We start from the raw sequence: 144179 nt of genomic DNA on the forward strand, positions 1-144179 counted from the left end.
ACCTTGCATCAGAACATAAACCCTCTCAGCCGAAATGGACTGAGGGTTCGGTCTATTTCGGTCCCCTGATCATTTCGAACCGAGACCTGACCTTCGGCTCTCCCTTTCCCACCTTCGGTCCGAGAGGACTGCACCTTCGGTCCGAGAGGACTGCACCTTTGGTCCGAGAGGACTGCACCTTCGGTCCGAGAGGACTGCACCTTCTGTCCGAGAGGCGACCCTGCGCAGCCGAACCCTACTCTCGGTTCCTCTTCTACTTTCGGTTCTAAGGGCTAGGACCGAACCTCCGGCCCTGAACTTCGGAAATTGGCAGTTTTTGCCCGGTTTCCAATATTTTTAGCGTTTTGAGCCCGTTTTTCGAGATTTTAACACGGGATTTTCACCCAAACTCGTATTTTAACATAATAAACCCTAAATATTCATATTTAATTATGTTTTTAGGAAAATCCTTACTCAAGAATAAAAATCTAATGGGTAAGGCTTAGAGGTGGAGTGTTGACTTTGCTTTAGTGTATGACACAAGCAACCACCCCATGCCCACTCCATGAACCACCCTTGTCCTTCCAGCATACCTAGTCATTCCATAGTACTTTTCCCACCATTTTTCAGCCACACACTTGGTCAAGAGCTGGAAAGCCCTCCCCTCTCCTCACATTTCCCTCATTCCCCTCATTTTCCACCAAAGAACAAACTTCATTCTCTCTCACTTTCTCTCTCTAAATTTCGAGATTCAAGGCTATTCTCCAGACTTTTCTTCTACTTTTGGTAACTATTATCATCCTCCATATGATTATTTCACTCCTTTCCACTCCAATCATAAGTTGCTAACACAAACTTCATCATATTTGTGTTAGTTCTTCGAATCTCCAAGCAACCTTCTAAGTGTTCTTGAGTTGAACACTACCTTTCTTCAACATCCTCCCACTGAAATCACACAAGGTGAGTTCATACCCCTATATTTTCATGTTTTTCTTAAGTTTTAAGGGGGGGGGGGGGGGAATACAAGTTAAAATACCAAGAACACAACTAAACCCATTCAACAGCTTTCATCAGAAAAGTTTGACTCCATTCATGGACTGTTTTGGTCAACTTAAACATTTTAGTTTTCAAAACTATATTAGATGAAAATAGTTAAGGTTCATACCTTTAAAATGACTACTTGCAGACGTTCATACGACTTTTCTACTAATTATGATGATTTTTACAAAACTGCCTATCACTGTAGCTACGAATTCGGAACACTCAGTGAATATGAACGTTTCCACACCAGTTAGCAACTTTTAAAAATCATAATAAAAATTATGAACAAACTAGACACATTTTCTAAACTCTCAGAGTTTACGGATCTAGTTTTCGGTTTCGTATGAATTTTCTGTGATCTTCTAAATCACTGCAAAAATGGTAAAAACGAATTTACAATTTACAACTTTCATAACACTTGTAACATGTTGAGCAAAGTGTTAAACCTTGATGACTTCATATTTTGCATGTGTCTTCTGTTATGATAAAATTATATAACATAAAAATAGACATTTATTTGTAAGAATCCTTATTATTACAAAATGAGGCATAATAAACCTAGTTATGTTTTTGCTATAAATCTACATCACAGAAAAAGGTTCTTTTACATTACAAACACTTATGATAAACTATGGTAAGTATAGTTTATGTTTCATACTCATTACAAATAATTATGTTAAACTATAATAGGTATATTTTATGTTTCATTAACCAGTCAAACTCATTACCAAGGGGTTTTCAGTTCAGTTCACGTAAATCTGTTAATGAATAAATTTGTGAGACATTCGCTTCGTGTTACCTTCATAGTAACAAAGTCAAAAGTCCTGTAAATTGTAACCAGGGTCTCTTGTAGGGAGAGCGTGATAGTTGTGTATAGATCTATATTGGGTCTGACAAGCCCGCACCTAAGCTGCATGCAACAGCTAGACCGGCAGGTCTGAGGTGACAAGTGTCATTTAACTTGCGACCCCTGAAGAACGTCGTATTGTGAGGCCGTCTGAGTCTTAGTATGGTTATAATAACTCATATGGGGTATTAACAAAACATAAGATTTACGGGTTTTACTTCTAAATTAAACGAGTTTATGTCGATTTAAACTTGCATGAATTACTTTAAGTATGGAAAAATACTTGTACATTTCGGTCGTGACTTTTAAGACTACATGACTTTTATAAGGAAAATATCGGATTTTCTGGAATCATACTGTATCGTTTTTACAAGGAAAAAGGCTTTTTACTCAAACAAAACTCTTATGAACTCACCAACTTAATTGTTGACACTTTTTCAAAACTACTTGTATTCTCAGGAAATCAGTAATCAGGTAATTGGCTGCTTTTGGAGGATGGAACGCTAAGGCGTCAAACATTGTATTTTTGTCAACATAATGTAATTGATTCAGAAACATGTAAACATATACTATGATGTAACTTTTTCAATAATATTTATGTTGGTTGTCTATACTTTGAGCATTATTATATTCGTTGTTGTGATACTATACATGAAGTCCTCCACCCCCGGACGTTTCCGCCATCCTAGGTTTGGGGGTGTGACAGATTGGTATCAGAGCAATGTTTATAGTGAACTAAGTATATCGAACCACATAAGATATACAAACTATAAACACATTTGGGACTAAAAGTCTCTGATTAAACATTTTCAAATGATTGTAGGTTTAGAAAATAAACGGTTTCTTGTTACTTGTTAAAAGTATAAGTACATGCATACATGCTCGCATAGTGTCATAACTAGGAAGAACATAAAGTAAAACGAGGAGTTGAACACTACGAGTAGACCTTGGGATATGTAATCAGACTTGGGATGAATATAGCCTGATCAACTATATTTATCCGAAGTGTGACTATTGTATGCCGGGGCATGGTCGTAGTGAGCAACAAGCCTAAAAAAAAAAAAATAAAAAAAAAATAAAAAAAAAAAACTTCCCATACAAGAAAGTTGCTAAGAACCAAAAATAACATTTAAAAATACTACAGGAGTATTTTGTAACTTTATATCTCGACATTTAGATTCATTTCATATCTCTTACACCCCTATTCTCGTACAGACAACATGGCGGGATTCCATCTACCTGGAGACCCTTACTTCCCTAATGAGGGAAACGCTGGATGGATCGAGGCAGAACCCGAGGAGATGATCGAGGAGGATCCTGAGGAAGACCCTAAAGAGGTTGAGGAAGAAGAGGAACCCGAGGAGGAAGAGGAAATGGGGGACGAAGGAGAAGAAGAAGAGCCAGAGGAGGAAGTCATCAACCCTACTTACATCGCCAGGGTGCCTGCGAACCGTTTTGGCTACAACGGGCCCGAACCCCGTTGGGCAACAGTGATCGAGCGATGGAGCCGTCAGCAACGACAACGATCACCATTTGGCGATCAACGAGGTTACTACGACCTCAGCCACGGGGGACCGGCTGACAGAGCGCTTCCAGTCATGACTCAACAGATAACTAACATCGATGATCGCGGTAGGGCGACGACGAACCGAATTCGGGAGCTGGGTGCTAATATAGAAGCTACTACTACCCGCACCAGAGACCTAGAGAGATACTCCTACTTCAGGGACCAACTCATCAAGGACCTCCTCGCCGCTCGAGCAGAAGCAAGGGAGTATCAAGAAAAATACTTGGCACTCGAGGAGAGAGTGATTGCAGCCGAGCGACGATTGGCCGAACTCCAGGGTGCATCGACCTCGTCCCAAGCACGACCAGGGACTGATCATCGTGAGTAGAACTCATGCTACTCGCACGTCCTTGTAGAATAGGTTTATGAGTATGCGTTGGTGCTACTCTTTTTGTATGTAAGCTAACCCTGTGATTAAGTGATTACACTACTCAAGGGGCTATGTTATGCCAAAGTTTTTGTTACATTGATGTAGACCTGCTTAAAGGTCAAATTCTCCTAAACAATATGTATCAAATTATATCAATGAAATTGGCATGTATTTTATTTCATTGTGAGTTTATGATAAATCTCATAGCATGGCAGTGCAAACAATTTGCTTTCGGTGTTTCTGAGATTCTTAATGTACACCTCCTGGTTAGTTGTAATTGTGAGACGATCGACTTAGAAATGGTGAGTCCGCCTTAGGTCATGTTCCTTGTTTGGTTGTGGGCCTAGGATAGACTCATTAAGTTCAACGTCCTATTGGACCATAATCACAAATAACTGGTGTGCGTCGAGTGATCATAGGAAGGGACCAGGAATGACCAAAGATTACAAAATTACATTTGGGTCACTACTAAGTTTGGGGAGTTCGAGCGCAAGAACTTTCTTCATAAATCATTTATGAATGTTTTAAGTCGGGACATATAACAAATAATCAAATTCAATAAACTCCGACTTACAATTGAAGACTTACCAAATTTTTGTCTTTATAACTTTTGATAGAGCTATGCCGCCAAGGAAAAGACCCAGACCTTCAGGCAGCACGGCACCACCTCCTCCGCCGCCACCTACACAGTTTGATTCCGTGATGTTCCAGGCTGCAGTAACAGCAGCCGTGGCAGCCGCAATGTCACAGATAGGTACAAACGGTGCTGGTGGTTCTGGATCTGGTGCTACGCACTCTAACCACGGGGACAGTACTGGGTGTACAAAAGAATGTTCTTACAAAGACTTCACGAATGGCAAACCTGATTTTTTTAATGGAAGCGGGGGAGTGGTCACACTAATGCAATGGTTCGAGAGGACTGAAGCAGTTTTCGAAATCTGTGCTTGTCCCGAAACGAGCAAAGTCAAGTATGCGACATTCACTTTCACCGGTAAAGCTCTCACTTGGTGGAATGGCCGAGTTAAGTCACTTACTCATGCAGTGGCTAACTCTATAAGCTGGGAGGACTTGAAAGCTTTGATGCTAAAGGAGTACTGTCCGAGGGGCGAAGTGCAAAAACTTGAAGAAGAACTCTGGAACCTCAAGATGTCGGGCACAGACCTTGAAACTTATACCACCCGATTCAATGATCTCGCACTCCTCTGCCCAGCAATGGTCACTCCAGAAGGGAAGAAGGTGGAACGATACCTCTGGGGACTATCATCCCAGATTCAAGATAGTGTGCTGGCCTCGAAACCCACTACTTTTAACAGTGCCAAGGAATTAGCACAACAGCTTATCGACCATAGAGCCAGCCACGATACTGTTACTACCACCCATGATCAAGCTAAGGGGGGGGGGGAGCAATAAAAGAAAATTCTGGAACAACAAAAAGAAGCAGTCGGTGCCAGACTCCGCCAAAAAGCAACAGACAGTTGCTGTTCGTGCTGCCATTACTCCTGTCACTCCAGCACCACAGAAGCAATATGCGGGAACCCTTCCCAAGTGCAATAAATGAAACATCCACCACACCGGTGCTTGTCGGGAAAGACACTGCAACAACTGCAACAAGAAGGGGCATACTGTTCGATTCTGTAAAGCACCAGCCCAACCCATCACTCAAGTCACTAACACCGGAGCAAGTCGTGCCTGCTATGGCTGTGGGGAAACGGGGCACTTCAAACGAGACTGCCCAAAGGCACGAAACGCCAATGTTGGGGGTGTAGGAAGAGTCCTAGCTATAGGAAACGGAGAAGTAGTCAAGGACCCCACGGTGGTTACCGGTACGTTCCTTCTTAATAACTCTTATGCATGCATACTATTCGATAGTGGGGCAGAGAAGTTTCGTGAGTCACCAATACAAATACTTACTTAAACAAGATCCCCAATTACTAAAAGACACAGACGTCGTAGAAATGGCAAACGGAAAGCCAGAGCGCACTAGCGATATATACTCAGGGTGTACCCTCACTCTAGATAATCATTCATTTAAAATCGACCTAATGCCGGTAACAATAAAAAGTTTCGACATAATCATCGGTATGGATTGGTTAAGTTCTCATCGTGCCGACATTCTATGTTACGAAAGGGCCGTTTGGCTCAATCTGCCAAGTGGCGAAACCGTTCTCGTCTACGACGATAAACCCAGTGCAAACTGGCAGATCATCTCTTGCGTCAAGGCTCAAAAGTATCTCCGAAAGGAATACCACGCCTTCTTAGCCCACGTAGTAGATAAGAAACAAGAGATGAAGGATATCAAAGACATTCCAGAAGTGTGCAACTTTCCCGACGTATTCCCTGAAGACCTTCCAAGCGTACCCCTCGCACGGCAAGTCGAATTCCGATTTGACTTGGTCCCCGGAGCTACCCTAGTAGCCAAAGCTCCATACCACCTAGCGCCGGCAGAAATGCAAGAATTGTCCAGTCAATTGAACGAGCTGTTAAGCAAAGGGTTCATCAGGCCGAGCTTTTCACCTTGGGGAGCACTAGTCCTGTTTGTGAAGAAGAAGGACGGATATTTTCGCATGTGCATCGACTACCGCTAGTTAAATAAGCTTACCATCAAAATCCGATACCCTCTACCCCGAATCGACGACCTCTTCGACCAACTTCAAGGACCAAGCTACTTTTTGAAAATCGATCTGAGGTCGGGTTACCATCAGCTACGAGTTCAAGCAGAAGATATCCCCAAGACAGCCTTCAGAACTCGCTATGGGCACTATGAGTTTGTAGTGATGCCCTTCGGGTTAACAAAAGCACCTGCGGTATTCATGGACCTGATGAATCGAGTGTTTCGACCCTACTTAGACAAGTTCATGATCGTATTCATCGACGACATTTTGGTGTACTCACAAAGCAAGAAAGAGCACCGCCAACACCTGCGACAAGTGTTAGAGACATTGAGAGCTGAGAAGCTTTATGCTAAATTCTCTAAGTGCGAATTCTGGATCCGAGAAGTGGATTTCCTTGGTCATGTGGTCAGTGAGAGAGGGATACATGTGGACCCCTCCAAAATCAAGGCAATCGAGAACTGGTCAGCACCTACAACACCAACGGAAATCCGACAATTCTTGGGGCTTGCTGGATACTACCGAAGATTCATCCAAAACTTCTCCAAGATCGCTAAACCGCTCACCACCTTGACTCAAAAAGGTAAGATGTTTAAATGGGAACATAAACAAGAAGCTGCCTTCCTAACGTTAAAACAAGCCCTGTGCAGTGCACCAATCCTGTCTCTGCCAGAAGGAACCGAAGACTTTGTAGTCTACTGCGACGCATCAAACCAGGGGCTTGGGTGTGTGTTAATGCAGCGAGGAAAGGTCATTGCCTATGCATCGAGGCAATTGAAAACGCACGAGGTCAACTACGCCACACATGACCTCGAATTGGGAGCAGTAGTGTTCGCCCTAAAGATCTGGAGGCACTACCTTTACGGAACAAAGTGTACTGTCTTTACCGATCACAAGAGCCTTCAGCACATTCTCAACCAAAAGGAGCTCAACATGAGGCAAAGATGATGGGTAGAACTACTGAACGATTACGAGTGTGAAATTCGTTATCACCCAGGTAAGGCAAACGTAGTAGCAGATGCCTTAAGTCGAAAGGAATACTCGGGACGCCGAGTAAAGTCATTAACGATGACAATCCATTCACACATGTCCACACAAATCAAAGAGGCTCAGCTGGAGGCCTTGCAACCGGAAAATGTGACGGGTGAGGCATTAAGAGGAATGGATAAAAACCTAGAAGTCAAAGACGACGGAGTTCGTTACCTCATGAACCGAATCTGGACACCGAAGTTCGGTGGTTTCCGAGACGTCATCATGAACGAAGCACACAAGACTCGATACTCCATCTACCCAGGTTCAGATAAGATGTATCTGGATCTCAAGAAGTTGTACTGGTGGCCAAACATGAAAGCCGAAATTGCTACCTATGTAGGCAAGTGTTTGACTTGCGCCAAGGTCAAAGTAGAATATCAGAAACCCTCAGGACTACTACAACAGCCTGATATACCTGAGTGGAAGTGGGAATGGATAACCATGGATTTTATAACCAAGCTACCTAAGACCACGGGCGGGCTTGATACCATATGGGTAATCGTAGACAGATTGACCAAATCAGCGCACTTCCTACCGATAAAAGAAACCGACAAGATGGAGAAACTGACTAGGACGTACATCAAAGATATTGTACGACTGCATGGCGTGCCAAAATCCATTATCTCAGACAGGGATAGTCGATTTACCTCGCGATTCTGGCAATCACTTCAGAAGTCCTTGGGAACTAGGCTGGACATGAGTACAGCCTATCACCCACAAACCGACGGGCAAAGTGAGAGGACCATTCAGACGCTAGAAGACATGCTTAGAGCGTGTGTGATAGACTTTGGTAAAGCTTGGGATACCCATTTACCACTTGTCGAATTCTCGTACAATAACAGTTATCACACTAGCATCAAGGTTGCACCATTTGAAGCCCTCTATGGCCGCAAGTGCAGGTCAACTCTATGCTGGGCTGAAGTGGGTGACACGCAACTAGCTAAGGGACAAGTCCCTAATAGCACCCTCACTGGCCCGGTGATAATAAGGGAAACTACAAAGAAGATAGTTCAAATACGAGAACGATTAAAAGCTTCTAGAGACAGACAGAAAAGTTACGCGGATAACAGACGAAAGCCCTTGGAATTTCAGGTTGGAGATCGCGTGTTATAAAAGGTCTCACCCTGGAAGGGTTTAATACGTTTCGGCAAACGAGAAAAACTGAACCCTAGATACATCAGACCATTCGAGATCCTCGCTAGGATTGGTCCAGTAGCTTAGAAGCTTCGCCTACCACAGGAACTTAATAACGTACATCCTACCTTCCACGTATCGAACTTAAAGAAATGTCTATCTGACGAGACCCTTGTGATACCACTCGACTAAATTGAAATCAACGAGAGTCTCCACTTCGTGGAGGAACCGGTAGAAATCATGGATCGAGAGATCAAAAGAACAAAGCAGAGTCGTATTCCCATTGTGAAGGTCCGCTAGAACGCTAAACGAGGACCCGAATTCACCTGGGAACGCGAGGATTAGATGAAACAAAAGTATCCACATCTCTTCCCATATTCTTGAAGTCCTAGTCAAAAAGCTAAATTTCGGGACGAAATTCCTTCTAACGGGGGGATGATGTGACAACCGTCAAATTCTGGTCAAGTCAAAGTCAAATAAAGTCAACAAGTCAAACCGGTCAACTCTACTAACTCTTGTATACTAGGGTTTACTATATGTAATTACTGTACAACTCACTATTTTAATAAAAAATCATCACTTGAAAAGTTTGTATTTTTAGATTTCTTGAACCCTAATCGGAGTAAGTGAGGTAGCAAAGCGATAAAACACTATTACATACCCTTCGGAGGTGTGTAAGACTCTTAAACATGGCTAAACGGGGTTTGCGGACCTTGCGTTTCAAAGCCAAACACTCAAAAAGGCCAAAAAGAAGTCTCTCCCAAATCTCTCTAAGTATGTGAAATCTCTCTCAAATCTCTCCAAGTATGTGAAATCTCTCCCAAATCTCTCCAATTATGTGAAATCTCTCCCAAATCTCTCTAAGTATGCCAAATCTCTCCAAGTATGTTAAATCTCTCCCAAATCTCTCCAAGAGTGTGAAATATCTCCCAAATCTCTCTCAAAATCTCTCTCAACTTTTTATAATCACTCCGGGCATCCCGACCCTCGAATTTGACGAAAACAGCTCGAAAACGGAAGTCTACGCGAAAAACAGTCTTAAGGAACCGAACCTTCTTAGGAACCGAACCTTCTTAGGAGCCGAAACCTTGCATCAGAACCGAAACCCTCTCAGCCGAAATGGACCGAGGGTTCGGTCTATTTCGGTTCCCTGACCATTTAGAACCAAGACCTGACCTTCGGCTCTCCCCTTCCCACCTTCGGTCCGAGAGGACTGCACCTTCTGTCCGAGAGGCGACCCTGCGCAGCCGAACCCTACTCTCGGTTCCTCTTCTACTTTCGGTTCTAAGGGCTAGGACCGAACCTCCGGCCCTGAACTTCGGAAATTGGCAGTTTTGGCCCGGTTTCCAATATTTTTAGCGTTTTGAACCCGTTTTTCGAGATTTTAACACGGGATTTTCACCCAAACTCGTATTTTAACAAAATAAACCCTAAATATTCATATTTAATTATGTTTTTAGGAAAATCCTTACTTAAGAATAAAAATCTAATGGGTAAGGCTTAGAGGTGGAGTGTTGACTTTGCTTTAGTGTGTGACACAAGCAACCACCCCATGCCCACTCCATGAACCACCCTTGTCCTTCCACCATACCTAGTCATTCCATAGTACTTTTCCCACCATTTTTCAGCCACACACTTGGTCAAGAGCTAGAAAGCCCCCCCATCTCCTCACATTTCCCTCATTCCCCTCATTTTCCACCAAAGAACAAACTTCATTCTCTCTCACTTTCTCTCTCTAAATTTCGAGATTCAAGGCTATTCTCCAGACTTTTCTTCTACTTTTGGTAAGTATTATCATCCTCCATATGATTATTTCACTCCTTTCTACTCCAATCATAGGTTGCTTACACAAACTTCATCATATTTGTGTTAGTTCTTCGAATCTCCAAGCAACCTTCTAAGTGTTCTTGAGTTGAACACTACCTTTCTTCAACATCCACCCACTGAAATCACACAAGGTGATTTCATACCCCTATCTTTTAATGTTTTTCTTAAGTTTTAAGGGGGGGGGGGGGGTAATACAAGTTAAAATACCAAGAACATAACTAAACTCATTCAACAGCTTTCATCAGAAAACTTTGACTCCATTCATGGACTGTTTTGGTCAACTTAAACATTTTAGTTTTCAAAACTGTATTAGATGCAAATAGTTTAGGTTCATACCTTTTAAATGACTACTTGCACACGTTCATACGACTTTCCTACTAATTATGATGATTTTTACAAAACTGCCTATCACTGTAGCTACGAATTCGGAACACTCAGTGAATATGAACGTTTCCACACCAGTTAGCAACTTTTAAAAATCATAATAAAAATTATGAACAAACTAGACACATTTTCTAAACTCTCGGAGTTTACGGATCTAGTTTTCGGTTTCGTATGAATTTTCTGTGATCTTCTAAATCACTGCAAAAATGGTAAAAACGAATTTACAGTTTACAACTTTCATAACACTTGTAACATGTTGAGCAAAGTGTTAAACCTTGATGACTTCATATTTTTCATGTGTCTTCTGTTATGATAAAATTATATAACAGAAAAATAGACATTTATTTGTAAGAATCCTTATTATTACAAAATGAGGCATAATAAACCTAGTTATGTTTTTGCTATAAATCTACATCACAGAAAAAGGTTCTTTTACATTACAAACACTTATGATAAACTATGGTAAATATAGTTTATGTTTCATACTCATTACAAACAATTATGTTAAACTATAATAGGTATAGTTTATGTTTTATTAACCAGTCAAACTCATTACCAACGGGTTTTCAGTTCAGTTCACGTAAATCTGTTAATGAATAAATTTGTGAGACATTCGCTTCGTGTTACCTTCATAGTAACAAAGTCAAAAGTCCTGTAAATTGTAACCAGTGTCTCTTGTAGGGAGAGCGTGATAGTTGTGTATAGATCTATATTGGGTCTGACAAGCCCGCACCTGAGCTGCATGCAACAGCTAGACCGGCAGGTCTGAGGTGACAAGTGTCATTTAACTTGCGACCCCTGAAGAACGTCGTATTATGAGGCCGTCTGAGTCTTAGTATGGTTATAATAACTCACATGGGGTATTAACAAAACATAAGATTTACGGGTTTTACTTCTAAATTAAATGAGTTTATGTCGATTTAAACTTGCATGAATTACTTTAAGTATGGAAAAATACTTGTAGATTTCGGTCGTAACTTTTAAGACTACATGACTTTTATAAGGAAAATATCGGATTTTCTGGAATCATACTCTATCGTTTTTACAAGGAAAAAGGCTTTTTACTCAAACAAAACTCTTATGAACTCACCAACTTAATTGTTGACACTTTTTCAAAACTACTTGTATTCTCAGGAAATCAATAATCAGGTAATTGGCTGCTTTTGGAGGATGGAACGCTAAGGCGTCAAACATTGTATTTTTGTCAACATAATGTAATTGATTCAGAAACATGTAAACATATACTATGATGTAACTTTTTCAATTATATTTACGTTGGTTGTCTATACTTTGAGCATTATTATATTCTTTGTTGTGATACTATGCATGAAGTCCTCCACCCCCGGACGTTTCCGCCATCCTAGGTTTGGGGGTGTGACATTCCCCTTGATTCACCACCTTGCACAAGACTTCCACTCTTGAATGTACACTAAAGCCCACCAAATATGCACATAAAAAAGCTCACAACACTCTTGGATGAGGCTACAGCTCGAGATTAGGGTTTATGACAATGGAGGATGAAAGAGAGGCTCACACCTGGGACTTAAGGTGTCTAAATAGTGAGCCAAACCTAAGATTTAGTGTTTCTGGATTCAACACATTACGTTAGGCATAATATTTGTATGTTGGGCGTATAGCTCGAACATCCGCGTTCATTTTCTTACCTTACGCTGGGCGTACTCAGCCAAAATGTGCATACTCTCCTTGCATGCATGAAACTGACTTGCTAAATATTTCTATTAGGGGTCAGTACTGCCAAATTCTTCAAAATGCCATAACTCCCTTATCCTAGGTCCGTTTCTTCCCGAACAAAACCCAAAATCCATAAAAGATCGAGATATCCAATTACGATTATACCCTTGGCCAACGAAGACACAATCAAACACTTTGATCACTTATACTATGACTCCCACATCCGAAATGGGCCAAATCCTTTACTTCCCAAGGCCCTACACCTTATCACAATCGATAATTGGACCGCGGCCCCGAGCAATGAAGGAAATCCAGAACGAGTTTTATAACTCTCCCCAACATAAATTATATTTCGTCCTCGAAATCACTCCTTACTGACACTCATATAAAAAAAACAAGCTGAGGAATGCAACCGAAAAGTTTTGCGCATAAGACAAGCTTCCCAAGACAACCGAAACTCAAACGGAAACTGCCGCCCCGAAGAAAAACAAACCTCTAGCTCCCGTAAAACCACTTCTACCTTTCTGAGATCTGAAATCGATAATGGTCTGACTCCTCGACAAACCGCCTACGCTGAAATATTACCATATTGAAACCTCATCGAATAACTGACCAACATAATACTTCCAACCCTGATTATCTTCATGCAGCATATGAAAACAAAGCCACTGACCAAGACCAACTGCAAAACACTTATACTTGACAAAAGGATCAGATAATCCTTCGAGTAGAAGATTCATACCAGCAACGGTTAGACTCAAACGAGAGCTGCACAACAGGGTCACATCAATTACTCTAAGATTAATTAATCCAACTACAAGTGACTTAGCACTTTCGGTCGTTAAGATACTCCACACACATGAGTCCTCAAATCGCCACTTCGACCCGGAGCATCACGTTGTCTCCTATCTGCTTTCCAAAAGTAACCGAGACCTTTAAATTTTAAATGTTGCATAATAAGTCCCTTAAGTACGCTGGGCGTACTTCATGGGTATGCTTAGCGTACTATGCATGGATGATTGCGGAGGGCCAGCACGTACGCTGCGCGTACCAAAGAGTACGCGGGGGTGTACGTGACGGATGTTAAAACCATAATTTCCAGACTTGAGACCTATATAAGCATCCTTATCTCATTTGAGATTCACCCTAATCATCCTCTTTCACCTTCAAACATCCCTGAAAACCCTAAAATCATTAGAGAGTGTGTTTTGAGCTTAAGGAGTGCATTTGTGGCCATTTTAGTGTCCATTCAAGAAGAAAGAGTTGCTAAGCAAGCTTGGAGTGGCATTGGGCTTCAATAATATGCATTTTGTTCACCTTAAAGAGCTTTTGGAGGTATAACGATTTGATCTTGATATCTTATTCATTAGATCTAGCTAGGATTTTCTAGTTGGTCCCTTTTGTTAGTTTGGGACCTCCTCTTGAGAGTTGAGCAACTCCAGAGGATGAAATGGTTAGATCTGAGCCCTGTGAGCATGCTAGATGCATAAAGGTGCTAGCTTGGGGAGTATCTAGACTCCATGCATGAGTTTGAAGCCTTATATGAAGTCGTAATTGTTGGATTAGTGTCTAAGTCCATAACTATAATTGGTGTGTACTTGACCCGAGAGTAGCATGGTCCATTTGGGTTGCATGGAACCGGAACAATCTGAAGGATGGATAACTGAGAAGAGGTTATTTATGATTTATTAATATGTTATAAGTTCTAATATATTAATATGAAATAATATTATTTAATTAGTATTGGTCAAGAATTAGTTTGGAATTAATTTTGTGATCAAAAGAGACTAATTATATATATGGGGATTGATTATGTAAATCATTCATTCTTATAATGTGGGCTTATGATCCATAGTTCTTTGTGTTGGGCTAAATCCATGTGGTGACCCGTGGATGATCCATGGAGGTTTAAACCCATGGAGCATGAGGAATATGGAAGGCCATGCACATTAGGGTTTGGATGGTGTAACCCTAATTAAGCCACACTATATAAGAACCCCTCTAGATCATGAAATGGGAACTAGTAGAAACACAAGAGGGCAAGCCGATTTTAAGAGTGCAAGTGAAATCTTCTCAAGTTCCTTTATTTGTTGGTGGTCTTGTGTGATTCCATTTGAGGTGCAACACTTGGGGCACTAAGTTCTTAAAGGTCCAAGGTTTCAACTACACTAAAAGGTATGTCATCTAACTTGTATTTCATGTTGTTTATACTCCATTGTATGCTAGTTAGGAAGATGCTTTGGAATATTGAATGTATGCATGTAGAATAGAGAAAACATAGATCCAAATCATCTAGGGTTGCATGTACACCATAGGAGTGTTAGAATGCTCAAAACCCAATAGTAGTATCAGAGCCTAGGTTTGTTTTCAATTATACTTGATGCTACTTGTTGTTTAAGCTTGAAAAATTAATTTTCTACTGTTCTGGACTGTTGACTTACCGAGTCCAAGCACAATTCTGACCAACTTGCCGAGTTTGTTCTTGCACTCGACGAGTTGATGCTCCACAATGCAGATTTTGCGAGTTTTTTTTTTGCTAGAATTGGACTAGGATTATTACCCTAAGCTGTTTTTGAACTTATAAACCTGTTTTTGATGTGGTAATGATCATGCTTATCCAATTTAAAAGATAATTGTCAAAGTTTCATTTTTTGTATTAGTTTATATAGTTAGGGTAATTACATGAAATTTGTTTGATATGAATTGTCTTGTTCTTATGAGTTTAATTTAGATCATAAAACAAAATTGATTGATTTTTGTAAGTTACAATAGTTGATCTAAATGTTTTGATGAATTCCATAACTTGTCATCAAGTTATGGAAAATGAAAAGTTTTTCTTTTAAAGAGATCATTAAACTTATAGGTTATGAACTTGAAGAGTCTTTTTCCATAAATGTTTTTATTAACTCCATAACTTGTCCTTAAGTTATGGATTTTCAAGAGTCTTTTCATTAAAACCTGTATTAAACTCATAAGTTATGGATTCCAAAAGTTTTTGAATAGTTCAAAACTTGCCCTCAAGTTTTGGAATTTGTAAATGTAAAAGTCTATCTTTTGAAACATTTAATTCCAAACCCTAGAATTTAAAAGTTTAAAATTCTACCCTTATACTATTATAATATTATAGGTTTAATATTTATATATGTATAAGAACTAGGGGTGTTCGCGGTGCGGTTTAGAGCCAAAACCACAAACCGCACCGCATATGCGGTTTGAGTTTTTCGAAAACCACAAACCGCACCGCAAAACATATAAACCGCATTATGCGGTGTAGTGCGGTGCGGTTTATGCGGTTTGAAGACATTCTAATATATCAATTCTTAAATACTCCTTTGACGCTAAATGAAGATATATGTGTTATACGATATAATCAAAATTATAAAAAAATCTGAAATATTAACAAAAATAAGTAAATTGTGTATGATAGCTGTCACAAACAGAGGTTAAAATAGACGATTATCAATAATTTGAATTAAATAAAAACTTAATTTTAGTTATGAAATCATTTCAAAGTTTCAAACCCATGTCATTTGATAAACTTCACCTTAACATCTTTTAATCAAATTTGTTACGTTTGCTTTATATATATATATATATATATATATATATATATATATATATATATATATATATATATATATATATATATATATATATATATATATATTGCGGTGCGGTGCGGTTTGAACCATGTTTCATATTTAAAAACCGTAAACCGCACCGCTTAGTGCGGTTTCACAAAATTAGAAACCACAAACCGCACCGCAAATGTGCCAAACCGCATTATGCGGTGCGGTTTGGTGCGGTGCGGGCGGTTTATGCAGTTTGTGCGGTTTTATGCACTCCCATAATAAGAACAAAGTAAGTCTTACCGTTAGTAGGCCTCATTCACGACTCTGGTCTATAAGGGGGGTATAATGTTACTGCCTAGAAAATGGCAGTTTAATGGGTGTCCACTCTCACCCACCGCTTCCTTGACTGGTGGAGGGTCGTTAGCCGAACGGGTAGGATAAGACTCCAATTCTCCCTTCATTAAAAGTATAATGATAAATATAAAGTAACTAAACACTTATAAATTCACAAATCTTAGTTACTTAGGAAAATGTGAATACGGTGCTAACCCATGAAATTGCACTTTGCACCTTGTTAAGTCGTTAGTGGAGCGTGTGTGGTTAACCATCACACTAATCTGGACTGACAGTGCGTGGAAAATGGTAGCTTAATGTTAATCATAGATCAATGGAGCGTGTGTGGTTAACCGGCACATTGATTAGGTGGTTGTAACATTGGGTATACCAAGCTAATTTGCATGGTTATTCACACCTTCTTTGTGATCCTCGGCATCCCAGTCACAAACTTGAAGGGCACAATCGAGATTTAAACATGCCATTGAAAGTTTCAATGAATCTCAAAGGATCTAGGAATTTCAATTCACTTAAAACCTAAAATTCTTTTTCATTTTTCGTGATGGAAATTGGTAAATCGTCATTTACCTACCTTCAAATATTTTTCAATTGGATTACGGCATCCCTCTTCCAAATTGTAAAATATTGTGTTGGGTCCTAGCCATAATATTTCATTTGGGTGTTATATTAAGGACTTAAATCAACTAAATTGAATTTCTCCCATTGTGGATGTCTAGTTCAGACAACTACGGTCTTCCCAAATCTTTTGGAACAAGCTTTCCTCTTGAAGATGATGTCCCGCGTTTGGATCGTGGAAGTCATACTTCACTTCCTCCACCTCCTCCAATAATTCTCCCTAACCCACGAGTTCAAAGACTTGAAAAATTCAAGGTCACTCAAGCCCTACTTGCAATGAAACATCAAGATGGAAGGCCTGCGTGTACTCAGATCTTGGAGATGAAGTCACATATTGACAGGATGAGAGTATTGGGTGTCGTTGTCTCGAGGAAGTTGGCCGTTGACTGGGTTCTTCAATCACTTCCCGAATCATATAATGAGTTCATTAAGGACTACTATGTGACAGACCATGATATGACCCTTATTGATCTTACCTATTTGCTTGTTGCTGCTGAATTAACAATGATTTGGCGCACTGTAAAAGCAAATTTGATTGGAAGATCCACTCCCCAAACTTCCATGGACATTGACAATGGAAACATTGGAAGTCCAGAATAGATTTCTCTTTCCAAGGGAAAGAGAAATGCTAAGTCTGAGATTGTCCCGTGTACCATTCCCAATTGATCGTCTAAAAACATCTTAAAGTTTATGGAAAAACCATATCACAATTGATCCTCTAAAAACATCTTAGTGCATTTGTATGGCTATGAAGAGGAATCGTGAATTGTTGAAATAGTTTAAATCAAGAAGAAGAGTCATACTTCGTTCACAAAACAAGTCTTAGAGTGATACTCCAAGATTCTGACCTTAAGTGACATGATCTTAAGAAAGGTTTAAAACATTTATCAAATGTGGAGTTAAAGTTTTCTACTCTTGTACATTTGAAATTGGTAAGTTGTGATGTTTTGGATAAAACAAAGACCAACTAAGGCCAATTGTGTGAAGTGTTTGTCTTGATTAGAATCCGCACTAACTCTTGAATATTGGTTTGTCAAGTAATGTTCCTTGACAAAGTGAATCATATATGTCAAGAGGTCAGTGGGAGTCTTAAAGATCTTGTCAAGTTTCAAGAACTAATCAAGAATAAATCTATTGTTAAACACTAGCACACGACTTGAGGCGTGTGACCTATCGTGTTGACATATTCTTGTTTCTGTGCCCATTCCAGGTAAAGTTGACTATGCATGTGAGCTATCTAAGGAAAGGTGTACGATTTTGAGAATCCTATATAAAGTCTTATCGAAGCATCTCGTATCAGAAATCCGAACTTTGCTAATGAATGTCAATAAGTAATAATTTCTAAAAGTCCAGCTGATTTCTGAATAAATGTCAAAGCTAGTGGGAGCATAAGTGTTATGCTAATAATAATTTTTATGCTAGTGGGAGCATAATTATGATGGTAAGTGTTGCAAGTTAGCAATGTTAATTATAGAAAACAAAGGTTTCAATTCCCAAAGTTGCAGGGTTTGAAAAGTTGTTTTGCTATAATTAAGGGAGATGAATTTATACTTCATTTCAATTCTAAAATCTTAGATTGATATTTTAATCAGATTTAGTCAAATTTATATGAATGTTATGTTGGAATGGTTCAACATAAGGAAATTCTATATATGGAAATGTTAATTGCGTTCTCAAATTTGATTATGATTACGACATCCCTCTTCATAATCAAAATTATGAGAACATGACAAATATTGATATTATAGCAAAAGACTGATTAAGCATAATGTATTTAAGTTAGACATTATGAATCGTGTCCCATATGCTTCGGGTATAGGATCGATTCATATGCTATAATATTCTCGTGTTCTAATTTCCCGAATGCCTAGGGAGTTTAGAGGGAAAAAAGAATAGAACCGGATATGACTAAAGTGGTTAAACAACTGTTAAGGACCATCTAAGGTTTGCCAAATATTGGTCGCTTAAGGACAGTTGGAAGTATAGTAATGGAAAGACCATATTGACATTATTATGAATAGACAGGAGTCTATTAATAATGAGTTGTTGTATGGAAAATATGGAATGTTTCCATATTGGGAGTTGAAGAATAGATGAAAAAGTTAGAAACTTTTATGCAAAAAGGATGCTCAAAGGATTGTACTTTGAATTTGAGACTTCAATTCCATGGAATTGTCTTGTAACAATCTCCAAAGGAATATTTTGTAATATCATTGGTCATGTCTCTGTGACTTTTGGCACCTAGACATTACAAAAGAATCTTTGCATGATAGATTAGAATCTAACACTTTCTAGCAGTGACAAGAATTTGGAATTCTTACAAATGAAATAAGGATTTGGAATTTTGAAATGAGCATCATTGAAATGTTTTTCAATTGATCTATTTCACAAAGTAAGGACCGTAGACAAACATAGTGTGCATGCTTGGTGCATGGCATAACTATTGTTTAGATAAACATAGTGTGCATGCTTGGAGCAGGGCATAACTATTGTTTTAATTCAAGTATTAAGTTGATTATTCGAAACATCATACAATGAATAATGAGTAATCAATATGACTCAAAAGTTTTTGGGCCATATAGGATTTTTATTATTCTTGTGTTTCACTTTGCATGTTTTGACTTCCAGAATTACTATGTCACACTCCGAAACCGATGGCGGAAAAGTTCCGGGGCGGAGGACGTCATGTGTAGCATCACAACCAATGAATAATAGCAATCATAGCAACACAACCATTACAATGAATACTTAAATAAAATGTTTACATCAGTTTGAAACTTTGTCTGAAACTTTGTTTGAATTACATCCAATAGCTTTGTATAGTATAAACATAAACTCTTATTACTCCAGTTCCTCGAAAATACAGCAAGTACCTGTCTACTGATTTCCTGAGAATACAAGCAGTTTGAAAGAGTATCAGCATAAAGCTGGTGAGTTCATAAGCGGTGGTTTGTAGTGAAAATCGTTGATGAGTTCGTAAAATGTTTGTATAGTTCCAAGAAAATCCGATATTTTCTTTAGTGAAAATGTAGTGTTCTCAATTCTATATAAAACCATGAATGTTTGTCACTGAAAACTGTAGTGATATGCGAAATTGTTACTTCATGTAACTAGCTAATGCTAATCATGATGTAATAGTTTTTCGTGCGTGCAACCATTGTATGTTCATTTCTGTTTGAAAACCCTGAAAGTTCTCCAGTTGTAGTGTGTATTAGTTCTATTTAGTGTAAACAAAACTGTTGAAGAGTGTCAAGTTGTAAGCTAAAGTTGATTTATACATAATGTGAGTCGTATAACCATGCTTGATATGACTAGAGACCTTTCCAACGATCTTCGGGGGTCGAGTTAAATGGCATTTGTACATCTCAGGCCTGCCCGCCTAACTGTAGCTAGCAGTCCAGATGTGGGATTGTCAGTCCCGAATAGATCTATTCACAAATCTCATGCTCTCCCTCCAGGAGACTCTGGTTATACTATGGTAGGATTTATCCCTTTACACCTAAGGGTACAGTAGTGAAGTAGCGCCTCACAGTATCGTACAATCTAGTTTACATGTATTGTAGTGTAGTAGCGTTCTACCGTAGTGAAAATCTGTATGTATACCGTATATAGTGATAATTACAGTTATGAATACCATGATAAAGTAGTGATGTAAACGGTAAACGGTTTCTGTCATAGTGCATATGTTTAGTAGTGAAAGTTTCTATACTTGATATGTTTTAGAAAAATCCCAAACTATACCGATTATAGTTTGCATGTATAGTGAATAACGTGTCCGGAAAACTATGCAATTTTAGTGAAAGCGTCCCTTATGCTCAACATAGTACAAAAGGGTTAAAGTATGGGATTTTAATAAGTTTTGAAAACATTTATGTTTAGCTTGTATTCCCCCCCCCCCTGAAAACAATGAAAATATAGAAAATGTAGGGTTATGAACTCACTGTTGTTGCGTGAAATCGTTGACTGAAAGGAAGATCCTCGAGTTGTTGCATGTGACACTTAACGAAATCCTATTACCAAATAAATACATATATGCGTCTAAATTAGCGATTTCGTTAGATAAAGCATTAAAGGAACACTTGTGTTCGGTTGAGGAATGTTACCGAGACTTGATCGAATCGATGAAAGTTGGTTTTAAGCCAAAAACACCACTTAAAAGGTGTTTATGGCCGTGAACAAGGGTTTACGGTCGACAGACAGTTTACGGTTTCTGAAGGCTTGGTGAGTTTACGGCCGTAAACTCAAGAACAGGGTTTACGGTCTTTGAAGGCTTGGACCGTAAACTCAAGAACAATGTTTACGGTCTTTGAAGATGGACCGTAAACTCACGAACAGCGGTGCTGATTTCGAAGAGATAAGTGTTTCCAGACGTTCCGAAGTGACTCCAAACGGTGTTTCTCGATGTTTCCCGAAGTTTGAAGGTGTTTTTAGGTGTTTACGGTCAAGATTCTTAGAGAGAGAAGGAGAGAGTTTTCGGCCAGAAATGTTCAAATGAAGGTGGAGGTCTCATATTTATAGTGGTTTTGTGGTCGGTGGTGGGGGGTCCACTCTTTACTGGCCGTAAATGGATATACGGCCGTAAACGAGTTTACGGTCGTAAACGAGTTTACGGCTGTAAACTCACTTAGGCCGAAATTGATTGATTTTTCAAGATATTCGGGTTTCCGCGCGATTTTTGGTTGCGACTCGCAAATAATTTAATTATATATATAACTAGATTATTTTCTAAACCAAGAAGTTGACGGAGAAGTTAATGAATTCGAAATTTTATTAACGGAAATCGCGTAACGGAAAATGGACAAAGTTTCGGGTTGTCACATCATCCCCCCGTTAGAGGGAATTTCGTCCCGAAATTCGAACATAGAATACAAATGATGGATTAGGAAAGAGATGCAGATACTTCTGTTTCATCTGATCTTCGCGCTCCCAAGTGAATTCAGGTCCCCGGTTGGCATTCCAGCGAACCTTCACTATCGGGATGCGACTTTGTTTCGTTCGTTTGATCTCTCTGTCCATGACTTCGACCGGTTCTTCCACGAAGTTTAGGTTCTCGTTGATTTCAATCTAGACGAGAGGAATTACAAGTGTCTCATCAGACAGACACTTCTTTAGGTTCGATACGTGGAAGACAGGATGGATGTTGCTGAGCTCCCGTGGTAACTGAAGTTTGTATGCTACGGGACCGATCCTAGGAAGGATCTCAAACGGTCCAATGTACCTTGGGTTTAGCTTTCCACGTTTTCTGAAACGTATCACGCCTTTCCAGGGCGAGACCTTTAGAAGGACCCGGTCACCGACATGGAATTCCAAGGGTTTTCGTCTCTTATCGGCGTAGCTCTTTTGTCTATCTCGTGAGGCTTTCAGTCGTTCTCGGATTTGCACAATATTTTCAGTCGTCTCTCGGATAATTTCATGACCAGTGAGAGTACTGTCGGGGATTTGACCCCTGGCTAGCTGCATGTCACCCACCTCAGCCCAGCACAGAGGGGATCTGCACTTACGGCCATAGAGGGCTTCATACGGCGCAGCCTTGATGCTGGTATGGTAGCTGTTGTTGTAGGAAAATTCAACCAAAGGAAGGTGAGTGTCCCATGATGCGCCGAAATCGATGATGCAGGCTCTCAACATGTCTTCCAATGTCTGAATTGTTCTCTCACTCTGTCCGTCAGTCTGCGGATGATAAGTCGTGCTCATATCCAATTTAGTTCCAAGAGCCTTCTATAAAGACTGCCAGAACCTTGATGTAAACCTGCTATCTCGATCGGAGATAATGGATGCAGGAACACCATGAAGGGGAACTATTTCTTGAAGGTAGATCCGTGTGAGTCTCTCCATCTTGAAGTTCTCTTTGATTGGCAGGAAGTGGGCGGACTTCGTCAACCGATCGACAATTACCCAGATGGCATCGTGCCCACTCGGAGATCTGGGTAACTTGGTGATAAAATCCATGGTTATCCTTTCCCACTTCCACTAAGGTATTTCCGGCTGCTGAAGTAGACCTGAGGGCTTCTGATATTCTACTTTTACCTTGGCACAAGTCAGGCACTTGCCCACGAAAGTAGCAATTTCCGCTTTCATGTTTGGCCACCAATAGAGTTGTTTGAGATCCAGATACATCTTATCCGAACCATGGTGAACGGAGTATTTAGTCTTGTGAGCCTCATTCATGACAACCTCTCTGTAACCACCGAACTTTGAGGTCCAGATTCGGTCGATGAAATAATAGGCTCCGCCTCCCTTGATCTCTAGATTCTTTTCCATTCCTCTCAAAGCTTCACCTGGCATGATCTCCGGTTTGAAGGCTTCCAGCTGAGCCTCTCTGATCTGCGCGGACAGGTGGGAATGGATGGTCATTGTTAGTTCCTTCACCTTACGCCCCGAATACTCCTTTCGACTGAGGGCATCTGCTACCACAATGGCCTTGCCGGGATGATAGCGAATTTCGCACTCGTAGTCACTGAGTAGCTCGACCCATCGTCGCTGTCTCATGTTTAACTCCTTCTGATCAAAGATGTGCTGCAAGCTCTTATGGTCGGTGAAGATAGTGCACTTGGTTCCATAGAGATAGTGTCTCCAGATCTTTAACGCAAAGACCACTGCTCCCAACTCTAAATCGTGAGTTGTGTAATTGACCTCGTGTGTTTTCAACTGCCTCGAGGCATAGGTGATGACCTTTCCTCTCTGCATGAGCACACACCCTAGGCCCTGATTGGATGCATCACAATAGACTACGAAGTCTTCCGTTCCTTCGGGCAGGGACAAGATAGGTGCGCTGCATAGGGCCTGTTTCAAGGTTTGAAACACAGTGTCTTGCCTAACTCCCCAACTAAAGGTTACACCCTTTTGTGTCAGGGTAGTTAAAGGCTTAGCGATTCTGGAGAAGTTCTGGATGAACCTGCGATAATAGCCCGCGAGACCCAAGAATTGCCGGATTTCTTTGGGTGTCTTTGGTGCAGACCAATTATTAATCGCTTTGATCTTGGAAGGGTCCACATGTATTCCTTCCTTGCTAATCACGTGTTCAAGGAAATTTACCTTCCTGATCCAGAATTCGCACTTCGAGAATTTCGCGTATAGCTTTTTTGCCCTTAATGTTTCCAACACCTGCCTTAAGTGCTGTTTATGATCATTCTCACTCCGCGAATAGATAATTATATCGTCGATGAACACAATCACGAACTTGTCTAAGAAAGGGCGGCACACCCGATTCATCAGGTCCATGAATATTGTCGGTGCGTGGGTTAGACCAAAGGGCATTACTACAAACTCGTAGTGTCCATAGAGAGTTCGGAATGCTGTTTTGGGCACATCATTCTCATGAACCCGCAACTGATGGTATCCTGATCTTAGATCTATCTTCAAAATATAGCTGGCTCCTTGAAGTTGGTCGAAGAGATCGTCGATTCTGGGTAAGGGATAGCGGTTCTTGATGGTAAGCTTGTTCAGCTCTCGGTAGTCGATGCACATCCAGAAAGATCCGTCTTTGTTCTTCACGAATAAGATCGGAGCTCCCCAGGGTGAGGAACTCGGCCTTATGAATCCTTTGCTGATCAGCTCATTGAGCTGGCTGGATAATTCCTGCATTTCCGCTGGCGCTAAACGGTAAGGAGATTTAGCTACAGGAGTAGCTCCGGGAATTAAGTCGATACGAAACTCGACTTGGCGCTCGGGAGGGATTCCTGGGAGATCCTCGGGGAAGACATCAGGAAAGTTGCAGACTTCGGGGATGCTCTCGAGGTCTCTAAATTTTTGCGTTTCGTCGACAACATGAGCTAGGAATGCATGACACTCCTTCCGCAGATACTTCTGAGCTTTGATGCATGAAATGATACGAAGGTTCGAGCTAGGCTTATCTCCGTAAATCATAAGGGTTTCGCCAGAGGGAAGATTGAGACAGATAGCCTTCTCGAAGCAAAGAATATCAGCACGATTGGAGCTTAACCAGTCCATGCCGATAATGACGTCGAAACTGTTGATGGACACAGGCATAAGGTCGATGGGAAAAGAATAATTGTCTAGAGTAAGAGTACAGCCTATGAATATGTCGTTAGTGCTCTCCTTCTTTCTGTTAGCCATCTCGACGGTAAATGTTTCGGTTAGAGGTTGGGATTTACATTTGACTAGATGTTTGAATGCATGACTAACAAAACTCATCTCCGCACCAGAATCGAAAAGAATGCATGCATAAGAGTTGTCAAGGAGGAACGTACCCGTAACAACAGTAGGATCAGCAACTGCTTCCTCCTGGCCCATCACAAAAACTCTTCCTGTATTGCCACCAGTTGTTGTCTTGGGGCAGTTTCTCCGGAAGTGCCCAGCCTCTCCACATCCATAAAAAATTTGACCAGCGCCCGTTCCCGGAGCCTGGTTGGTTGGTTGAGCCGGTGTCTTGCAGTATCGAGCTGTGTGTCCCTTGTTCCCACAACTGTTGCAATTCAACTCACGGCAGGGCCCGTGATGATGGAAATTACACTTGTTGCACAGGGATAGTTTTCCAGCATAACCACCGGTAGGAGATTGAGTGGTTGGGACAGTGGCTGCAGCAGCAGCAGGAGCAGTAACAGCATGAACTGCCACTGTTTGTTGTTTCTTGGAGGGCTCCTGCAATGACTGGCCCTATCGTTTGTTACCAAACTTCTTCTTCTTCCCACCGCTTTCCTTTTGTGGATTGGAGACAGCTGCCACCTCATCCAGATCGATTCCATGATCGATCAGAGTCTGTGCCAGATCCTTGGCGCTTTCAAAAGTAATCGGTCTAGCAGCCAAGACATTCCCTTTTGTTGGTTGTGTCAGTCCCCAGATGTACCTTTCGATTTTCTTGCTTTCCGGGGTGACCATTCCCGGACAGAGAAGAGCCAGATCACAGAATCTAGCGGTGTAGGCAGTGATGTCGGAACCCTTCATCTTCAAGTTCTAGAGTTCGTGCTCCAACTTTTGCACTTCGCCCCTCGGGCAGTACTCCGCGAGCATAAGCTCCTTCAGTCTTTCCCAACCCATGGCATTAACCACTGGCAGGGTTAGGGTTTTGACTCGACCATTCCACCAGGTCAAGGCTCTGTTGGTGAAGGTGCAGGCGGCGAACTTCACCTTGTTTGCTTCAGAACAGACGCAAATTTCGAAGATGGATTCGATCTTCTCGAATTATCGAGTCAGGGCGATGACACCTCCATTTCCGTCGAAGGACTTGGGTTTTGCAGTCATGAAGTCCTTGTAGGAACACTCTTTTTGATGTCCCTGACTTCCATCTTGTCTCTGTGGGTCGGTTCCACCTCCAGCCCCACCAGCGTTCACTTGTGCCATTGCTGTAGTCACGGCGGCGGTAACTGCTGCCTGAAACATGACAGGGTCGAACTAAGGAGGTGGTGGTGGTGGCGGAGTGTCATAGTTCCTTCTGATGGGTCTTGGTAGAGGAGGCATCTTGTTCTAGAAACAGTCAGGAAGAAGAGGATGGTAAGTCCTCGAGATATATATAAAACAAGATATATCTCATCCTGATAATAAAAGTATACTACCGAGCGATAAGTACAGAAAGGTTACCGAGGCAAGTAAGTTATCGCTTAAGGAAGAAGAGGTAGCAACACTTAGAGTGAATCTGTATACTGAGTTTGGCTCTAGCGAAAATACTCCTATAGTATTTTATGTGAGATGATTTTTGGTAAGTTTTAGGCCTGCTGTAACACCACAGTCATTCCCAAGCACATGTTGGTCATGTCTCGACTGAATATAGTTGATCAGGCTATATTCACCCTAGACATGATTACATAACTGCCCAGGTTTAACCGCAACGTTCCAGCATCCAAATACTTTTGTTCTTTTCTACTAGCGACACGAATTTTGTTATGTATGCATGCTCGTATACTTTTTATAAAAATACTTCATATTTTAAAAGTATACTTTTAGCGTAGAGCACTTAGGCCCCTTAGTGTTTATAGTTGTATACCACGTAAGGTTCGGTATACTAGTTCGCTATAAACAAGAGCTCTGATACCAATCTGTCACACCCAGAAACCGATGGCGGAAAAGTTCCGGGGCGGAGGACGTCATGTGTAGCATCATAACCAATGAATAACAGCAATCATAGCAACACAACCATTACAGTGAATAATTAAATAAAATGTTTACATCAGTTTGAAACTTTGTCTGAAACTTGGTTTGAATTACATCCAATAGCTTTGTATAGTACAAACATAAACTCTTATTACTCCAGTTCCTCGAAAATCCAGCAAGTACCTGTCTACTGATTTCTTGAGAATACAAGCAGTTTGAAAGAGTATCAGCATAAAGCTGGTGAGTTCATAAGCGGTGGTTTGTAGTGAAAATCGTTGATGAGTTCGTAAAATGTTTGTATAGTTCCAAGAAAATCCGATATTTTCTTTAGTGAAAATGTAGTGTTCTCAATTCTGTATAAAACCATGAATGTTTGTCACTAAAAACTGTAGTGATATGCGAAATTGTTACTTCATGTAACTAGCTAATGCTAATCATGATGTAATAGTTTTTCGTGCGTGCAACCATTGTATGTTCATTTCTGTTTGAAAACCCTGAAAGTTCTCCAGTTGTAGTGTGTATTAGTTCTATTTAGTGTAAACAAAACTGTTGAAGAGTGTCAAGTTGTAAGCTAAAGTTGATTTATACATAATGTGAGTCGTATAACCATGCTTGATATGACTAGAGACCTTTCCAACGATCTTCGGGGGTCGAGTTAAATGGCATTTGTACATCTCAGGCCTGCCCGCCTAACTGTAGCTAGCAGTCCAGATGTGAGATTGTCAGTCCCGAATAGATCTATTCACAAATCTCACGCTCTCCCTCCAGGAGACTCTGGTTATACTATGGTAGGATTTATCCCTGTACACCTAAGGGTACAGTAGTGAAGTAGCGCCTCACAGTATCGTACAATCTAGTTTACATGTATTGTAGTGTAGTAGCGTTCTACCATAGTGAAAATCTGTATGTATATCGTATATAGTGATAATTACAGTTATGAATACCATGATAAAGTAGTGATGTAAACGGTAAACGGTTTCTGTCATAGTGCATATGTTTAGTAGTGAAAGTTTCTATACTTGATATGTTTTAGAAAAATCCCAAACTATACCGATTATAGTTTGCATGTATAGTGAATAATGTGTCCGGAAAACTATGCAATTTTAGTGAAAACGTCCCTTATGCTCAACATAGTACAAAAGGGTTAAAGTATGGGATTTTAATAAGTTTTGAAAACATTTATGTTTAGCTTGTATTCCCCCCCCCCCCTGAAAACATTGAAAATATAGAAAATGTAGGGTTATGAACTCACTGTTGTTGCGTGAAATCGTTGACTGAAAGGAAGATCCTCGAGTTGTTGCATGTGACACTTAACGAAATCCTATTACCAAATAAATACATATATGCGTCTAAATTAGCGATTTCGTTAGATAAAGCGTTAAAGGAACACTTGTGTTCGGTTGAGGAATGTTACCGAGACTTGATCGAATCGAGGAAAGTGAGTTTTCAGCCATAAACACCACTTAAAAGGTGTTTACGGCCGTGAACAAGGGTTTACGGTCGACAGACAGTTTACGGTTTCTGAAGGCTTGGTGAGTTTACGGCCGTAAACTCAAGAACAGAGTTTACGGTCTTTGAAGGCTTGGACTATAAACTCAAGAACAGTGTTTACGGTCTTTGAAGATGGACCGGAAACTGACGAACAATGGTGCTGATTTCGAAGAGATAAGCGATTCCAGACGTTCCGAAGTGACTCCAAACGGTGTTTCTCGATGTTTCCCGAAGTTTGAAGGTGTTTTTAGGTGTTTACGGTCAAGATTCTGAGAGAGAGAAGGAGAGAGTTTTAGGCCAGAAATATTCAAATGAAGGTGGAGGTCTCATATTTATAGTGGTTTTGTGGTCGGTGGTGGGGGGTCCACTCTTTACTGGCCGTAAACGGATATACGGCCGTAAACGAGTTTATGGTCGTAAACGAGTTTACGGCTGTAAACTCACTTAGGCCGGAATTGATTGAGTTTTCGAGATATTCGGGTTTCCGCACGATTTTTGGTTCCGACTCGCAAATAATTTAATTATATATATAACTAGATTATTTTCTAAACCAAGAAGTTTACGGAGAAGTTAATGAATCCGAAATTTTATTAACGGAAATCGCGTAACGGAAAATGGACAAAGTTTCGGGTTGTCACATACTAGGTTAATCAAACCATCCATAGTCGATCATACTTTGGAAGTAGGTATTGAGGCAAGATTGTCATGAATGGGTCTGTAGAGTTGTGTTAGTCATAGCACAAGTTTTGCTATAGTGTTCATGAGTGCTCCTGGAATAAGATTCGAGTATTGGATTCAACCCACGCTCATTTGAATCACTTCATGGATTTTATCACGAGTGATCATGAGACGATAACATCTTATATTCTTAAAACCAAGACGTGTGAGTTGTAGTTCCAAGTAGGTTGCACATTGACATATGTAAATGCACCAGTAACTTGGTGTTATATAACATATCGTTGTGAGTAATTCGATGAGTAATTACAAGCGAGCATTTGGGTCGAAGTTTATCCGTTCCTTTTATCTCATGTGGATAAAAGTGATATTTGTTGCCCCCTCGATGGTTTAGTGATGACACCAGGCCTGGACTGATTTGATTTGTTCAATTAGTCGGTCGTCATAAATCGGAAATCGGGAAACAACAGATGGACAGAGAGAATGATTATAATCCATGTCTTAGTCCATATGATATCAAGAATGGAGGAATATATGATCCCTTATCTAATGGACGTATCATTGACTAGGTCAGAGTTTGACATCGGCTTTTAAGAGCTACGATTGCTAGTCGGGTTGAAGTCATGCTTGCAATGATAGTTATTAGACTTATCCAAGTGGGAGACTGTTGGATTAGTGTCTAAGTCCATAACTATAATTGGTATGTACTTGACCCGAGAGTAGCATGGTCAATTTGGGTTGCATGGCACCGGAACAATCTGAAGGATGGATAATTGAGAAGAGGTTATTTATGATTTATTAATATGTTATAAGTTCTAATATATTAATATGAAATCATATTATTTAATTAGTATTGGTCAAGAATTAGTTTGGAATTAATTTTGTGATAAAAAAAAGACTAATTAAATATATGGGGATTGATTATGTAAATCATTTATTCTTATAATGTGGGCTTATGATCCATAGTTCTTTGTGTTGGGCTAAAACCATCTGGTGACCCATGGATGATCCATGGAGGTTTAAACCCATGGGGCATGAGGAATATGGAAGGTCATGCACATTAGGGTTCGGATGGTGTAACCCTAATTAAGCCACACTATATAAGAACCCCTTTAGATCATGAAATGGGAACTAGTGGAAACACAAGAGGGAGAGCCGATTTTATGAGTGCAAGTGAAATCTTCTCAAGTTCCTCCATTTGTTGGTGGTGTTGTGTGATTCCGTTTGAGGTGCAACACTTGGGGCAATAAGTAGTTAAAGGTCCAAGGTTTCAACTACACTAAAAGGTATGTCATCTAACTTGTATTTCATGTTGTTTATACTCCATTGTATGCTAGTTAGGATGATGCTTTGGAATATTGAATGTATTCATGTATAATAGAGAAGACATAGATCCAAGTCATCTAGGGTTGCATGTACACCATAGGAGTGTTAGAATGCTCAAAACCCAATAGTGGTATCAGAGCCTAGGTTTGTTTTCAATTATACTTGATGCTACTTGTTGTTTAAGCTTGAAAAATCGATTTTCTAATGTTCTGGACTATGGACTCGCCGAGTCCACTGGGGGACTCGCCGAGTCCAAGCACAATTCTGACCAACTCGCCGAGTTTGTTCTTGCACTCGACGAGTTGATGCTCCATAATGCAGATTTTGCGAGTTTTTTTTGGGTAGAATTGGACTAGGATCATTACCCTAAGTTGTTTTTTAACTTATAAACCTGTCTTTGATGTGGTAATGATCATGCTTATCCAATTTAAAAGATAATTGTCAAAGTTTCATATTTTGTATTAGTTTATATGGTTAGGGTAATTACATGAAATTTGTTTGATATGAATTGTCTTGTTCTTATGAGTTTAATTTAGATCATAGACCAAGAATGTTTGATTTTTGTAAGTTACAATAGTTGATCTAAATATTTTGATGAATTCCATAACTTGTCCTCAAGTTATGGAAAATGAAAAGTTTTTCTTTTAAAGAGATCATTAAACTTATAGGTTATGAACTTGAAGAGTCTTTTTCCATAAATGTTTTTATGAACTCCATAACTTGTCCTCAAGTTATGGATTTTCAAGAGTCTTTCCATTAAAACCTATATTAAACTCATAAGTTATGGACTCCAAAAGTTTTTGAATAGTTTAAAACTTGCCCTCAAGTTTTTGGAATTTGTAAATGTAAATGTCTATCTTTTGAAACATTTAATTTTAAACCCTAGAATTTTAAAGTTTAAAATTCTACCCTTATACTATTATAATATTATAGGTTTAATATTTATATATATATGTATAAGAACAAAGTCAGTCTTACCGTTAGTAGGCCTCATTCACGAAGCCGGTCTATAAGGGGGGTAGAAGGTTACTGCCTATAAAATGGCAGTTTAATGCCGTTAGTAGGCCTCATTCACGAAGCCGGTCTATAAGGGGGGTATAAGGTTACTGCCTATAAAATGGCAGTTTATGGGAGTCCACTCTCACCCACCGCTTCCTTGACTGTTGGAGGGTCGTTAGCCGAACGGGTAGGATAAGACTCTAATTCTCCCTTCATTAAAAGTATAATGATAAATATAAAGTAACTAAACACTTATAAATTACCAAATCTTAGTTACTTAGGAAAATGTGAATACGGTGCTAACCCATGAAATTGCACTTTGAACCTTGTTAAGTCGTTAGTGGAGCGTGTGTGGTTAACCGCCACACTAATCTGGACTGACAGTGCATGGAAAATGGTAGCTTAATGTTAATCATAGATCAATGGAGCGTGTGTGGTTAACCGGCACATTGATTAGGTGGTTGTAACATTGGGTGTACCAAGCTAATTTGCATGGTTATTCACACCTTGTTTGTTATCCTCGGCATCCTAGTTACAAACTTGAAGGGCACAATCGAGATTTAAACATGCCATTGGAAGTTTCAATGAATCTCAAAGGATCTAGGAATTTCAATTCACTTAAAACCTAAAATTCTTTATCGTTTTTCGTGATGGAAATTGGTAAATCGTCATTTACCACCTTCAAATATTTTGCAATTAGATTACGGCATCCTTCTTCCAAATTGTAAAATATTGTGTTGGGTCCTAGCCATAATATTTCATTTGGGTGTTATATTAAGGACTTAACTCAACTAAATTGTATTTCTCCCATTGTGGATGTCTAGTTCAGACAACTATGGTCTTCCCAAATCTTTTGGAACAAGCTTTCCTGGTGAAGATGATGTCCCGCGGTTGGATCGTGGAAGTCATACTTCACTTCCTCCACCTCCTCCACCTCCTCCAATAATTCTCCCTAACCCACAAGTTCAAAGACTTGAAAAATTCAAGGTCACTCAAGCCCTACTTGCAATGAAACATCAAGATGGAAGGCCTGTGTGTACTCACGTCTTGGAGATGAAGTCACATATTGACAGGATGAGAGTATTGGGTGTCGTTGTCTCGAGGAATTTGGCTGTTGACTGGGTTTTTCAATCATTTCCCGAGTCATTTAGTGAGTTCATTAAGGACTACTATGTGATAGACCACGACTTGACCCTTATTGATCTTACCTATTTGCTTGTTGCTGCTGAATCAACAATGATTTGGCGCACTGGAAAAGCAAATTTGATTGGAAGATCTACTCCCCGAACTTCCATGGACATTGACAATGGAAACATTGGAAGTCCAGAAAAGATTTCTCTTTCCAAAGGAAAGAGAAAGGCTAAGTCTGAGATTGTCTCGTGTACTATTCCCAATTGATCGTCTAAAAACATCTTAAAGTTTATGGAAAAACCATATCACAATTGATCCTCTAAAAACATCTTAGTACATTTTTATGGCTAAGAAGAGGAATCGTGAATTGTTGAAATAGTTTAAATCAAGAAGATGAGTCATACTTTGTTCCCAAAACAAGTCTTAGAGTGATACTCCAAGATTATGACCTTGAGTGACATGATCTTAAGAAAGGTTTAAAACACTTATCAAATGTAGAGTAAGGTGTTGTTTGTTTTTTCTGAGACAAAATGTCTGCAGTCTACGGACCACATCTGTAGACCTCTGCAGTAGAAGAGGTGGACCAAACGTCTGCAGTCTGAAAAAAGAAGACTGTTTGTTTTTTTTAATATCTGCGGGCTACTAAAATAAACTGAAATATAAATAAACTGATTTTTTTAAACTTCAAAGTGATTTTTTAATATTTTTATGACTTTGTTATAAATAATTAACGAATCTAGATCAACTTTTATGTATTATTGTATAAAAAATAAAAATAAATATGGTATGAATTAACGTATATATTTGTTAAAAACCAACAACTTTGGTTGCAAAGTTATACCTAAACGTTATAATTAGTGATCAAAGAATTTAATACATAAATGGATGAAAATAAACTTTGATTTTTTCAATTAAATCCATTAAAAACCTACCATAAATATTTTCTCGAGAAATTGACGATACTGTATTAAATAATGTTTTACAAAATTTGGCAAAAAAATATAAGAATATATTATGATTTGTTTTTCATGTTTATATAAACAACTTCAACGACTATTATTGTAACAAATCTTTATTTATAAATTTGTCAAAAATATCATGTTTGTATCGTCGAATGTTTTTTTTAAGTTTTGTAATTTTTTTTCAAATTGTTTATCATTAATAAAGTTGGAAAAAATATAAATTAAAAAAAAAACTTAAAAAAAGTAAAGATATATATGTTTTTTTAGGCTAGAAGATGTCTGAAAATGTTAGAAGACTCTGGTCCACATCTGCGCCAAGAAGAGGGCGCGCAGACATTTTTAGGTCTGCAGTCTTCAAAAAAACAAACAGTCTGCGAAGGCTAATGTCTACGCGTGGTCTGCGCGGCGCAGACAGAAGAGGCCACGCAGATGTGTAGACAAAAAACAAACACTACCTAAAAGTTTTCTACTCTTGTACATTTGAAATTGGTAAGTTGTGATGCTTTGGATAAAACAAAGACCAACTAAGGCCAATTGTGTGAAGTGTTTGTCTTGATTATAATCCGCACTAACTCTTGAATATTGGTTTGTCAAGTAATGTTCCTTGACAAAGTGAATCATATATGTCAAGAGGTCAGTGAGAGTCTTAAAGATCTTGACAAGTTTCAAGAACTAATAAAGAATAAACCTATTGTTAAACACTAGCACACGACTTGAGGCGTGTGACCTATCGTGTTGACATATTCTTGTTTCTGTGCCCATTCCAGTTAAAGTTGACTATGCATGTGAGTTCTGAGAGTTTTCAATTGGTTGCATAACATACTGGAAGCAATGGTAGTCCCTTGTGCTGCCAGGTGGCAAGAAATTAAGATTTAACAAGTTCAGTCCATATGAGTTTGGATTTTTCACTAACCATGTCTTGTGGTTATGGTTATGACAAATTCACATGGATATGAACACATACACCATAAAAATCTAATTGTCATAAGGTTTCTCTCCGACTCATGAAAATGATTGTGAGCAAACGCTTTCACTAAGTAGATTTTAAGGAGATAGAAATTGTGATATTTGCATTCTCAAATTCAATTATGATTACGGCATCCCTCTTCATAATTCGAATTGTGAGAAACGGAAAAGGTCTAAACATTTCAGACTTATGGCTGTAAGTTCTAAAATTGTTAAGACACACATGTGAGCTATCTAAGGAAAGGTGTATGATTTTGAGAAGCCTAGATAAAGTCTTATCGAAGCATCTCGTATCAGAAATCTGAATTTTGGTAATGAAAGTCAATAAGTATTGATTTCTAGAAGTCCATCTGATTTCTGAATACATGTCAAAGCTAGTGGGAGCATAAGTGTTATGCTAATAATATTTTTTATGCTAGTGGGAGCATAATTATTATGGTAAGTGTTGCAAGTTAGCAATGTTAGTTATAGAAAACAAAGGTTTCAATTCGCAAAGTTGCAGGGTTTGAAAAGTTGTTTTGCTATAATTAAGGGAGAGGAGTTTATACTTCATTTCAATTCTAAAAGCTTAGATTTAGATTTTAATCAGATTTAGTCAAATATATATGAATGTTATGTTGGAATGGTTCAACATAAGGAAATTCTATACATGGAAATGTTAATTGCCTTCTCAAATTTGATTATGATTACGACATCCCTCTTCATAATCAAAATTATGAGAACATGACAAATAGAGATATTATAGCAAAAGACTGATTAAGCATAATTTATTTATGTTAGACATTATGAATCGTGTCCCATATGCTTCAGGTATATGATCGATTCATATGCTATAATATTCTCATGTTCTAATTTCCTGAATGCCTAGGGAGTTTAGAGGGAAAAAGGAATAGAACCGGATATGACTAAAGTGGTTAAACAAGTTTTATGGACAATCCAAGGTTCGCCAAAGATTGGTCGCTTAATGACAGTTGGAAGTATAGTAATGGAAGGACCATATTGACATCATTATGAATAGACAGGAGTATTAATAATGAGTTGTCGTATGGAAAATATGGAATGTTTCCATATTGGGAGTTGAAGAATAGACGAAAAACTTAGAAACTTTTATGCAAGAAGGATGTTCAAAGGATTGTAATTTGAATTTGAGACTTCAATTCCATGGAATTGTCTTGTAACAATCTCCAAAGGAATATTTTGTAATATCATTGGTCAAGTCTCTGCGACTTTTGGCATCTAGACATTACAAAAGAATCTTTGCATGATAGTTTAGAATCTAACACTTTCTAGGAGTGACAAGAATTTGGAATTCTTACACTTGCAATAAGGATTTGGAATTTTGAAATGAGCATCATTGAAATGTTTTTCAATTGATCTATTTCACAAAGTAATGACCATAGACAAACATAGTATGCATGTGTGACAACCCGAAACTTTGTCTGTTTCCGTTTCGCGATTCCCATTAATAAAATGTCGAATTTGTTAGCTTTTCCGTCAAACTTCTTGGTTTTGAAAATAATCTAGTTATATATAATTAAATTATTTACGAGTCGGAACCAAAAATCGTGCGGAAACCCGAATATCTCGAAAAATCAAACATTTCCGGTCCAAGTGAGGTTACGACTGTAAACAAGTTTACGGCCGTAAACTCGTTTACGACCGTAAACATGTTTACGGTCAGTAACGAGTGGACCCCCATCACCGACCACCTCACCCCTATAAATATGATACCTTCACGTTCATTAGAACATTTTCTGGCCAAAAACACTCTCCTCCTCTCTCTAGGAACCTTAACCGTAAACAGCTGAAAACACCTTCAAAACTTTGGAAATCATCGAGAAATCACGTTTGGAGTCACTTTGGAACCTCTCAGAGCGTTTACCTCTTCGAAATCAGCAATCAGCAACATTGTTTTTGAGTTTACGGTCCACCTTCAAAGACCGTAAACACTGTTCTTGAGTTTACGGTCCTAGCCTTCAAGAACCGTAAACTCTGTTCTTGAGTTTACGGTCCGAGCCTTCAAGAACCGTAAACTCTGTTCTTGAGTTTACGGCCGTAAACTCACCGAGCCTTCAGGAACCGTAAACTCCTCTTCGACCGTAAACACCTTTTAAGTGGTGCTTTTGACTGAAAACTCACTTTCATCGATTCGACCAAGTCCCGGTAACATTCCTCAACCAAATTCAAGTGTTCCTCTAACACGTTATCTAACGAAATCACTAATTTAGATACATATATGTATTTATTTGATAATAGGATTTCGTTAAGTGTCACGTGCAACAACTCGAGGATCTTCATTTCAGTCAACGCTTTCACACAACAACTGTGAGTTCATACCCCTACATTTTTCCGTGTTTTTAATGTTTTCAGGGGGGGAATACAAGCTAAACATAAATGTTTTCAAAACTTATGCAAATCGCATACTTTAACCCTTTTGTACTGTGTTGAGCATAAGGGACGTTTTCACTAAAATTTGCATAGTTTTCCGGACACGCTATTCACTATACATGCAAACTATAATCGGTATAGTTTGGGATTTTCTAAACATAACGAGTACAAAAACTTTCACTACTAAACATATGCACTAAGACAGAAATAGTTTACAGTTACATCACTACTTTATCATGGTTTTCATAACTGTAATTATCACTATATACGGGATACATACGGATTTTCACTACGATAGAACGCTACTACACTACATGTAAACTAGATTGTACGATACTGTGAGGCGCTACTTCACTACTGTACCCTTAGGTGTACAGGGATAAATCCTACCATAGTATAACCAGAGTCTCCTGGAGAGAGAGCGTGAGATTTGTGATTAGATCTATTCGGGACTGATAATCCCACACCCGAACTGCTAGCTACAGGTGGGTAGGCATGCCTAGGGTGACAAATGTCATTTAACTCGACGCCTGAAGAACGTTGGAAAGGTCTCTAGTCATATCAATCATGGTTATACGACTCACATTATGTATAATTCACCTTTAGTTTACAACCTGGCACTCTTCAACAGTTTTATTTTTAGTAAATAGGACTGATACACATTACGTATACTGGCTAAAGCCAGGGTTTTCAAACAGAGCCGGTTAGGCAATGGCTTCACATACAAAATACTTACACTTCATGATTAGTTTTAGCTAGTCACATGAGGTAGTATTTTCGGATATCACTACAGTTTTCAGTAACGAACATTCATGGTTTTATACGAAATCGATAACGCTACCTTTTCATTAAAGAAAATATCGGATTTTCTTGGAAACATACAGATATTCATGGTTTATTACAGAACTGATAGCACTACATTTTCACTAAGGAAATATATCGGATTTTCTTGAAACTATACAAATATTTTCCGAACTCATCAACGATTTTCACTACAAACCACCGCTTATGAACTCACCAGCTTTATGCTGATACTCTTTTAAACTATTTGTATTCTCAGGAAATCAGTAGACAGGTACTCGCTGGATTTTCGAGGAACGGGAGCAATAAGAGTTTTAAGTTTATACTATACAAAGCTATTGAATGTAATTCAAACAATGTTTCAAACTGATGTAAACATTTTTATTTTAGTATGCACTGTACTGGTTGTGTTTCTATCATTGCTATTATTCATTGGTTGTCATGCTACACATGACGTCCTCCGCCCCGGAACGTTTCCGCCATCGGTTTCGGGGTGTGACAGATTGGTATCAGAGCCCTTGTTTATAGCGAACTAGTATACCGAACCTTACGTGGTATACAACTATAAACACTATGGGGCCTAAGTGCTCTACGCTAAAAGTATACTTTTAAAATATGAAGTATTTTTATAAAAAGTATACGAGCATGCATACATAACAAAATTCGTGTCGCTAGTAGAAAAGAACAAAAGTATTTGGATGCTGGAACGTTGCGGTTAAACCTGGGCAGTTATGTAATCATGTCTAGGGTGAATATAGCCTGATCAACTATATTCAGTCGAGACATGACCAACATGTGCTTGGGAGTGACTGTGGTGTTACAGCAGGCCCAAAACTTACCAGACATCATCTCACATAAAATACTATAGGAGTATTTTCGCTAGAGCCAAACTCAGTATACAGATTCACTCTAAGTGTTGCTACCTCTTCTCCCTTAAGCGATAACTTACTTCCGTCAGTAAGCTTTATGAAGCAAACAAGGTGAAGTTCTCCGCCTGCACCTTCACCGACAGAGCCTTGACCTGGTGGAATGGTCGAGTCAAAACCCTAACCCTGCCAGTGGCTAATGCCATGGGTTGGGAAAGACTGAAGGAGCTCATGCTCGCGGAGTACTGCCTGAGGGGCGAAGTGCAAAAGTTGGAGCACGAACTCTAGAACTTGAAGATGAAGGGTTCTGACATCGCTGCCTACACCGCTAGATTCTGTGATCTGGCTCTCCTCTGTCCGGGAATGGTCACCCCGGAAAGCAAGAAAATCGAAAGGTACATCTGGGGACTGACACACCAACAAAAAGGAATGTCTTGGCTGCTAGACCGATTACTTTTGAAAGCGCCAAGGATCTGGCACAGACCCTGATCGATCATGGAATCGATCTGGATGAGGTGGCAGCTGTCTCCGAGCCACAAAAGGAAAGCGGTGGGAAGAAGAAGAAGAAGTTTGGTAACAAACAAGAGGGTCAGTCTTCGCAGGAGCCCTCCAAGAAACAACAAACAGTGGCAGTTCATGCTGTTACTGCGCCTGTGCAACAAGTGTAACTTCCATCACCACGGACCCTGCCGTGAGTTGAGTTGCAACAACTGTGGAAAGAAAGGACACACAGCTCGATACTGCAAGGTGCCAACCCAACCAACCAACCAGGCTCCGGGAGCGGGCGCTGGTCAAACTTGTTATGGATGTGGAGAGGCTGGGCACTTCAGGAGAAACTGCCCCGAGGCAACAACTGGTGGCAATACAGGGAGAGTTCTGGTGATGGGCCAGGAGGAAGCAGTTGCTGATCCTACCGTTGTTACGGGTACGTTCCTCCTTGACAACTCTTATGCATGCATTCTTTTCGATTCTGGTGCGGAGAGGAGTTTTGTTAGTCATGCATTCAAACATCTAATCAAATGTAAATCCCAACCTCTAACCGAAACATTTACCGTCGAGATGGCTAACGGAAAGAAGGAGAGCACTAACGACATATTCATAGGCTGTACTCTTACTCTAGACAATTATTCTTTTCCCATCGACCTTATGCCTTTGTCCATCAAGAGTTTCGACGTCATTATCGGCATGGACTGGTTAAGCTCCAATCGTGCTGATATTCTTTGCTTCGAGAAGGCTATCCGTCTCAATCTTCCCTCTGGCAAAACCCTTATGATTTACGGAGATAAGCCTAGCTCGAACCTTCGTATCATTTCATGCATCAAAGCTCAGGAGTATCTGCGGAAGGAGTGCCATGCATTCCTAGCTCATGTTGTCGACGAAAAGTGAAAATTTAGAGACCTCGAGAGCATCCCCGAAGTCTGCAACTTTCCTGATGTCTTCCCCGAGGATCTCCCAGGAATCCCTCCCAAGCGCCAAGTCGAGTTTCATATCGACTTAATCCCCGGAGCTACTCCTGTAGCTAAATCTCCTTACCGTTTAGCGCCAGCGGAAATGCAGGAATTATCCAGCCAGCTCAATGAGCTGATCAGCAAAGGATTCATAAGGCCGAGTTCCTCACCCTGGGGAGCTCCGATCTTATTTGTGAAAAAGAAAGATGGATCCTTTCGGATGTGCATTGACTACCGAGAGCTGAATAAGCTTACCATCAAGAACCGATATCCCTTACCCATAATCGACGATCTCTTCGACCAACTTCAGGGAGCCAGTTATTTCTCAAAGATAGATCTAAGATCAGGGTACCATCAGTTGCGAGTTCATGAGAATGATGTGATGGGTTTTGAGCATTCTAACACTCCTATGGTGTACATGCAACCCTAGAAACCTTGGATCTATGTTTGACTAAGATACATGCAAATAATTATTTTTCCAAGGTTCTTATCCTAACTAGCATGGCATGGGGTACTTGAATCAAATAATGTGGATGCCTCAAATGGAAGTCACAAATCACCACAAACTTGGAAACTTGAGAGAATAGTCACAAACTTCTTGAAATCGGCCCTCTTAGTTTACACACATCAACTAGTGTTATTTCAAGAACCAAAGCCTCCTTTATATAGTGTGGTAGATTAGGGTTACATCCATGTAAACCCTAATACCCAGGTCTTTTCATTTCCATGAGATCCATCGGTTAAAGCTCCATGGAGTATCCATGGACTTTCCATGCAAGCCTAGCCCATTCCAAATAAGCATTAGCCCACACTATATAAATACAAGAGCCCATATTTAATTAGTCATACTTTTGATCTCTAAATTAATCCTAGATTAACTATAGATCAATACTAATTAAATAATATGATTTTATATTAATATATTAGAACTTATAATATATTAATAAATCATAACTTATACTATTCTCAAAAGATTATCGATAAATTGTTCGGGTGAAGTGCAACCCAAGTGGACCATGCCGGGTCGGGTCAAGTACATACCAAATATAGTTATGGACTTAGACACTATATCGAACAGTCTCCCACTTGGATAAGTCTAATAACTATAGTTGCAAGTATGACTTCAGGAACCGATCAGCAATCGTAGCTCTTTAAACTCTGTTGAATTATGAAGCACCATTTTGTTGGATTAATGTCTAAGTCCATAACTTTATTTGGTATGTACTTGACCCGACCCGGCATGGTCCATTTGGGTTACACTTCACCGGCACAATTTATATGGATAGTCTTTTGAGAATAGTATATTTATGATTTATATTAATATATTATAAGTTCTAATATATTAATATGGAATCATATTATTTAATTAGTATTGATCAAGAATTAATTTAGAATTAATTAAGTGATCAAAAAGAACTAATTAAATATGGACTCTTATATATATGGAATGGGCCAAGTTCATTTAGGTTGGGCTAAGCTTTCATGGATGGTCCATGGAGCTTCTAACCCATGGATCCTATGTAAATGAAAGGTCATGGGTATTAGGGTTTACATGGATGTAACCCTTGGCTCATAAAATTGGAACAAGTGTGTGAAAATAAGAGTGGGCCGATTTTAGTGTGCATACATATTCTCTCAAGTTCTTCCAAGGTGTTTTGGTGATTTGTGATTCCATTTGAGGCTTCCACACTATTGGGGCTAAGCTCTTAAAGCTTGAAGACATCAAGCTACATCAAAAGGTATGTCATCTAACTAGAACTTTGTAGTATAGGTGCTTCATAATATGCTAGTTAGGATGAAACCTTGGAATAGTTAATATTTGCATGTATAATAGAGAAAACATAGATCCAAGGTTTATAGGGTTGCATGTACACCATAGGAGTGTTAGAATGCTCAAAACCCAACAGTAGCCATGGGTTGTTTTCTGTTATATTGATGCAAATGTTTTATTTTCTAAGTTGAAAAAAAAGGAAAAAAAAACATGACGTTTGTCAAATTTTAAGATAATTACTTGTTTTTGTGAAAAACTAATTATTTGTAAAATTTGAATCATTTGCTATATGAGTTGAATTAGGTCAAATTTAGTAAAAGATAAAATGATATGATTATTTTATTAGTTTCAAAAGTTTGATCTAAAGAGTTTTTTGAAACCTCCATAAGTTATGGATATGAAAAGGTTTAAAAAAAAATTGATTGAAAATTTTTTATGGAGTTACAAAACTTGGTCTTAATGTTTTAAAGAATTCCATAACTTGTTCTTAAGTTATGGAACATGAAAAGTTTCATCATAAAACAAAACATTAAACTCCATAAGTTATGGAATCCAAAAGTTATTTTTTTTTCTGTTTCCTTGATTTTTGAGTTAGTTTAGATTAATGAAAAAAATTTGTGTTTTAATTGTTTTCAATCCTAATTAATCTAGAGGTAGTTCATAAAATGTGTTTTTGTAACTTGTCCTCAAGTTACATAAAAGGTCACATTTATGAATCTTAAAACTCATAAAAGTGTCATAGGTTACATAAAAAAATGAAGAGTCTTTTTCATTAAATAGTATTATGACTCCATAACTTGTCCGCAAGTTATGGATGTTTAAGAGTCACTTCTTTAAAAGTGTTATTAAAGAATAAGAGGTTACATAAAAAATGAAGAGTCTTCATTTTAATGAACCATTAAACTCATAAGTTATGAAATGAAATTTTTTTAATAGTTTCAAAAACTTGCCCTCAAGTTTTGGAATTTGTAAAGTTTTCCCATGAATACTTTAATTCCAAGTTAAGCTGTCACACCCCCAAACCAAGGATGGCGGAAACGTCCGGGGGTGGAGGACTTCATGTATAGTATCATAACAGCAATTGTAATAGTAATTCAAGCAAACACAACCAACATATATATAATTGAAAAAAAATTACATCATTGTATGAATTACATGTTTACGAATCAATTACAATATATTGATAAAATATGAAATAGTAGACGCCTTAGCGTCCCATCCTCAAAAGCACTTGATTACCTGTTTAATTGTTTCCTGAGAATACAAGTTGTTTAAAAAAAATGTCAACACAAAGGTTGGTGAGTTCATAAACTTTTCGTTTGTAAAAGTAGTATTTGTGTTAGAAAAATCCAATATTTTCCTTAATGTATAAATGTAGTCTTAAAACCCAAAGATCGAAATGTACAAGTAATTTGTCATATTTATAGTAAAACAATGCAAGTTTAAATCGACATAAACTCGTTAAATTTTAATGAAGTTCCCGTAAATTCCAATGTTTGTTAATACTTTATGTGAGTTTATTATAACCATACTATGACCAAGGTTGCCTAAAACGACGTTCTTCAGGCGTCGGAAATGTTATGACATTTGTCACCCCAGACCTATCGGTCTAACTGTTGCATGCAGTTTAGGTGTGGGTTTGTCAAACCCAATATAGATCTATACACAAGTATCACGATCTCCCTCAAGGAGACTCTGGTTACAATACAGGACTTAATGGTAATTTGAAGTAATTGTCTCACAAAGTCATTAACGGAATTTCGTGTTATGAAAACTTGGTACCGTATGGCCGTACCTTGCTTAATGAAAATATCATTTGTATAAATGTACCCTTTTTAAATGTATGTGTTATGTAATGTATCATAAACTATACCTATTATAGTTTATCAACCAAGGGTAGTACGTGGTAATGTATGCAAACTATATTCAAAATAGTTTATTTAATGTTTGAATTTATCGATTGTACTTTGATTATAATCACTTGTTATTCTTTATATTTTATATGACCAAATCCATTTGTAAACTGATGTGTGTCTAAATATTAAGATAAAATGTCATATATTGCAGTAACATATAGTCACATAAAGATATACACCTTGCTCAACATGTTACAAGGTGAAATGAAATTAACAGCAACTTTTCGTTAAAAACAGTTTCTGTTACCGTTCTTAGAAAATTTATAGAAAAATCATCACAGCTCTAAATCCAAATCCGCAAATTTTGAGAGTTTGGAATATGAGTCTAGTTTGTTCGTAAATTTTATCATGATTTTTAGTGATCTCTAACAGAGGTGAAAATGTTCATAATCACAGACTGGTCGGGGTTTACCTCTGAAATGACAGGCAGTTTTGTAAAAATCACCATTAATTGTAGAAAAATCATTTGGAGATGTGCAAGTAGTCATTTTAAAGCTAAGAGTTTGAAATACTTGCACCTGAAACAGTTTTGAAAACTAAAATTTTTAAGTTGACCAAAACAGTCCGTGATTAACGTCCATCTTTTCTGATGCAATATGTTAGAAAAAGTTTAATTGTGTTCTTGATGATTTTACTTGTATTACCCCTTTAAAACTTAAGAAAAACATGTGAATGTATGGGTATGAACTCACCTTATGTGGTTTCAGTAGATGAAAGTGAGAGAGAAGAAGTGTTCAACTCAAGAACACTAAGAAGATGTCTTGATGATTCGAGAATCTAACACCGAATAAGATGGAACTTGTGTAAGATATCAATGATTTGAGTAGAATGGAGTTTAATAATTATGTGAATGATGAAGATACTTACTAATTGAAGAAAGAACTCCCTGGAGAGGGCCTTGAAGTTCTTGAAGTTGAGAGAAAAGATGAGAGAATTTTGGAGAGTGTTCTTGGTTGCTAAGTGTAGAATGAAAGAGTTTTTATGGAGAATGAGGAGAGAGGATCAATCCTCCAGCTCTTAGAACGTGGGAAGAGCTGGAGATTGGCTGTAAAGGTCCACTAAGGAGACAAGGGGTAGTGGGAAAGAGTGGCTGATCATAGAGTGAGGTGGTAGTGGGTTGCTTTTGCCATAAATTAAGGAAAAGCAAATATTCCCTCAATAATTAGTTCAATCACCAATTCTTTTAATATATTTTATAAAAACCCTGGAGATTTATATATTTTGGGGCCTTAGTTTATAAAATAAAGTTTTGGGTGAAAATCCCACGTTAAAATAATGAAAAACGGAGTTAAAATGAAGTCGTAGTCGAAAAACCGGTGAAAAGGGCCTGACTTCGGACCTCGCTTCGGACGGACCTCACTTCGGACGGACTTCACTTCGGACTTCGGACTTCGGACACTACGGACCCTTCGGATACTTCGGACACTTCGGACTTTGGACACTTCGGACCCTTCGGACACTTCGGACCCTTCGTACACTTCGGACACTTCGGACACTTCGTGACCAGAGGTTTCGGTTTCGGATCCTTAAAGCTATTTTACTCGTTTTTATCCCGTTTCAAGAGATTTTTGACCCGGTTAAGGGTGGGGATGACCCAAATGATTACAAAAAGTTAAAGTAACTTTTGAGAGAGATTTGGGAGAGATTTGGGAGAGATTTGGGAGAGATTTCAATTAGAAAGAGATAGAGTGAAAACGATTTAGAGAGGTTTCGTTGGTCATTAATTTGAGTGTCCGGCTTCACAACGCAAGGTTCGTAAACCCCATTAAACCGTGTTTTAGTGTCGTACACAATCCCGATGATTGTGCAATAGTGTTTTATCGCTTTGGTTCGTTGTTTAGCACTGTTAAGGCTAAGGAAAATGAAACACATGAACTTTCCAAATGAGGATTTCTCATTAAAACAGCGAATTGTATAGTGATTACATAACGTAAACCCTAGCATACAAGGGTTATTGGAGTTAACCGGTTTGACTTGTTGACTTTGAATTGACCGAAATTTGACGGTTGTCACATCATCCCCCCGTTAGAAGGAATTTCGTCCCGAAATTTTCATTTCGACTGGGATTTCAAGAGTTTGGGAAGAGATGTGGATACTTTTGTTTCATCTGATCCTCGCGTTCCCAGGTGAATTCGGGTCCTCGTTTAGCGTTCCAACGTACCTTCACGATGGGAATACGACTTTGTTTCGTTCGTTTGATTTCCCGGTCCATGATATCCACAGGTTCTTCCACGAAGTTGAGGCTCTCATTGATCTCGATTTCCTCGAGTGGAATAATGAGAGTCTCATCGGATAGGCACTTTTTCAAGTTCGAGACGTGGAAGGTAGGATGCACATTACTAAGTTCGCGGGGTAGATTGAGTTTGTAAGCTACGGGGCCGATTCTAGCGAGAATCTCAAAAGGCCCTATGTATCTTGGATTCAGCTTCCCACGCTTTCCGAAGCGTATCAAGCCTTTCCAGGGTGAGACTTTCAAAAGGACTCGGTCTCCCACCTGGAATTCCAAGGGTTTCCTCCGCTTGTCTGCGTAGCTTTTCTGTCGGTCTCTTGAGGCTTTAAGTCGTGCTCGGATTTGTACGATCTTTTCGGTGGTTTCGCGGATGATTTCTGGACCGGTGAGAGTGCTATTAGAGACTTGCCCTCTAGCTAGCTGTGTATCCCCCACCTCAGCCCAACACAGGGGTGATCTGCATTTGCGACCGTAAAGAGCTTCGAATGGAGCGACTTTGATGCTAGTATGATAGCTGTTATTGTAGGAGAATTCAATAAGCGGTAGATGGGTATCCCATGCTTTACCGAAGTCTATCACACAAGCTCTTAACATGTCTTCCAACGTTTGAATGGTTCGCTCGCTCTGTCCGTCGGTTTGTGGGTGGTAGGCCGTACTCATGTCAAGCCTAGTTCCCAATGATTTTTGTAGAGACTGCCAAAACCGTGAGGTAAATCTACTATCTCTATCGGAGATAATGGATATCGGCACACCATGGAGTCGTACAATCTCTCTGATGTACGTTCTAGTCAGCTTCTCCATCTTGTCGGTTTCTTTTATTGGTAGAAAGTGTGCTGATTTGGTCAATCTGTCTACAATTACCCATATTGTGTCAAGACCGCCCGATGTCTTAGGCAGCTTGGTTATGAAGTCCATTGTTATTCGTTCCCACTTCCACTCAGGTATATCCGGCTGTTGTAATAGCCCGGATGGTTTCTGGTATTCGGTTTTGACCTTAGCGCAAGTCAGGCACTTGCTCACATAGGTAGCAATCTCAGCTTTCATGTTCGGCCACCAGTATAATTTCTTGAGGTCCAGATACATCTTACCCGACCCGGGATGGATGGAGTATCGAGTCTTGTGTGCTTCATTCATGACGACATCTCGGAGTCCACCGAACTTCGGTGTCCAAATCCGGTTCATGATATAACGTGCTCCATCCTCCTTGACTTCTAAGTTTTTATCCATTCCCCTTAATGTCTCTCCTGCCACCTTTTCTGGTTTCAAAGCTTCCAGTTGAGCTTCCTTGATTTGTATGGTCAGGTGGGAATGGATTGTCATTGTTAAGGATTTTACTCGGCGGCCCGAGTACTCCTTCCTGCTTAGAGCATCGGCCACTACATTGGCCTTGCCCGGATGATAACGAATTTCGCACTCGTAGTCATTCAGCAACTCCACCCATCTCCTCTGTCGCATGTTGAGCTCTTTCTGATTGAGGATATGCTGAAGACTTTTGTGATCAGTGAAGATAGTGCATTTCGTGCCATAGAGGTAGTGTCTCCAGATCTTCAAAGCGAAAACCACTGCTCCTAATTCCAGGTCGTGCGTAGTATAATTAACCTCGTGCGTCTTAAGCTGTCTTGATGCATACGCGATAACCTTCCCTCTCTGCATGAGCACACATCCGAGGCCTTGATTCGAAGCATCACAGTACACTACGAAGTCCTCGGTTCCCTCTGGGAGAGACAAGATCGGTGCGCTGCATAGGGCTTGTTTTAACGTTTGGAAAGCAGTTTCTTGTTTATTTTCCCACTTGAATATCACACCTTTCTGCGTCAAGGTGGTGAGTGGTTTCGCAATCTTGGAGAAGTTTTGTATAAATCTTCGGTAGTAGCCAGCAAGCCCAAGGAATTGTCGAATTTCGGTTGGCGTCTTGGGTGCTGACCAATTCTCGATTGCCTTGATCTTGGAGGGGTCCACATGTATGCCTTTCTCACTTACCACATGTCCAAGGAAATCCACTTCTCTAATCCAGAATTCACACTTAGAGAACTTAGCATAAAGCTTCTCCGCTCTTAGCGTCTCTAGCACTTGGCGTAGATGTAGGCGATGCTCTTCTTCGCTTCGCGAGTAGATCAAGATATCGTCGATGAATACGATTACAAACTTGTCTAGGTAGGGTCGACACACTCTATTCATTAGGTCCATGAATACCGCAGGTGCGTTTGTTAAACCGAAGGACATCACCACAAACTCGTAGTGCCCATAGCGAGTTCTGAATGCAGTTTTGGGAATATCTTCTTCTTGAACTCGTAGCTGATGGTAGCCTGACCTTAGGTCGATCTTTGAGAAGAAATTTGCTCCTTGGAGTTGGTCGAAAAGGTCATCGATTCGGGGCAGAGGATATCGGTTTTTGATGGTGAGCTTGTTTAGTTCCCGATAGTCGATGCACATGCGAAAGGATCCGTCCTTCTTCTTTACAAAAAGGACTGGTGCTCCCCAAGGTGAGAAGCTTGGTCTGATGAACCCTTTGTTCAAAAGCTCGGTCAACTGACTGGACAACTCCTGCATTTCTGATGGTGCGAGGCGGTATGGAGCTCTGGCTACGGGGGTAGCTCCGGGTATTAAGTCAATTCTAAAATCGACTTGTCTTGCGAGTGGTACACCAGGAAGATCCTCTGGGAACACATCCGGGAAGTTACACACTTCGGGGATGTCCTTGATGTCTTTCACGTCTTGTTTCTTGTCTACTACATGGGCTAAGAAGGCGTGGTACTCCTTCCGGAGATACTTTTGGGCTTTGATGCATGAGATGATTTGTAAATTCGCACTAGGTTTGTCACCATAGATAAGAAGGGTTTCGTCATTTGGTAGATTGAGGCGAACGGCCCTTTCGTAACATAGAATGTCGGCACGGTGAGGAACTAACCAATCCATCCCGATGATTACGTCGAAACTTTTTATGGTGACTGGCATCAGGTCAATTTTAAATGTATGGTTGTTTAGAGTGAGAGTACATTCTGAGTATATATCGCTAGTGCGTTCTACTTTCCCATTTGCCATTTCTACTACATAAGTATCCTTTAGTGATTGGGGATTTTGTTCAAGTAAATGTTTATATTGGTGGCTCACGAAACTCCTCTCCGCTCCACTATCGAATAGTACGCATGCATAAGAGTTATTGAGGAGAAACGTACCGGTAACCACCGTGGGATCCTCGACTGCTTCCCCATGTCCTATTGCCAGGACTCTTCCTACTCCACCAGCATTAGGGGCTTGTGCTTTGGGGCAGTCTCTTTTGAAGTGACCTGCGTCTCCACAGTTGTAGCAGGTCCGGGTTGCCCCCGTACTGGCGACTTGGTTGATTGGTTGAGCCGACGCTTTACAGAAACGAGCAGTGTGCCTCTTCCTGTCGCAGTTGTTACAGTGCATCTCCCTACAAGCACCATTGTGGTGAAAGTTGCACTTGTTGCACTTAGGTAGTTTTCCCGCATATGGCTTCGGTGGTGCTGGAGTGGTAGCAGTAGTGGCAGCATTAGTGGCAGCATGGACAGCAACAATTTGTTGCTTCTTAGCGGGGTCCTGTGCTGGTTGGCTCTTCTTTTCGTTCCAGAACTTCCTTTTGTTGTTTCCCCCTTTTGATTTATCAGTGGTAGTGGTTGTAGTATTATGACCGGCTCGGTGGTCAACAAGTTGTTGTGCCAGCTCCCTGGCACTGTCAAAAGTAGTTGGCCTTGAAGCCAGGACACTACTTTGCACGTGGAGAGACAGTCCCCAAAGGTATCGCTCCACCTTTTTCTCCTCCGGAGTAACCATTGTTGGGCAGAGGAGAGCCAATTCATTGAATCGGGTGGTGTAGGTTTCAAGGTCAGAGCCCGTCATCCTGAGGTTCCAGAGTTCTTGTTCCAGCTTTTGAATTTCACCTCTCGGGCAGTACTCCTTCATCATCAACGTTTTTAGTTCTGCCCAGGTTATGGAGCTAGCCACTTCGAGAGTAAGTGACTTAACCCGGCAGTTCCACCAAGTAAGGGCCCGGCCGGTGAAGGTTAAGGTTGCGAACTTAACTTTGCTCGCTTCGGGGCAGGAGCACACCTGAAAGACTACTTCGGTCTTTTCAAACCATTGCATCAACGTGATGACTCCCCCGCTTCCATTGAAGTTGTCGGGTTTGCCATTTGTGAAGTCTTTGTATGAACACTCTTTTGCACGCCACGTACTGTCTCCGTGGTTAGAGTGTGTAGCTCCCGATCCCGAACCACCAGCTCCGTTGGTCCCTATCTGCGACATTGCGGCCGCTACGGCTGCTGTTACTGCAGCCTGGAACATCGCGGGATCAAACTGTGGAGGCGGCGGCGGAGGAGGTGTTGCTGTGTTGCTGGAAGATCTTGGTCTTCTTCTTGGCGGCATGGTTCTGTCATAAGTCGTAAACCAATGTACTTTTAGTAAAAGTGTATTTATAGGGAGAGAAATCTTTTATACATAAAGTATATTATTATGTTGTTTTCCGGTATGTTTACGATACATACGATTTTATACTTTTTATTGACCCAATACATTGGGTTATGAGGTAAAATGAAAGTATAAAATATTTTTATTATAGTAACACAAAATACTCCTATAGTATTTGTAAATGTTTAGTTTTGAGTTCTTAAAGCATTTAGTTACTTTATAATATTCATCATACTTTTAATCAGAATTTATAGGTCCTTGTCTTACCCGTTCGGCTAACGACCCTCCACCGATCAAGGAAGCGGTGGGTGAGAGTGGACACCCATTAAGTTGCCATTTTATAGGCAACAACCTTATACCCCCCTTATAGACCGGCTTCGTGAATGAGGCATACTAGCGGTAAGACGAGTTTGTTAGATTTGTTGTCCATCCTGACCATCCCCCGGTATATGCAAGTCAATTCCCGGACAGATATAGTTGATCAGGCTATATCCTTCCCAGACTTGATTTACATATACCAAGGCATACCCATAATGTACAACTCCTCTTCTTTTATTTTATGTTCTTCTAGTTATGACACTATGTGAGCATGTATGCATGTATTTATACTTTTTAATAAAAAGAATCATTTATTTTCTAAAAGTATATTTATTTGAAAAATGCACAAATCAGAGACTATTAGTCCCAATTGTGTTTATAGTTTGTATATCTTATGTGGTTTGATATACTTAATTCACTATAAACCGCGCTCTGATACCAATCTGTCACACCCCCAAACCAAGGATGGCGGAAACGTCCGGGGGTGGAGGACTTCATGTATAGTATCATAACAACAATTGTAATAGTAATTCAAGCAAACACAACCAACATATATATAATTGAAAAAAAAATTACATCATTGTATGAATTACATGTTTACGAATCAATTACAATATATTGATAAAATATGAAATAGTAGACGCCTTAGCGTCCCATCCTCAAAAGCACTTGATTACCTGTTTAATTGTTTCCTGAGAATACAAGTTGTTTAAAAAAATGTCAACACAAAGGTTGGTGAGTTCATAAACTTTTCGTTTGTAAAAGTAGTATTTGTGTTAGAAAAATCCAATATTTTCCTTAATGTGTAAATGTAGTCTTAAAACCCAAAGATCGAAATGTACAAGTAATTTGTCATATTTATAGTAAAACAATGCAAGTTTAAATCGACATAAACTCGTTAAATTTTAATGAAGTTCCCGTAAATTCCAATGTTTGTTAATACTTTATGTGAGTTTATTATAACCATACTATGACCAAGGTTGCCTAAAACGACGTTCTTCAGGCGTCGGAAATGTTATGACATTTGTCACCCCAGACCTATCGGTCTAACTGTTGCATGCAGTTTAGGTGTGGGTTTGTCAAACCCAATATAGATCTATACACAAGTATCACGCTCTCCCTCAAGGAGACTCTGGTTACAATACAGGACTTAATGGTAATTTGAAGTAATTGTCTCACAAAGTCATTAACGGAATTTCGTGTTATGAAAACTTGGTACCTTATGGCCGTACCTTGCTTAATGAAAATATCCTTTGTATAAATGTACCATTTTTAAATGTATGTGTTATGTAATGTATCATAAACTATACCTATTATAGTTTATCAACCAAGGGTAGTACGTGGTAATGTATGCAAACTATATTCAAAATAGTTTATTTAATGTTTGAATGTATCGATTGTACTTTGATTATAATCACTTGTTATTCTTTATATTTTATATGACCAAATCCATTTGTAAACTGATGTGTGTCTAAATATTAAGATAAAATGTCATATATTGCAGTAACATATAGTCACATAAAGATATACACCTTGCTCAACATGTTACAAGGTGAAATGAAATTAACAGCAACTTTTCGTTAAAAACAGTTTCTGTTACCGTTCTTAGAAAATTTATAGAAAAATCATCACAGCTCTAAATCCAAATCCGCAAATTTTGAGAGTTTGGAATATGAGTCTAGTTTGTTCGTAAATTTTATCATGATTTTTAGTGATCTCTAACAGAGGTGAAAATGTTCATAATCACAGACTGGTCGGGGTTTACCTCTGAAATGACAGGCAGTTTTGTAAAAATCACCATTAATTGTAGAAAAATCATTTGGAGATGTGCAAGTAGTCATTTTAAAGCTAAGAGTTTGAAATACTTGCACCTGAAACAGTTTTGAAAACTAAAATTTTTAAGTTGACCAAAACAGTCCGTGATTAACGTCCATCTTTTCTGATGCAATCTGTTAGAAAAAGTTTAATTGTGTTCTTGATGATTTTACTTGTATTACCCCTTTAAAACTTAAGAAAAACATGTGAATGTATGGGTATGAACTCACCTTATGTGGTTTCAGTAGATGAAAGTGAGAGAGAGGAAGTGTTCAACTCAAGAACACTAAGAAGATGTCTTGATGATTCGAGAATCTAACACCGAATAAGATGGAACTTGTGTAAGATATCAATGATTTGAGTAGAATGGAGTTTAATAATTATGTGAATGATGAAGATACTTACTAATTGAAGAAAGAAATCCCTGGAGAGGGCCTTGAAGTTCTTGAAGTGGAGAGAAAAGATGAGAGAATTTTGGACAGTGTTCTTGGTTGCTAAGTGTAGAATGAAAGAGTTTTTATGGAGAATGAGGAGAGAGGATCAATCCTCCAGCTCTTAGAACGTGGGAAGAGCTGGAGATTGGCTGTAAAGGTCCACTAAGGAGACAAGGGGTAGTGGGAAAGAGTGGCTGATCATAGAGTGAGGTGGTAGTGGGTTGCTTTTGCCATAAATTAAGGAAAAGCAAATATTCCCTCAATAATTAGTTCAATCACCAATTCTTTTAATATATTTTATAAAAACCCTGGAGATTTATATATTTTAGGGCCTTAGTTTATAAAATAAAGTTTTGGGTGAAAATCCCACGTTAAAATAATGAAAAACGGAGTTAAAATGAAGTCGTAGTCGAAAAACCGGTAAAAAGGGCCTGACTTCGGACCTCGCTTCGGACGGACCTCACTTCGGACGGACTTCACTTCGGACTTCGGACTTCGGACACTTCGGACCCTTCGGACACTTCGGACACTTCGGACCAGAGGTTTCGGTTTCGGATCCTTAAAGCTATTTTACTCGTTTTTATCCCGTTTCAAGCGATTTTTGACCCGGTTAAGGGTCGAGATGACCCAAATGATTACAAAAAGTTAAAGTAACTTTTGAGAGAGATTTGGGAGAGATTTGGGAGAGATTTGGGAGAGATTTCAATTAGAAAGAGATAGAGTGAAAACGATTTAGAGAGGTTTCGTTGGTGATTAATTTGAGTGTCCGGCTTCACAACGCAAGGTTCGTAAACCCCATTAAACCGTGTTTTAGTGTCGTACACAATCCCGATGATTGTGCAATAGTGTTTTATCGCTTTGGTTCGTTGTTTAGCACTGTTAAGGCTAAGGAAAATCAAACACATGAACTTTCCAAATGAGGATTTCTCATTAAAATAGCGAATTGTATAGTGATTACATAACGTAAACCCTAGCATACAAGGGTTATTGGAGTTGACCGGTTTGACTTGTTGACTTTGAATTGACCGAAATTTGACGGTTGTCACATAAGCCCTTAGAATTTTAAAAGTTAAAATTCAACCCTTATACTTTATAATATTATAAGTTAATAATATTTATATATATGTATAAGAGCAAGTCGTCTTACCATTAGTAGGCCTCGTTCACGAAGCCGGTCTATAAGGGGGGTATAAGGTTACTGCCTATAAAATGCAGTTTAATGGGTGTCCACTCTCACCCACCGCTTCCTTGACCGGTGGAGGGTCGTTAGCCGAACGGGTAGGACAAGGACTATAATTCTCCCTTCATTAAAAGTATTAATGACAAATACTAAGTAACTAAACATTTATAAATTCTCAATCTTAGTTACTTAGGAAAATGTGAATTTGGTGCTAACCCATGAAATTACACTTTGCACTTTCTTAAGTCAGTTAGTGGAGCGTGTGTGGTTAACCGGAACACTAGCTTGATTTAACAAGGTAGGAAAAGGGTAACTTAATGTTTATCATAGCATCGGTGGAGCGTGTGTGGTTAAACGGCACATCGATTGAGGGGTAAATATTAAGGGTACCAAGTATATTTGCATGGTTACTTCACACCTTGTTTTGTGATCCTCGGCATCCCAGTCACAAAACCTGAAGGGCACACTCGAGATTGAAACATGCCATTGAAAAGTTCAATGAATCTCAAAAGAATCTAGGAGTTTCAAAACCAATTAAAACCTAATAATACATTTCGTTAATCTTGGTGGAAATTGGTGAATCGTCATTCACCTACCTTCAAATATTTTATAGCTTGGATTACGGCATCCCTCTTCCAAGTTATAAAATAGTTTGTTGGGTCCTAGCCTTAATATATCATATTGGGTGTTATATTAAGGACTTAAATCAACTTTACGTGAATTTCTCCCATTGTTGATGTCTGGTTTAGACAACAATGATCTTCCCAAACCAAGCTTTCTTAATGAATATGACTTCCCGAGTTTGGCTCATGGAAGTCATACTTCTCTTCCTCCACCTCCTCCAATTATTCTCCATAACCCACAAGTTCAAGGTCACTCAAGCCCTAATGGCAAGCAAGGTCTATGTGTGATCACATCTTAGAGATGAAGTCGCATATTGACAAGCCGGGAGAGTTGGGTGTCAAAGTCTTGAGAAAGTTGGATGTTCAATCACTTTCTAAGTCACATAGTGAGTTCCTTTGGGACTACTATGAAACAAACTATGACATGAACCTTAATGATCATATCTATTTGCTTGGTGCTGCTGAATCAGCAATGATTTGGAACGATAGTAAAGCAAATTTGATTAGAAGATCAACTTCCCAAAAACTTTATGGACAGTGACAATGGTGACACTGGAAATCCAGAAAAAGCATTCTCTTCCCAATGGAAAGGGATTGGCCATAGTCAACCCGGTTGACCAAATGGTAAAGAGAAAGGCTAAGTTTGAGATAGTACCATTACTAAAAGGGTCCATTTGTTAAAATTGCCAAAGGAAGGGGCACTGTTTGCGAAGCTGCCAAATTTACCTAAGGATGTAAAAGTCAATAAGTTTGACTCCACTTCAGGTAAAGTCCATTGTCTAACTCTGTTAAGCTCCTATTTGGAGATTCTTATTACATAATGTGACTGAGTCACATGGTGATGTTATAAGAATCAAAGAAAAGAGAGAAAGCTTAAAGGAAGTATATGCTGCTTCTAATCGCGAAGATGGACTTCGATCGCATCAGAATTTTGAAGCTGTTACTTAGGAGTTATGACACATTGCTTAGGAATATATAACAACAAGGTTTTCATATGGATTGTAAGGATAAGTTTTTCCGCAAAGTTTTTAAAATAAAAGGAAATCTTTGATTTTATTTATTTGAAGTATCCTTACAATGGCATTTGTGGAAAATTGTTGCTTATATGATTCCACTGACAGCAATATTGGAAAATGGACTTGATTCTTTCATTTGTGGTAGTGTCTAAATTTACCAAATCAGGAAAGTTCCTTATCGCCCAAGTTTCAATTGGACCGACACTTGGAATCATGCAAGTTGAATAGTATGATGAATGAGAACTTTCAAGCATTGGAAAATCAAGACTAATTACTTGTTCACATGGATGTGTGAGTCAAGTGAAGGACTAAAGGGATCGAGTACACATTCTTGTGCACTGGTCATGTCCACCACAAAGCTCGTTAAGACTATTTGATGTACTAAAGTTTAGTAAATATGGTTATACTTACAAGTTTAAGTATAATTCTGAAACATTGGAAAAGTCTCAATGTATGGCAGAACGAATGGGAAGAATCAAATTAGACAGAAAGATAAAAGTTTCTCAAATCTGAAAAGATGGGAGAGTACTTTAGTATCATGTTTGTGATCATCTTAATGATTTAGAAATCATATCACAATTAGTCCTCTAAAGGTCATCTTAGTGCATTCTTATGACTAAGAAGAGGAGTCATGAATTGTTGAAATGGTTAGATCAGGAAGATGAGTCATACTTCGTTCCAAAACAATTCTTAGAGTCATACTCCAAGATTGTAACTTGAGTGACATATCTTAAAGAAAGGTTTAAAACACTTGTAAGAGTAAAAGTGTCCTACTCTTGTACATTTGAAATTGGTAAGTTGTGATGTTTTGGATAAAACAAAGAACAACTAAGGCCAATTGTGTGAAGTGTTTGTCTTGATAAAGAATCCGCACTATCTCTTGAATATTTGGCAAGATAGTCTTATATGTCAAGAGGATAGTGGGAGTCTTAAAGATCCTAAAAAGAATTTCAAGAACTAATCAAGAATAAAACCTGAGGTTCTTCACTAGCACACGACTTGAGGTTTATAACCTATCGTGTTGACATATTCTGTGCCCATTCCAGTTAAAGTTGGCTTTGCATAGGAGTTCTGAAAGTTCTCAATTGGTTGCATTAGAACTTGGAAGCAATGGCAGGCCCTGTACTACCAGGTGGCAAGAAGTTAAGATTGCATAAGTTCAGTCCATATGAGTTTGGATTTGTCATTATCCTTGTCTTGTGACTATGGTTTTGACGATTCACATGGATAAGAACACATACACCATAAAATCTAAGGGTCATAAGGTTTCTCTCCGATTCATGAAAATGATGGTGAGGAAACACTTCCACCAAGTAGATTTGAAGCAGATGGCAAAAGGTCTAAACAATTGAGACTATGATTACGGCATCCCTTTTCATAGTTTTGAAATTGTTTAGACACACATGCATGCTATCTAAGGAAAGGTGTATGATTTTGATAAAGTTTTATCAAAGCATCTCGTATCAGAAATCTGAACTTTGGTAAGAAAGTCAATAAAGTATTGATTTCTAGAAGTCCAGCTGATTTCTGAGTACATGTTAAAGCTAATGGGAGCATAAGTGTTATGCTAATAATCACCATGTTAGTGGGAGCATGATAATTATTGTTAGTGTTGCAAGTTAGCAATGTTAATTATAGAAAACAAAAGTTTTAATTCGTGAGGCTGCAGGGATTGAAAAAGTTGTTTTGCTATAATTAAGGGAGATGATATACTTCATTTCAGTTCTAAAGGCTTAGATTGAGACCTTAATCATCTTTAGTCAAGAATATATATATGAATTTCATGTTGGATTGGTTCAACTTAAGGAAATTCTATATATTGCGTTCTCAAAATTCGATTATGATTACGGCATCCCTCTTCATAGTCAAATTTTGAAAACATGGCAAATAAAAATATTGTAGCAAAAGACTGGTCTAGAATCATGTCTTTATGTGAGACATCATGAATCGTGTACCATTTGCTTTGGGTACAGGATCGATTGCATGTGCTATAATATTTGTCATTTCTAAATTTTTCCAAATGCCCAGAGGCATTAAGAAGGGAAAAGGTCTAGAATTGCATATGACTAAAATGATTAAGCAATTGTCGAGGACAATCTGAGGTTTACCAAAGATTGGTTGCTCAGGGACAGTTGGAAGTATAGTGCTAATTTTGGAAGGATCATATTGACATATTCTGAAAATAGGCATCTCTTATTCAGAAGTGATAGTCAAAATGAGAATATGGAGTTGTCTCCATAGTGGAAGTTATCTGTGTAAGATTAGAAAACTTAATGCAAGAAGCATGTCCAAAGCAATGTACTTTGAATATGAGACTTAGTTTCCATGGAGTTGATCTCCATTGGAATACCTTATAATGACTGTTGACAAGTCTTTGTGACTTTGTAAATATTCATTACAGGAGGGTCAATGCATATAAGTTTAAAATCTAAATAGATTTCGATAAATGATAGGAATTTGAAATTCTCACATTTTTCGATAAGGATTTGGGAGTGTGAAATTAGAATCATTGAAATTATGTTCAATTGGTTTATTTCACAAAGTAAGGATCATAGACAAACATAGAGTGCATACTTGGTGTATGGCAAAGCTATTGTTTAAGAAAAACATAGTGTACATGCTTGGAGCATGGGACAACTAGTGTTTTTAATTCAAGTATAAAGTTGATAAAACCGAAACAATGAATAATGAGTAATCAGTATGGTGATAAATAAAAGTGTTTATTTATATTCATAGGGTTTGATACCATATTTGATTCATTTATTCTTGTGTTTCACTTTGCATGTTTTGACTTCCAAAATAACTAAGTCGCTCTTCCTGAATGATTAAGTTATTCAAACCATCCACAGTCGGTCATATGTTGGAAGTAGATATGAATCAAGACTGTCATGGGTTGGTTTGTAGAGGTCCAAGTTGGTGGACAAAGTAGTGCTACAACACTCATGAGTGCTCATAAGTTCTGAGTATTGGATTCAACCCACGCTCATTTGAATCACTTCATGGATTTTATCACGAGTGATCACGAGACGATAATATCTTATATTCTTAAAACCTAGAGATATGAGTTGTTACTATGAGTTGGTTATACATTGATTGCACGAAAACGCATTGGTAACTCGATGTTATAAAACATGTGTTTGTGTATGATTCAACAAGTAGTAGAACAAGCCATATGAGTCGAAGTTTATCCATTCCTTTTACCTTCGGGATAAAAGCGATATCTGTGGGCCCCTCGATGATTTAGCGATGACACATGTGAGTGCTTGGCCAAGCCAGGACTGATTTGATTTGTTCAATCAGTCAGTCATCATAAATCGAAAATCGGGAAACAACAAATGGACAGAGAGAATGATTATAATCCATATCTCAGTCCATATGATATCTAGAATGGAGGAATATATGATCCCTTACCTAATGGACAAGTCATTGACAAGGTCAGAGTTCGACAGCGACTTTAAGAGCTACGATTGCAAGTTAGGTTTTGAAGTCATACTCAATAATAGTTTTAGACTTATCCAAGTGGGAGACTGTTGGATTAATGTCTAAGTCCATAACTATATTTGGTATGTACTTGACCCGACCCGGCATGGTCCATTTGGGTTGCACTTCACCGGCACAATTTATATGGATAGTCTTTTGAGAATAGTATATTTATGATTTATATTAATATATTATAAGTTCTAATATATTAATATGGAATCATATTATTTAATTAGTATTGATCAAAAATTAATTTAGAATTAATTAAGTGATCAAAAAGAACTAATTAAATATGGACTCTTATATATATGGAATGGGCCAAGTTCATTTAGGTTGGGCTAAGCTTTCATGGATGGTCCATGGAGCTTTTAACCCATGGATCCTATGTAAATGAAAGGTCATGGGTATTAGGGTTTACATGGATGTAACCCTAATCCTCCATAATATATAAAGGGGTCCTTGACTCACAAAATTGGAACAAGTGTGTGAAAATAAGAGTGGGCCGATTTTAGTGTGCATACATATTCTCTCAAGTTCTTCCAAGGTGTTTTGGTGATTTGTGATTCCATTTGAGGCTTCCACACTATTGGGGCTAAGCTCTTAAAGCTTGAAGACATCAAGCTACATCAAAAGGTATGTCATCTAACTAGAACTTTGTAGTATAGGGGCTTCATAATATGCTAGTTAGGATGAAACCTTGGAATAGTTAATATTTGCATGTATAATAGAGAAAACATAGATCCAAGGTTTATAGGGTTGCATGTACACCATAGGAGTGTTAGAATGCTCAAAACCCAACACATTTTAGATAAGTGATCATACAATCCTCTGTTCTAGATATCAGTCGGACAAATACATGGAACAAGGTCTTGCTTATTGTCCAACATTTGTTTCCCGATTTCCGATTTGTTTGACATAGAACTTAACTGAACACATCAATTTAGTTCTGACCGGGCCCGGTCAGAACCATTCGATGTCTGATGAAGTGATATTTTCTGTCAATGTGTCTGGATCTCCCATGATCTCTTGGTTCCTTGGCTAAGGCAACCGCACTATTGCTGTCACAGAAAATCTCCATTGGCTCCTTTATAGCTGGTACAACTCCAACGTCTCCGATGAAGTTCGTTATCCATATAGCCTCCTTTGCTGCCTCGCTTGCTGCTATATACTCTGATTCACAAGTGGAATCAGCCACTATCTCCTGCTTGGAACTTTTCCAAGTAATTGCCCCTCCGTTTAGAGTAAAGACCCAGCCCGACTGAGAGCGGAAATTATCCCTGTCACTCTGAAAGCTAGCATCACTGTACCCTACAACTCTCAAGTCCTCACTGCCACCGAGGGTAAGGACCTAGTCCTTAGTCCTCCGTAGGTACTTGAGGATATTCTTTACCGCAGTCCAGTGTGCCTTGCCAGGGTTCCCCTGATACCTGCTAACCATGCTCAAAGCAAAGGCTACATCAAGTCGAGTACATGTCATAGCATACATGATCGATCCTACAGCTAAAGCCTAAGGTATTCGACCCATTTCTGCTATCTCAGCCTCAGTACTAGGGCTTTGTGTCTTACTCAATCTGACGTTACTCTGGATGGGTAACTCTCCTTTCTTGGAGTTATGCATGTTGAACCTTTTCAACACTTTGTCCACATAGGTGCTTTGACTAAGTCCAATTAGTCTTTTACTCCTGTTTCTCAAAATCCTTATCCCTAGGATATAGGCAGCTTCTCCAAGGTCCTTCATAGCGAAACACTTCCCAAGCCATGATTTTACTTCCTACAGGGTTCGGATGTCATTTCCTATGAGTAGTATGTCATCCACATACAGTACCAAAAAGCTGACTATACTCCCACTAGCCTTGATATAGACACAAGATTCATCTTCACTCCTTGAAAAGCCAAATTCTTTGACTTTCTCATCAAAGCAAAGATTCCATCTGTGAGGTGCCTGTTTTAATCCATAAATGGATTTCTCGAGCTTACACACTCTACTGGGTACTCTGTACTGACAAAACCCTCTGGCTGAACCATGTAAACATCTTCAGCCAAGTTTCCATTAAGGAAAGCGGTTTTGACATCCATTTGCCATATTTCATAATCATGAAATGCAGCAATGGCTAACAGAACCCAAATAGACTTAATCTTGGCCACTGGTGAAAAGGTCTCATCATAATCAACTCCCGAAGTTTGAGAATAACCCTTTGCAACCAGTCGTGCCTTATAAGTGTGTACATTACCATCCATGGACTGTATCTCGCTATCCATAGCCTCTTTCCATTTAGCAGCCTCAGGGCCTGCCATGGGTTCCGTGTAGCTGTTAGGCTCATCCAGATTTACCAGTGTGTTATCACTGATAAGTGTCTCACCTTCTGCAGTAATATGAAAACCATAATAATGCTCAGGTGCATTCCTAACTCTGGTGGAACGCCTCAGAGGTATAGATTCTTCAGTCGGCTCAACAGGAGTTTCCTCCTCAGGTTGAGGGCTAGGGTTTGAGGTTCCTTCACCACTTGACTCTTGAATTTCCTCAAGGTCAATTTGCCTCCCACTGTCTCCTTGGCTCATGAATTCTCTCTCTCGAAAGAATCCTCTTCTTGCTACAAAGACCACATTATCACTGGGTCTGTAGAAGATGTAACCAAATGATTTCTGTGGGTAGCCGATGAAAATACACCTTTCGGTTCGGGGTTCGAGCTTATCGTGAGTCTCGTGTCTCACGAAAGCCTCGCAACCCCAAATCTTGATGTGGTCTAGATTGGGAACTTTTCCAGTCCACACCTCGTGAGGTGTTTTGGCAACCTTCTTTGTAGGGACTAGATTAAGGATATGGGCGGCAGTCTCTAAGGCATACCCCCAAAATGAGATTGGTAGCGAAGCTCGACTCATCATGGACCGAACCATGTCCAACAAGGTCCGATTGTACCTCTCAGCTATACCATTCAACTGTGGTGTCCTAGGAGGTGTCAATTGTGAGACAATCCCACATTCCTTAAGATAGTCAAGGAACTCAGTACTAAGATACTCACCACCACGATCGGATCGAAGCATCTTAATGTTCCTGCCCAACTGATTCTCCACTTCTTGCTTAAACTCTTTGAATTTCTCAAAGGTTTCTGACTTATGCTTGATTAGGTAGACATATCCATATCTACTAAAATCATCAGTAAAAGTCACATAGAACCGATTAGCATCTCTTGTGGCGGTTCTGAAGGGTCCACACACATCCGTGTGTATGAGGTCCAACAAACCTTCACCCCTAGCACAAGTGCCAGTAAAAGGTGACTTTGTCATTTTACCAAGCAAACAAGATTCACAACTATCATCTGACTTTAGGTCAAATGACTTCAAGACTCCATCCTTTTGGAGTTGGCCTATGCGTTTCTTTCTTACATGTCCAAGACGACAATGCCATAAGGATGCTTTATCTAAGCTAGTGGAAAAGTTAATACACAATACATTATTTCCTAGATTATCTACAACAGATACAGTTTCATACACACCATCACAAGGTAATGCTTTAAAATAAAGAACATTATTAAAAAAAGCATCAATACTACCATTATTATTATCAAAATAAAAGGTAAAACCTTGTTTATACAATGCATGAAAGGAAATAACATTTCTTGCCATTTCTGGCGAATAATAACATTTATTCAAATCTAATGTAAACCCACTATTTAGCACTAAGGAATAAACTCCTATCTTGGTGACAAGTGAAGCTTTCCTGTTTCCCATGATCAAGTTTATCTTTCCTTGCTCCACATTCTCACTTCTTCTTAGTCCCTGCAAATCACAACATATGTGAACACCACAACCTGTATCAAGGACCCAAGACTTAGAATGAGGTGAGTTATTAGACAATATAGTGTATATACCTGCATGGTTGGGTTTTACTTTCCCATCCTTCAAATCTTGCTGGTACTTTAGGCAGTTTCGCTTCCAGTGCGATTTTTCATGACAATAGAAGAATTTCAGCCTCATTAGGGTTAGCAGAAGGAGTGACAAAACCTTTCTTGGTTTTCCTTGAAGAGGAGCCTTCAAGGGTCTTACCCTTGGTACCCTTAGAAGGGTTCTTTCTCTTCTTCCCTTTGTCATGCCCGATTGCCAAGACATTGGCCGCAGTTGGAGTAGGAGTAGGAGTAGTAACAACCGACTTACCCTTTAGACCACTTTCGGCGGTCTTCAAGAGTCCTTGAAGTTTGCTGAGGGTGACTTCTTCCTTGTTCATGTGATATGTCATGCGGAATTGATCATAACACGATGGCAAGGAGTGCAAAATGATGTCTATTGCTAACTCCTCAGGGAAGTTCACATTCAGCTTCAGTAAACGGTCCACATACCTTTGCATTTTCTGCATGTGGCCCGTGATGGGTTCACCATCCTTCATTCGGGTTGTTATCATGGATGAGATTATTTCATATAGCTCTTGACGAGCACTTTGATGGTAGCGGTCCATCAAGTCCTGGTGCATCTCAAAAGGATAATAGTCCTCATAGGACTTTTGGAGCTCGGCTGTCATGGTGGTCATCATGATGCATGCCACTTTTGTAGCATCTCTTTCATGTACCTCATATTCAGCAAGCTGTTCAGGAGTAACAGTTGGCTCGGGTACCTTCAGCTCCTTGTCGAGAACATATTCTTTGTTCTCATACCGAGTGACCATCCTGATGTTTCTGATCCAATCTGTAAAGTTGGACCCATCAAAGATGACTCTCCCACAAAGATTCATGAGAGAGAAGGAGCTAGTAGGGTTTGAGCAAGAAGCATTGTTATTGGAAGACATCTGAAAAGAAGAGGGAATAGATTAGATTAGATATAGAGATAGTCCTTAACAAAACACCCAAATGTAATATTAAGGCTAGGACCCAACACAATATTTTATAACTTAGAAGAGGGATGCTGTAATCTAAGCTATAAGATATTTGAAGGTAGGTGAATGACGATTCACCAATTTCCACCATGAAAAACGAAATATTTAATTAGGTTTTAATTGGTTTAGAAACTCCTAGATTCTTTGAGATTCATTGAACTTTCTTCAATGGCATGTTTCAATCTCGAGTGTGCCCTTCAAGTTTTGTGACTGGGATGCCGAGGATCACAAAACAAGGTGTGCAGTAACCATGCAAATTACTTGGTACCCTTAATGTATTACCCCTCAATCGATGTGCCGGTTAACCACACACGCTCCATCGATACTATGATAAACATTAAGTCACCGTTTACCTACCTTGTTAAGTTCAAGTTAGTGTGCCGGTAACCACACACGCTCCATTAACGACTTAAACAAAGTGTAAAGTGTAATTTCATAGATTAGCACCTTATTCACATTTTCCTAAAATAACTAAGATTGGGAATTCAATAAAGTTTAGTTACTTTAGTATTATCATTATACTTTTAATGAGAATTTATAAGTCCTTGTCCTACCCGTTCGACTAACGACCATCCACCGATCAAGGAAGCGGTGGGTGAGAGTGGACACCCATTAAGTTGCCATTTTATAGGCAACAACCTTATACCCCCCTTATAGACCGGCTTCGTGAATGAGGCGTACTAGCGGTAAGACGACTTGATCTTATACATATATAAATATTATTAAACTTATAATATTATAAAGTATAAGGGTTGAATTTTAACTTTTAAAATTCTAGGGGTTGGAACTAAAGTTTTTAATATGACTTTACATGTTCCAAAACTTGAGGGCAAGTTTTGTAAACTTTCAAAACTTTTCATTTCTCATAACTTATGAGTTAATGGTTATTAAAAATGAAGACTCTTCATTTTTTGTAACCTATGTGTTCTTTTAATGGTTATTTATAAATGTGACTTTTGGTTATCCATAACTTAAGAACTAGTTATGGACTCCATTAAAACACATAAAGATCAAGAATTAATCTAATCAATTATTAGCACATAATTTCTATGATCTTCTAAACTCATATGTTTATGAATGTTCATATCAAAAATTTCAAGAATCGTAAGTACATATATAAAACTTGAAATTTTGATACGAGCTTTTGAACAAAACTTCAATTTTCAAGTTTTTTTTTTTTTTTTTTTTTTTTTTTGCATCAAGTATCAAATAAACAAACCTGGCTCTGATACCACTGATGGGTTTTGAGCATTCTAACACTCCTATGGTGTACATGCAACCCTAGAAACCTTGGATCTATGTTTGACTAAGATACATGCAAATAATTATTTTTCCAAGGTTCTTATCCTAACTAGCATGGCATGGGGTACTTGAATCAAATAAAACTAGTAGAGTTACTTACCTTGTAGTAGTAGTTGATTGCTTGGAGTTTGAGAGCCTAGCACCAATAATGTGGATGCCTCAAATGGAAGTCACAAATCACCACAAACTTGGAAACTTGAGAGAATAGTCACAAACTTCTTGAAATCGGCCCTCTTAGTTTACACACATCAACTAGTGTTATTTCAAGAACCAAAGCCTCCTTTATATAGTGTGGTGGATTAGGGTTACATCCATGTAAACCCTAATACCCATGTCTTTTCATTTCCATGAGATCCATCGGTTAAAGCTCCATGGAGTATCCATGGACTTTCCATGCAAGCCTAGCCCATTCCAAATAAGCATTAGCCCACACTATATAAATACAAGAGCCCATATTTAATTAGTCATACTTTTGATCTCTAAATTAATCCTAGATTAATTATAGATCAATACTAATTAAATAATAGGATTTTATATTAATATATTAGAACTTATAATATATTAATAAATCATAACTTATACTATTCTCAAAAGATTATCCATAAATTGTTCGGGTGAAGTGCAACCCAAATGGACCATGCCGGGTCGGGTCAAGTACATGCCAAATATAGTTATGGACTTAGACATTATATCCAACATGATGTGCCTAAAACGGCATTCTGAACTCGCTATGGACACTACGAGTTTGTAGTAATGCCCTTTGGTCTAACCAACGCACCGGCAGTATTCATGGACCTGATGAATCGGGTGTGCCGCCCTTTCTTAGACAAGCTTGTGATTGTCTTCATCGACGATATACTTGTCTATTCGCGGAGTGAGAATGATCATAAACAACACTTAAGGCAAGTGTTGGAAACATTAAGGGCAGAAAAGCTATACGCGAAATTCTCGAAGTGCGAATTCTGGATCAGGAAAGTAAATTTCGTAGGACACGTGATTAGTAAGGAAGGAATACACGTGGACCCTTCCAAGATCAAAGCGATTGAGAATTGGTCTGCACCAAAGACACCCACAGAAAGCCGGCAATTCTTGGGTATCGCGGGCTATTATCGCAGGTTCATCCAGAACTTCTCCAGAATCACTAAGCCTTTAACCACCCTGACACAGAAGGGTGTAACCTTCAGTTGGGGAGTCAAGAAAGACACTGCATTTCAAACATTGAAGCAGGCCCTGTGCAGTGCACCTGTCTTGTCCCTGCCCGAAGGGACGGAAGACTTTGTAGTCTATTGTGATGCATCCAATCAGGGCCTAGGCTGTGTGCTCATGCAGAGAGGAAAGGTCATCGCCTATGCCTCGAGGCAGTTAAAAACACACGAGGTCAATTACACAACCCACGATTTGGAGTTGGGAGCAGTGGTCTTTGCGATTAAGATTTGGAGACACTATCTCTACGGAACAAAGTGCACTATCTTCACCGACCATAAGAGCTTGCAGCATATCTTTGATCAGAAGGAGTTAAACATGAGGCAGCGACGATGGGTAGAGCTACTCAGTGACTACGAGTGCAAAATTCGCTATCATCCCGGAAAGGCCAATGTGGTAGCAGACGCCCTCAGCCGAAAGGAGTATTCGGGGCGTAAGGTGAAGGCACTAACAATGACCATCCATTCCCACCTGTCCGTGCAGATCAGAGAGGCTCAGCTGGAAGCCTTAACACCCGAGAACGTGACAGATGAAGCTTTGCGGGGAATGGACAAGAACTTGGAGGTCAAAGGAGACGGAGTGTATTATTTCATGGACCGGATCTGGACCCCAAAGTTCGGCGGGTACAGAGAGGTTGTCATGAATGAGGCTCACAAGACGAAATACTCCGTTCACCCAAGTTCGGATAAGATGTATTTGGATCTCAAACAGCTCTATTGGTGGCCAAACATGAAAGCAGAGATCGCTACCTTCGTGGGCAAATGCCTGACTTGCGCCAAGGTGAAGATTGAATATCAGAAGCCCTCAGGTCTACTTCAACAGCCGGAAATACCTGAGTGGAAGTGGGAAAGGATAACCATGGATTTTATCACCAAGTTACCCAGATCTCCGATTGGGCACAATGCCATATGGGTAATTGTCGATTGGTTGACGAAGTCCGCCCACTTCCTGCCAATCAAAGAAAGCTTCAAGATGGAGAGACTCACACGGATCTACCTTCAAGAGATAGTTCGCCTTCATGGTGTACCTGTATCCATTATCTCCGATCGAGATAGCAGGTTTACATCGAGATTCTGGCAGTCACTATAGAAATCTGTTGGAACTAATTTGGATATGAGCACGGCTTATCATCCGCAGACTGATGGGCAGAGTGAGAGAACAATTCAGACATTGGAAGACATGCTGAGAGCCTGCATCATCGATTTCGGCACATCATGGGACACTCATCTTCTTTTGGTTGAATTTTCCTACAACAACAGCTACCATACCGGTATCAAGGATGTGCCGTTCGAAGCCCTCTATGGCCGCAAGTGCAGATCCCCTCTGTGATGGGCTGAAGTGGGTGACACGCAGCTAGTCAAGGGTCAAATCCCTGACAACACTCTCACTGGTCCTGAGATCATCCGTGAAACAACTGAGAAAATTGTACAAATCCGGGAACGACTGAAAGCCTCACGAGATAGAAAAAAAGAGCTACGCCGATAAGAGACGAAAACCTTTGGTGTTCCAGGTTGGTGACCGCGCCCTTCTGAAGGTCTCACCCTGGAAAGGCATGATACGCTTTGGGAAGCGTGGAAAGCTAAACCCAAGGTACATTGGACTGTTCGAAATCCTTGCTAGGATCGGTCCCGTAGCATACAAACTCAAATTACCGCGAGAGCTCAGCAACATCCAACCTGTTTTCCACATATCGAACCTAAAGAAGTGTCTGTCAGATGAGACACTTATAATTCCTCTCGATGAGATTGAAATCAATGAGAACCTCAACTTCGTGGAGGAACCGGTCGAAATCAAGGTCAGAGAGACCAAACGAACCAAACAAAGTCGCATCCCGATAGTGAAGGTTCGCTGGAATGCCAAGTGGGACCTGAATTCACTTGGGAGCGCGAAGATCAGATGAAACAGAAATATCCGCATCTCTTTCCTATTCCATGATTTGTGTACTATGTTCAAATTTCGGGACGAAATTCCCTCTAACGGAGGGATGATGTGACAACCCGAAACTTTGTCCGTTTCCGTTTCGCGATTCCCATTAATAAAATGTCGAATTTGTTAGCTTTTCCGTCAAACTTCTTGGTTTTGAAAATAATCTAGTTATATATAATTAAATTATTTACGAGTCGGAACCAAAAATCGCGCGGAAACCCGAATATCTCGAAAAATCAAACATTTCCGGTCTAAGTGAGGTTACGACCGTAAACAAGTTTACGGCCGTAAACCTGTTTACGGTCAGTAACGAGCGGACCCCCATCACCGACCACCTCACCCCTATAAATACGATACCTTCACGTTCATTAGAACATTTTCTGGCCAAAAACACGCTCCTCCTCTCTCTAGGAACCTTAACCGTAAACAGCTGAAAACGCCTTCAAAACTTCGGAAATCATCGAGAAATCACGTTTGGAGTCACTTTGGAACGTCTCAGAGCGTTTACCTCTTCGAAATCAGCAATCAGCAACATTGTTTTTAAGTTTACGGTCCACATTTAAAGACCGTAAACACTGTTCTTGAGTTTACGGTCCAAGCCTTCAAGAACCGTAAACTCTGTTCTTGAGTTTACGGTCCGAGCCTTCAAGAACCGTAAACTCTGTTCTTGAGTTTACGGCAGTAAACTCACCGAGCCTTCAGGAACCGTAAACTCCTCTTCGACCGTAAACACCTTTTAAGTGGTGCTTTTGACTAAAAACTCACTTTCATCGATTCGACCAAGTCCCGGTAACATTCCTCAACCAAATTCAAGTGTTCCTCTAACACGTTATCTAACGAAATCACTAATTTAGATACATATATGTATTTATTTGATAATAGGATTTCGTTAAGTGTCACGTGCAACAACTCGAGAATCTTCATTTCAGTCAACGCTTTCACACAACAACTGTGAGTTCATACCCCTACATTTTTCTGTGTTTTTAATGTTTTCAGGGGGGGAATACAAGCTAAACATAAATGTTTTCAAAACTTATGCAAATCGCATACTTTAACCCTTTTGTACTGTGTTGAGCATAAGAGACGTTTTCACTAAAATTTGCATAGTTTTCCGGACACGCTATTCACTATACATGCAAACTATAATCGGTATAGTTTGAGATTTTCTAAACATAACGAGTACATAAACTTTCACTACTAAACATATGCACTAAGACAGAAATAGTTTACAGTTACATCACTACTTTATCATGGTTTTCATAACTGTAATTATCACTATATATGGGATACATACGGATTTTCACTACGAGAGAACGCTACTACACTACATGTAAACTAGATTGCACGATACTGTGAGGCGCTACTTCAATACTGTACCCTTAGGTGTACAGGGATAAATCCTACCATAGTATAACCATAGTCTTCTGGAGGGAGAGCGTGAGATTTGTGAATAGATCTATTCGGGACTGACAATCCCACACCCGAACTGCTAGCTACAGCTGGGCAGGCGTGCCTAGGGTGATAAATGTCATTTAACTCGACGCCTGAAGAACTGGAAAGGTCTCTAGTCATATCAAGCATGGTTATACGACTCACATTATGTATAATTCACCTTTAGTTTACAACCTGGCACTCTTCAATAGTTTTATTTTTACTAAATAGGACTGATACACATTACGTATACTGGCTAAAGCCAGGGTTTTCAAACAGAGCCGATTAGGCAATGGCTTCACATACAAAATACTTACACTTCATGATTAGTTTTAGCTAGTCACATGGGGTAGTATTTTCGCATATCACTACAGTTTTCAGTAACGAACATTCATGGTTTTATACGAAATCGATAACGCTACCTTTTCACTAAAGAAAATATCGGATTTTCTTGGAAACATACAGATATTCATGGTTTATTACAGAACTGATAACACTACATTTTCACTAAGGAAATATATCGGATTTTCTTGAAACTATACAAATATTTTCCGAACTCATCAACGATTTTCACTACAAACCACCGCTTATAAACTCACCAGCTTTATGCTGATACTCTTTTGAACTACTTGTATTCTCAGGAAATCAGTAGACAGGTACTCGCTGGATTTTCGAGGAACGGGAGCAATAAGAGTTTTAAGTTTATACTATACAAAGCTATTGAATGTAATTCAAACAACGTTTCAAACTGATGTAAACATTTTTATTTTAGTATGCACTGTACTGGTTGTGTTGCTATGATTGCTATTATTCATTGGTTGTGATGCTACACATGACGTCCTCTGCCCCGAAACATTTCCGCCATCGGTTTCGGGGTGTGACAGCATGCTTGGTGCATGGCATAACTATTGTTTAGATAAACATAGTGTGCATGCTTGGAGCATGTCATAACTATTGTTTTAATTCAAGTATTAAGTTGATTATTCGAAACATCATACAATAAATAATGAGTAATCAATATGACTCAAAAGTTTTTGGGCCATATAGGATTAGTATAATTCTTGTGTTTCACTTTGCATGTTTTGACTTCCCGAATAACTAGGTTATTCAAACCATCCACAGTCGATCATACTTTGGAAGTAGGTATTCAGGAAAGACTGTCATGAATGGGTCTGTAGAGGTGTGTTAGTCATAGCACAAGTTTTGCTATAGTGTTCATGAGTGCTCCTGGAATATGGTTCGAGTATTGAATTCAACCCACGATCATTTGAATCACTTCATGGATTTTATCACGAGTGATCATGAGACGATAACATCTTATATTCTTGAAACCAAGACGTATGAGTTGTAGTTCCAAGTCGGTTGCACATTAACATATGTAAACGCACCAGTAACTTGGTGTTATAAAACATATCGTTGTGTGTAATTCGATGAGTAAGTACAAGCGAGCATTTGGGTCTAAGTTTATCCGTTACTTTTATCTCATGTGAATAAAAGTGATATCTGTGGGCCCCTTGATGATTTAGTGATGACACCAGGCCTGGACTGATTTGATTTGTTCAGTTAGTCGGTAGTCAAAAATCGGAAATCATGAAACAACAGATGGACAAAGAGAATGATTATAATCCATGTCTCAGTCCATATGATATCAAGAATGGAAGAATATATGATCCCTTATCTAATGGACGCGTCATTGACTAGGTCAGAGTTCGACATCGGCTTTTAAGAGCTACGATTGCTAGTCGGGTTGGAGTCATGCTTGTAATGATAGTTATTAGACTTATCCAAGTGGGAAACTGTTGTATTACTGTCTAAGTCCATAACTATAATTGGTATGTACTTGACCCGAGAGTAGCATGGTCCATTTGGGTTGCATCACACCGAAACAATCTGAAGGATGGATAATTGAGAAGAGGTTATTTATGATTTATTAATATGTTATAAGTTCTAATATATTAATATGAAATCATATTATTTAATTAGTACTGGTCAAGAATTAGTTTGGAATTAATTTTGTGATCAAAAGAGAATAATTAAATATATGGGGATTGATTATGTAAATCATTCATTCTTATAATGTGGGCTTGTGATGCATAGTTCTTTGTGTTGGGCTAAGTCCATGAGGTGACCCATGGATGATCCATGGAGGTTTACACTCATGGAACATGAGGAATTTGGAAGGTCATGCACATTAGGGTTTTTATGGTGTAACCCTAATTAAGCCACACTATATAAGAACCCCTCTAGCTCATGAAATGGGAACTGGTGGAAACACAAGAGGCCAAGCCGATTTTATGAGTGTAAGTGACATCTTCTTAAGTTCCTCCATTTGTTGGTGGTGTTGTGTGATTCCATTTGAGGTGCAACACTTAGGGCACTAAGTTCTTAAAGGTCCAAGGTTTCAAATACATTAAAGGTATGTCATCTAACTTGTATTTCATGTTGTTTATACTCCATTGTGTGCTAGTTAGGATGATGCTTTGGAATATTAATTGTATGCATGTATAATGTAGAAAACATAGATCCAAAGCATCTAGGGTTGCATGTACACCATAGGAGTGTTAGAATACTCAAAACCCAACAGTAATGTGAAGAGTGAAGTTTTTAAGTCCCATATAGCATGCAAGTTCATCGAGTACTAAGCACTTAACGGAAGAAAGTGATTAATCTGTTTGTACGCCAGGTGTAAGTTAGAGTACGCCTCGCATACAACTCAGGGACTTAGTACGCTGCGCGTACTAGGGCGGTACGCAAGGCGTACGCACTTCCGATGGGCTTGGACTTGTTTTGGTCTTGTAAGCTTTTGGGCCTTAATTAGTCATTGGGCCTGGTCACGTTTTGGAGTTAGTGGGTTAGCTTATCTGTTTTCGGCCATGGATGATATGGTTGGGCTTTATTGGGCCATGGATCCCATTAATGATTTTGGACATGGACTTTGGGCCCATTAGCAAAGGAAGACTTTTTGGGCCATTGTGAAAGGACTTCGGGTTTAGGTTCTTCAATTGGATTGTGTTCAGTCCTAACCTTGGGTAATGATATTATTGTTCAGCATGGTTGGTTACAGACTGTTAGGAGAGCAACTTTCGGCTTCATCAGACAGAGGTGAGTCTCCTCACCATACCAATGGGTCTAAGGCACCAAGGCCGACCCATTTTGTGATATGTGGTACACTCGTTGTTGTAGAGATATGTGGTATGATAGTTAATTATGCTTAGTGTTATGCTAGCTATATATGTGATATTTGTAGGGAAGACCATGGGAGGATCCCATGGCACTTGGATGTAAGACCATGTAGGGGAGCCCATGGCTTTTCAAGTAAAGACCATGGGGGAGCCCATGACACTTAGGTGTAAGACCATGTGGGGGAGCCCATGGCATCCTGAATTAAGACATTGAGAGGAGCCCTCGACATCCTTATATGTTTGTATGCATGGCTTATGTGGTATATGTAGCTTTTATAGCTAATATGATATGTGTTTATGTGAATTATTTGTGGGGTATGCTCTGGGGAACTCACTAAGCTTTAGCTTACAGTTTGTTGATTTGTTTTAGGTACATCCGAGCCTTAGGGCAAGGGCATGGCTTGATGGCGCGGCGTGCACTATCTGGCACTTGTTTTGATGGGACACTCTGATGTTTTGATTAAAATTTTAATGTTATGAATTTTGAAAACAGTGGTTAATGTTAGTTTACATTTTATGGGAATGTTTGGCTAATTAAAAATGAAAATTTTATTTGAAAATTTTGGGTCGTTGCAAGTTGGTATCAGAGCCTTGGTTTGAGGGATTCAGGCACACACTCAGGTGTATCGGGACTCAAACTAAGGAAATGGTAAAAAATTGTTTTAAAAAAAAAGAATAAAAGTTAAAACTTTTAAGGAATGGAAAAGAGGAGAGTGCAACGCGCTTGATCAGCCGAGCCAAGTAAGTAGTTCCCCCAATATGTTAGCCATGTTATACAGATATTTGAGCTATGATAATCGTATGGATCTTACTATGTGTATGCTTTAAAAATTATATACGGATAGGAGCTTATAGTCTTAGAATGATTGATTTGGCCTTATTTCCTATTCCTTGTCTGGTTGTGGTCCTAGGGTAGAATCTCTTGTTCAAAAGTATATTTGATCCTTATCTGTGTATAATTCGCATGCATGATGGCAACCTGTTATGATGGGTATGAATGATGTGGGTAGAGCAAATCTTAGGGTCGCCTAGGGTTTGAGATATGCGGTAGTCTCTGGGATATGATTTATTTTCGGACGAATTGGAGTTATCAGGTAGAGCCTTGGGGAAGGTACAGGTAGGTGTGGAAGGTAGTATTAGGCCCGTACTACTGAAAGCACAGGACCTGTGCCTGAACCAATGTTAGACCTAGAAGCTCTAAGGAGGACCGGTGTGGGAGGATCCCCTCTATAGACATCCCGATCATTATGTTATATGGTATTGCAGTATATTATGGTGATGACACGACATGGAGCTAGAGGATCATGATCGGGATCTGGATCTGGGTCGGGCGATGGTATCGAGCCCATCGACGAGAGGTTGCGTGAGCTCATCGCAACCGAGGTTACGAGTGGCATCCTTGACGCTACCCTAGTTATCTTTGGGACAATCAAGGAGGGTATGATGGAGATCATGGAGGAGAGGCTCAAGGCAGTCAAATCCGAGATTGTTGCGGTCCAAGTCGGGGTCCGAACTCCCTCGTTCCGGGAGTTCAAGGCATGTGGGGCGCAAGAGTTTTTCGGGGTCAGGGACCCCATTGTTAGGCGACGCTGGGTGGCGGACATAGAAAACGCCCAGCGCACGAGTTCATGCCCTCATGCGGTGAAGGTGGGGTTTTCATCATGTATGCTGAGGGATCGGGATCGGGCTCGGGATTGGTGGGGAGAGGTCACTAGCCAGGTGGGAGAAGTTGGTGTGGCTGAGATGGCATGGGCCGAGTTTGTTAGGCGGTTTGACTTGGTGTTTGCACCATCTATTGAGGTACAACGGCTTGTGAGGGAGTTTCATGACCTTCAGCAGACCACCGAGACTGTGGCGGAGATCACCGCCAAGTTTCGGGAACGAGCACTGTTGATCCCATAGTATGCTACAAACGAGGATATGAGGCAGAACAGGTATCATTTCATTCTGAGGGATGATATTCGGGAGTTTGTGAGCATTACATGGTGCAAAACCCTATGAGATGGTGGAGAAGGCCCATTAGCGGGAGATAGAATTGGACTTCCGCACAAAGCGGAAGTCGGAGCAGGCACAGACAGCAGTAGGTCAGGCTAAAAATCCTAAGACCTTAGATTCTTCTAGTAGAGTCTAGCAGGGCCGTGGACGGTGTGCCAAGTGCGGTAAACCGCATAATGGGGCTTGTCGGATAGCGGGTTCAGGATGTTATGCGTGTGGCCAACAGGGTCACTTGAACAGGGATTGCCCCAAGAAGGGCTTGATTTGTTTTCACTACAACCAGACCGGCCACAAGCGGGCTGATTGTCCAAGGTTGCATAGAGGGGGAGGAGCAGTGGCGGCGCCTGCGCATGCCACGATGAGTATTACAGATGGCCGCCCTGCTAAGGCGGATGCTCCAGCGGTGAAGAGCCGCACATTTCAGTAGACTACCAAGGAGGCTCGGGCAGCGCCAGACGTTGTGGCTGGTATGTATTCTATTCTCCTGCTCTATATTTATTTGCATTTCTTATGTGTGTATTTTGCTTATGTATAGGGACCTTTTTGGTCAATGGTATGTCGCTCACGTTCTATTCGACTCGGGGGCCACCCGATCGTTTGTATCTCTTGCACATAGTAAGAAGTTCTGGGATGCGCCGGGGACTTTGGGTTCCCCGCTTGAGGTTGAGATTGCGGATGACCGCACAGTGAGTATTGCAGGGGTGTACCGGGACTGTGTCCTAAATGTGCTTGGAGAGAGGTTTCGTGTTCATCTAGTTCCGATTCCGTTGCGAGGGCTGAAGGTGATTCTCTGGATAGATAGGTTGGGGGGCAACAGGGCCATGATCGATTGCAAGCGCCAGTTGGTGAGGGTTCGAACCCCAAGTGGGGGAGAACTGGTTATTCATGGTGAGAGGGCATCGCATCGGCCAACCCTCTGTTCAGCTGTGAGAGCTAGGATATTTTTGCAGCAGGGTTGTACGAGATTTCTGGCATATATCTCGGATACGAGGGTCAAGACCACGACGGATGTGGGCAGTGTATCGGTTGTACAGGAGTTTCGGGATGTCTTTCTAGAGGAGTTACCAGGAGTGCCTCCGGAGAGGGAAGTGGAGTTTCGCATTGATTTGGTGTCGGGTGCTGCTCCGATAGCGAAGGCACCATACCGACTAGCACCGCCCGAGATGCAGGAGCTATCTACATAGCTTCAGGAGCTGCTAGACCGAGGGTTTATCCGTCTGAACAGTTCCCAGTGAGGAGCTCCTATCCAATTTGTGAAGAAGAAGGATGGATCACATAGGATGTGCATTGATTATCGGGAGCTGAACAAGCTAACGGTGACAAACCGTTATCCGTTACCGAGGATCGATGATTTGTTTGATCAGCTACAGGGTGCGTCTTGGTTTTCCAAGATTGATCTTCGGTTACGGTATCACCAGGTGAGGATTCGGGAGGAGGATATACCGAAGACAACTTTCAGGACTCGGTATGGGCACTATGAGTTTGTGGTGATGCCATTTGGGCTCACCAATGCCCCAACAACGTTCATGGATCTTATGAACAGAGTGTGCAGACCGATTTTGGATCGGTCAGTGATCGTTTTTAGTGATGATATCCTGGTCTATTCTAAGACCAAGGAGCAGCGTGTTCAGCATCTGAGGGAGGTATTGGAGACACTGAGGGCGGAGATACTTTATGCCATGTTCTCCAAGTGTGATTTATTGCTGTGAGAGGCGCAATTTTTGGGGCACTTCATCAACCAGGAGGGTATTTCAGTGGATCCAGCCAAGGTTGAGGCACTGATGAAGTGGGAAGTACCAATGAATGCATCCGAGATCCGTAGCTTCTTGGGTTTAGCGGACTATTACTAGAGATTCATCCAGGATTTCTCCAAGATCGTCGTGTCGTTAACCCACTTGACCAAGAAGAATGTGACATTTCGATGGGGCCCGGATCAGCAGTTGGATTTTGAGACCCTGAGACAGAAGTTATGTGAGGCTCTAATTCTAGTACTACGTGAGGGGTTGGATGAGTTGGTAGTGTACTGCGATGCATCGATCTCGCGGTTAGGCGCGGTACTGATGCAGAGCGGGCATGTGATAGCTTACGCCTCGAGGTAGTTGAAGCCTCATGAGGCAAATTACCCCAACCACGACCTAGAATTGGATGCAGTGGTGTTTTCCCTCAAGATTTGGAGGCACTACTTGTATGGGTTATGGTGCACTATTTATACTGATCATAAGAGTCTGAAGTATTTGATGGATCAACAGAACGTCAACATGCGACAGAGGAGGTGGTTGGATGTGTTGAAAGACTATGATTGTGAGATCTTATACCATCCAGGTAAGGCCAACATGGTGGCCGATGCTTTGAGCCGCAAGACGGCGGGTTCCCCGATTGGGAACGTTTGTTTGAGGATGACAGTGATCTCTCCATTGTTGGATATGATCAAAGAGGCTCAGGTCGAGGGTGTGAGGAAGGAGAACTGGAAGATAGAGCAGATTCAGTGTCAGTATCCATTGTTTGTTCGGGATACACGAGGTCTTCAGACACAGTGTGGCCGGGTGTGGGTACCGGTAACTAGAGGAGTGAGACAGAAGATATTAGAGGAGGCACACAAGTCCAAGTTATCTATACACCCGGGGGCTACAAAAATGTATAGAGACTTGAGACTGAATTACTGGTGGCCCTGCATGAAGCGGGAGATCGCATGGTTCGTAGAGTGGTGCTTGACCTGCAGGAAGGTCAAGGCCGAATATCAGCGGCCACATGGAAAGGTTCAGCCGTTACCCATTCCCATGTGGAAGTGGGAAGAGATTACTGTGGACTTCATCGCGAAGCTACCAAGGACAGCGAGGGGTGTGGATGCCATACGGGAGATTGTGGACATACTGACAAAGAGTGCCCACTTTATTCCAATCTCTAAGAGTATATCCGCTGAGAAGTTGGAAAATATTTATGTGCGAGAGGTGGTGGCTAGACACGGGGTTCCAGTGTCGGTAGTCTCGGACAGAGATGTCCGACTTACATCTAGATTCTGGAAGAAGTTCCATGAGGAACTGGCACTCAGTTACATTTTAGCATGGCGTACCACCCCCAGACAGATGGCCAGAGTGAGAATACGATCCAGACACTGGAGGATATGTTTCGGGCATGCGTGTTGGATTTTGGAGGGAGCTGGGATACATACCTCCCATTAGCAGAGTTTTCATACAACAACAGTTACCATGCCAGTATCGACCGACCCCCATTTGAAATGTTGTATAGTAGGATATGTAGGACCCCGATTTGTTTGGGTGAGGTTGGACACCGGGTCATGGGGAGCACTGAATTAGTGTTCAAGACTACAGGGCTGATTCAGCAGGTGCGCGACCAGCTGCGAGTCGCGCAGAGCCGTCAGAAAAGATATGCTGACCGGCGGTGATCGGATCTTGAGTTCCAGGTGGGGGACTTCATGTTACTAAAGGTGTCTCCATGGAAGGGAGTCATCAGGTTTTGTAAGAGAGGCAAGTTGGGGCCCCGATATATTAGACCGTTTAGGATTATGGCCCGGGTGGGCAAGGTAGCCTATCGTTTCGATCTGCCGGATGAACATAGCTAGATACACAACACCTTCCATGTATCTCAGCTTCATAAGTGTGTCACAGATGAGGCCGCAGTCGTTTCTCTATATGACATTCAGGTGGACGAGAGCCTGAACTACATTGAGAGGTCTGTTGCGATTTTTGATAGGAAGACCAAGTTTCTTCGAAACAAGGAAGTGAAGTTAGTAAAGGTTCAATGGCAACACCGAAGGGGCTGCGAATGGACATGGGAGCCGGAAAATGAGATGTGGGAGCATTACCCCGATCTGTTTGCATCTACGGACTTCGAGGACGAAGTCTAGTCCAAGTGGGGGAGAGTTGTAACACTCCAAATCAGGTATTGCCTTTGAAGCCCTTGAAATTTTAAATGTTGCATGATAAGTCCCTTAAGTACGTTGGGCGTACTTCATGGGTACGCTTAGCGTACTATAAATGGATGATCGCGGAGGGCCAGCATGTACGCTGTGTGTTTTGAGCTTAAGGAGTGCATTTGTGGCCATTTTAGTGTCCATTCAAGAAGGATTTGCTAAGCAAGCTTGGAGTGGCATTCGGCTTCAAGAATCTGCATTTAGTTCACCTTGAAGAGCTTCTGGAGGTATAAAGCTTTGATCTTGATATCTTATTCATTAGATCTAGCTAGGGTTTTGTAGTTGGTCCCTTTTGTTAGTTTTGGACCTCCTCTTGAGAGTTGAGCAACTCCAGAGGCTGAAAATGGTTAGATATGAGCCTTGTGAGCATGCTAGATGCATAAAGGTGCTAGGTTGGGGAGTATCTAGAATCCATGCATGAGTTTGAAGCCTTATATGAAGTCCTAATGTGAAGAGTGAAGTTTTTAAGTCCCATATAGCATGCAAGGGCATAAAGTTGCCAACTTTATGCCCTAGGACGTCTTAATGAACTCAGATATGATATTGGACGTTAGAACATCGAGTATTAAGCACTTAAAGAAAGAAAGTTCTTAATCTGTTTGTTTGTCTGGCGTAAGTTAGAGTACGCCTCGCGTACAACTCAGGGACTCAGTACGATGTGCGTACCAGGGCGGTACGCAAGGAGTACACACCTCAGATGGGCTTGGACTTTTTTTAGGCTGGTAAGCTTTTGGGCCTTAATTAGTCATTGGGTCTGGTCATGTTTTTGAGTTAGTGGGTTAATTATCTATTTTGGGCCATGGGTACTATGGTTGGGCTTTATTGGGCCATGGATCCCATTAATGATTTTGGACAAGGACTTTGGGCCCATTAGCAAAGGAAGACTTTTTGGACCATTGTGAAAGGACTTGGGGTTTAGGTTCTTTAATTGGATTGTGTTCAGTCCTAACCTTGGGTAATGATATTACTGTTCAACACGGGTGTTTATGGACTATTAGGAGAGCAACTTTCGGTTTCATCAGACATAGGTGAGTCTCCTCATAATACCAATGGGTCTAAGGCACCAGGGCTGGCTCATTTTGTGATATGTGGTACACTAGTTGTTGTAGAGATATGTGGTATGATAGTTAGTTATGATTAGTGTTATGCTAGCTATATATGTGATATTTGTAGGGAAGACCACGGGAGGAGCCCATGGCACTTGGATGTAAGACCATGTGGGGGAGCCCATGGCTTTTCAAGTAAAGACCATGGGAGGAGCCCTTGGCACTTGGATGTAATACCATGTGGGGAGCCCATGGCTTTCTAGCTAAAAACCATGGGGGAGCCCATGGCACTTAGGTGTAAGACCATGTGGGGGAGCCCATGGCATCCTGGAGTAACACCTTGGGAGGAGCCCACGACATCCTTATATGTTTGTATGCATGGCTTATGTGGTATAGGTAGCTTTTATAACTAATATGATATGTGTTTATGTGGATTGTGTGTGGGGTATGCTGTGGGGAACTCACTAAGCATTAGCTTACAGTTTGTTGATTTCTTTCAGGTACATCCGAAACTAAGGGCAAGGGCAAGGCTTGATGGTGCAGCGTGCACTCTCCGACACTTGTTTTGATTGGACACTCTGATGTTTTGAATAAGATATTAATGTAATAAATTTTGAAAACAGTGGTTATTGTTACTTTACATTTTGTGGGAATGTTTGGCTAATTAAAATGAAAATTTTATTTGAAAATTTTGGGTCGTTACAGGGTTCCTGCCCGGTTGCTGAGCCAACGCACACCTTCACAGTTGTCCCACGCGACCACCGAAAGGATTCTTCAACCGGCAATAATTACCCGAACCATCTCGACACTAAACCCAATGCTAAACTGAACTCTACAGGACCAACTGTAGTCTTACCTCATATCCGGTCTCCCACGACCTACCAATTCCTAACGCGTAACATGTTGTGGCCCTCCCACACCCTTGCGAACAGACCTTCCTTGGCCCTAACCATCTGAAGAAATCCATGAGCAAGTCACAAATTTGTCACAATCTCACCGATGAAAGGGGACCGGTGAATGCTACGGGCCACCCCGCAGTCTTACAACAATTCCCACGCTCACCCACCGAATGCTACGGGCCACCCCACAGTCTTACAACACTTCCACACTATCCGCTAACTGGTGAATGCTACGGGCCACCCAAAGTCTTACAATACTTCCACTCTAACTGCTAACTAGTGAAGGTTACAGGCCACCCCGCAATCTTACAACACTTCCACCTTGCCAGAACTGCCGCCAAATTCCTTACTGCTAAACTTTCAATTCAAACACAACTAGAGTTGAGCATGCACTCGACCCAACACCCAAGCTGAACTCGATACATGACCGGAACCCCACCCTGGGTTCCCTTCCTGAAGTCTGCTAACTGACACCAAGAAGACGTGATCCCAATGTTGGGAAGTTCCCCGAACTCCCAACTCACAAAATCCTCAATCCAAACATCCACTTGGGTCGCCTTCCTCCCCGATGGGGATGTGAAACTCATCCTAGTTTCACACCTGCTTCTGGTCCTGAACACCTGAACGATTCTTCCCCACTTTGACTCGACTAAGCTCTTACAGCACTCGAGAATTGTAATATTCCCAATCCTTCTTAGCCACTAAGGATCGATCTACTGACAACCTGCGCTTACCAATGTTAGCGATCCCTTACTAGCCAAACTCAAAAGACCGCACAACCCCTGAAGACTGGGTGAACACTTTCCGAATCTAAAAAGACCGCACAACCCCTGCTGGCCTCTCAAACGCTGATCAGAAGTCTTGGGTCTCTTCCCAGGACCCTCCACTATATGCACCCGATCTGATCCTCTCTTCCCAAGGTGCTCCAAATCGATCTCCCGCTCTCGGGCTCTAGAAACCATATCATTCACAGTCCTGCACCCTGAAATACTCACAAACTCCATGATGCCATCCCACAACATGTCATGATACCTCACCTTCTTCATTTCCTCATCTGTGGCGTACTGCGATACCAATAAAGCTCTCTCCCGGAACTTGGCAGTGATCTCTGCCACAGTCTCCGTAGTCTGGCGGAGATCCAGAAACACTCGTACCAACTGTTGTACCTCAATCGCCAGTGCAAACTCAACTCGAAATATGGTCGAGAAGTCATCCCATGACATAGCATCGGTAGCATCATCACCCAACTCACTACCAACCTCTTCCCACCAATCTTGTGCCCTATACTTCAATAGGCAGGAGGCATAGCTGACCTTCACCTCCTCGGGGCAAAAACTCGTCCTGAACTAGTTAGCCATATCCGCTAACCACCTCCTACCAAAAATGGGGACCCTTTCCCCATGGAATGCAGGAGCTCCACAAGCACTGAACTCCCGTAAATAAAGAGTGTGAGCTCCAATGATAGCCATAACCTCTGCACGGAACGCGCCCAAGCGCTCATGCAATATCTCTGAAATAATGTGAGAAATCTTCGATGAAGTGAACTCCCGCAACTGCTCGCTAATCGGCTCAGTACCCGCACCTGATCCGGAACCCGAACCACAAACGGAACCAGAACCAGAACCATCTCCCTGAGTGCTCATCACCATACTGAAATACGACATGGGAATACTCAATAATCCTCCTCCCATAAGATTCTTAGATTCTCCAAGATTCTCACCGACTCGAGTATGGATCCTGTTCTTTCAGTAGTATGGTCACAATACTACCTTCCACACCTATCCATACATTCCTTGGCAATCCTCCCTAATCCTCTAAGTCACTTCCTCAAACCAATGCGCCAAAACTCACTAAACCGCACCACTAACCCAATGAAGCCTATCCTAGGCTTTCCTAGGTTCCCGACCCCACCCTGCCCTCAGCTGCTGAAGGATTCTCTTTAATGTCAACTAGCTACCTCATGAATATAGTCACATGCGATAGAGATCAGATAATACTTCGAGTAAAAGACTCAATCCTAAAACGGTTGGACTCAAACGAGAGCTGCGTAATAGGGTCAAGTCCATCACTCTGAGATTATCCAGCATGTGCCACATGTGACTTAGCATATTCACTTAGTAGCTAACTGACATTGCTATAAGCCCCACAAATCACTAAGCAAGTAGCATTCAGGCAATGGAAAATCTAACCAGCATACTGTGACAACTAGAAAATTTTAGGACAAACGAGTCATGTGCTTTTAGGATGCTAGGACCGAAATAATGTACTTTATGGAATGCTAGGACCAAAAACACAAGTCTTAAGACCTTTAAGGCCGAAAACTCTGCCATATGGAACCAAAATCTCATCCTAAATGTCCATTAGGACCGAAATCGTCTGCTTGTGGGTATGTATGAAGGATGTCGGTCATGCTAGAACGAAATCTCTTCCATTAAGGCCGAAATCTTCATTAATATTTAGATAATGTTGCCACTTGATTGACTGGTTTATTTTCCCAAGGTGATTAGCTACACAAACCAAGGCAAACTTCCCATCATCTTATGTCATTACTTCCTATATAAGTCACGATCTTGAGAACCATTCGACCCCATTTCTCAGTAAACATTCTTCCCAATTCTCTCATAAACTCAGACCCATCTCCTTCATTTCTCAAGGTTCAAAGACTCCAGGAAGCATTCTTCAAAAATAGTTATAAGTTTTGGTAAGTAATCTTCATATAAACTAGTGTTTATACAACAATTTCATTTCTAGTTTCATACGTTTACACATTGATATGTGTTTAAACAATTAGGATACGACTAGCTTCCCGTGTTCTAGCTCGAAGTCACCGTTTTTTCTCGTTATCTAACCGCGACTACACATAAGGTGAGTTCATACCCCTACATTTTCAAGCCTTTTTCTATGTTTTTAGGGGGGGGGAATACAAGTAACACAAGATAATATTTTCGTTATAACGCGAACATTTTGAATATGTTACTATACTATTTTACGAAAAGCGTTAAATACATGAAATGGTTTTACTATCAATCGCGTGTGATTTCACGAACAGCATTTTGATAATCCTTACATTATTCATACAAATATATATAACTATATATATTTCAAATACAAAACGTTCATTTCATCAAAACTTTACGAATATAGTTTACGGAACTTTACCCCTTTGTAACCCGTTGAGCAAAGGGTAAAAATGATATAAAGTACATATATCGTTGTTTTACGACATTTTCGACGTTATCCTTGTATATGGGATAATATCATTTACAAACGTTTTCATTTCAAAAACAAGTACATGCGTTGAATGAATTTGTGAGACACTTTCTTCATCGTACATAACTGAGGTATACAGAAAGTCCTGCATTTATAACCGAAATCTCCGATACGAGAGCGTGATACTTGTGTATAGATCAATACGGGACTGATTATCCCACACCCTGACTACTAGCTACAGTCATACCGGCAGGTTATGGTGACAAAAGTCATAAATAACTAGAGGCAGGCACTACATCTTAAAAGCACGGTTATGAAAACTCACATGGGGAAATGACTATACGTACATTTTACACGAAAACACTTTTCTTCAAATGGTTTTATGCATGAATAAAACTACATATTACTACTTTAAGTATGAAAAACACTGGTACATTTCAGTCTTGGAACATTTAAGACTACAACTCATTTCTTCGGAAAATATTGGATTTTCTGGAATAAACACTCTCATTTTACAAGTGAACGGCTTACATCTCATTTATTAGAAAATATCGGATTTTCTGGAAACAATACGATATCTTTTCACGGAAAGGCTTGCTATTGTTTATAACAAACTCTTATGAACTCACCAACTTAAATGCTGACACTTTTTCAAACAACTTGTATTCTCAGGGAATCAGTAAAACAGGTAACCACCAACTTTTGAGGATGGGACACTAAGGCGTCAAACATATCATTTTGACATCATATTGTAATTGACTTTTGAAACATGTAATACTTACAATGATGTAACTTTTTCAATTATATATATGATGGTTGTGTTTGCTTTCTTCACTATTATTCAATTGTTATGATACAATACATGAAAGTCATCCACCCCCGAATGTTTCTGCCATCCTGGTTTGGGGGTGTGACACATACACTAATCAAGCCATTATGTTCACTCATCGGGAATCCATACTAGCATGAAAATCTAAAGCCCTTACAATGAGGCACATAAAAGGCATCTCTCCTATCATATAATACTAGCAGATCCTTAGCCCTAATCTAGCATGCAATTCTCATAATCATAGCATATATCTTAATAAACATGTATTGGTATTCTGGGAACCACTTACATGAGCTCTGCCGATTGCACGCATCACACCCCTTTCTTGATTGGAAATTCCTTTTTAATTAAATTTTTATTTGAAAAAAAATCACCAATCCCTCAGTTTGAATTCAGGAACACCCGAGAGTATGCCCGAATCCCTCAAACCAAGGCTTTGATACCAACTTGTAACATCCCAAAAATCAAGGGTAAAAATTTCATTTTTATTAAATTCAAAACACTAGAATAATATTTTCCAAACATTTTAATACAACACATTTAACATAGTTCATTACCAAAGATCACATATTGCGGAAAACATAGGTGTATGCGTTGCGATCAAGCCGGGCTCTTTCCCATCAAACTGGAAATACGTGAAACTGCAGATCACAAAGTGTAAGTAAGAAACTTAGTGAGTTCCCCAAATACCACATACCATACATATCAAACGAGCCTCACATATCATACATAATCATGAGCCATACACGTCACACATAAACATAATCAATAGGAGTGTTATGTGCCAACCATAGTCTTGCCGTTATGCCACGAGCCGCCTCGTGGTCTTCTTTCCAGCCCAGGGCCACAACCCTGGGTCTTACAGACAAGTGCCAGGAGCCACCTCTTGGTCTTCTGTGCAAGCATCACAAAGACAACTAACATACAATCTACCATTACTAACTAATTAACTGCCAGAGTTCAGACTCTGGTCTTGGATACAAATTGCCAGGAGCCACCTCCTAGTCTTTCATACAAAATGCCAAGGGTCACCCTCGGGTCTTCCAACCATACATAAACCAAATGGGACGTCATTGGTGCCTTCCACCCATAGAACAGTGAGGAGACTCACCTCGAATGCTGAAGCTCACTGCAAGAAATGCTTAGCTGCTGCCCTGACAACTTCCCGAGCTAACAATACAAAAACAGGGACCCTACCAAAATATCACCCAATTAGAAATTGGATTCCAACTATGATCCATAATCCATACTTAGGGTAAAATGACCATTTTACCCCTGACCCAACATGAACCGAAACTGACGCCCAAGCCCGAAACCAAAAGGACCAAAACTAAAAGATCCATAAAAGCCCACTAACATCCTAATTTTCCAAATTGGGCCAACCCCGTATGAGCCTTATCCTAAAGCCCAACAGTTTCTGGTCCAATAATTAATCTCCAATGGCCCAAAGGCCGAAGCCCATTGGGCCCACTAAAGTCCAAAACCATTGGGCCCACCAAGGTCCAATACAAAAACTTTGGCCCAACTAGACATGCCCAAACAAGAGTCCAAGACTATAAAATTCCTCTGACCAGTAAGCCCATCACACAAGACTCAAACCCACGTCCGACGCCCAAAAGAGAACAAGCCCAAAATCCACAGCAGAACGTACGCGAGGCGTACCCCTAGGTATGCTCAGCGTACTCAAAGATACTGATTTGGGCCTCAAGTTAGTACGCGGGGCGTACATGGACTTATGCGTGGCATACCTGCTATCTCTCCAAAACTTATCTCATGACTTAATCCGTTAAGTCCTTCCATAAAAGCTTCAGAATACCTTCCCACTAAGCTCTTAATGCATGAAGTCAGCACCTTTATGCATTTACATGACTCAATGGGAACCACTAACCATTTTGATCCATTAAGACAAAACAAGAACCTGTATGGGCCATTATTAAGCAAGCATTTTTATGAACTTATGACCTTAGAACTACTAAGAGTGGCAACTCAAAGCTCCTAGAGTGGTGTCCAACCACTAGATCTCACTCTTGAGGTCAAAATGGGACCAAAACCCACGTAATCTTAGATCTCAACTTCTAAAGAGCAAGTTAAGAACGTTTTACCTTTTACGAGCTAAATATGTAGCAAATAGTCCTGATCCACAAGCTTTCCCCTTGATTCACCACCTTCCACAACACTTCAACTCTTGAATGTACACTAAAGCCCAACAAAGATGCACATAAAAAGTATCACAACACTCTTGGATTAGGCTATAGCTCGAGATTAGTGTTTATCACAACGGAGGATGAAATAAAGGCTCACACCTGGGAGTCAAGGTGTTTAAATAGTGAGCCAACCCTAAGATTTAGGGTTTCTGGATTCAGCACATTACGTTGGGCGTAATATTTGTACGCTGGGCGTACAACTCGAACATCCGTGTTCATTTTCCTACCTTACGTTCGGCGTACCCTAGCTTACGCTGGGCGTACTCAGCGAACACGTGCATGCCCTCCTTGCATGCATGAGACTGACTTGCCAAATATTTCCATTAGGGGCGAATACTGCTAAATTCTTCCGAATTCCATAACTTCCTTATCCTAGGTCCGTTTCGAACGAACCTTATATCCACGAAAAGGTGGCAAGAAGCCCTACACTGCTAACAACACATCCAAACCTTAAAACCTCCTGAACAAAAGCCAAAATCCATAAAAGATCAAGATATCCAATTACGATTATACGCTTGGCCTCCGAAGACACAATCGAACACTTGGATCACTTATACTATGATTCCCACATCCGAAATGGGCCAAATCCTTTCCTTCCTAAGGCCCTACGCCTTATGACAATCGATGATTGGACCGCAGCCCCGAGCAATGAAGCAAATCCAGACCAAGTGTTACAACTCTCCCCCACTTAAATTAGATTTCATCCTCGAAATCACTCCTTATTAACACTCATTTCAAAACAAACAACCTGAGGAACGCAACCGAAAAGATTTACGCATAATACAACCGAAACCTGAACTGAAACTTCCATCCCGAAGAAAAAAAAAACCTCTAGCTCCCGCAAAACCACTTCTACCTTTCTGAGATCTGAAACCTATAATGGTCTGACTCCTCGACAGACCGTCTACGCTGAAATATTACCTTACCGAAACCTCATCGAATAATTAACCAACATAATACTTCCAACCCTGATTATCTTGATGCAACCTACGAAAACAAAGCCACTAACCAAGACTATCTCCATAACACTTATACTTGATAGAAGGATAAGATAATCCTTCGAGTACAAGATTCATCCCAACTTATCTACTAACTATCTGGATTACCGGGTTCCTGCCCAGTTGCTGAGCCAAAGCACATCTTCACAATTGTCCCACTTGACCTCCGAAAGGAAACTTCGACCGACAATAATTACCCGAACCATCTCGATATTAAACCCAATGCTAAACTGAACGCTACATGACTAACTGTAGTCTCACCTCATATCCGGTGTCCCACGACCAACTAATTCCCAATGCCCAACATGTTGTGGCCCTCCCACAGCCTTGTGAACATACCTTCCTTGGCCCTAACCATCTAAAGAAATCCATGAGCAAGTCACAAATTTGCCAAAATCTCACCGTTGAACAGGGATGAGTGAATGCTACGGGCCACCCCACAGTATTACAACACTTCCCATGCTCAACCACTGAATGCTACGGGACACCTCACAGTCTTACAACACATCCACACTATCCGCTAACTAGTGAATGCTACGGGCCACCCCGTGGTCTTACAACACTTCCACTCAAACTACTAACTAGTGAAGGCTACGGGCCACCCCGCAGTCTTACAACACTTCCACCTTGCCACAACTACCGCCAATTCCTTACTGCTAAACTTCCAATTCGAACACAACTAGAGTCGAGCATGCACTCAACCCAACACCCAAGCTGAACTTAATACATGACCGGAACCCCACCTTGGGTTCCCTTCCCTAAGTCTGCCAACTGACACCAAGAAGACGCAATCCCAATGTTGGGAAGTTCCCCGAACTCCCAACTCACAAAATCCTCAATCCAAACAGGCACTTGGGTCGCCTTCCTCCCCGATGGGGATGTGAAAGTCATCCTAGTTTCACACCTGCTTCTGGTATTGAACACCTGAATGATTCTCCTCCACTTTGACTCGACTACACTCTTACAACACACGAGAATTGAAAGATTCCTTATCCTTCTTACCGACTAATGATCGATCTGTTGACAACCTGCGCTTACCAATGTTAACGATCCCTTACTAGCCAAACTCAAAAGACCACACAACCCCTAAAGACTAGGTGAACACTTTCCGAATCCCAATAACATTAATGACCCCAGATGCTTTGAAATGATACAACACACAAATATTGAAGTCCAATTAACGGATACTCAGACCCAAACTTCAGCAATAGACCATTTCCCTTGGTGCCCCCACAAGTCAATCCAAGTATAATGACTAAAACCACCAAATCTTGACGATGTCGGATAACCAAACTGCTGAACCCTGACCACAAGCCTTTGACCCAATGCCCCTGGGTCAATATCGACCAAAACCGGAAATAACAATTGAACACTTGATAGTCGCTATACAGGATAAAACCCCTACTAACCCACTAACTATTCGTTGCATGCAAATGGCATATAACATTTCTTGAAGATATAACCCAACATAAGTAGAGAAATAAACCAAATATACGCTTACCCAAACTGATGAAAGATTCCAAACAACATAAAAAACTGATATATATATATATATATATATATATATATATATATATATATATATATATATATATATATATATATATATATATAACCTGAAACAAAGTAAAAGATACGTGCCCGCAATGTCACCTGCTAGAGTCCTCACCTCCCTTGTCTGACACTGCAAGGCTTGACTCCTCTCCGATGGGGCTCTTGCCCTACCCTCTCGTCCATTGATGATCCTCAAAGTAGCCGGAGTAGGCGCACTCACTGCTCCTCCCCTCAACCTCAGACAGTCGGCCTTCTTGGTGCCCACCTGATCGCAGATAAAACATAATGTGCCTGCCCCCTGAGGACAATCCCTGTTGACGTGACCAACCCTGTCACACTTGTAGCAACCCAAACCCCTTGAACGACAAACTCCGTCGTGCAGTTCCCCGCACGTGCTGCACTGACTTCGGCCCTGCTGGCCTCTCAAACGCTGATCAGAATTCTTGGGTCTCTTCCCGGTACCATCCACTATATGCACCCGATCTGATCCCCTCTTCCCAAGGTTCTCCAAATCGATCTCCCACTCTCGGGCCCTAGAAACCATATCATTCAGGGTCTCGCACCCTGAAATACTCACAAACTCCCTAATGTCATCCCACAACATATCATGATACCTCACTTTCTTCATTTCCTCATCTGTGGCATACTGCGGTACCAATAAAGCTCTCTCCCGGAACTTGGCAGTGATCACTGCCACAGTCTCAGTAGTCTGGCGGAGATCCAGAAACTCTCGCGCTTGCTGTTGTACCTCAAACGCCGGTGCAAAATCAGCTCGGAATATGGCTGAGAAGTCATCCCATGACATAACATCGATAGCATCATCACCAAACTCACTACCAACCTCTTCCCACCACTCCCATGCCTTGTCCTTCAATAGGCAGGAAGCATATCTGACCTTCGCCTCCTCGAGGCAGAAACTCATCATGAACGCGTTAGCCATATCCGTTAACCACCTCCTACTGACAATGGAGTCCCTTTTCCCATGGAACTCAGGAGCTCTACAAGCACGGAACTCCCGGAAAGAAAGAGCGCGAGCTCCAATGATAGCGATAACCTCGGCACGGAACGCGCCTAAGTGCTCATCCAATATCTCCAAAATACTGCGAGAAATCTCCGATGAGATGAACTCCCGTAACTGCTCGCTCATCGGCTCAGTACCCGCACCTGAGCCGGAACCCGAACCAGAACCAAAACCATCTCCCTGAGTGCTCATCACCAAACTGAAATACGACAAGCCAACAATCAAAACATACTCAAGAATCCTCCTCCCATAAGATTATTAGATTCTCCAAGACTCTCACCGACTCGAGTATGGATCCTATTCTTTCAGTAGTACGGTCCCAATACTACCTTCCAAACCTATCCATACTTTCCTCAGCAATCCTCCTGAATTCTCTAAGTCACTTCCTCAAACCAATGCGCCAAAACTCACTAAACCGCTCCACTAACCCACTGAAGCATATCCTAGGCTTTCCTAGGTTCCCGACCCCACCCTGGCCTCTGCTGCTGAAGGATTCTCTTTAGTGTCAACTAGCTACCTCATGAATATAGTCGTCACATGCGACAGAGATCAGATGATCCTGCGAGTAAAAGACTCAATCCTAGAATGGTTGGACTCAAATGAGAGCAGAGTAATAGGTCCAAGTCCATCACTATGAGATTATCCAGCCTGTGCCACATGTGACTTAGCATATTCACTTAGTAGCTAACTCACATTGCTAAGATCCCCACAAAGCACAAAGCACAAAGCATTCAGGCAATGGAAAATCTAACCAGCATACACTAATCAAGCCATTCTATTCACTCATTAGGAATCCATACTTGCATGCAATTCTAAAGCTCATACAATCAGGCATATAAAGGCATTTCTCCTATCATATAATACTGAGCAGATCCTTAACGCTAATCTAGCATGTAATTCTCATAATCATAACATATATCATAATAAACATGTACTGGTATTCTGGGAACGACTTACTTGAGCTCGACCGATTGCACGCATCACACCCCTTTCTTGATTGGAAATTCCTTTTTAATCAAATGTTTATTTATAAAAAATTCACCAAGCCCTCAGTTTTAGTTCAGGCACACCTGAGAGTATGTCTGAATCCCTCAAACCAAGGCTCTGACACCAAATTGTAACATCCCAAAAATCAAGGGTAAAAATTTCATTTTTATTAAATTCAAAACACTAGAATAATCTTTTCCAAACATTTCAAAATAATTCAATACAAAACATTTGTCAGAGTTCATTCCCAAAGATCACATATTGCGGAAAACATGGGTGTATACACTGCGATCAAGCCGGGCCCTTTCCCTTCGAAACGGAAAAACCTAAAACTGAAAATCACAAACTGTAAGTGTGAAGCTTAGTGATTTCCCCAAATACCACATACCATACATATCAAACGAGCCTCACATATCATACATAATCATGAGCCATACATGTCAAACATAAACATAATCAATAGGAGTGCTATGTGCCAACCATAGTCTTGCCATTATGCCACTAGCCGCCTCGTGGTCCTCCTTGCCAGTCCGGGGGCCATAACCCTGGGTCTTACAGACATGTGCCAAGATCCACCTCTTCGTCTTCTGTGCAAGCATCACAAAGACAACTAGCATAAAATCTACCATTACTAACTAATTAACAGCCAGAGTTCAGACTCTGGTCTTGCATACAAATTTCCAGGAGACACCTCCTGGTCTTTCATACACAATGCCAAGGGTTACCCCCGGGTCTTCCAACCATACATAAACCAAATGGAATGACATTGGTGCATTCGACCCATAGAACAGTGAGGAGAATCACCTCGAATGCTGAAGCTCACTGCAAGAAATCCTTAGTTGCTGCCCTGACAACTTCCCGAGCTAACAATACCAAAATATGGACCGTACAAAATATCACCATATTAGCAATTTGGTTCCAACTATGATCCATAATCCATACTTGGGGTAAAATGACCATTTTACCCCTAACCCAACATGAACCAATACTAAGGCCCAGGTCCGAAACCAAAAAGGCCCAAAACTATAAGATCCATAAAATCGCACTAATGGCCCAATTTTCCAAATTGGGCCAACCCCATATGAGCTTTATCCTAAATCCCAACAATTTCTGGTCCAATAATTAATCTCCGATGGCCCAAAGGCCCAAGCCCATTGGGCCTACTAAAGTCCAAAACCATTGGGCCACCAAGGCCCAATATAAAAACTTTGGCACAGCTAGACATAGCCAAACAAGAGTCCAATACTATAAAATTCCTCTGACCAATAACGTCATCACACAAGACTCAAACCTAGGTCCGAAGCCCAAGCGAGAACAAGCCCAAAATTCACAGCTGAACGTACGCGGGGAGTACCCCCTAGGTACGCTCAGCGTACTCAAAGATACTAATCGGGGCCTCAAGTCAGTACGTGTGTAACGACGTAAATTTTCAAAACAATTTTTCATTTTTAAAAACGTAATCTCATTCATAAAATATCATAGTAATCCAATGTAACACATGTTATCTCAATAAATAAATCCCAAGATCCTCAAATACATACATCCTCTCAGTGTGTACGGATCATGTCGGCGCCTTCCCACGATCCTCGCTAGTACCTGAAACACATATCACAACAACTGTAAGCATAAATGCTTAGTGAGTTCCCCAAAATACCACATACAACACATACGCCACTCAAGGCTGCAGTACGACCCTCCGGTCGATGTGTCTCAGCGGGACCCTCCAGTCCCGTAGCTCGTTGTACCCTCTGGTCCGGTCATAGCTCGTCGGACCCTTCGGTCCAGTCTGTGTCGTTGGACCCTTCGGTCCGGTCTATATCGTTGGGCCCTCCGGCCCGGTCTTTTCAACACATACCATACATACAACACAATGCACATAATCTCATATATACACATAGCATACAAGACCCTCTGGTCTACACATAAATACCACTCTAGGTAATGTATAGTGAGAAGACTCACCTTAATGAAGTCGGATAAACTCTCGTGCTCAACGTCCCGACTTAGCCTCCTCCTATTATTCAGATAATATCCCCGATCAATATTCTCTCATGATCTCATCTGTACAGATTGGGTAGAAGGCCATTCTACCCTTCCCTGAACTCTCCTGAATCAGTCTTGACCAGAACCCTAAAGTCAACAAAAGTCAACGGTCAACTTTGACCCGACTCGTCGAGTGCACAAGGGCGACTCGGTGAGTCCATGCGGGTCATCTGAATCCTTTCAGCCTCTCTTGGCTCGTCGAGTCATCCTTCCACTCGACGGGTTACACCTGTCACGAATCGCGGGGCAACCACGACTCGACTCGTCGAGTCCACTTATGGACTCGGCGAGTTGCATCCATGTTCATCCTCAAATGACCTCCTAAGGTCATATCTACTTCCCTAACTATCAGATATACCCTTCAAATGTTCAAATGTCACGTAAAGGTGCAACCTTTACGTGCATGCAACCCACAACAAGTCATAAATGGAGAAATAGCTCTAAAAATGGCAACCTAGTCCCCAATCTTTCATTTGCTTGCATAAAGCTGAGGGATAGTGACTCTATGGACCTCTCATGGTCCAGATCTGATGCTATTAACACAAAGGGGACCTCATACTCACTAGATCTTACATAAAAACGGAGGTAAAAACGCTAAAATCATGAAATCTATCATATCAACACGAAATAGAAGGGATTATACCTCCAGAGATGAACTCTCAAGATGATTAGCCCAGATCCAAGCTCCATTCACGCTGTATGTGGGTGTTTCCTTCTTCCTTCTAGCAAAACTACACCAAAAGTGATGTATTATCCTCTTCTTGCTCTCAACTCTCTTACTGCTCTCTCTAGGGTTTCTATGGGATGAAATGGCCGCAAATGGAGGCTATAAAGGCCTTTAAATAGGGCACAGGCCCCGAGAATTAGGGTTTCACTTAACAGCGCAGACTCACCGAGTCCACGTATCGACTTGTCGAGTCCTTCATTAAATCAGACCAGAAATGCGCGATCCCACTCGGCGAGTCTGAGCGCCTACTCGCCGAGTCCCTCTCTAAAATTCAACATAAATACTTAAAATAAGATACCTGGGAATCCGGATGTTACAATTCTCCCCCACTAGAATCAAACTTCGCCCTCGAAGTCCTGCTCAGGAAACAACTCTGGATGTTGTTCCCGCATTTCCAACTCCGGCTCCCAGGTCAGGTCGGACCCTTTCCGATGTTGCCACTGGACCTGCACCAGGGACACTTCCTTGTTCCTTAGAACCTTGATCTTCCGATCCCGGATCGCGATTGGTCTCTCAGCATAATTCAGGCTCGCATTCACCTGAACATCCTCCAGCGGTACCATTGCCGACTCGTCGGCTATACACTTCCTCAACTGAGACACGTGGAAGGTATCATGAATCTAGCTCAACTCCGCAGGTAGCTGCAACCGATATGCTACCTTGCCCACCCTCGCGGTCACCCTAAACGGACCGATATACCGGGGCCCCAGCTTGCCCCTCTTCCTGAATCGGATCACTCCTTTCCAAGGAGACACTTTCAGAAGTACGAAGTCTCCCAACTGGAACTCAAGCTCGGATCGACGCCTATCCATATAACTCTTCTGATGACTCTGAGCCGTCAATAACCTCTGTCTAACCTGCTGTATCTGCTCTGTCGTCTGAAGCACTATCTCAGTGCTACCCATCACACGCTGTCCTATCTCTCCCCAGCAAATGGGAGTCCGACACCTCCTCCCATACAACAACTCGAAGGGAGGCATGCCAATACTAGAATGGTGGCTGTTGTTGTAGGAAAACTCAGCCAATGGCAAGTACGTGTCCCAACTTCCTCCGAAGTCCAACACACATGCTCGAAGCATGTCCTCGAGTGTCTAAATCGTCCGCTCACTCTGTCCGTCCGTCTGGGGGTGGTAAGCGGTACTGAAATGCAACCTCGTGCCCAACTCCTCGTGGAACTTCTTCCAGAACCTGGAAGTGAAAAGTACATCTCGATCTGACACAATCGAGATCGGTACTCCATGACGCGATACCACCTCCCTCACATACAACTCTGCCAACCTCTCAGCAGAAGAGCTCTCACTGATAGCAAGAAAATGCGCGCTCTTCGTCAGCCGGTCGACGATCACCCAAATTGCATCAACACCCCTCGCGGTCCTCATCAATTTGGTGACGAAATCCATGGAAATCTGTTCCCACTTCCACTGGGGAACCTCAAGCGGCTGCAACTTGCCATGCGGACGCTGGTGCTCGGCCTTAACCCTACGACAGGTCAAGCACCTCTCAACAAACCATGCTACATCCCTCTTCATACAGGGCCACCAATAGTCCCTCTTCAGGTCCAAATACATCTTAGTGGCCCCGGGATTGATCGAGAACCTCGATCGGTGCGCCTCCTCCATCAAAGTGGTGCGCGTCCCGCCTGCATACAACACCCAAATCCAACCCTGAAAGGTCATCATCCCACGACTATCAGTAACAAACTCGGGTACCTACCCAATCACCCGCTCTCTCTTGCGGTTCTCCGGTCTCACGGCCTCTGCCTGGGCCTCCCGAATGGCTTCCAACACCGAAGTCATCACTGTCAATCGCATACAAGTCTTTCGAATCGGGGCACTCTCCGCCCTATGACTCAGCGCATCAGCTACAACATTAGCTTTGCGCGTGTTGTACAGGATCTCACAATCGTAATCCTTTACCACATCCAACCATCTCCTCTGGCGCATATTCAGGTTGGGCTGATCCATCAGATACTTCACACTCTTGTGGTCCGTGTATATGGTACACCGAACCCCATACAGGTAATGGCGCCAGATCTTGAGGGCGAACACTACTGCCCCCAACTGCAGATCGTGGGTGGGATACCTCGTCTCATGAGGCTTCAGCTGCCTCGATGCATACGCTATCACATGCCCTCTCTGCATAAGCACCGCACCCAACCCTGATATTGATGCGTCGCAGTACACCACAAAATCCTCCATTCCCTCTGGAAGGGATAACACCGGGGCTTCGCACAACCTCTGGCAAAGACTTTCAAACGAGGCCTGCTGCTCAGGACCCCACGAAAAAGTAACGCCCTTCCTGGTCAACCTGGTGAGAGGCACGGCGATCTTGGAGAAATCTTTAATAAATCTCCTATAATAGCTGGCCAACCCCAGAAAACTCCTTATCTCGGTGGGGGATCTCAGCACCTCCCAACTCATCACTGCCTCAATCTTGGCCGGATCGACCAATTTCCCATTCTGATTAACGAGATGTCCTAGGAACTGGACCTCTCGTAACCAGAAATCACACTTGGAGAATTTGGCGTAAAGCCTCTCCGATCTCAGAACTCCGAGGATCTCCCTCAAATGCTCCTCCTGCTGCTCTCTGGATCTCGAATACACCAATATGTCATCGATGAACACGATCACCGATTGATCCAACATCGGCCTACACACCCTGTTCATGAGATCCATGAACGCTTCCGGTGCATTGGTGAGCCCGAAAGGCATCACCACGAACTCGTAATGCCCGTAACGAGTCCTGAACGCCGTCTTCTGGACATCCTCATCACGCACTCTCATCTGATGATATCCAGACCTCAGATCAATCTTGGAGAACCAAGACGCTCCCTGCAACTGATCAAACAGATCATCAATCCTTGGCAGTGGGTAACGGTTCTTGACCGTTAACTTGTTCAACTCCCGCTAATCAGTGCACATCCGGTGTGAACCATCCTTTTTCTTGACAAAAAGGATTGGCGCTCCCCACGGCGAGCTACTCGGTCTGATAAATCCCTTCCCCAACAACTCCTGAAGCTGTGAGGATAAGTCCTGCATCTCTGGTGGCGCAAGGCGATAGGAGCCGTTCCCGGAACCAAATCGATGCAAAACTCCACCTGCCTCTCGGGAGGCACACCCGACAACTCCTCGGGGAAAACGTCCGGGAACTCACGCACTATCGGCACATCATCAACAGAACTAGGCCTCTCCGCTGCTACTCGTATGTCCATCACGTAGGCCACAAACCCTACAGCCCTGCTGTAGACTCTGCCTCGCTCTAGCAGCCGAACAGAATGCTGACCCTGAACGGGTACCCTCTCCGTACACCGTAAGAACTCCCCCACTAGGGCCTCGTATGGTCACCAACTGTCGCTCGCAATCGATAACCGCTCCGAACCTGCTCAACCAGTCCATGCCCACGATGACACAGACATCTCCCATCGCAATGGGGACCAAATCAATCGGAAACTCAACGCCGAAGATCTCGAGTACACATCCTCGGATCACATCAGTAGCATACACCGCTCGCTCGTCGGCTATAGAAACTCGTAGAGGTCGACTCAACGCCTCTCGCTGAACACTGATGTACTGACTAAATGCTAATGACACGAAAGATCGACTCGCACCCGAGTCAAATAACACCAATGCATGTACAGAACTCACAAGAAAAGTACCTAAGCATAACACAATATAAGCACAAAATCTCAAACTCAACATAGGTAAGTAAAAGAATAGATACCGGCCACGACATTGGGCGCTGCGCGGACCTCCTCCGCTGTCAACTGGAAAGCTCTCCCGCGAGCCTTCGGTGCCTCGGCCTTCGCTGGCCGGACCTCGATAGCTCTAGCAGCAAGTATAGATCCCTGTGCTGATCCCTGTAGTAGCTGAGGGCACTCGGCCTTCCGATGGCCGGTCTGGTTGCAATGAAAGCAAACCGAGAATCCCTTGGGGCAATCCCTCATGAAATGCCCCTCCTTCCCACACTTGTAACACACCCCAGCTCTGCACACCCCCTCGTGACTCTTGCCGCACTTCCCACAAGTGCGGCCCTTCTGACCCCCAGATCTCGAATCAGCGGGCTTTGCCCGCTTGGCTGCCGGCTGCGTCTGTGCCGGTCGCCTGTCCCTCCTCTGAGACTCGGCCTCCTCCCTGACCTGAGTCTCCAGCTCAATCTCTCTCTTCTGTGCATTTGCCTGAAGCTCGGAAAATGTCCGGTACGACGAGTTCGCCACGAAATCACGGATATCCCTCCTCAGTATGCTCAAGTACCGGCTCATAAGTGCCTGCTCAGTCGACACGTGCTCAGGGAAAAACAACGCCCTCTCGTGAAACATCCTCGTAATCACCGTCACAGACTCAGTTCCCTGCTTGAGGGATAAGAACTCCTGGGCTAGACGTTCCCTCTCCACAGGGGGGAACATACTCATCTCGAAACATCGTGGTGAACCTCTCCCAGGTCACCGCAGTAAGCTCTGTCGTAGTGAAGTCTACCGTCACAAACTTCCACCAGTCCTTCGCTCCCAAGCGAAGCTGGTTCAGCGCAAACCGAACCCTCAGATGCTCCGGACATGATCAGGTGTAGAAGCATCCTTCGATATCAGAAATCCACCTCATCGCAGCAATCGGGTCCTGCGTCCCATCAAACTCTGGTGGCTTCGTGTTGCTGAACTCTCGGTACAGCAACGAGACACCCCCTTGCGGCATGGCAGCAGCGACGGCTGCGGTGGCCGCAGCAACAGCAGCCTCAGTAAGAGCAGCGTACCCCTCATCAAAAGTCTCGATCAGCGTGGTCTTGATAGACCCGAACATCTCTGGTATCTCAGCTCGAATGGCTGCAGCCACGTCCTCATGAATCAACCTACGAATCTCCTCATCGTTGGTACCACTGGTACCACTGCCTCCTGGGTGGTGGCGCGTCCCAACCATGATGTCTCTGAAATACAACACAAAAGAATCAGAGACTCGTTCGAGTATACTCGCACTCGATACTCCACCCTACTTGTTCTTTAGTACCCTGAGGATTCTTACTTGGACTGCTCACTGATCCGGTGTTTCCAGTAGTACGGGCCCTTATACTACCTTCCACAACGCATCGGTATTCACCCCAAGTCCTCCTCCTAGGATCCCAGATCACAAGTACTCTATATCTCACTAAACTCAGGCTACTCTCTGGTAGACCACTCATAAATTCCTCGTTGCTACCTACTTACTCTCGAAGTATCTCATAGTAGCAGTAACCCCTAGGCTAAGGCATCACAAATCAGGCCACTCTAGTCCTAATATGAATACCTAGCCTACTCTAGCATGCATATCATATCATAACATATCTCAAAGGACATAATGTAAGGGTATTTTGGGAAATCACCGTTCAGGCGCTGGCTGATCATACACACTGCTTCCTTCTGCCTTTCTCAAAATCTTTTACTCTTTTAGAAATATTGTTTATTTTATGAAAACTTTCTCAATTCCTCAGTTTGAGTTCAGATTCATCCGGAGATGCACCCGAATCCCTCAAACCAAGGCTCTGATACCAACTTGTAACGACGTAAATTTTCAAAACAATTTTTCATTTTTAAAAACGTAATCTCATTCATAAAATATCATAGTAATCCAATGTAACACATGTTATCTCAATAAACAAATCCCAAGATCCTCAAATACATAAATCCTCTCAGTGTGTACGGATCATGCCGGCGCCTTCCCGCGATCCTCGCTAGTACCTGAAACATATATCACAACAACTGTAAGCATAAATGCTTAGTGAGTTCCCCAAAATACCACATACAACACATATGCCACTCAAGGCTGCAGTACGACCCTCCGGTCGATGTGTCTCAGCGGGACCCTCCAGTCCCGTAGCTCGTTGGACCCTCTGGTCCGGTCATAGCTCGTCGGACCCTTCGGTCCAGTCTGTGTCGTTGGACCCTTCGGTCCGGTCTATATCGTTGGGCCCTCCGGCCCGGTCTGTTCAACACATAGCATACATACAACACAATGCACATAATCTCATATATACACATAGCATACAAGACTCTCTGGTCTACACATAAATACCACTCTAGGTAATGTATAGTGAGAAGACTCACCTCAATGAAGTCGTATAAACTCTCGTGCTCAACGTCCCGACTTAGCCTCCTCCTATTATTCAGATAATATCCCCGATCAATATTCTCTCATGATCTCATCTGTACAGATTGGGTAGAAGGCCATTCTACCCTTCCCTGAACTCTCCTGAATCAGTCTTGACCAGAACCCTAAAGTCAACAAAAGTCAACGGTCAACTTTGACCCGACTCGTCGAGTGCACAAGGGCGACTCGGTGAGTCCATGCGGGTCATCTGAATCCTTTCAGCCTCTCTTGGCTCGTCGAGTCATCCTTCCACTCGACGGGTTACACCTGTCACGAATCGCGGGGCAACCACGACTCGACTCGTCGAGTCCACTTATGGACTCGGCGAGTTGCATCCATGTTCATCCTCAAATGACCTCCTAAGGTCAAATCTACTTCCCTAACTATCAGATCTACCCTTCAAATGTTCAAATGTCACGTAAAGGTGCAACCTTTACGTGCATGCAACCCACAAAAAGTCATAAATGGAGAAATAGCTCTAAAAATGGCAACCTAGTCGCCAATCTTTCATTTGCTTGCATAAAGCTGAGGGATAGTGACTCTATGGACCTCTCATGGTCCAGATATGATGCTATTAACACAAAGGGGACCTCATACTCACTAGATCTTACATAAAAACGGAGGTAAAAACCCTAAAATCATGAAATCTATCATATCAACACGAAATAGAAGGGATTATACCTCCAGAGATGAACTCTCAAGATGATTAGCCCAGATCCAAGCTCGCTTCACGCTGTAGGTGGGTGTTTCCTTCTTCCTTCTAGCAAAACTACACCAAAAGTGATGTATTAGCCTCTTCCTGCTCTCAACTCTCTTACTGCTCTCTCTAGGGTTTCTATGGGATGAAATGGCCGCAAATGGAGGCTATAAAGGCCTTTAAATAGGGCACAGGCCCCGAGAATTAGGGTTTCACTTAACAGCGCGGACTCACCGAGTCCACGCATCGACTCGTCGAGTCCTTCATTAAATCAGACCAGAAATGCACGATCCCACTCGGCGAGTCTGAGCGCCTACTCGCCGAGTCCCTCTCTAAAATTCAACATAAATACTTAAAATAAGATACCTGGGAATCCGGATGTTACAACGTGGGGCGTACATGGACTTACGCGGGGTGTACCCGCTATCTCTCCAAAACTCATCTCATGACTTAATCTGTTAAGTCCTTCCATAAAAATTTCAGTTGACCTTCCCACTAAGCTCTTAATCATAAAGTCTACACCGTTATGCATTTACTTGACTCAATGGGACCCAATAACCATTTTAATCCATTAAGACCGAACAAGAACATGCATGGTCCATTACTAAACACCAAGCAAGCATTTTTATGAACTTATGACCTTAGAACTACTAAGAGTGGCAACTCAAAACTCTTGGAGTGGTGTCCAACCACTAGATCTCACTCTTGAGGTCAAAATGGGACCAAAACCCAGATAATATTAGATCTCAGCTTCTAAAGAGCAAGTTAAGAACTTTTTACCTTTTATGAGCTAAAAATGTAGCAAATAGTCCAGATCCACAAACTTTCCCCTTGATTCACCACCTTGCACACGACTTCCACTCTTGAATGTACACTAAAGCCACGAAAAGATGCACATAAAAAGGCTGGCAACATTCTTTGATGAGGCTACATCTTGAGATTAGGATTTATGACATTGGAGGATGAAAGAGTGGCGCACAGCTGGGATTTAAGGTGTTTAAATAGTGGGCCAACCCTAAGATTTAGGGTTTCGGGATTCAGCACATTACGTTGGGTGTAATATTTGTACGCTGGGCGTACAGCTCGAACATCCGCCTTCATTTTCCAACCTTACGTTGGGCGTACCCCAGCTTATGGTGGGTGTACTCAGCCAATACATGCATGCACTCCTTGCATGCATGAGACTGACTTGCCAAATATTTCCATTAGCGGCTAATACTGCCAAATTCTTCAAAATGCCATAACTCCCTTATCCTAGGTCTGTTCCAACGAACCTTATATCCACGAAAAGGTGGCGAGAGGCCATACGCTCCTAACAACACACCCAAACCTTAAAACCTCCCGAACAAATCCCAAAATCCATAAAAGATCGAGATATCCAATTACAATTATACCCTTGGCCTCCGAAGACACAGTCAAACATTTGGATCAGTTATACTATGACTCCCACATCCGATATAAGCCAAATCCTTTCCTTCCCAAGGCCATGCGCCTTATGACAATCAATGATTGGACCGCAACCCCGAGCAATGAAGCAAATCCAGACCGAGTGTTATAGTCCCCCGCTTGAACTAGATTTTGTCCTTGAAATCCTCAACTACAAACAGATCTGGATAATGCTCACACATCTCTGACTCGGGCTCCGAGGTCCACTCAGAACCTTTCCGATATTGCCACTAGACCTTGACCGAAGGTATCACCTTGTTGCGCAAGGCCTTCATCTTCCTGTCAAGGATCTCAACCGGTCTCTCCACATAATTCACACACTCATCGACCTAAATGTCATCCAAGGGAACCATCATTGAATCATCAACAACACACTTTTGAAGCTGAGAAACATGGAAGGTGTTATGAATTCGACTAAGCGCCTCAGGCAGATCCATTCAGTAGGCTGCCTTGCCTACCCTATCCATTACTCAGAACGGTCCGATAAATCGGGGACCCAACTTGCCTCTCTTCCTAAAGCATATAACACCCTTCCAGGGCAATATCTTCAGCAAAACCATATCTCCGACATGAAACTCCAACTCGGACAATCGCCTCTCAGTGTAACTCTTCTGTCGACTCTGAGTTGTCTGTATTCTCTGCCTGATCTGCTAGATAAGCTGCTTCGTCTGGAGGACTACCTCGATCTTCCTCATGACCCTGTGGCTGAAGTCTCCCAAGCATATTGGCATATGACACTTCCTCTCATAGAGAAGCTCGAAAGGCGGTGTACCAATACTAGAATGATAGTTGTTGTTGTAAGAAAACTATGCTAAGGGAAGGTGGGAGTGCCAACTCCCACCGAAATCGATGACACAAGCCCCCAGCATATACTCGAGCATCTGAATGGTCCACTCACTTTGACAATCAGTATGAAGGTGATAAGCAATGCTGAAATGCAGTTTTGTACCCAAATTCTCGTGAAATCTTTGCCAGAACCGAGAGGTAAATTGTAAATCATGATCAGGTATAATAGAAACTGGCACAACATGGCCAGTGAAAATCTTGCACACATACACATCGGCCAATTTCTTGGCTAAAGAACTCTCCCGAATAGTGAGAAAATGAGCACTCTTGGTCAGACGATCAACAATGACCCAAATAACGTCAAATCCCTTGGCCATGGATATGACAAACATGGGAACAGATAATAGTAGTAGTATGATAGGAATGTCGAAGGTCATTGGATATGACAAACATGAGGTTCTTCAATGTCAAAAAGGAACTACTAATTGTATAAGCAACGCCAACTTAAGCTTCAATGGGAACATATAATAGTAGTAGTACGATAGGAATGTCGAAGGTCATTGGATATGAAAAACATGAGTTTATTCAAAGTCAAAAAGGAACTACCAATTATACAAGAAAAGTTGGCTTAAGTTTCAATTAATGAAAAAGTAGTTGGAGATAATGGGTCGAAATCAAGTGGGGGAGAACCAAACCTTAAGGAAGAAATACGTGGAGCAGCTCGACTTTCGGCTTCGACACCAAGGTATAGGAGTGGCAGCACAATTAGGTGAAGATTGTTAGTTTCATCGTAAGGAATACGACCCAAGTTGATAGAAGATTTCATTTTCGTTTAGGGTAAAGAAAGAAAGAAGTCTCTGGATGATAATATCCATAGGTTATGAGCTTCTTGATTCTCAAGGAAAGGTTTGGTCCTTCCTCCCAAGCATCAGATAGGATTTAGGAAATTACCGACTGCTTGGATTCGGCTTAGACAATCAAGAGGACCAATAGGTTCGTGCTATGAAGAATGTATGATTTATCCTCACAATAAAGGACCAGTAGGTAAGAATTTCAATAGGTTGCGTAGATCGCTTTAAAAAGCATCAAGTATAGATCGCTATAAAAACCATCAAGTACTCAAGACATATACAAGACCTAGAGATCAATTCGAACCATAGTAAGGATTTAGTAAACCTGTTAGTTAAATTTTAGGTTGCTAGGGCACCAGAACTATGCAGATAAGTTACCTACAATCTAGGATCATAAGTGGTTTAAGGGTACATCATAGGAAAATGTCATAAGACACAAAGTCAAAACAATACAGTATAAGCCTTTTATAAAGGCATGTTCTTGAAAGTGATTTCCACTAGCACTTCATAGAGAAATTTCCTAGTTACTCACATTAAAACAAGTCAACAGTGTTCCTAGTTAAGATAACGAATCAACATTTCATGTCTGAAGGTGACCATCCATCATAAAATATAAATTCAGAAAGTCCCAACCAATGAATTCCCAGTTTTGGAAAACTTCGCGAGGAGCTCAGGAGTACGTCTAAGGTAGAAAATGAAGTTCTATGAGACGTGTAGATTCAAAAATGTTGACTAGATTTCGATAACTTCGATAAGAGAGCATCTAGTTGTGCTAGGAGCAGGATTTCGGGGATGAAGTCTTTGTAAGTGGGGGAGAGTTGTAACACCCCAGTTTTACTATTCCTTATGATTTAATATAAACCATTGTTTATAAACTTCAAAGTAAAAATATATTACTCTTTAGCCCAAGTAATCATCTTAAACACGTAGGAAACGTTGATACGATTTACTTAGATATATAGAGCGCTTAAATTCGACTTGGTGTGAAGAAGTTATGCTTCTTCGAAGTTTCACGATTAAACCGATGCGACGCTGCATATCGTAAAAAGTGAATTTTTGATAAATCGTATTTTAGCCTAAGAGATCTAAAAAAAAGTTATATTAGTTGTTAAACCAAGAGTGTGCATATAAAGAACGCCCATATCCGACTCCGTATGGAATAGATATCATATTTTGAATTTTCTGCGCAACCAGGTATAGTAGTGTGACACATAAATTGAACTTTAGAATGGTAGATTATTAGGAAAATAGTCTAAACAAGATGTGAAGACTTCATAATTAGGAGTCCATCGATATAAAGAACATCGGGAACGGAGACTGTATGTAGGAGTTATGCTTTCTGCATCGATCTCTAACAGTCTAAGCCTATCAAAAATATAAATTTTTTATAGATTGAGAATTAGCTTTTGGGATCTAAAGGAAAGTTGTAGATCTCGTTGCTTTCTACCAATATAAAGAACGTCGGAAACGGATCTCGTATGAAAAAGTTATGCCATTTCAAAAATCTAGAAAATCATGCGTACAAAGTGAGCCACGCGCACCGATGACATGGTGTCGTACGGAGACGACATGTGGCATGGTCGGGCGGCCGAATCTCTTGGGAGACAAGGCCACGTGGCCCCCACAAAATCTTGACACGTTGTGCAACAAGCATTGGACATATCATGCGGTTCTAGAAGGGAGGATGTGGCTTAACTATATCGCGATACGTGTCAAACAGCCACAGGAGCCACCCAGGCGCTTGTTCATGGTGCGCCTAAGGGATGTGCATGGCGTGCCTGCTCGGTATGAACCTATAAATAAGATTTATGTGTAGTTCCAAGTCATAATACTAATTGATCAACTTACGTGAAAGGTTTCTAGAATGCTCACGTTGGCTTGATTGTTTGATTTCAAAAAGGCTATACGCCGAAATGGTCCTGCCTCCTACCTGTTCGGCCATGTTGATCCTTATTTGAAAGTACTATGAATATTCATTGGGATTAGTGATGGGTCTAATCCACATTCCTAGATTGTTCTAGTATTTAATAAGCGGTAGTATTATAGTTTAATATTTGTCGGGTATGTTGTCATTAGTTGGATTGTCAGTAGATTGATGTTAGTTGTCAGAGCAACTGTCCAGGTCAGTTCATCACACTATACTATGTATCCTAATATATATATTTGTGTATGTTAGGATATAGGAAATAGTAGCGTAGAGCCCATAGTATAGTTTTCTATGTGTATGTATATTCAAATATGTAGTATCTATGTGCGTGATTGGTGATATGCTTATTAGTTATTGTGAATTAGTTAGGGGATGATGGCCAAACGACAAGGAGGTCGGGAGCCTATAGCCCACGTGTTAACGAAATGGCGTGTAGGCAATAAGAACACATATACCCGTTTTACAAAATGGCATGAAGGTCGTAAGTATACGCAGACTCGTATTGAAGACGAAATGGCATGTAGGTCGTAAGTCTAAAATATAGCCATTATTTGTATGCATGTATGTGTATTGTGGTATATGGTATATTGGGGGAACTCACTAAACCTAACGCTTACCCAGTTGTTATAAATGTTTTTTAGGAAAAGCATTGACTCGTGAGAAGTGCAAGGCATGACTGTACATACGCGCAGTCACAATCAAATTTCGCATAATATAGTAAACACTCTAGTATAAATCAATATTTTGAATATATAAAACTGCAAAATTTTGGGTTAAAAATGTTGGGTTTTGAGCATTCTAACACTCCTATGGTGTACATGCAACCCTATAAACCTTGGATCTATGTTTTCTCTATTATACATGCAAATATTAACTATTCCAAGGTTTCATCCTAACTAGCGTATTATGAAGCACCTATACTACAAAGTTCTAGTTAGATGACATACCTTTTGATGTAGCTTGATGTCTTCAAGCTTTAAGAGCTTAGCCCCAATAGTGTGGAAGCCTCAAATGGAATCACAAATCACCAAAACACCTTGGAAGAACTTGAGAGAATATGTATGCACACTAAAATTAGCCTACTCTTATTTTCACACACTTGTCCAATTTTGTGAGCGAAGGACCCCTTTATATATTATGGAGGATTAGAGTTACATCCATGTAAACCCTAATACCCATGACCTTTCATTTACATAGGATCCATGGGTTAAAAGCTCCATGGACTATCCATGAAAGCTTAGCCCAACCTAAATGAACTTGGCCTATTCTATATATATAAGAGTCCATATTTAATTAGTTCTTTTTGATCACTTAATTAATTCTAAATTAATTCTTGATCAATACTAATTAAATAATATGATTCCATATTAATATATTAGAACTTATAATATATTAATATAAATCATAAATATACTATTCTCAAAAGACTATCCATATAAATTTTGCCGGTGAAGTGCAACCCAAATGGACCATGCCGGGTCGGGTCAAGTACATACCAAATATAGTTATGGACTTAGACATTAATCCAACAGTCTCCCACTTGGATAAGTCTAAAACTATTATTGAGTATGACTTCAAAACCTAACTGGCAATCGTAGCTCTTAAAGCCGCTGTCGAACTCTGACCTTGTCAATGACTTGTCCATTAGATAAGGGATCATATATTCCTCCATTCTAGATATCATATGGACTGAGACATGGATTATAATCATTCTCTCTGTCCATTTGTTGTTTCCCGATTTTCGATTTATGATGACTGACTGATTGAACAAATCAAATCAGTCCTGGCTTGGCCAAGCACTCACATGGGTCATCGCTAAATCATCGAGGGGCCCACAGATATCGCTTTTATCCCGAAGGTAAAAGGAATGGATAAACTTCGACTCATATGGCTTGTTCTACTACTTTTTGAATCATACACAAAGGCACGTTTTATAACATCGAGTTACCAAATGTGTTTTCGTGCAATCAATGTATAACCAACTCATAGTAACAACTCATATCTCTAGGTTTGAAGAATATAAGATATGAGCATGGGTTGAATCCAATACTCAGAACTTATGAGCACTCATGAGTGTTGTAGCACCACTTTGTCCACCAACTTGGACCTCTACAAACCAACCCATGACAGTCTTGATTCATATCTACTTCCAACATATGACCGAATGTGGATGGTTTGAATAACTTAATCATTCAGGAAGAGCGACTTAGTTATTCTGGAAGTCAAAACATGCAAAGTGAAACACAAGAATAAATGAATCAAATATGGTATCAAACCCTATGAATATAAATAAACACTTTTATTTATCACCATACTGATTACTCATTATTCATTGTTTCGGTTTTATCAACTTTATACTTGAATTAAAAACACTAGTTGTCCCATGCTCCAAGCATGTACACTATGTTTTTCTTAAACAATAGCTTTGCCATACACCAAGTATGCACTCTATGTTTGTCTATGATCCTTACTTTGTGAAATAAACCAATTGAACATAATTTCAATGATTCTAATTTCACACTCCCAAATCCTTATCGAAAAATGTGAGAATTTCAAATTTCTATCATTTATCAAAATCTGTTTAGATTTTAAACTTATATGCATTGACCCTCCTGTAATGAATATGTACAAAGTCACAAAGACTTGTCAACAGTCATTTTAAGGTATTCCAATGGAGATCAACTCCATGGAAACTAAGTCTCATATTCAAAGTACATTGCTTTGGACATGCTTCTTGCATTAAGTTTTCTAATCTTACACAGATAACTTCCACCTATGGAGATAACTCCATATTCTCATTTTGACTATCACTTCTGAATAAGAGATGCCTCTTTTCAGAATATGTCAATATGGTCCTTCCAAAATTAGCACTATACTTCCAACTGTCCCTGAGCAACCAATCTTTGGTAAACCTCACATTGTCCTCGACAATTGCTTAATCATTTTAGTCATATCCAATTCTAGACCTTTTCCCTTCTTAATGCCTCTGGGCATTTGGAAAAATTTAGAAATGACAAATATTATAGCACATGCAATCGATCCTGTACCCAAAGCAAATGGTACACGATTCATGATGTCTCACATAAGGACATGATTCTAGACCAGTCTTTTGCTACAATATTTTTATTTGCCATGTTTTCAAAATTTGACTATGAAGAGGGATGCCGTAATCATAATCGAATTTTGAGAACGCAATATATAGAATTTCCTTAAGTTGAACCAATCCAACATGAAATTCATATATATATTCTTGACTAAAGATGATTAAGGTCTCAATCTAAGCCTTTAGAACTGAAATGAAGTATATCCTCTCCCTTAATTATAGCAAAACAACTTTTTCAATCCCTGCAGCCTCACGAATTGAAACTTTTGTTTTCTATAATTAACATTGCTAACTTGCAACACTAACAATAATTATCATGCTTCCACTAACATGATGATTATTAGCATAACACTTATGCTCCCACTAGCTTTAACATGTACTCAGAAATCAGCTGGACTTCTAGAAATCAATACTTTATTGACTTTCTTACCAAAGTTCAGATTTCTGATACGAGATGTTTTGATAAAAATTTATCAAAATCATACACCTTTCCTTAGATAGCATGCATGTGTGTCTAAACAATTTCAGAACTATGAAAAGGGATGTCGTAATCGTAGTCTCAATTGTTTAGACCTTTTGCCATCTGCTTCAAATCTACTTGGTGGAAGTGTTTCCTCACCATCATTTTCATGAATGGGAGAGAAACCTTATGACCCTTAGATTTTATGGTGTATGTGTTCTTATCCATGTGAATCGTCAAAACCATAGTCACAAGACAAGGATAATGACAAATCCAAACTCATGGACTGAACTTATGCAATCTTAACTTCTTGCCACCTGGCAGTACAGGGCCTGCCATTGCTTCCAAGTTGTTATGCAACCAATTGAGAACTTTCAGAACTCCTATGCAAAGCCAACTTTAACTGGAATGGGCACAGAATATGTCAACACGATAGGTTATAAACCTCAAGTCGTGTGCTAGTGAAGAACCTCAGGTTTTATTCTTGATTAGTTCCTGAAATTCTTTTTAGGATATTTAAGACTCCCACTATCCTCTTGACATATAAGACTATCTTGCCAAATATTCAAGAGATAGTGCGGATTCTTTATCAAGACAAACACTTCACACAGTTGGCCTTAGTTGGTCTTTGTTTTATCCAAAACATCACAACTTACCAATTTCAAATGTACAAGAGTAGGAATCTTTTACTCTTACAAGTGTTTTAAACCTTTCTTTAAGATATGTCACTCAAGTTACAATCTTGGAGTATGACTCTAAGAATTGTTTTGGAACGAAGTATGACTCATCTTCCTGATCTAACCATTTCAACAATTCATGACTCCTCTTCTTAGTCATAAGAATGCACTAAGATGACCTTTAGAGGACTAATTGTGATATGATTTCTAAATCATTAAGATGATTACAAACATGATACTAAAGTACTCTCCCATCTTTTCAGATTTTAGAAACTTTTATCTTTCTGCCTAATTTGATTCTTCCCATTCGTTCTGCCATACATTGAGACTTTTCCAATGTTTCAGAATTATACTTAAACTTGTAAGTATAACCATATTTACTAAAATTTAGTAAATTAAATAGTCTTAACGAGCTTTGTGGTGGACATGACCAGTGCACAAGAATGTGTACTCGATCCTTTTAGTCCTTCACTTGACTCACACATTCATGTGAACAAGTAATTAGTCTTGATTTTCCAATGCTTGAAAGTTCTCATTCATCATACTATTCAACTTGCATGATTCCAAGTTTCGGTCCAATTGAAACTTGGGTGATGAGGAACTTTCCTGATTTGGTAAATTTAGACACTACCATAAATGAAAGAATCAAATCCATTTTCCAATATTGCTGTCAGTGGAATCATATAAGCAACAATTTTCCACAAATGTCATTGTAAGGATACTTCAAATAAATAAAATTAAACAATTTTCTTTTATTTTAAAACTTTGCGGAAAAACTTATCCTTACAATCCACATGGAAAATTGTTGTTATCTATTCCTTAGCAATATATCATAACTACTTAAGCAATTGCTCAAAATTCTGATGCGATCGAAATCCACCTTCGCGATCAGAATCAGCATATACTTCCTTTAAGATTTCTCTCTATTCTTTGATTCTTAAAACATCAACATGTGACCCAGTCACATCATGTAATGAGGATCTCAGAATAGAACTTAACAGAGTTAGATAATGGGCTCTACCTGATGTAGAGTCAAACTTATTGACTTTAACATCCTTAGGTAAATTTGGCAGATTTGCAATCAACGCCCCTTCCTTTGGCAAAATAAACATATGGACCCTTTGGTAATGGGACTATCTCAGACTTAGCCTTTCTCTTTACCATTTGGTCAACCGGGTTGACTATGGCCAATCCCTTTCCATTGGGAAGAGAATGCTTTTTCTGGATTTCCAGTGTCACCATTTTCACTGTCCATAAAGTTTTTGGGAAGTTGATCTTCTAATCAAATTTGCTTTACTATCGTTCCAAATCATTGCTGATTCAGCAGCACCAAGCAAATAGATATGATCATTAAGGTTCATGTCATAGTCTGTTTCATAGTAGTCCCAAAGGAACTCACTATGTGACTTAGAAAGTGATTGAACATCCAACTTTCTCAAGACTTTGACACCCAACTCTCCCGGCTTGTCAATATGTGACTTCATCTCTAAGATGTGATCACACATAGACCTTGCTTGCCATTAGGGCTTGAGTGACCTTGAACTTGTGGGTTAAGGAGAATAATCGGAGGAGGTGGAGGAAGATAAGTATGACTTCCATGAGCCAAACTCGGGAAGTCATATTCATTAGGAAAGCTTGGTTTGGGAAGATCATTGTTGTCTAAACCAGACATCAACAATGGGAGAAATTCACGTAAAGTTGATTTAAGTCCTTAATATAACACCCAATATGATATATTAAGGCTAGGACCCAACAAACTATTTTATAACTTGGAAGAGGGATGCCGTAATCCAAGCTATAAAATATTTGAAGGTAGGTGAATGACGATTCACCAATTTCCACCAAGATAAACGAAATGTATTATTAGGTTTTAATTGGTTTTGAAACTCCTAGATTCTTTTGAGATTCATTGAACTTTTCAATGGCATGTTTCAATCTCGAGTGTGCCCTTCAGGTTTTGTGACTGGGATGCCGAGGATCACAAAAGAAGGTGTGAAGTAACCATGCAAATATACTTGGTACCCTTAATATTTACCCCTCAATCGATGTGTCGGTTAACCACACACGCTCCAACAATACTATGATAAACATTAAGTTACCCTTTGCCTACCTTGTTAAGTCCAGGTTAGTGTGCGGGTTAACCATATACGCTCCACTAACAGCTTAAACAAAGTGCAAAGTGTAATTTCATGGATTAGCACCTTATTCACATTTTCCTAAGTAACTAAGATTGGGAATTTATAAGTGTTTAGTTACTTAGTATTTATAATTATACTTATAATGAAGGGAGAATTATAGTCCTTGTCCTACCTGTTCGGCTAACGACCCTCCACCGGTCAAGGAAGCGGTGAGTGACAGTGGACACCCATTAAACTGTCATTTTATAGGCAGTAACTTTATACCCCCCTTATAGACCGGCTTCGTGAATGAGGCCTACTAATGGTAAGACGACTTGCACTTATACATATAATATATTAAACTTTTAATATTATAATAGTATAAGGGTGTATTTTAGACATTTAAAAATACTTGGTGGTTTAATCTATTAATTAAACTAGACTTTTAATTTAATTAAACTCAAACCATATATTTATGAATTAATAATACTCTTTTAATTAAACGCTTTAATTAACTATTAATAAAGTCCATAAGAGTTAATTTGAACTATTCAACAAAACATCATAATTCCAATTATTAAACTCAAAATTAAAACCATTTAATTAATTGTTTAAGTTATGAACCCAAGAGTTTTAGAATTCAATTCTTTTTTTTCATAAAAAACTTTTCTCAAATTCCAAAACTTGAGGGCAAGTTTTGTAATTCTTGAAACCCTTTGGATTTCATAACTTATGGAATTAATGGTGTTTTATGATGAAACTTTCCATGTTCCATAACTTAAGAACAAGTTATGGAATTCTTTAAAACATTAACACCAAATTTTGTCACTCCATAAAAACTTTGAATCAAAAAAAATTTTTTTTTTAAAAACTTTCATATCCATAACTTATGGAAGTTTCAAAAACCCTTAAGATCACAACTTTACAAAAAAAAAACTTTTGAGCTCCAAAATTTTATGACAAAATATGTAACTCCTTAAAACATTTAGATCAAACTTTTAAAACTAATAAAATAATCATATCATTTTATCTTTTACTAAATTTGACCTAATTCAATTCATATAACAAATGATTCAAATTTTACAAATAATTCGTTTTTCACAAAATAAGTAATTATCTTAAAATTTGACAAACGTCATGTTTTTTTTTCCTTTTTTTTCAACTTGAAAAAAAAACATTTGCATCAATATAACAGAAAACAACCCATGGCTCTGATACCACTGTTGGGTTTTGAGCATTCTAACACTCCTATGGTGTACATGCAACCCTATAAACCTTGGATCTATGTTTTCTCTATTATACATGCAAATATTAACTATTCCAAGGTTTCATCCTAACTAGCATATTATGAAGCACCTATACTACAAAGTTCTAGTTAGATGACATACCTTTTGATGTAGCTTGATGTCTTCAAGCTTTAAGAGCTTAGCCCCAATAGTGTGGAAGCCTCAAATGGAATCACAAATCACCAAAACACCTTGGAAGAACTTGAGAGAATATGTATGCACACTAAAATCGGCCCACTCTTATTTTCACACACTTGTCCAATTTTGTGAGCCAAGGACCCCTTTATATATTATGGAGGATTAGGGTTACATCCATGTAAACCCTAATACCCATGACCTTTCATTTACATAGGATCCATTGGTTAAAAGCTCCATGGACCATCCATGAAAGCTTAGCCCAACCTAAATCAACTTGGCCCATTCCATATATATAAGAGTCCATATTTAATTAGTTCTTTTTGATCACTTAATTAATTCTAAATTAATTCTTGATCAATACTAATTAAATAATATGATTCAATATTAATATATTAGAACTTATAATATATTAATATAAATCATAAATATACTATTCTCAAAAGACTATCCATATAAATTGTGCCGATGAAGTGCAACCCAAATGGACCATGCCGGGTCGGGTCAAGTACATACCAAATATAGTTATGGACTTAGACATTAATCCAACAAAAAATTGGGATGTTACATGATCCATAAGATATCTCAAACTCTTATGATCCGTGTAGATGGTACATCGGACCCTATAGAGATAATGTCGCCAAATCTTGAGGGAGAAAACCACAGCCCCCAACTCCAAATCATATGTTTGATACCTAGCTGCATGAGGCTTGAACTGTTTGGATGCTTAGGCTATGAGTCTACCCCGCTGCATGAGTACCGCCCCTAAACCTGTGATCGACGCATCACAAAATACCATAAAACCCTCAACACCCTCACGGAAGCATAAATATCGGGGCCTCGCATAAATTCCTCCTCAGTATCTCAAATGCAGCCTACTGCTCAGGCCCCTCTCGGAAATCTACACTCTTCTTCATCAGGCGGGTCAGAGGAACAACAATCTTGGAGAAATCCTGAATAAATTTCTGATAATAACCAGACAATCCTAGAAAACTCCTAATCTTAGATGGGCACTTTGGGACCTCCCACTGCATCACTACCTTGATCTTGGCTGGATCGATCATAATCTTGTTCTGATTGACAATGTGTCCCAAAAACTGGACCTCTCATAAATAGAACTCACACTTGGAGAACTTGGCATAAAGCCTCTCCTGTCTCAGTACCCAAAGTAGCTCTCTAAGATGCTCCCCATACTGCTCCCTGGTGTTTGAGTAGACAAGAGTATCATCAATGAAAACAATAACTTACTGGTCAACCATCGGCCAACATACCCGATTCCAAACTCCATGTACACGGGGCATACTCCCATGTAAGCGGGGCGTATCCTCGCAGCTTCCAAACTCCATTTAGTTCTTAATGCCTTAAGCACTTAAGCCTATATTTTAGATACATGACCAAAACACACCCTAGAGTCATAACGTTTCCAACTTTATGACTTTACATGCCTAATAAGAGCATAACACAAGGTCATAATCCATTAAGACCTGCTACAAGATGCATGGAGCAAAACTAACCAAACGGGCTTCATTTTTATGGCTAAGGACCCCTCCTAGGGTCTGAAAGGACAACTCAAAATGTACGGAACTTCCCATACTCAAGATGAGACTTTTGGGACAAAAAAGATGAGATAAAACCCTCATATCTAGATCTACAATATTAAGAGACAAAGGTGAAAGCTTTATACTATGAAAGGCTTGCAAATGAAGGATGAATCCCGGATCTAAGGTGCTTCTTCCTCCAAGTCAAGCTTGATCTTCTTCCTTCTTCTTATAATCACACAAACACACTCTTTAATGCTTGAAATGGCCTCACGAGATGCTTCTAGGGTTTCAAATCACGAAGAGAGGGTGGAGGTTGTTTAGGTGAAGAGAAATGAGGCCATAAAGATGTTTAAATACCACCCAAACCCTAAAACTTAGGGTTTCCAACTTTAGCTAGTACGCCCCGCGTACATAAGAGTACGCCCACTGTACTACGGCACACTCTAGTACGCCCAACATACACACATGTACGCTTGGCGTACTTTGACGGTTTCATTTTATTACTTCTTTTCTTAGTTTATTTTTAGTCCATTCCATCTCATCTTAGTCAATATTTATGCATATTTTCCCTTTTTGTTATTTTTCACCTTTATCAGGCACTTTCTAGTCTTTTGAGCTTAATTGCAGGATTTACCGAAGATTATTTGTCATTGGAGGTATGGAAGGAGTACGAGAATTTTGAAGGCTTGCGGTTTGCTTGTGGAATTGAAGTGGTGCGATTAAGTTTGGTGTCAACATAAACAAGAAAGCGAGTTGGACTTAATTTTTCGGCGAGAATGATGACGAGCAGAAGAGGACTCGATCTATAGAAGATTTAAGGAGCATTGGAGCATCTTTGAAGACTTTGGAGGGCATAATTGGGCTCTCAAGAATTTGTGCATTTGGGCTGAATGACTTATGAGAAGAGTGGGCTAGCATGCCAAGTAAATGGGCCAAGGGACCCATTCAGCGAGACCCACGCGGTCCGCGTGGATCGTGATGTGAAGGACCCTGGTTTTTGACATGAACCTCTACTTTGGGAAGGTTGGTGGAGTACTTTTGGCCATCTTTTGGATCCGAAAACGGGACTCTTTTTATTGGAGATTTTGAATAAAACTCAAGGGCAACACATCGAACAACAACTCCTTTTTGCTCTCAAGAGGGTTTTAGAAGAATTTGAAGATTGGAGTAATTTCTTTCATATTGAAACTTGAATCATATTTGGTATCTCTAAACTATCTTGTATTTATTTTATTTTAGCCATGCTTGGCTAGACTTATATTTGGTTGATTAGGGTTTAGCCCATGGATGATTGGTTTTTTGTAGACTTGATGTTATCTTGTGTTTGAAGTTTATAGAAATGTTTTCTAGCCAAATATCTTATTGTGTTTGTTTATCTTTGATCATGAGCTTGGATGAATGAATACTTATTTTGTTGACTAGTTTTTTGGTTAAGTAATGGACCTTCAAATTAGTAAGCAACAAATGGTTTCTATTTTTGTTTTCATTTCATTTAAACCATGAAAATGTTTCCTCCATAATGATAATGTAAGAATTTGATTATCTTTTAGGCTTGGTAACTCTTAAATCTTAAAGCTAATTGATTTTCACAAGATTATATGCTTCATTGGTTTTGTTATTTTAATTAAGGAAATGTGTTAAGACCTCCTCTAACCATTTTAATAACAAAGAAGATTTGAGGTAATTTGTGCTTATAATTGATATAGCCAAGTTAAATTGATTTACAAGTGTTGTCCCATTTAGTCTAATGATAAGTCAACTATATCATCCATGTGGTGTATTCCAAAACAAACCAACTTTACTTCATTGAATTTAATCATATCATCTACTTGTTTACTTGTCATATTTACATTCTAGCTTAGTTTTAATTTTCACATACAATCAAAAAGATTTAAACCACCCCACCCCATTTTACTTTTACTCTTGTTTTACAAGTACTTGAACAAGTGATTTACATAGAGATTTAAATTGAACCAATCTTCGTGGATACGATCCCTTTACCACTATACACTATTTTAGCCTGTAATATTTAGGGTATCTATTTTGTTGGCCTCGACCACCACCATATTTCTCCTGCCAAAAATTACAAGAATGCCACTAGGGCTTCAAGGCACATTCTCTTGGACTTAGGGGCCAAAATGACATATACTAAAATTAAAGGGACAAATTTAGAAATACCAAAACATCAGGATGTTAAATTAAACAAACGTGTTAATCTAACCCATAGAAAGTCATAGTCTATAAATAATTATCCAAAATACATCAGAGTCAATAAAGTAGAAAAATCATGGTGTGTGTGCGAGGTAATTGATGGGTTTTGATCACTATAACATTCCTATGGTGCACATACAACCCAAATGCTTTGGATCTAAGTTTTCTCAAGTTATACATGCAATAAAAATTATCCAAAGCATGAAACCTAAAACTAGCATAGAACTTTGATATTTGAAACATAAAAACTAGTTAGATGAATACCTCTTTGTTGTAGCTTGTAGAACTTGACCTTTCAAGATCTTAACACCTCAAATGTGATGCATCTAATAAGTCACAAACACCATAAGCAAATGGAGGATAATGAGAGAGAGGCTAGGAGGCACACAAGATGGCTAGGGCTCTTCTTTGAACTCTTAGAGACCATTTTGGTGATGCTAGGGGTTACATTTATAGTGTGGAATTCCCACATAAAATTAGTCCATCCTAATTAACATGGATCATTAATCCAAACTATATGTATTACTGATTTACTTAATGAATCCCCGTTAATTTAATCAGTCTCTTTTGATCACTAATTTAATTCCAAATTAATTCTTGACCAATACCAATTAAATAATATGATTTCTCCATTAATATATTATTCTTATAATATATTAATAAATCACAAATAACCTCTTTCTCAAATATACATCATATCAAATTGCTCCGGTGAAGACAACCCAAAAGGACCATGCTACTATCGGGTCAAGTACATATCAATTATAGTTATGGGCTTAAACACCTAATCCAACAGTCTCCCTCTTGGATAAGTCTAATAACTATAACTACCAATGTAACTTCATAACTCGATTAGCAATCGTAGCTCTCAAAAGTCATTGTCTAACTCTGATCTTATTAGTGACCTGTCCTTTAGATAAGGGATCATATATTCCTCTATTCTTCAAAATATCGGATGGACTAAGACATGGATTATAATCATTCTCTCTGTCCATGTGTTGTTTCCCGACTTCCGATTTATGACGACTGACAACAGACTACAGTTGAAGATATCAACTTAGTCCAGGCTTGGCCAAGCGCTTAGGGTGTCATCACTAAATCATCGAGGGGCCCACAGATATCGCTTTTATCCCTCTTAGGTTAAAAGGAACAGATAAACTTCGACTCATATGCTTGTAAACAACAACTCATATATCTCCATTTCAAGAATATAAGATATTATCGTCTCACAATCACTCGTGATGAAATCCATGAAGTGATTCAAGTGAGCGTGGGTTTAATCCAATACCCAAATTCTTATTTCAGGAGTACCCATGAACACTGCAGCAAACTTGTGCTATGTCTAAACACTTAGACAATCTACAGTCGGATTCATGATAGTCTTACCTCATTACTTACTTCCAAAGTATGATTGACTGTGGATGTTTGAATAATCCTACTATTCGGGAAGTAAAACATGCAAAGTGACACACAAGAATAATTGAATCCAATATGGTCTCAATACTTTTGAATATAAATAAAAACACTTATTATTTAATCACCATATCGATTCCATATTATTCATTGTATAATTGTTTTGACTAATCAACTTAATACTTGAATTAATTAACAGTTATCCCATGCTCCAAGCATGCACACTATGTTCGCCTATGGTCCTTACCTTGTGAAATAAATCAATTGAACACATTTCCAATGATCCTCATTTCACAATTCCCTAATCCTTATTATAAGTGTAAGAACACAAAATTCTTACCACTACTAGAATCTTGTTAGATCTAAACTTACATGAAGTGATCCTTTTGTAACGTCAACGCACAAACGTCACCGAGACTTGGCCAATGATATTACAAAGTATTCCATTTGAGAATGTTACAATACAATTCCCTCGAATTGAAGTCTCACATTCAAAGAGCATTCCTTGTACAACCTTCTTGCATTAAAGTTTCTAACTCAGACAAAGATTCTTAATATCCAACTCCCATTATGGAAACATTTCCATAATTGCCATATGACTATCTATTCTAAATAGAATCCTATCTATCCCAAATTATATCAATATGGTCTATCAAATACTATACATCCCAACTGCCCACAAGCGAACTTTAGATTGTCCTTGATAGTTGCTTAAAATTTCCAGTCATATCTTGTTCTAGTCCTTTTTCCCTCTTAATACCCTGGGTATTTGTAAATTAGAACAATCGAATGTTATAACATATGTAATCGATCCTATATCCTAAGCACATGTGATACGATTCATAATGTCTTACATAAAGACATGATACTAGCCCAGTCCTTTGCTATAACATTCCTATATATATAGAATTTATAATGTTGAAAACATTTCAACATTACATTCATATATATATATATATATATCCATGACTAAATAATTTTAATCTAATCTTTTAGACTCGAAATGAAGTATGAGCTCCTCTCCCTTAAAACTTTCTATAGCGAAAGAACTTTTCAAATTCTATAACTTTTCAAGTTAAAACTTTGTTTCCTATTAATAGCATTGCTAACTCACAACACTTAATGTAATAATTGTGCTCCCACTAGCATAATAACTACATACTTATAAGTATAACACTTACGCTCCCACTAGCATTGACATGTATTTAGATCTCAGCTGGACTTCTAGAAATCAATACTTATTGACTTTCTTATCGAAGTTCAGATTTCTGATACAAGATGCTTTGATAAGACTTTATCTAGGCTTCTCAAACTCATACACTTTCTTTAGATAACTCATATATGTGTCTAAAATCTTTCAGAACTTTACAACAGCAAGTCCTGAATGTTCAGACTGTTTGTCACTTTCGCACAATTCGAACTATGAAGAGGGATGCTGTAATTATAATCGAATTTGAGAACGCAATTAACACAACTGCTATCTTGTTAAAATCTACCACTGAAAGCATTTTCCTCACAATCATTTTCATGAAGGAGAGAAACCTTTTGCCACTTAGATTTTATAGTGTATGTGTTCCTATCCATGTGAATTTGTCATAACCACAATCACAAGACAAGGTATGTGACAAATCCAAACTCATATGGACTGAAATTGTTCAATCACGATAGATTATCAACCTTGGGTCGTGTGCTAGTGATAAACAATTACTTCTTGAAACTTTTCAAGACCTTCAAGACTCCCACTGACCTCTTGACATATAAGACTCTCTGTCAAGGAACATTTCTTGACAACCATATATTCAAGAGTTAGTGTGAGACCTTATCAACCTATTTAGGAAATGTCACTCAAGACACAATCTTGGAGTAACTAGAGTATAACTCTAAAACTCGATTTTGGAACGAAGTATGACTCATCCTTTTGATTTAACCATTTCAACAATTCCCGATACCTCTTCTTAGTCATTTGAATGCACTAAGATGTCCATAGATGATTAATTGTGATGTGGTTCCATAATCATTAGGATGATCATAAAACACAATATTAAAGTATTTTCCTTTCCTTTTAGATTGGAGAAACTTTTATCTTCCTGCCTAATATGATTCTCTTTATTCGTTCTACTATACTTTGAATCTTTTCAAGGTATCAGAATTATACTTAATCTTGTAAGCATAACCATATTTACTGAGCTTTCAGCAAATCATGACGAATAGATTTTATCGTCCTTTGTGGTGGAACAAGGTGTACTAGATCCTCTCATCTTTCACTTAACTTACATACATATGTAAACAAAGGAATTAGTCTCAATTTCCCAACTACTAAGATTTTTATACATCACATGATTCAAATCATATGATTCCAAGTTTCTGTCCAATTGAAACTTGGGCGATGAGAATCTTTCCTTACTTAAAAAAATTACGACACTACCACAATCGATATAACTAAGAATCAAACTATTGCTATTAATAGAAACATACAAACAACAATTTTCACAAATGTCATTGCAAGGAAACATAAAATAAGACAAAATCAAAATTTTATTTATTTATAAAATGCGAAAAACTTGTCCTTACAATTTAAATACAAATGAAAACTATGTTTCTAAATATTCCTAAGAAATCTATCGTAACTCCTAAGCAGCAGCTCAAAAATCTGATCATCGAACCATGCGATTGAAATCCATCTCTTCGCAACCAGACTCAACTTACTCTTCCTTTAAGCTTCATTTCTTTTCTTTGATCCAAATGCAATCTTATCACATCATGGATTAAGAATATGTAAATAAGAACTTAATAGAGTTAGATAATGGACTTACCTGAAGTAGAGTCATACATTTTGACTTTACCATCCTTGCGATCCTTTAGGTAGGTACGGCAGCTTCGCATCCAATGCCCCTTCTCTTGGCAATAGAAGCAAACAGACTCTTTTGGAATGGTACATGGAACTATCTCAGACTCAGCCTTTCTCTTAACCATCTGGTCAAATAGTTTGACCTTGGCCGATCCCTTTCTATTGGGAAGAGAAAGCTTTTCTGAATTTCCAATGTGGCCATTGTCAATGTCCATGGAAGTTTGGGAGATTGATCTTCCAGAAAAATTTGCTTGACCAGTGCTCCAATTTTTTGTTGATTCAAAAGCAATAAGCAAATAGGTTAGATCAATAAGGGTCATGTCGTGGTTTGTCATATAACAGTCTTTAACGAACTGACCATATGACTCGGGGAGTGACTGAAGAACCAAGTCAACGGCCAACTTCCTCGGGAAAACGACTCCTAACATTCCCAACCTGTTGTCAATATGCAACTTCATCTCTAAAACGTCAACGCATATATACCTTCCATCTTGGTGTTTGCTTCCCAATAGAGCTTGAGTGACCTTGAACTTTTCAAGTCGACGAACACGTGGGTCAGGGAGAATAATTGGAGGAGGTGGAGGAAGGGAAGTTTCACCAAAGCACGAAGAAGGGATTGATCTTTCACCTCAATCGTCATTTGGAATATCATCATCGAATGGAATGCCTTTTCCAAAGGATAAGGAAGACCATAGTTGTCAGAACTAGACATCTAAAAGGGATAAATTCAAGTTAGTTGATTTAGTCATTAATATTACACCCAAATGAAATATCAAGGCTAGGACCCGACACAATAATTTACGATTCGGAAGAGGGATGTCGTAATCCAATTGCAAACTATTTGTCGGTAAGTAAATGACGATTTACCAATTCCAACATGAAAACGAAAGTTTAAACGAATTAGGTTTTTAAATGAAACTCCTAGATCTTTTGAGATTCATTGAACTTTTTAACGACATGTTTAATCTCGATTATGCCCTTCAAGTTTGTGACTGGTATACCGAGGATCACAAACTAGGTGTGAATAACCATGCAAATTAGCTTGGTACTCTCGAAGTCATTTATCATCTAATCAATGTGTCGGTTAACCACACATGCTCCATTGATCTATGACAAACTATGAGCTACCCATTTCCATCCTTCATTAGTCCCATATTAGTGTGCCGGTTAACCACACACGCTCCACTAACAACCAACAAGGTACAATGTGCAATTTCATGGATTAACACCAAATTCACATTTTTCCTAAGTAACTAAGATTGGGAATTTATAAAACATTTAGTTACTTGGTATTTCATTATACTTATAATGGAAGTTTGTGTCCTATCTTACCCGTTCGGCTAACGACCCTCCACTAGTCAAGGAAGCGGTGGGTGAGAGTGGACACTCATTCAATCGTCATTTTATAGGCAATTTCCTTATACCCCTCTTATAGACCAGCTTCATGAATGACGCCTACTAACGGTGATACTGACTTTTTTACTTATACTTATATAATATATTAGACTTTTAATTTTATGTAGTATAACGGTATATTTTACACATTTAAAATACTTGCTGGTTTAATCTATTAATAAATTAGACTTTTAATTTAATTAAATTTAAACCATATGATTATGGATTTATTAATTTTCTCTTTTAATTAAACATTTAATTAATTTAATAAAATCCATAAAGGTGTAATTTGAACTATTCAAAACATCAAGGTTCTAAATATATAAAATTCAAAAATAAAACTATTTAATTAATTTTTTAAGTTACGAACCCAAGAGTTGTACCTTTTGATACATTTTCAATTACTTGGGTTCTGGAATTTAATGTTTCATAAGTGGGACTTTTCAAATTCTAAAACATAGGGCAAGTTTTGAAACTCTTCAAAACCTTTTGAATTTTAGAATTTTAATGTTTCATAAATGAGATCTTTTAAATTCCAAAACTTGAGGGCAAGTTTTCAAACTCTTCAAAACCTTTTGGATTCCAAAACTTGATGGCAAGTTTTATAACTCTTCAAGACCTTTTGAATTCTAAAACATGATGGCAAGTTTTGTAACTCTTTAAAGCCATTTAAATCAAATGTTAAACAAGTAAAATAATCACATATTTTTTTCAATTACAATTTGATCTAATTCAACTCATATAGCAAGGTAATTCACATCAAATTCCACAAATAATCAATTTATCACATAAACAATTAATTATCTCAAAATATGACAATTATCATTCAATTGGATGAAGATAATCATTACCTTATCATAAAAAACGATTTTTGTCAGTCAAAACAGTTTTTGGTAATGATTGCTAACTGACGAGCCACCACGTCATGGTAACTTTGACCAGGTCGTGGTCACCAGGCAGATTCCAAAAAACGATTTCTTTTGCTTTGAACAATTAACCAATGCATCAATATAACAAAAAACACCCTAGGCTCTGATACCACTGATGGGTTTTGAGCACTATAACATCCCTGTGGTGCACATACAACTCTAATGCTTTGGATCTAAGTTTTCTCAAGTTATACATGCAATAAAAATTATCCAAAGCATTAAACCTATAACTACCATACAACTTTGATATTTGAAACATAAAAACTAGTTAGATGAATAGCTCTTTGTTGTAGCTTGTAGAACTTGACCTTTCAAGAGCTTAGCACCTCAAATGTGATGCATCTAATAAGTCACAAACACCATAAGCAAATGGATGATAATGAGAGAGAGAGAGAGAGAGGCCAGGAGGCACACAAAACGGCTAGGGTTATTCTTTGAACTCTTAGAGACCTTTTTGGTGATGCTAGGGGTTACACTTATAGTGTGGAATTCCTAGGGTTTCACTTGTAAACCCTAACTCACTTCCTTGGGCCATTAGTGCAATAATCCATATGATAAGCCCTTTGGACCAACTCTTCATGGACTCCTACATAAAATTAGTCCATCCTAATCAACATGGATCACTAGCCCAAACTATATGTATTACTAATTTACTTAATCAGTCCCCATTATTTTAATCAGTCTCTTTTGATCACTAAATTAATTCCAAATTAATTCTTGACCAATAACAATTAAATAATATGATTTCTCAATTAATATATTATTCTTATAATATATTAATAAATAACTAATAACCTCTTTCTCAAATATTCATCCTATCAAATTGCTCTGGTGAAGGCAACCCAAAAGGACCATGCTACTAGCGGGTCAAGTACATACCAATTATAGTTATGGGCTTAGACACCTAATCCAACAATAATCGTCCTAATTCTTCCCCTTCGATTTGGATGTACCTTAAACATAAACTAAAAACCATAAGCATAAAGCTTAATGAGTTCCCCAAAATACCATATACCATACATATACACCAGCTCACGACTATGTCGGGTCTATTTCACCCACGGGTCTATTTCAGCCCTAAGTCTATTTCCACTCATGTGTCGGCCCAAGGCCGTACCGTGTCTATTTCACCCCTGCGTCTATTTCAATTCATATGTTAGCATAAGGCTGTACAAGGTATATTTCACCCCACATAACTATAGCAAAAAGATACACATGCATATAACACATACAACATGAGACACAAAGACTACAAGCACATAACATATCCAAGTGTCCTACAGTATAGTGAGCAAACTCACCTCAGACTATTGTCAGTCAAACAGATGCTCGGACTCTTGAACTGGAGAATCCCCGCGCTAGCCAATCAAATAAAACCCCAATTAATAATCGGGCCATAAACCATAATTGGGAATCTAGTTCATTAGCCCAACACCGAGGGTAAAATACCATTTAACCCTTCCCTTACTTGGCCCAATAACCGAGGTCCAAACTCAATGGCACTAAAAGCCCAATAGTGACCCAATTCCTAATGGACACCTAAAGGCCAATATGGTCCCGAATCCAATAAGGCCCAAAGCCAAACAATGGCCCAAAGTCAGAAAGGCTAGTAGCCCAACAAAGCCCAGAAGCCTAATAGTCTAAATATGGCCGAAACAACAAAAACCCATGACCAGGCCTAGTAGGCTACGCATATCAGAAGTATACCCGACGTACTGAGTGGCTTGCCAGATCGGTGACTCGAACGTGTAAGCGCAGCGTATGCTTGCGTACGCCCGATGTACAAACCCATTAAGCACTTTTTCCATTAAGCACTTAATGCGTACATCCAGATGTCCAAATTTCAGATCCAAGCCGTAGGGAATGTATTAATCGATAAAGTTACTAATTTGGAGCCTTTGCATGGCTCAAAAGAACTTAAACCCCAGATTTAACATCCTACTTTCACCAAATGGGCATAAACACATGCGTGGTTGATCCTCAACCAGAAAGATGCTAACTTTATGGACTAGGGACCTAAAAACATCAAGAGAAGCAACTCATAACTTCTGAAGTGGAAGAATCCCCCTAGATCTCATTCATGGGACCAAAAAGTAACCAAAACTGCATAATAACTAGATCTAAGCATACACTGAGCTAGTTCCAAGCTTTATACATCAATGAACCTGGAAATGATGAGAGGAATCTGAATCTTTAAGCTCTCCCTTGATCAAATATCCTTCTTCAAGATTCTTCTTCCTCAAGGTTCAGCAACACACATTAAAAATACACAAAGATATCAAATCTTCTCTAAATGGGTTAGGTTTCGAAATTAGGCTAAAGGGTAATGGAGGCTGGGAAATAAGAGGATCATGGGACATAAGGTTGCTTAAGTAGGGTCCAAACCCTAAAAATTAGGGTTTATAATCTGGCCACGTACGCCCAATGTTCTTAGGGGAACGCCAAGAGTACGTGCCCAACTCCCATAATTACGAAAATGCGATTCTGGCCCATTTTTGCTATCAATTCACCTCCGGTGTCTAAAATGAAATAAATTCTCATAATTAGGTTTCAAAATGAAAATACCTCAATATCGAGATGTTAAAATTCTCCCCCACTTGAACTAGATTTTTTCCTCGAAGTCCGCTCCTATTAACAACTCAGTGTAATGCTCCCTCATCTCGTCATCGGGCTCCTATGTCCACCCTGAAACCTTTCACTGCTACCACTGCAACATCACTAGATCCACCACCTTGTTTCGTAGAATCTTCGTCCTCCTATCAAGGATCACCACTGTTCTCTCTATATAATTCAGGAAGTCATCTACCTGAATATCTTCCAATGGAACTACTATGGAATCATCAACCAAACACTTCCGCAGCTGAGAGACGTGAAAAGTGCTATGAATCCGACTGAGCTTCTTGGGCAGATCAAAACGATATGCAACCCTGCCCACCTGGGTTAGAATCCTGAAAGGACCTATATACTTGGGGCTCATCACTGGCGTCTAGCTGCTTAACTCTTTTGTCGACTCTGGGTTGTCTGAAGTCTGCCGCGGACCTACTGAATTAACTCCGTCATCTTGAGTACCACCTATGTACTCCGCATAACCCGCTGTCCGACCTCACCCTAACATATTGGGGTCCTACACTTCCTCTCGTCGAACATCTCAAACGGAGGTCGATCAATGCTGGCGTGATAACTCTTGTTATATGAAAACTCCACCAAGGGAAGATACGTGTCTTAACTACCGCTAAAATCTAGTACACATGCCTGCAAAATGTCCTCCAATGTCTGGATAGTCCACTCACTCTGACCATCAGTCTGCAGGTGGAAATCCATGCTGAAATACAGACGAGTACCCAACTCCTCATGAAATCTCTTCCAGAACCTGGAAGTAAACCGAATATCCCTATCAGAAACCATAGAAATTGGCACCCCATGCCGTGCCACCACCTCTCGAATGTAGATATCGGCTAGCTTCTCCGCTTAAATACTCTACTGAATCGGAATGAAATATGCGCTCTTAGTCAACCAATCCACGATAACCAATATCGACTCCACTCTGCAAGTTGTCTGTGGTAAGTTTGTGATAAAATCCATCGTAATATATTCCTATTTCCAAATGGGAACTCCTAACGGATCCATTTTTCCATGTTGTCGCTGATGCTCGGCCTTGACTTTCCTGCAAGTCAAGCACCTCTCCACATACCAGACCACATCTCGCTTCATGCATGGCCACCAATAGTCGATCTGGAGATGTCTATACATATTTCTTGCTTCGGGATGAATAGAGAATCTCGACATGTGTGCCTCCTCCATCAAAACCTGATGCGTACCACCCTAATCTAGAACCCGCACCCTCCGATGAAGGAAGCCACCTGACCCATTATGTGCTTTCTTTTCCGGTGCGCTTCCTTCATAGCCTTAACTTGAGCCTCTCAAATCTGCTCTAAAAGTGGGGTAATCAATGTCATCCTCAAACACAAATCCCAAATCGGGGTAGCAACCGCCTTACGACTTAGAGCGTCGGCCACCACGTTGGCTTTTCCCGGGTGATAGAGGATCTCATAATCATAATCCTTCACCACATCCAACCATCTATGCTGCCTTATGTTTAGATTCAGCCGATCCATCAGATACCTCAGACTCTTGTGGTCCGTATAAATAGTACAACGAACCATATAGAGGTAATATCGCAAAATCTTAAGGGCGAAAACCACAGCCCCCAACTCCAATCATATGTAGGATTATTCGCCTCATGAGGCTTTAGCTGCCTCGAAGCATAAGAGATCACATGACCCCACTGCATCAACACTGCACCCAAACTCGTGATCGACACGTCACAATATATCACAAAGTCCTCAACACCCTCTGGTAGGGTCAGAATCAGCGCCTCACACAACCTCTGCCTCAGAGTCTTAAAATTTGTCTGATGCACAGGCCCCTATCAAAATGTGACAGTCTTCTTCATCAATCGGTTCAAAGAAGTCGTTATCTTGGAGAAATCCAAAATGAATCTATGATAGTAATCTGTTAATCCCACGAAACTCTATATCTTAAACGGAGACCTCAGAATCTCCCACCTCATCACCGCATTCAACCTTGTCCAGATCGACTAAAATATTGTTCTGGTTGACAAGGTGCCCCAGAAACTACACCTTACGCAACTAGAAATCATACTTAGAGAATTTCGCATGCAACCTCTCCCTCCTCAGAGTCTCCCATAACTCCCTTAGGTGCTTCTCATGCTGCATCTGGGTCTTGAAATAGGCCAAGATGTCATCAATAAATACAATCACAGACCGATCCAGCATAGGCCTGCATACGCTATTCATGAGATCCATGAATGCGGCTGGAGCATTAGCGAGCCTAAAGGGCATCACCACGAACTCGTAATGACCATAGCGAGTCCGGAAGGACGTCTTCTTCATATACTACTCTCTGAACCTCATCTGATGATAACTTGAATGCATATGAATCTTGGAAAACCAAGATGCGCCTTAGAGTTGGTCAAATAAATCGTCAATCCTCAGGAGTATATAATAATTCTTCACCTTTAGCTTATTCAGCTCCTGGTAGTCTATACACATCCGATGCGACCCGTCCTTCTACTTTACAAAAAAGATCGACGCTCCCCATGGAGAACTACTCGGCCGAATAATTCCCTTGTCTAATAGCTCTTGCAGCTGGGTAGGCAACTCTCGCATCTCTAGAGGTGTTAGCCGGCAGGTGCTTTGGCTATCAGAGCCGCAACAAGAACCAAGTCAATCCGAAACTCCACCTGCCTCTCTGGAGGCAATCTAGGAAAATCCTCTGGGGATACATCCGGGTACTCACGAACAATCAACACATCACCCACCGTCGCCTTACCCTTCTGTCGGGTATCCATCATATAAGCCACAAATCCATAACAACCCTGCTCAAGGTAGCGTCTGGCCATAGCTGCCGAACAAAGAAACGACCCACACTGAACACCCTCTCCCTGAATCACTAATTCTCCCCAACCCGGGGTCTAGATATGCACTAAATGATGCTCGCAATCAATCATTTCCACATTAGGCCTTAACCAATCCATCCCCACAGTGACGTTGCTCTCATGTAGGGGAATGGGAACTAATTCAATTGGTCACCGCTCAAGAAACAACTCCAATATACACCCCCGGTGAACCCTCGATACTCGCACAGGATGATCATCAACAATCTCAACCTCTAATAGACAATCCAGCTCCCCCAGAGCATCGATGAGCGCGAAAGATACAAAGGATCGGGTAGCCCCCAAATCAAACAAAACTAAAGCAGAGATACCGTTCACAAGGAACGACCCTAAAAGCAAAACACAAATATAAACTAGAAAATCAACATAAATAAAGAGATAGGGAGAAGATATATACCCGTCACCACATCTGGTGCTGTACGAGCCTCCTCGACTGTCAGCTGAAATGCCCTGCTCCTTACAACAGGCTCCTACGCCTTGCCCTGTTGGCGATCCGTGATCCTCAAGGTCGCCGGAGCGGGTTCTGCAACTTGTCCTGCGACTGCTAAAATCGGAGAATCAATCTCTTTATGTTCCTTCTTATTGTAATAAAAGCAAATCAAAATTGATCCCTAGGTGGTGGTTGTGCAATCCCGACTAAATTTACCAGTGTTGCCACACTTGTAGCAGCCTGACCCACCTTCCCTGCACGCTCCATCGTGCTTCTTCCCGCGCTTGCAACAGCGGCCCCGGTCCCGTTAGCCTCTCGATCTCGAATAATAAACCTTATGCCTCCAGCCCGAACACTCACAAACTGTCGGATATTACTCCTCAACATATCGTGATATCTCGCCCTCTTCATCTCCTCGTCCGCCACATACTACGGAACTAGTAACACGCTCTTACGGAACATAGCGGTGATCTCTGCCACCGTCTCAATAGTCTGGAGATGGTCCTGAAACTCCCTCGCCAAATGCTGGACCTCAATCATAGGTGCAAACTCAACCCAAAAGCTTATCACAAAATCCTCCCAAGTCATCAAATCAACCGCCTCGCCTCACAAGGTGTGTCCAATCTCTCCCTACCAACCTCGAGCTCTGTCTTTCATTAGACAGGAAGCAAGCCTGACCTTTACCCCCTCGGGGCAACAGCTTGTGCGGAAGGCGTTTGTGACATCCGCTAACCAATGCTTACTCGCAATCGGGTCCTTCTTCCCATAGAACTTCGGATCCCCACATGACCGAAACTCACGGGAAGTAAAAGTGCGAGCTCCTTTCATCGCCACCATCTCAGAACGAAAAGTTCCCAAGCGTTCATACAGAATCTCCATGATACCCTCCTTGATCGTACCGAAGATCATAGGATTTGCTCAAAAATACTGTGGGTAATCTCCGATGAAATGAACTCCCACATCTAATCATCCATATGTTTGTCCCCGGAGCCTGAACCCAAACAATCACCGGTACCAGAACTACTACCAGAACCTTCTCGAGTGACCACTATACTGAAAATAAACCATATAAACCACCTGAATATACTTGAAGAATCCCACATTCTACAAGCTTCCTGGTATCATCATGACTTTCCTTGACTCAAGTACGGATCCTATGCTTCCAGTAGTATGGGCCCATACTACCTTCCACATCTATCTGTACTTTCCTCAAGAATCGCCTGGAATCCCCCAAGTTACTTCCATATCAAAAAAACAACCCTTATCAAAACAAGGCTTTCGGCACTGAATCACCTCCTAGGTTTTCCTAGGGATACCACACACCACTCTCTACTATCAGGTGCAGAAGGAACTCCTCCTAACACCCTTTAACTAGCTTACAAATACAACTACTTACCACCGACACCAGATAATTCTTCGAATGAAAGGTCTCACACTACAACAATTGGACTTAAATAAGAGTTGCGCAATAGGGTTAAACCCAACCTTCTAAAATTACCTAATCTCAGTAATATGTAACTTAGAGTGTTTGCTTGCTAGTTAGCTGATGTTAATGGAAACTCCTAAAAGCATAGAGCAAGCAGCATTCGAGCATTAAGTAACCGGAATCAAAGCATAACCTAAACAGATTATCCTATCACCGAATGATCAGTACTAGCATGCAATTCTACAAGCTCATACAGTAGGCATATAAAGGCATCTCTCCGAGCATTCTATCATGTAATCTTGAGCAGATCCTTATCCCTAGTCTAGCATGTGATTCAAATATTCACAATTCAAAGCATATCACAAAATATGAATGGGTATTTTGGGAAAACATACTTGAGCTCGGTCGATTTCATGCACCACATCCTTTTATTTTATTAAAACTTTCTTTTATAAAACATTTATTCTTATGGAAATATACCAAATCCTCATTTTGAGTTCATGCACACCCAACAGTATGCCCGAATCCCTCAAACTAAGGCTCTGATACCAACTTGTAATGTCACAAAAATCCAGAAAGTACCACATCCTTTTATTTCCATAGAAATTCAAAGTGTATAAATAATTATCCAAAATACATCAGAGTCAATAAAATGGAAAAATCATGGTGTGTATGTGATGTGATCATCTCGAGCTCTTCCCCTTCGATCCGAAAGTACCTGAAACATAAAGTGAAAACCGTAAGCACAAAGCTTAGTTCGTTCCCCAAAATACCCAATACCATACATATACGCCAGCTCAAGGCTGTGCCGGGTCTATTTCACCCCCGAGTCTATTTCAACTCATGTGTCAGCCTAAAGGTTGTACCAGGTCTATTTCACCCCCGAGTCTATTTTCAACTCATATGTTAGCGCAAGGCTGTACCAGGTCTATTTCACCCCGGGTCAATTTCACCCCACATACATAGCAAACATACACACATGCATGCAACACATACAACAGGATTCATAAAGACTACAAGCACATAACATATCCTACTATCCTACACTATAGTGAGCAAACTCACCTCAGTCTGTTGTCAGTCAAATAAATGCTCAGGCTGCTGAACTGGAGAATCCCCATGCTAACCAATCAACTAAAACCCCAATTAATAATTGGGCCAAAAACCATAACCAGTAATCTAGTTCATTTGTCCAACACCCAGGGTAAAATATAATTTCACCCTTCCCTCACTTGGCCCAATAACCGAGGCCCAAACTCAATGGCACTAAAAGCTCGTTAGTGGTCCAATTCCTAATGAACACCCAAAGCCTAATATGGTCCCAAATCCAAGAAGACCTAAAGCCTAACAATGACCCAAAGTCAGAAAGGCTAGTGGTCCAACAAAGTCCAAAACCATAATAGTCCGAATATGGCCCAAACCATAAAAGCCCACGAACAGGCCTAGTTCGCTATGAGTACCAGAAGTACGCCCGACGTACTGGGTGGATTGCCTGATTGGGGACTCGAACGCATATTTGCAGCGTATGCATGCATACGCCTGACGTATGCACCCATTAAGCACTTTTTACATTAAGCACTTAATGCTGACAACCATATGTCCAAACTTCAGATCCAATCCTTGGGGAACGTTTTAATCCATTAAGTTGCTAACTCGGAGCTTTTGCATGGCTCAAAAGAACTCAAACCCCAGATTTAGCATCATGCTTTCACCAAATGGATATAAACACATGCATGGATGATCCTCAGCCATCAAGATGCTAACTTTATGGACTAGGCACCTCAGAAATATTAAGAGAAGCAACTCCCGACTTCTGAAGTGGAAGAATCCCACTAGATATCATTCATGGGACCAAAAAGTGACCAAAACTCCATAATAACTGCATCTAAGCATACAATGAGCAAGTTCCAAGCTTTATACCTCAATGAAGCTGGAAATGATGAGTGAAATCTGGATCTACAAGCTCTCTCTTGATCAAATATCCTTCTTCAAGATTCTTCTTCCTTAAGGTTCACCAAGACACACTAAAACACACATAAAAAGGTCAAATCTTCTCTAGATGGGTTAGGGTTTCAAAATGAGGCTCAAACGTTAATGGAGGCTGGGAAATAAGAGGATCATGGAACATAAGGTTTCTTAAATAGGGTCAAAACCCTAACTATTACGGTTTTCACTTTGGCCACCTATGCCCAACATTCCTAAGGGAACACCCAGCTCCTAAAATTACGAAAATGCAATTATGGCCCAATTTTGCAATCAATTCACATACAGGGTCTAAAATAAAATAAATTATATTACTTAGGGTTTAAAATGAAAATACCTCAACATCGAGATGTCAAATTAAGTTACTATGATTGACCTAAAGTCAAACTTGGTTAATGGTCAAAGTCAGCGGTCAACGATCAATGGTTAAAGTCCACATTCCAAAGTCACTCAGCCAACCTTCATGTCGTCACCATCTGCTAGTCACATTGTGGCGTAGTAAAAAAAATGTCGTGGATTACCATTCTCATGTCATGACACCCACGGTGTCACGTTGTGACGACGTTCTCAACCAACTTGAGCTTTAAGCTCTTAATCCATTAAGCATTGCAACCAAAACTTCCAGAAGTCCTTTTCTGTCATAGAACACCATAAAAATCATGGATTTTTGCACATCCATGTCTAATTCATGTCCCATACACAAGCTAGGTAAAAACAAGGAAGAAACGGTATTCGGAGCTCATGCAACAATCCTAAAGCCTAGACATGACAGATGGTGCATAAAAACCTAGATCTAACCTTATAGTCTAAGAAAGCATTGAACTTGGAAACTCACAAGGGTCCAGAAGGTGTGAAAATGGAAGATGGTGAAGCTTGAATTTTGAGTTGATGCACTAAATCTCTATTTCTCCTTCTTCTTGGGTAGAAAAATACCAAATTGAGCTAAAAATCAGCTATGGGGGATTGGAGTTTCAAGGGGGAGTATTAGGAGGTGATGGAGGCTGAGGGTGGCGGACTTCACATCGTGAAAAAAAGGTGGTCACGTCATGAGTTCTAATGTCATGCACATTTTCGGTAGGCCACGTCAAGATGTGGCATACAAGCTTTCACGTCATGACCTAGGTTTAAGCCCAAAAAAAGTCAGCTTAACAAAATGATTACTTTAATAGAGTGTTACAATATGAGTTTGCATTTGTGATTTGATTGCATATATCCTCTCAAATCCATTATCCATTTGTTATTTCATGACTAATGGTGAAATTTCTAGTGTTTAATTCAAATTTAGACTTCATACTATGACTTGGGTATTTTCAATCCATAAATGATCTAGATCAAGAATTATGATTTCAAACAATGATTTGAGCTTTATATTATGCTTAGATCAAGTATTTCCATTCTAGTTAATGATCCATTGGCAATCCTTGTCTCGTGGTGAGGTTATAAAATGTTGAATAAAAATTGACCTTATTTTGGGAAATTCAACTTTGTTGATTATGGAACTATGTTTCACGCTTGAAATCCCACATGGAATGTAACCTCTTGTCTAGCTTTGGTATTCATGTGTATTTTGAGAGATCAGAAAGTAATATGGTTATTTGGTGTCATAATTAGTGTTCAAATGAATTGTAAATGTTCCTTGAAATGTTGAGTTTTTGTAGTAAGCTATATTTCAAGTTTAAAGCTTTCATAACATCTTTTTCCTCATAAAAATGGTTTTGACATGTGTTGGTATATGTAGAATCAAGTAAATTAGTCTTGTGACGAATTTCATTTACTTTTGTAAAGTTAGTTGTCATTGAATGTGATTTTTATAAAATCCAGATGTTTAATGTTAATCTAAGGAAATGAACCATTGTCGATCTTTCTTATATTCTTTTTGAAGTGTTATAAACTATTTTTTTTGCCCTTGAGTCATTTGAATTGTTTTGGAGTGTTATTGGAAGTTGGTTGGCTAAATGAGAAATAAAGCCCAAAATCCTGTTTGTTCCATTTTTATGATCATGATCTTTTGTGTTGATTCTAGATCACTCATTTGGTCCCTTTTGGCATCCTAAATTCGCCTTAGATAATTTTAGAGAATTTTGAGCTTAGAATGTTAAGTTGACCCATAGAAGGGTATTTCGGTCATTTTACGCCTTGTAATGAGACTACGTGATTGATTTTGGAAGTTTTGGAGATGGAAGTGCCATAGCTCAAGATTAGAAGATCTTTGGTAATTGGAAGCTTAGGACTTAAGGTGAGTACACTTATGTTGGAACATTTTTCTCCAAAATGAGTATCTTACTTATGTTTTTCCTTTTTGGTGCTATGTTATACATATGTATAATATTTTAAAATATATGTTTTTTTTTCTCGTTATGATAGTTTATTATTCGGAGACAACATTTTGCATTAAAGACATGTTTTGAAAAATTGATTTATTTGTGGGGGTTACACTTATTCTTTAATAATACGGACACAATTTCCTTTTTGTTTTTCTTGTAAAATACGGGGAGTACTCATCCTTTATGGTTGATTTTTCGGTTTGGAAACTATCTAACATAAACTTGGTTCCTAGTTACCCATATGGGGATTAATTGTGCATTCATGAAATGTAATTTTTGGAAATGACTTGATACTTAAAGCAAAAGGCTTTATTTTTGGAAAAAAAAATTGGTTGTCCATATATACAAATCATATTAGGATGGATGTGACATTGTGGTCCCGTGTATTCAACTGGACATTTTTTATTGTTTGTTTCTGAGTAGATTTCTAGATAATCCTCATGTGCATGAGTATATGCACATTACCCCTCGTGTGGCCTAGGTTATGTGGCCCCTAGTTCCTAGTTTGTTGTGGGTGTAAGGGAGACATGGCAATTTCGTCATTCATGCATTCTTCACACCTGGCCATCTATATTTTGTTGTCAGTTGTTAGTACAAAAGTTGGTTGTCTATCGTGAGTACTTCACATCCGATGATTGTTGTGTGTTGGACTTGGAGATTAACATGGGTTAGGATAGTTGGTTTCGTTGCATTATCCATTTGGATTATTCTTCTTATATATATATATATATATATATATATATATATACACACACACACATATATATATATATATACATATATATATATATATATATATATATATATATATATATATATATATATATATATATATATATATATATATATATATATAAGAGAGAGAGAGAGAGAGAAGTGCCAAGTTTTGTACACTTGGTTATTGATCAGATTATCATATCTGAGTGCTTGTAGCTCGTATGAGTGTTATTTTGATCTATATGATCTTTTTTGGACTTTGATAATTGAGAAGCTTTTACTTGAGGTACATCTCGCTCATATCGTTTATTCACTTCTTAATTTCTTGTGGGATTTTTTATAAATGAAGGCGTACTTTGACTAGTATAATATTTTAACCCCAATTGACTTTTGATGTTGATTTTGTTTATTGAGATGGTACAGGTTTCTAACTTAGTGTATGAACCACATTGTTCATAAATACACCATCCATAATGTCTTGCCATTGGATAGTACTCACTAGGCTCCCAATAGCCTAACCAATTTGTTGACAGATTATTGCAGGTTAGTAGATATTATCAGAAGCTTAAGTGACTTCTAAGATTTTATTATTTAGAAGACCTTTGGTTTGTATTATTCTCTTAAACCTTTGTCTTGATATCTATTGTATCACTCTCGCATGAATCATTGTATTAAACCACTTAATGTTTTGGAAAAATTTAATTGGGACATTTATCCGCATTTAAACTCTTTGAAGTATTTGAACTAAAATTTGGAAACTATTTTTCCTTAAACTAAAACTCTGTAATTATTTTGAAATATTTTATTGAAGGCTAATTCAAATAGGCCCATGTGGGGGGTGTTATAGTTAGGTATCAGAGCTTTGTTTTAGTTGAACTAGGTGCTTAGATTAGTACTTAGACGTAAACCAGAGACTTTAGTGGTAATTGGAATAAATTGTTTTCCTATAGACCGTGGTCTTAGTATCCCTTATGCTTCTGTTAACCAAATGATCTAGTTTTGATTAGGTTAACCTTGGGGTGGTAATCTTAGATTAAAATCTTAAGCCTAATATTCTTAATTGACATGCCTTAGTCTTACGAGGTTAATCTAAGATAATATTGAAATGAATCTTTTAATTAGAACTAATTAATCGAATCTCTAAATATGGTAACAAATAGAAGTACTTTCCAATTTGTTAAAAGGAAGTCAAACAAGGAGGTTATGCATTGGCAAGAAGAATCAACCACATTGGAAGAACGTAAGATTATGTTAAAGGAAGCAATGAAACAACAAGAAGAATGAATACTTACAAGATTTCAAAAGATGTTGGAAACGCAATAAGTAAGACTCATGGAAGAGGCAAAAAGAACACATGAAGAATGCTTGGACCTTGTTCGAGAGGGTATCAATCATTGAATTCAAATAAACAACTCCTCAAGAATTGGGGACAACGTTTCGATGAACAAGTGTGCGAAAAAAATGAAGGACTGGGAAATGGAAAGAAAAAGGTGGTAATGTCAAAAGGGGAGCAAGAGATCAAGTGTATGGTGTTGAAGGAGTTGGACGGTTATTCATGCAATTTTCTTATATTCATCTCTTTAAGTATTATGTTAAATATTATGTGCATGTTTTTTTGGGTCGAATAGTGCCGAACTCCCTTAAGAAAGAAATACCAACCCTCTAGTCAGCCTTGTGCATCTACTTCTTTTAGAGTAGCAAGCCGTCCAACTTGTGGAACAGGAAACTTGATGATGAAGTCCAGACTCGGTATGTATCGTGTGTATCCAATGTTATTATGTGTGTAACATCTCTAACACATGGTATACACTGCGACTTGATGAAATCAGATAGCTTTATGTGAATAGAGATTTACAAGGAAAATTTTAAGGGGTGGATTATCACCTATGAAATCAATAGCTTCAAAGAAATAAAGGTATATTCAAGAGACTAATCCACATGTGCTTAAGAAGATTTATGATTCGATAAAGATTAATTTCTACAATCAGAGTAGAAAAGAGACTATCATGATCCAGTATCCCTACCTAGGTTTGATGATCTCTTAGTGGTTCGTTGAATCAGTTCTCTATGAAAATAATTGGGGGTAATATAAGAAACTACATAGAGTCGTGAGTTGAAAAGTCGTACCTACATCAGTGGATCCACGAGCGTTATGCCTCAGGGAATTTGATTATGTTGATCATGATCAGGTGTTTTGATATTTCAGATTGGAAAATCATGGCTTTTCTTCCCATGATGATTCTGAGGACGGAATCCTTTCATAGGAGAGATAACTGTAACATCCTGTTTTGGGGCTAGAAGTTTCGGGCGTTTTGGTATAAATAAAAGTTTCTTGTTTTTTTAAAAATAAAACAAATTGAAATAAAATAAATAAATATATGGAAGTAAATAATTTTGATTAATAACCATAATAAACATATTTGCAAAGCCAAAAATATATTATGATAGAGTTTGGACGTCAAAAGAAAACTTTTAGGGTTTAACGACCAAAAGTGACAAGTTAGAGAAACTTGAGTTTGACCCGAGGGTTTTACCAAGCATCTAGGATTGATTTTCTATAAGTTAAGATATGGAAGGATCTTTCTCGAGCTAATGTAAGTTTTAGTTGAGCTTTGGGACCATTTGTGAAAGAAATTATGAATGAGGGACCAAAACTATCAATTCACAGATTTTAGGGGAAGAGCTCGACACCCCTGGAAAGCGTGTTGCGGCTTCATCACAAAACTTATCCAATTCAGCATTGTTGGCTATCATTTCTCACTCATTATTCAACCACTTTCTTCTCCACTCAAACCCAACCTTTCTTCCACCTCCATAATCGATTTTCCTACTTAATCCATGGTGTTTTGTGATTGGAAGTTCTTGATGAATCTCTAATCAAATCTTTCCAAGAAATTGCATCAAAGGTAGTTCATCTTCTTTTTTTCCCCAAATTCTTAATTAGGGTTTTATGGAATTTCATATCTGAAAATTATACTTCATTTCTGTTGTTTATATAAGAATAATGATGTAGTTTCTTCCTTTGATCCATCTCCAAGCTCCAATCAACAAATGGTTGTGAAATTTTTAAGATTGGAGCTTCTTTCACTATTTTTCTTAGCCATCAATGGTGAAATTCGAGTTTATGCTTGAACTGGGTGATTTTTTATGAAATTGTTGATGTAGTTTAACTCCTTGATTTATCTACAAACTCCAACTGACAAATAGTTGGGAGATTTGTGAGTTTGAATGTGATTTAGTGGGTTTCTAAAACCCTACATTCTCAAATCCGAATTTGAAGCTTCAAGCAATGATATGCTTCATTTTATGGTGAGATTATACATTTCCCTTCAATTAATGATCCAATTGTCAACCTTTTGGCTTATGATGAGATTCCGTGGAATCAAATTCTATTTCCAATGGTGGTAATTTGGGTATTTTCCTTTCTAGGATTCATTGATTCAAACAATTGATTCCAAGCAATGATATGAGTTTGGATTTGTTATTAGATTGCTTATTCCTTTCAAATACATGATCCATTTGTTAATTCATGATTAATGGTGAAATTTATAGTGTTTAATTCAAACTTAGATTTCATTCGATGATTTGGGTATTTTCAAGACCTAACTGTTCTAGATCAATATTTATGGTATCAAACAATGATTTGACTTTGATATTACTCTTGGATCAAATATTTCCATTCTAATCTATGATCCATTGACAATCCTTGTCTCATGGTGAGATTATGAAATGTTGAATAAAACATTACGTTATTTTGGGAAATTCAGCTTTGTTGATTATGGAACTATGTTTCGAAGCTTGAAATCCCTCATGGAATGTAATCTCTTGTCTACTTTTCGTATTCAAGCGTTCTTTGAGGAATCAGAAAGTAATAAGATTATTTGGTGTAATAATTAGTGTTCAAATGAATTGAAAATGTTCCCTGAAATGTCGAGTTTTGGTATTAAGTTGTATTTCAAGTTTAAATCTTTAACATCTTTTGTTCATAGAAATGGTTTCGACATGTGTTGGCATATATATAATCAAATCAACTGGTATTGTGAAGAATTTTATTCACTTTGGAAATTTAGTTCCCATTGAATGTGAGTTTTATAAAATCTATATGTTTAATGTTAATCTAAGGACATGAAACATTAGAGATCCTTATTATCTTCTTTTAAAGTGTTATAAACTATTTTGATGTCCTTGAGTCATTTGAATTATTTTGGATTGTTATTGGAAGTTAGTTGGCTAAATGAAAAATAAAGCCAAAACCCAGTTTATTCTATTTTTATGATTGTGATCTTTTGTGTTGATTCTAGTGTTGGGTTTTGAGCATTCTAACACTCCTATGGTGTACATGCAACCCTATAAACCTTGGATCTATGTTTTCTCTATTATACATGCAAATATTAACTATTCCAAGGTTTCATCCTAACTAGCATATTATGAAGCACCTATACTACAAAGTTCTAGTTAGATGACATACCTTTTGATGTAGCTTGATGTCTTCAAGCTTTAAGAGCTTAGCCCCAATAGTGTGGAAGCCTCAAATGGAATCACAAATCACCAAAACACCTTGGAAGAACTTGAGAGAATATGTATGCACACTAAAATCGGCCCACTCTTATTTTCACACACTTGTGCCAATTTTGTGAGCCAAGGAGCCCTTTATATATTATGGAGGATTAGGGTTACATCCATGTAAACCCTAATACCCATGACCTTTCATTTACATAGGATCCATGGGTTAAAAGCTCCATGGACCATCCATGAAAGCTTAGCCCAACCTAAATGAACTTGGCCCATTCCATATATATAAGAGTCCATATTTAATAGTTCTTTTTGATCACTTAATTAATTCTAAATTAATTCTTGATCAATACTAATTAAATAATATGATTCCATATTAATATATTAGAACTTATAATATATTAATATAAATCATAAATATACTATTCTCAAAAGACTATCCACATAAATTGTGCCGGTGAAGTGCAACCCAAATGGACCATGCCGGGTCGGGTCAAGTACATACCAAATATAGTTATGGATTTAGACATTCATCCAACAGTCTCCCACTTGGATAAGTCTAAAACTATTATTGAGTATGACTTCAAAACCTAACTGGCAATCGTAGCTCTTAAAGCCACTGTCGAACTCTGACCTTGTCAACGACTTGTCCATTAGATAAGGGATCATATATTCCTCCATTCTAGATATCATATGGACTGAGACATGGATTATAATCATTCTCTCTGTCCATTTGTTGTTTCCTGATTTTCGATTTATGATGACTGACTGATTAAACAAATCAAATCAGTCCTGGCTTGGCCAAGCACTCACATGTGTTATCGCTAAATCATCGAGGGGCCCACAAATATCGCTTTTATCCTAAAGGTAAAAGGAATGGATAAACTTCGACTCATATGGCTTGTTCTACTACTTGTTGAATCATACACAAAGGCACGTTTTATAACATCGAGTTACCAAATGTGTTTTCGTGCAATCAATGTATAACCAACTCATAGTAACAACTCATATCTCTAGGTTTGAAGAATATAAGATATTATAGTCTCATGATCACTCGTGATAAAATCCATGAAGTGATTCAAATGAGCGCGGGTTGAATCCAATACTCAGAACTTATGAGCACTCATGAGTGTTGTAGCACCACTTTGTCCACCAACTTGGACCTCTACAAACCAACCCATGACAGTCTTCATTCATATCTACTTCCAACATATGACCGACTGTGGATGGTTTGAATAACTTAATCATTCAGGAATAGCGACTTAGTTATTCTGGAAGTCAAAACATGCAAAGTGAAACACAAGAATAAATGAATCAAATATGGTATCAAACCCTATGAATATAAATAAACACTTTTATTTATCACCATACTGATTACTCATTATTCATTGTTTCGGTTTTATCAACTTTATACTTGAATTAAAAACACTAGTTGTCCCATGCTCCAAGCATGTACACTATGTTTCTTAAACAATAGCTTTGCCATACACCAAGTATGCACTCTATGTTTGTCTATGATCCTTACTTTGTGAAATAAACCAATTGAATATAATTTCAATGATTCTAATTTCACACTCCCAAATCCTTATCGAAAAATGTGAGAATTTCAAATTCCTATCATTTATCGAAATCTATTTAGATTTTAAACATATATGCACTGACCCTCCTGTAATGAATATGTACAAAGTCACAAAGACTTGTCAACAGTCATTATAAGGTATTCCAATGGAGATCAACTCCATGGAAACTAAGTCTCATATTCAAAGTACATTGCTTTGGACATGCTTCTTGCATTAAGTTTTCTAATATTACACAGATAACTTCCACATATGGAGACAACTCCATATTCTCATTTTGACTATCACTTCTGAATAAGAGATGCCTCTTTTCAGAATATGTCAGTATGGTCCTTCCAAAATTAGCACTATACTTCCAACTGTCCCTGAGCAACCAATCTTTGGTAAACCTCAGATTGTCCTCGACAATTGCTTAACAATTTTAGTCATATCCAATTCTAGACCTTTTCCCTTCTTAATGCCTCTGGGCATTTGGAAAAATTTAGAAATGACAAATATTATAGCACATGCAATCGATCCTGTACCCAAAGCAAATGGTACACGATTCATGATGTCTCACATAAAGACATGATTCTAGACCAGTCTTTTGCTACAATATTTTTATTTGCCATGTTTTCAAAATTTGACGATGAAGAGGGATGCCGTAATCATAATCGAATTTTGAGAACGCGATATATAGAATTTCCTTAAGTTGAACCAATCCAACATGAAATTCATATATATATTCTTGACTAAAGATGATTAAGGTCTCAATCTAAGCCTTTAGAACTGAAATGAAGTATATCCTCTCCCTTAATTATAGCAAAACAACTTTTTCAATCCATGCAGCCTCACGAATTGAAACTTTTGTTTTCTATAATTAACATTGCTAACTTGCAACACTAACAATAATTATCATGCTCCCACTAACATGATGATTATTAGCATAACACTTATGCTCCCACTAGCTTTGACATGTACTCAGAAATCAGCTGGACTTCTAGAAATCAATACTTTTATTGACTTTCTTACCAAAGTTCAGATTTCTGATACGAGATGCTTTGATAAAACTTTATCAAAATCATACACCTTTCCTTAGATAGCATGCATGTGTGTCTAAACAATTTCAGAACTATG

This window comes from Lactuca virosa, chromosome 4 (assembly GCF_052849685.1).
Source record: "Lactuca virosa cultivar CGN04683 chromosome 4, Lactuca_virosa_CGN04683_v6, whole genome shotgun sequence".
Taxonomy (NCBI): Eukaryota; Viridiplantae; Streptophyta; class Magnoliopsida; order Asterales; family Asteraceae; genus Lactuca; species Lactuca virosa.